General features: G+C 37.0%; 5 protein-coding genes, 1 long non-coding RNA gene and 1 pseudogene across 12 annotated transcripts; 4 read left to right on the top strand and 3 right to left on the bottom strand.

Annotated features, from left to right (window-relative positions):
- Nucleotides 1–7,977: 7,977 nt before the first annotated feature.
- LOC128016921 (uncharacterized) lies at nt 7,978–10,998 on the top strand. Its single transcript, XR_008184310.1, has 3 exons — nt 7,978–8,221; nt 8,326–9,824; nt 10,224–10,998. It is a non-coding gene; the product is annotated as an uncharacterized LOC128016921 (long non-coding RNA).
- Nucleotides 10,999–11,729: 731 nt separating this feature from the next.
- Nucleotides 11,730–13,551, top strand: LOC128016920 (protein TSSC4-like). The gene is made up of 2 exons (XM_052601879.1): nt 11,730–11,752; nt 11,972–13,551. Exon 2 carries the CDS (start codon nt 12,049–12,051, stop codon nt 12,970–12,972), a length of 924 nt encoding a protein of 307 aa, XP_052457839.1. The 5' UTR covers nt 11,730–11,752; nt 11,972–12,048; the 3' UTR covers nt 12,973–13,551.
- Nucleotides 13,552–15,429: 1,878 nt separating this feature from the next.
- On the top strand, nt 15,430–26,645 carry LOC128016919 (anoctamin-9). 2 transcript variants are annotated; one of them, XM_052601876.1, is made up of 24 exons: nt 15,430–15,658; nt 19,717–19,773; nt 20,134–20,265; nt 20,349–20,494; nt 20,575–20,624; nt 21,547–21,611; nt 21,735–21,820; nt 21,904–22,038; nt 22,190–22,283; nt 22,699–22,759; nt 22,849–22,931; nt 23,019–23,123; nt 23,204–23,368; nt 23,471–23,507; nt 23,598–23,709; nt 23,793–23,850; nt 24,008–24,105; nt 24,247–24,407; nt 24,600–24,752; nt 24,860–25,007; nt 25,128–25,241; nt 25,371–25,464; nt 25,583–25,695; nt 25,835–26,645. In XM_052601876.1, the coding sequence occupies exons 1-24, from the start codon at nt 15,638–15,640 to the stop codon at nt 25,875–25,877; spliced, it is 2,331 nt and encodes a 776-aa protein (XP_052457836.1). In that variant the 5' UTR covers nt 15,430–15,637; the 3' UTR covers nt 25,878–26,645. The 2 variants fall into 2 exon arrangements, with proteins under 2 accessions (XP_052457836.1, XP_052457837.1); XM_052601877.1 differs by having other exon boundaries at nt 20,134–20,269; nt 20,353–20,494.
- A 1,394-nt stretch (nt 26,646–28,039) lies between these two features.
- Nucleotides 28,040–49,358, bottom strand: LOC128016918 (plakophilin-3). Of its 2 annotated transcripts, XM_052601875.1 has the most exons (14): nt 49,206–49,358; nt 48,057–48,204; nt 40,999–41,093; nt 39,722–40,377; nt 38,754–38,877; nt 36,920–37,124; nt 34,432–34,606; nt 33,873–33,990; nt 33,472–33,636; nt 32,783–32,962; nt 31,739–31,892; nt 31,077–31,272; nt 30,482–30,569; nt 28,040–29,510 (listed from the first exon to the last, which is right to left on the bottom strand). In XM_052601875.1, the coding sequence occupies exons 1-14, from the start codon at nt 49,230–49,232 to the stop codon at nt 29,469–29,471; spliced, it is 2,373 nt and encodes a 790-aa protein (XP_052457835.1). In that variant the 5' UTR covers nt 49,233–49,358; the 3' UTR covers nt 28,040–29,468. The 2 variants fall into 2 exon arrangements, with proteins under 2 accessions (XP_052457835.1, XP_052457834.1); XM_052601874.1 differs by lacking the exon at nt 49,206–49,358 and having other exon boundaries at nt 48,057–48,467.
- A 765-nt stretch (nt 49,359–50,123) lies between these two features.
- Nucleotides 50,124–75,900, bottom strand: LOC128016916 (CD81 antigen). Its single transcript, XM_052601873.1, has 8 exons — nt 75,683–75,900; nt 67,832–67,946; nt 54,466–54,563; nt 53,153–53,227; nt 52,949–53,062; nt 52,757–52,843; nt 52,578–52,661; nt 50,124–52,473 (listed from the first exon to the last, which is right to left on the bottom strand). Exons 1-8 carry the CDS (start codon nt 75,746–75,748, stop codon nt 52,411–52,413), a joined length of 702 nt encoding a protein of 233 aa, XP_052457833.1. The 5' UTR covers nt 75,749–75,900; the 3' UTR covers nt 50,124–52,410.
- A 2,082-nt stretch (nt 75,901–77,982) lies between these two features.
- Nucleotides 77,983–113,032, top strand: LOC128016915 (potassium voltage-gated channel subfamily C member 1-like). Of its 5 annotated transcripts, none has more exons than XM_052601870.1 (4): nt 77,983–79,394; nt 98,027–98,864; nt 105,289–105,474; nt 106,132–110,180. In XM_052601870.1, exons 1-4 carry the CDS (start codon nt 78,825–78,827, stop codon nt 106,257–106,259), a joined length of 1,722 nt encoding a protein of 573 aa, XP_052457830.1. In that variant the 5' UTR covers nt 77,983–78,824; the 3' UTR covers nt 106,260–110,180. The 5 variants fall into 5 exon arrangements, with proteins under 5 accessions (XP_052457830.1, XP_052457832.1, XP_052457829.1 ...); XM_052601872.1 differs by lacking the exon at nt 106,132–110,180 and adding an exon at nt 110,791–113,032 and having other exon boundaries at nt 77,984–79,394; nt 98,027–98,957; XM_052601869.1 differs by having other exon boundaries at nt 77,985–79,394; nt 98,027–98,957; nt 109,005–110,180.
- A 4,048-nt stretch (nt 113,033–117,080) lies between these two features.
- LOC128016914 (tryptophan 5-hydroxylase 1-like) lies at nt 117,081–123,830 on the bottom strand (annotated as a pseudogene).
- Between the last annotated feature and the right edge of the window lie 1,115 nt (nt 123,831–124,945).

Below are 124,945 nucleotides of genomic sequence, written 5' to 3'. Positions count from 1 at the left end.
AGCCACCAGCTCTGCAGTAATGGCTGACATACTATCTGTTAACCGCTTTCCATTCATTAACTTCAGCTGAGGAATACTTACTCCTATTGCGGTTTTCCTACTTCTTAACTTCATTGAACCATCCGTAAATATCTGCACATACTCGGGCCAGATTTTCTTTAAATGATTATAAACCATATCCACAGGATTACCTTCATATTTCTTTATTTGATCTAAAATACTTAGGTCCACTTTAGGGACTGGCAGTAACCATGGAGGTACTGGAGGCCAAATAATTACTGGCGCGATCATGATATCATTCACTCCTATATCCTGAGCTTCCTTACCTATTGACATCTTCCCACACTCTTTTTTATTTCCATCCCTTTTCTGGAGTTCCCAGTGTTCCTCTAATAAAATCCTAGCCGGGTTAGAACAATTATGACTTCGTAGCTTTGTCCAATAAAACAGAAACAATTTATTCCGTCTGAGCTCTAATGTAGTCTCCCCCATTTCAATTAACAAAGCATTAAGTGGAGTAGATCTCATTGCTCCTCCACAAATTCTCAATGCTTTTGCTTGAACTACATCCAATTTGTTTAAAACAGATTCTGATGCTGATCTATATACCATGCAACCATAATCAATATTAGCTCTAATTATTCCCCTAAAAATCATCATTAAACACTCTCTACTTGCACCCCAATCTATTCCAACTAAACATCTTAAGGTATTAATAACCCTCTCACACTTTTTCACTGTATTATTTATGTGCTCTTTCCAAGTCATTCTTTCCTCAAACCAAACTCCTAAAAACTTAAATGATTTAACTTTTTCTATAGGACTATTATAAATACTTAAAGTCTTATCTAAAAGTTTCCTTTTTAGACCAAACACAACATATTTTGATTTTGATACTGAAATTCTAAAACCCCATTCATCTGCCCATGCCTCTACTTTATTAATTGCTTGTTGTACTTGTTTATAAATATAATTCAAGTTCCGCCCTCTTTTCCAAACAGCTGCATCGTCAGCAAATAATGCCATTCCAAAACCTCTATTTAACTTACTAAAAATATCGTTAATCATTACATTAAATAACACTGGGCTAATAACACTTCCCTGAGGGGTTCCATTTTCCACATTTTCCTTACTGGACATAGATCCGTCTACTCTCACCTGAATGGTACGCTCCTTCAGAAAATCTTTAATCCAATTTAACATCCTACCTCTTACCCCTGCATCATATAGCTTTATCATTAAGCCCTCTTTCCATACTGTATCATAGGCTTTTTCTATGTCTAAAAACACACTCATGACAACTTCCTTATTCGCCATAGCTCTTCTAATATCTAAGTCCAACACTAATACTGAGTCCATAGTAGATCTACCCATTCTAAAACCACTTTGATACGGAACAAAGAATTCCTGTTTCTCAAGCATATATACTAACCTATCCGTAACCATACGTTCCATAATCTTACATAAAACAGCTGTAAGAGCAATTGGGCGATATGATTTAGGATCATCTGCATTTTTCCCCGGTTTTAATATTGGAACAATTGTTGCATGTTTCCATTCCCTCGGCAAAATACTACATTCCCATACTGCATTAATTAATTCCAAGACTTCCTCTAACACGACATCATCCAAATGAAGAAATATTTGATATCCTATTCTATCTCTACCAGGCGTTGTATCTTTCCCCCTAGCGATAGCTTGTTTTACTTCTTCCACTGAAAAATATGCATTCACCGCCCTCATGTTATCTTTATTATATTCAAGTTTATGCTTCTCATTTTTTAATTTCTTTTCTCTTTCCTTTTTACTAATTGGGCTAATGCTTTTAGAACTATGCACCTCCTTAAAGGACTTAACTAATAAATCAGCTTTGTCCTTATTTTTAACTGCTTCCTGTCCCTCAAATTTTAACACCGGAATTTTATTAGTCCGATACTCTCCTGTCATCCTATGCACCAGAGCCCATAACCTCCTAATGTTTGTTTGAGGTCCTAAAGTACTACAAAACTTACGCCAGCTTTCCCTCTTTGCATCTTTTATAACTCTTCTAGCCTTAGCCCTTAATCTCTTATATTCTATTGCACATTCTTCCATTGGAAACTTCCTTACCCTTCGATATGCCTTATTTCGAGCTAACACTGCTTGAGTACATTTCTCATTCCACCAAGGCACCATTTGCCGTTCTTTTGGACAATCAAACTTTGGAATGAACTCTTCTGCTACCTGAATCAACATAAAGCACAAAGAATCATTCCATTTGTCTATATCGTCTTTAACCACATTATTAATCTCGTCCTGAGCTCTTATATTAAATTCTTCCCACCTAGCCTTGGAATAATTATATTTTTCTGACCTGTAATCCTGCTCTTTTACCAATTTCCTCCCAAATCTACTTAAAATTGGCACATGATCACTCCCAATCGTGTAGCGATCCATTATATCCCACTCTCCTCTCGTGGCTAACTCTGGAGAAGCAAACGTTAAATCTAAACATGAACTACCACCTTCATTAACCTGAAATCTAGTAGGTCTACCATCATTTAACACCACCAATCCGTGTTTATCCAAAAATTCTTCTAAAATTACCCCATTTCTATCCCGAAATCTACTACCCCATAAATCACTATGTGCGTTAAAATCTCCCACCCATATTACTGGTAACTCAACCTTATCCATTATTCCTTCTAATTTTTCCTCCTCTAATATTAAACCTGGGTTGTAATAATTAATCACAGTGATTTTCCCTCGATCTGACCAAATTACACCCACTACACATTCAAGTTCAGAATTTATCTCAATTCTTCTATGTTGTAATCCTAATTTTATAAAAGTAGCACACCCACCCCCTGCACGATTACCTCTGTCAGCTCTTAAAATTTTATAACCTGGAATGACAAAATCCAGGTTTGGTCTAAGCCATGTCTCCTGTACACATATCACATCTGGTCGGACTACAAAAGCATCAACAAATTTCTTAAATTCCTGCCCATTGGCTACTAAACTCCTAGCATTCCACTGCAGTATATAAAACATATTAAATACTTAACCTATTTCGTCCTCTGATGACTCACGTCTTTCCCCAGATTTACCTTTCTCTTTAATGAACGGAGCTTGCTGGCTTCCTGTTAATCCTCCATGCATATACTTATACAACATTTCTGGATGAATATCTTTGATCCCTAGAAATCTATCCGCCACCGCAACTACTTCCCTTGCAACATCTGATTTATTCTTAGCTCTCTCCATAATCCTCCACACAGCTTCTGAGAAAAAAGCTAAAAATTCTGCCTTTTTGATAACTATGTCATCATCGGGCGTTTTCTCCCACATCTGTTGTTGCTTTACCACACCTACTTCATGACCAACACTTGTTCTCTCAATTCTTTTTAACGCTTCTGCATATGACAACTTTTTCTCGTCCCTCATCTTCTGTACTGCTTCAGCTTTTGCATGGACTGGGCATCCCCTAAATGCAGCTACATGACTACCCCCACAATTACAGCATTTGATCTGACTTTTACATTCTTTGAAATCATGATCTTCGCTACATTTCCCACATCTGCGTTTACCCTTGCAAGCCACTGCTACGTGCCCGAATCTCTGGCAGTTAAAGCATCTTAGTGGTGGCCTTTCATACTTCTTAACTCTGAAGCATAAGTAGCCTAGCATAACTTTTTCTGGTAGTGTTTCTTCCATAAATGTCAACATTACTGCAGAGCTTTCTCGCCCATCATCTCTTTGTTTTTTCCCCAAACGTCTTGCTTTGGTCACTTTCCCTCCTTTTAAGTTGCTTTTCAGATCTTCCTCAGTAATTTCAAAGGAGACATTATAAATAACTCCTATTGACTCATTAATTCCAGGAATAAATCCTTCTACACCCTTTCCATTTAAGTTCTTTACTTTGCAGGCTTTCTTTTGCTGCTCAGAAGATTTACAAATGATCATTAACATTCCATTTGCCATTGTCTTAGCATGTCTGATGTCACCTATCTCTTGATTTATAGCGCTTGATAACTTCAAAGGGCTAATCGATCCAAAACTCCCTTTTCCATCTCTAACTTTAAAAATCACTTTAAATTCTTCGTCTCCTGGATTGTTCTCCATTTTCCTACTCTTAACTTGTCTGTCTGTATCACTATCTGTAGAATTTTCAACTTCCTGAGGGATTTTACGATTTCTTTTCCCTTTTTTACCCTTCATTTTCATCCATTCCCCTTCAACCTTCTCATCCCCCCCAGATCCATCCAACATAGGCTGAATGTCAGACTATTCACCCGAAAGTGATATATAGTTCGTTCAGTTTCAATCAAAAACCCCTTTTGTTGATTTCCAACCTTCCTCGATTCCAGCAAGCTGTCTTATTCGTCTTCTTTCTAGTTTAACGGCGGTCGGCATCCAGCTTATTAGTGCATTACCGCCCTCTTCTGTTTCGGAGTGTGGATCAGATAATAGAGATTTTAGATAAAAGATTTCCTACTAAAACGTACACATCTCTCACATTGTCCCCTAACATTAATATCTACACACACATCATGTATCAAATCCTGCCTAAAACCCCTGCCTCCCTTAAAAATTAATCAATATTCTACTCTGTGCCGCCATATTGCCAACAACTTATCGTTTTGAGATCTCGCGTACACGCTTGGGCCGAGGATGGTGCGGGCGGTGATGATGTCTTAAAGGGGAGTGGCTTTTAGTGACGTCTGGCGATATTCGGTTTTTGAGATTTTCAACCAAGTATACGTCTCTGCAGAGACTTAGGTCTCTGCAGAGCAAAAGTGGGCGTTTATCACTATGTGGGTGTTTTGAAACTGCTGGGTGTTTCGGGATCATGCAATCTAAATGATCCCCCTTACCCAACCCCACCCCTAAACCTAACGTCACTATTACATCAACTAATCAGGTATCATGGTGTAAAAACACCTTGATCTCGTAACTCCCATTACTTTCCTGCAGAGACCTATATTTGTCTCTGCAGGAAAGTAATGGGAGTTACCAAATCGGGGCGTTTTTACACCATGTGTCCTAATTGGCCAGACTTAGCTCTCTGCATAGCAAAAGTGGGCGTTTATAACTTTGTGGGTGTTTTCAAACTGCTGGGTGTTCCTAAATCATGCAATCAAAATGATCCCCCTTACCTAACCCCACCCCTAAACCTACCGTCAATATGATGTCAGCAAAGCAGGTATCATGGTCTAAAAACACCCTGATCTGGTAACTCCCATTACTTTCCTGCAGAAACATACTTGTAATTGCCTGATGCCATAGTGATGTAGGTTAACGTATGTTTAGGAGTGGGGTTAGGTAAAGAGGATCATTTTGATTGCATTATGAGAAACACCCTGCGGTTTGAAAACACCCACAAACTCAGTAACGCCCAGTTTCGCTCTACAGAGAGAGACATCAGTCTCGAGATCTACGGTTTCACTGGGCCGAACTGAATTGAATTGAAACCGAATATCTCAGAAACTGAATACCTCGTAACACCGGTTCGCGAATGAATCATTTGATTTGAGTGGTTCTTTTTAGTGAACCGGTTGAACCAGCTCACCAAATCTGACTGAATCGTTTGAAATGGTTCGCATCTCCAGTAAGCACAAATTACTTACATTATTCACTTGTGGCTGACACTCACTCCAAGTCGTAATAAACCAATATCCCGGAGTAATTAATTCACTCAAACAATACACTGACGGAACTGTGAGGAGAGAACTGAAGATGAACATGAGCCGAGCAGCATGTGTGCAGCGAGACGGGTAACGAACCTACACACACACTGCTGGAGTGTGTGTGAACGGTTGTCGTTCTCGATTCTAGAGCCGGTTGCAGCGGTTTTCAGCTCTTGAACAACTGAGTCTGTGCTAATGTTATGAGCGCGGGTAAACCGAGGACTTGAATGAAAGGCAATCTGGCGAAACGTTAGTTTATTTAATATCAAATAAATTGCAATCTCTTCAGACGCATGAACCATTTAGAATTGAGGTTAAATTAAATGTATTTTCTGGGAAAACTAACATGCATGCAGTCCACAACCCATCCCCCATAGTGCCATCCGACACTCTTAAAAATAAAAATAATAAAATAAAATATTTTTACATATTTAATGAAGACACCTTAATTAGATTTAGCACATTTATTTAAACACAACAAAAATGTATTAGGCCTACATTAAAATTCATTTCAATTATTGAAATATTTATTCAATATTATTTAAATGTATAATTATATTTTACAGAAATCCACATATTTGTATTATATATATTTATATATTAATACGTAACTGATTACATTATATTATATTTAGAGAGAAGTGAACAGAGTAGTGTTTTCGTTCTTGAGGGTAAACTACATTACCCACAACGCACCTCGTCGTGAAACATGCGCTGTCACTACAGCTAAAGGTATGCTTATGTCAACAACCAGATATGAGTCAAATAACGAAGTAACATGGAAAATATGGATGCTATAATAAAATCATGTGTTATCGTATATCTCGTAGGGGCGTTCTGAGTATTTCAGATAGTCACGTTAACTGTGGCAGGCAACGTTAGTTGAATAGCTGCGTTAGATGTCTTTGCATGCGTGATCAGATTGGTTCTGTTTACTGACATTGCATTAAAGTAATGCTTTTTTATGTCTGTAATTTTGAATTGAATTTATTTTAATTAATTAAGCAGATATGCTGATTCTGTTTCATACCCTACATAGTAAAAGAGAGGACAGCCTCGAGACTATACACTGTAACCCACTCTGGTCTGAGTGATTTTAGCTAAAATGACCAGCTCGCAGTACCTGTTGAGTCTTCAATCCCATAAGATACCTGCACACTCAAAAAAATGAATCATGGCATAGTTTATAATTATGTATTTGCATCCTTTTGATTTTATTTAAATAATAATATTTTCAAAATGTATGTAGTAAAATTGCTTAGAATCCATGTAAATTGGTTCATTGTGAAAACTATTCGATTTAATCAGTTAACCATTATGAATATGGTTTAAATATATCTAGCTGTGGAACGAGCGAGATCCTATTAGTTATATTTTATGAGATTGGTTTGCATATATTTTATGGGCAATGGAATTGTTTAGAGGCGGAAATGATTCATACTCCAGTCGGTAGGGAGCGGTACGGCACATACACATGTCTATGGCAATGCAAATGGGGAAAAAAGCAGCAACCAGCGCGCGCGCGGCAGAGAGGCAGTTTAAAAAACACCGTTCTCCTCGCCATCTTACATCGGATAATCTTCTTGGATCAACCTGATTGCAAGGCAAGTTACATATGTACTCATCGTATAAAAGTTGACTGCTTTCAATATATATGTGTGTTATTACTGCTGTTGATATCGTATTAGACTGTATCAATGCACTGACTATCAATCTGCATTTATTCCACTTACGTTAGCTAAGTAACTTGCACATGGTTCTTATAAAAGCTAATTTTTTCTACTTTCCCCTTAAGCTACTTTTTTTCAGCTAAGTTAGACAGTATAATTAAAAGTAACTGGGATGCGTATTTATTTTTAGTTTAACGTTATATTCATTTCCGTATTTTCTGACCTGAATAGCATAACTTTGGAACTTTAGCCACGTGCATAGCTTAAGTTAAATCCGAGAGGGAAAAATGGTTTTAGGTGTTAACTGTTTAAAGATTAAAATAGCGATGTGTCATTAAACGATTACTAAACCAACTGCAATTTTAAATGTATTTATATCGTACATGGATAACTTCCAACAGTTGCCAGTTGGTCGGGTGTTCTATGTGAACCATGGTTTTAAGGTTACCCCGTCTGTGTCTTTTGCTGTTGGTCTGCTGTTTTTCTGTGGTTTAACGTTTGACGGCAAATAAAGACAGTTATAAACTACTGCAATTAGTAATTGAGAGTACTATTCTAATAATTCTCTAAAAATATAATGCTGGCTTTGTTACTTCATAATCAAAAGTATGCTTTTGTTTCTAACTAAAACCAGCTGCAAACATAAAAAAGCCACGGAGGGCAGAGGTTCATTTCTGTCCAAACCATCCGAGAGGTGAAACCAATGACAGCCTGGAGGTGGAAAGGGTTGCTCTATTGACCGAGGTTAAAAAAAATAATAACAAGACCGTTATCAAGGAAAAGATGCAGCGTACCTTCTCATACCAACGACAATAAATTCTTCAGGAGCCAATGATTACAGAGGTCCGAAACAGATGGCCAGCATTGTTTGAAATTGGAGAAGTAAGTAGTTAAGTGTTGTTTGAAACGGAAGTGCAGATTTATACACTAACACATCTTGTTTAAGGTGAAATATATTATTTTGTGTCCTTTTTCATCTTTTTCAGGTAAACTTGGAGTTCATGCGTATAACAACTGTTCCGCTGATATCAAAATTCATTGGTCAACTGGACAAATACACTGATGGCCTGGAAAGGAGGCCATCAAAGGAGGATGTGCAGGACAGAAAATCCACACCATAATGGCATTGACAGCTAAAGTAAGTGTGTTTTTATGTTTTGCTTTTTTTTTTCAACCAGTTACTCATTTGACTTGACAGGAATTCAGAAATCTCTCTCACACGCACACACACACACACACACACACACACACTTTCTCTATCCCTCTGAGATGCCAAGAACACAATCTTTCTTACACATTAAATACACATTTATTTGATTTATTAGTGAGGACATCTCAGTCTCTTTCACACACATGCACACAGTCTTTCTATTTCTCTCTATTCAAATTAAAGAACTTTATTGCCATTATTGTTTATGCACGATATTTTTAAAACATTATTCATATAAATAAGTTGCTAGATAATTAAGATTATTGTCTGTGTATAGTGTTTTATAATAGTGTATTAGTTCACCCCAAAATAAAAAAGTGTTATTAACTGAACCTCATGACGTTCCAAACCCGTAACTTATCTTCGAAACACTATGGAGCCCCACACATGACATGCAAGAAAAAAAGTTAATCGTGTGCACAATTTAATAATTCATTCCCTTGATTCGCTAAATCGTGTGCACAATTACATTTTTTTTTCTTGCATGTCATGTGCAGGGCTCTGTACAACACAAACAAATATATTTTTAATGAAATCTGAGAGGTTTCTGTTCCTCTATTGACAGCTACGCTACCAATACTTTGACATTCCAAAAATGTTATCAAGAGATCATAAAACTATTCCATATGAATTGAGCAGTTTAGTCCAAAATTTCTGAAGAAATTAACAGATTGAATTTAGGCTTTTTTTTTCAAACAAACATTCATTACCTCACATCAGTTAGAGTAAACGGAAGCTCAGGAATTTTTGCATCGATGTGCGAGAACCAGTGAGGTTTGTTCTAGTGTGTTAAACAGGTTCGGTTGAGCTTCTGTTTATGTTTGCTGATCAATGTTTATACAATAAAAGCCTAAATTTAGTCTGTTCATTAAAAAAATGCGATCATGTCTCATTAGAAAATTTGGACTAAAATGCTCAATTCATATGGAATAGTTTTATGATCTCTTTATGAATTATTTGAAGCGTCAAAGTGGTGATTGTGTAGCTGTCAATGGAGAAACAAAGTTTTCAGATTTCTTAAAAAGAGATCTTCATTTGTGTTCTGAAGATGAACAAAAGTTGGACAAAATTTATGACATAATTGTAAATTTTGGGTGAACTACCTCTTTAAAATGTAGCCTTACTTGAACTATTAGTTAATAATTAATGACGTTTTTTGGGATCTTCTTATGCTTGTTTGAGAATGAAGACAAAAACACCAGACGTGATTGTATCCTGAGGTGCCTAAGTGTCTACCTCAATGAAGACATCAAGACACTTGTCAAAGAATATGTGGTAAGTGTGTGTCAAGCTATTCTCTTCATGTTACAATTTTCAATTTTCATTGATTAAGTTATTTTTCTCATTGGTATCACAGTCTAGCTTATGCCCTTGTGTGTAGTGTGCAGCGAAAGATTAAACTATGCAGCAATCAGTACAGAGCATGATTGATCAAACTAAAAATTACCTGTATAAAATGATCCAGTTGGTATTACAAAGTAAGGAAAATATGAAATCATAATCGTGAAACACTCACATCATTATGCTGATCTCAGATTTGGTGTAGATAGGGAAATTAATACATTATTCATGGCAAAACAGGAACACAGTACAATTATCATTTCAATTACATGACTGAATCAATAGGAAAACTTGGAACACATTGGGATCTTATTTTCTTTGTTTATCCTCCAGGACTGTGGAGGCTGAATCTCTCATTGCACAGACAACAATGGGCATCCATGTCATTCGAGCGGAGGGCGCTGGTCCTGAAGAAGAACCTTCAGATGTTGGTGTTGTTCTAGAAGGAGTTGAAGTTCTGCAAAACCTGCCAAGTGTCACACTTGGATGTGTGATGCTTTTTGGACTAATTGATGCCCTTAACCTAAACTATCCAAAAGACCTCAAGTGCACATTTGAAGCATTTCAGGAAATCCTGATGGAACTGGATACAACCAAGCTGTCGCCAAAAGTTCAGGGACTGAAAATTAAGATGCTTCAGTGAATCATTGAGAGATATGTTGATATTTACATTTTTCCCCTTGACTTGCACTTTTTCTACTCGTGAGAACCACCACCCTATTTTTCCAAATTATTGCATTTCACAGATTTGTGAAAATGTTTGTGTAATGTTAACAAGTGTTAGTCATTGAATCAGATTTGACCTGATTGTTACGTCTACCTCAAGTTTTGCAGTTTTTTTTAAGCACAGTTCTTGAGGAAAAAGTACTGTGCCTGCAGTCTGTTAAAATCCTTTGCATTTATTTATTATAGGATGGTTGTGGCAAAAAAACAAATAAATAAAGTAGTGCAATTAACCTTGGTTTGTTAAGTAAAGAATGAAATTACATTAATTTTTGTTGAGGTTGTACACAACACAGTACAAGTGAGCAGAGACCGTCTTGCTAGCTCCTCTTTTTGCTGCCTTTTGTGCTTGTTATTTCTAAAATAAAAATGTGAAATGAAGTGACCCTCTGGCCGTTCTTTTTTGTGTTGTATATTTTGATTGGGGAGGGGAAATGGTGATGAATAAGTAAATACAAATTTATAAATATGATTTTAAAATACATTGGGTTTATTAATACAAATTACTTAAATGTGATGCATTTTAAGTAAAATAGGTTTATTTCATAATAACACATAAACCCATTTCTTATTCATTTAAAATAAATTGGATTAATTTAAAATATTACATAAATCTAATTGTTACTTGTTTTATTTATATAGGACTTACATATATTTATCACATTAAGTTTATTAATACGTTTACATTAAAAATATGTAATCCAAATGGATGGAAAATTTATATGCAATCAAATTACATAAATCTTATTTATAAGGCCTAAATATTTTTTTGAGTGCATACACCCAAGCATTGTTCCAGCTGTGTAATAAATCCTCTGCATTCTTCAGAGTAGTGCCATTATGAAGCATGTAACAAACACCTTTATATTAAAGAACCACAGAATCACAATATCTATCTATCATCTATCTATCTGTCTGTCTCTCTGTCTGTCTGTCTGTCTGTCTGTCTGTCTCTCTATCTATCTATCTATCTATCTATCTATCTATCTATCTGTCTATTTATATGAATCATTTATGTATTCAAATTCATGTATCATTATAACCCACTGTATAATGCAGTTATAATGTATATTTACTGAGTAAACCACTCACTGCTTGTCTCTCATTTTGGTTTCTTCAGGTGTCTCAAGAACTGTTTGGTGAGTGAGTAGTTCCTCGTCCTTGCTTTTTTACTTGTAATGTCATTTGGTCGCAAATGATTTTGTCCAAAAATTAAGTTCAAGATTACCTTTCTGTTTAGCACTAGTGATATGTTCAGTCAAAACTTTACTTCATTTGTTACTCTTAAAGAAGCTGTCAGGAGATTCTGCTTTAGTGCATCACTAATACAAGTAATTCTTAATTTCTGTCATCTTTAGATGTTTCACACAGGTTCTCAGCATAAATACCCATCTTCTAGTTGTGTCCCTTGACATAACCTCAGAGTGGCAGCACAATGAGTGGTCAAAACCGCAAAGAAAAGAATGCCCTCAACAGTCTGTCTAATAGAGATATAATTGAGCTACCAGATAATCTTTCTCTAAGCGACTCTGACGAGCCTATTGAGCATTTCGGCAGAAAAGTTGAGGACTTGTCATCATCCTCAGAGGATGAAATCGAGACTCCGCAGCATGTCCAGTCTGTTCCTCAAGAAAATCCCACCTTCAGATTGACAGGTGGGAGCTCTGGTTTCTGTGATCGGAGCAGGGACATCTTTGCACAGTTGGATAGTGCTGCAAAGCTCACGTCTAAAGATCTAGGTGAAGACAACATCCTCGATGGCACGTTTGCCCGTCCTGCTCCACCATCACCTCCACAACATGCAGCTAAAAGGAAGTGTGGTCAAGAGACAACCAAAGAACAATCTCCAGGTAAAAAACTCCCAGACTACCTTGGACACCCTGAGCACTGGACCCACTACAGTCTTGAAGATGTCGCTGAAACCAGTGATAGAGACAATAGTCAGGTTTCTTATCAGTATATACAAGGCCTTCAAGACAGCAGGAGGTCTCAGAAGGAAGCACTTGAAACTTTCATTCCAGCTTTCAACCAGGAACACGGTAGCAGCAGTGAAAATAAGATTGTGTTTGCTAAACCCAAGATTAAAGATCAGAGTGGGAGCAAACTTGATCATGCTAAGAAGGAAGAAGTTGAACTTCAACACTTGGATGACAGACAAGAGATCGATGAAGGAGAGGAAGCTCCTCTTCATCACCAACTTAGCTCATGGGAGAATAAAGAGAAAAAAAGAAAGTGGGGGACTGAAAAAGAGGACAACAACAAAAAGGTGTCTTGTGTTGTCTTCAGCAGTAGCAAGAAAGTAAAAGTAAATCACAAACACTTCCGTAAAACACTTGAAGATGATGGTGGCACAGAGTGAGCAGTCTGAGCACTTGAAAATAAATACTTACTGTTTCAGTGTTCATGTATTTCGTGTAAATTTGCTATTTTGTATAAAGTTGTTTGACTGTCCATGTATCTTAATTTTAGTTGTATAATCCATGAAAAGCTCTTGCTGTCATATTGTGCAGCCTCCTTCTCAAAGGATAGTGTAACAAAATAACCCACATATCTATAGAGTGAAAACCTGTAGCAGTAGCAGTGTTTTAAGTATGTACACAATCATTCTGAGGTACTGTCATTTTTATGACAACTTTTCCTGAATAAATTTGACTAAGTTGCTGTTTGTATTTTGAGATCACATTAAATAAGTGTGCCTTGTCTTAATGTCGGTGAAAATGTAAAGCTCAGTGTTTTGCATGGTCACATGTTGATTGATCATATATGTGTGTGTGTGTGTGTGTGTGTACACACACATACACATACATACATCTTGTTCCGCTAGACCAACACGTAAAAGTATAATTTGCAAATCTAGCAGGTTATGAAAGTATAAATTCAATATGCAGGTGCACCTCAATAAATTAAAATGTCATGTAAAAGTTAATTTATTTCAGTAATCCAACTCAAATTGTGAAACTTCTGTATTAAATAAATTCAATGCACACATACTTAAGTTGTTTAAGTCTTTGGTTCTTTTAATTGTGATGAATTTGCCTCACATTTAACAAAAACCCACCAATTCACTATCTCAACAAATTAGAATATGGTGGAATGCCAATCAGCTCAACTCAAAACAACTGCAAAGGTTTCCTGAGCCTTCAAAATGGTCCCTCAATTTGGTTCACTAGGCTACACAATCATGTGGAAGACTGCTGATCTGACAGTTGTCCAGAAGCCAAACATTCATTTCCAAAGAAGCTGGCTGTTCAGAGGCAGAACCTGATTTTACCAAGTGAGACATGTTCCTGTTGTCCCTGGAACAACATTGTGATTAACCAATCAGATTTGAAGAACCAGTTTATAGATTTTGTGAAGTTTATGCTTAAAATCAATGTTTGGTGCCTGTACATCAGTGTCATTCATCTATCATTTCATCTGATTTTAGGGATTACTTATGGTTAAGGTTAGGTTTAGGTGTAGGGATATGGTCAAGAATATATTTTTGGAGTAAAATGTTGTTCCAGGGTCAACAAAATATGTTGACTTAGGAACACATCTAACTCAGCAAAATCAGGACGTGCATTCACAGAGTGCTGTATCCAAGCATGTTAACAGTAAGTTGAATGGAAGAAAAGTTGTGGAAGAAAAAGATGCACAACCAACCGAGAGAACCACAGCCATATGCCCAATGGTCCAAAGACCCCTTTTCAGATGAGAGCAAGTTTTGTATTTCATTTGGAAACCAAGGTCTTAGAGTCTGGTGGAAGGTTGGAGAAGCTCATGGCCCAAGTTGCTTGAAGTCCAGTGTTGAGTTTCCACAGTCTGTGATGGGGTGCAATGTCATCTTCTGGTGTTGGTCCATTGTGTTTTTTTTTTTTTTTTTAACCAAAGTCACTGCACAAGTTTTTCGAAAAATTGGAACACTTCATGTTTCCTTCTGCTCAAACTGCCAAAAGCAACAAAAGTTGGTTAAATGACCATGGTGTTGTGTGCTTGACTGGCTAACAAACTCACCAGACCTGAACCCCAGTGAGAATCTATGAGGTATTGTCAAGAGGAAAATGACAAACAAGAGACCTAAAAATGCAGATGAGCTGAAGACCACTGTCAAAGAAACCTGGGCTTCCATACCACCTCAGCAGTGCCACAAACTGATCACCTCCATGCCACGCCGAATTGAGGCAGAAATTAAAGCAAAAGGTGCCCCTACCAAGTATTGACATGTACAGCAAATAAACATACTTTCCACAATTCACTTAATTATTTATTTATTTTATTAATAAATTCTGATGTATTCTAATAGAGAATTGGTGGGTTTTTGTTAAATGTGAGCCACAATCATTACAATTAAAAGAACCAAAGACTTAAATTACTTGGGTCTGTTTGCATTGAATTTAATTAATACACGAGTTTCACATTTTTTTAAGTTGAATTACTGAAATTAACTTTTCCACGATGTTCTAATTTATTGAGATGCACCTGCATATGTGCATTTCTTCTTTATTCTATAGGCCTAATTATTATTCCAAAATATTTCTGTAAATATTTAAAGTATATTTAAATATTAGGAGGTTGAAGTAAGTATTTTCTGTGCGCGTTTTAATTTTGAAAATACATAGGACGGGAACTCTGACCACATCTGCGGCAAATTCTAATAAGAGTAATGACATTCAGAGCTCAATGACTGTTGGCAATGAGGTCTGGGAACTGCTTTAGGGAGAAGGGGGAGTTAAGTTTCGATCTCCCTTTATTGATACAGACTATGCACTGTGCCGTCCTAAACAAGTTACAGCCACGCCCTTCCACAGAAAGTGATGACGTCTGCGGTCTCACCTGTAAAGGTAAACGAAGTGAGCACACCGTCGTGTTTGCGCTCGAGTTTGGAAATGCGGAATTTCACACTGCTTTCTGTCGGTCTCTAGTTAGTTTTAAATTCTCGCATTACTTATAGCTGGACTTAGACTATGTGAGGATAAAAGAAGAGACACTGACGACAGTCTGCCTGAAGTTTACAGAACTGCTTTGAATACTTGGATCTGAGGATGTTCTGCACTGATCGAGAGGTACTGTGTGTGTGTGTGTGTGTGTGTGTGTGTGTGTGTAATAGCCTGTCTCAGTGATCCTGAAGTGTTTATTCATTTATGGTCAACGTGAGACTTTTGACCGCTCACGTGAAGAAAAAGGACTAATGCTGTTTTCTTGAGTAATTAGAGCTATTTATAATGGGAAATATGCTACATCATTGGCTTTCGCCATTACTAATATTACTGTTAAAGTATGTTCCAGAACATATAGAGAGACAAGTTACAGTAACAGTATGTCCCATAGGGAGGTAAGTTTACAGTCTTGTGTCAAGCAAGACAAAACCTTTATGACTATTTTATTTTTCCTTAGTGAATGATCAGGATACATAAATGGGGTGTTGGTGGCGCAGTGGATAAGACACATGCCTTTGGTGTGAGAGACCCAGGTTAGAATCCACTGTGAGTCTCCGATGTGTCCCTGAGCAAGACACTTAACCCCTAGTTGCTCCAGAGGCGTGCAACCTCTGACATACACTCACCTAAAGGATTATTAGGAACACCATACTGATACTGTGTTTGACCCCCTTTAACCTTCAGAACTGCCTTAATTCTACGTAGCATTAATTCAACAAGGTGCTGAAAGCATTCTTTAGAAATGTTGGCCTATATTGATATGATTGCATCTTACAGTTGATGGAGATTTGTGGGATGCACATCCAGGGCACGAAGCTCCTGTTCCACCACATCCCAAAGATGCTCTATTGGGTTGAGATCTGGTGACAGTGGGGGTCATTTTAGTACAGTGAACTCATTGTCATGTTCAAGAAACCAATTTGAAATGATTTGAGCTTTGTGACATGGTGCATTATCCTGCTGGAAGTAGCCATCAGAGGATGGGATTGGGTACATTGTGGCTGACTCTACCATCTGAATGTCTCAACAGAAATTGAGACTCATAAGACCAGGCAACATTTTTCCAGTCTTCGACTGTCCAATTTTGGTGAGCTTGTGCAAATTGTAGCCTCTTTTTCCTATCTGTAGTGGAGATAAGTGGTACTCGGTGGGGTCTTCTGCTGTTGTAGCCCATCAGCCTCAATGTTGTGCGTGTTCTGGCTTCACAAATGCTTTGCTGCATACCTCGGTTGCAACGAGTGATTATTTCAGTCAAAGTAGCTCTTCTATCAGCTTGAATCAGTCGGCCCATTCTCCTCTGACCTCTAGCATCAGCAAGGCATTTTCGCCCACAGGACTGCCGCATACTGGATGTTTTTCCCTTTTCACAACATTCTTTATAACCCTAGAAATGGTTGTGCGTGAAAATCCCAGTAACTGAGCAGATTGTGAAATGCCGTCAGGCACCAACAACCATGCCATGCTCAAAATTGCTTAAATCACCTTTCTTTCCCATTCTGACATTTAGTTTGGAGTTCAGGAGATTGTTTTGACCAGGACCACATCCATAAATACATTGAAGCAACTGCCATGCGATTGGTTGATTAGATAATTGCATTAATGAGAAATTGAACAGGTGTTCCTTATAATCCTTTAGGTGAGTGTATATAGCAATTGTAAGTCGCTTTAGATAAAAGCGTCAGCTAAATTATTAAATGTAAATGTAATAAATAACCGTCTTATTTGGATTATTAAAATTTGTGTAGTTTACTGTAGTGTAATTATTTCAGACATGTTTTTACAATGCTATTAGGGAGGGATTACTGTCCTCAGAAAATGACAAACTATTCTGAGGAACACTCATCCAGCCTGAACTTCTTGTTGTTGAGAACCTTCAGGTGTATGCTTCAAAAAAGAGACTTTACTGTGGCTGTCAATATAATGTTAATGTACACTCGTGTTTACTTAAACAATTGTCTTATAATAGCTTTAATCTTGTGTGATGCATAAAACATTGTTTATTACGGATTAGATGTTAGACTCATCGTTAATGGCTTTTGCGTAAAATTACTATGTGTTTGTATTGTGCAAAATGTCTGCAAATACTGAATGAGGAATGGTGCTGTTGTGTTTTACCAAGCTATTTGTCATGGGTCTGTGTTGCTTCTTTAAAAGTCATTTAGCAAGAACATACTTTAATTATTGTGACTTTGGTTAACTTTTGGTTAATGGTTATGTAAGGCAGACGTGAGGAATCAAAATCCTTGTTCTTAGGGGTTCCTCTGTCTCTCTGTCCCCGACACACAAACACACTCAGACACTTGCAGTTTTATAAATGGTTTCCCAAAGGCATGTCTTAACCTGTTGTCATACCAGCAGTAAAAGATGCAGCCAAGAGAAAGTAAAATGTAGAACAGGAAGAAGAAAGACAGCTTTGCTAAAATTATTATTATTAGTTGTATTATTAATTTAGACTGATTTGTTTCACATCTATTAGTAGCAACAGTATTATATAAAATATGCATAATCCCATTATATAATTTCCTTCCCACTGGTTTAAATTTTTATAAAAACCCAAGGGTTCAGAAAGACTGTAGGCCTAGTTGACCTCCATTGAAGTCCAGATACACTTGGGTCCAAAAATCTGTCACAGCTAATAAAATTAATTTACAGTATAATTAATTAATAATAATTAAAAAAAAGTAGTATTTATAAATGATACTATCAGTGTAACAATGTGAGTGAAAATCATAAAGGGGTGGTTGATTGAACACTTTTTTATGTTATTTAATTTGTAATGTTGCTGTTTGAGCATAAAAATATCAGCAAAATTGCAATGCTTTTAAAATTCGGTCAGTTTAATGCCTACAAAAACGGCTGGTAAGAGCCTACAACAAGCTTCTTCCTAGGTCCGTTATATCACAAACCCAGATAAAACCCACCCCAGGGAACACACAACAAAGGGGGCGAGGCCAAGCTGTTCTGCTTTAGAGAAGAGAAAGAGAAAACTAGGGGTGCACGTGAAAATATGTGCACATATGAATCATGATTCTGATGGATTCACAAGTTTCAAAATCAATTATCTAAAGCAGCGGTTCACAATCCTGTCCCTCGCAGCGCCTTGCTCCACATCTCTCTCTCTCTCTTCCTCTCTCATTCAGACCATCAAATTAGCTCCAACAAACTGTTCCATTTATACACTTATTTTCACAAAGCAATGAGAATCGTTATACATGGACACGTTTATGGTTGCTGTGGTGTATTGAAGCTTTAATCAGATTAAAACCGTATATAAAAAGCTAACAGAAACAGTACAAATAACAGCGTATCTAAAAATATGACAACAACAAATAAACATACCATTAAGAGCCGTGCTTGTTCTGTGCGATCTTCTTCATTAATATTCTCTGTGTCTCAATCGGGCTCAAGTGATTAGAAAAATATAGAGAACATCATTGTTTACAATACAACTGGAATATATAACTGGGATGTTCAGACGCGCTCAAGAGGTGGTTTAACAAATCACAACACACTGAGCCAGCTGACCAATCTCAGTCAATCGCGTATTTCTGAGGGAGGGGCTTAATAATAACCGGAAATAAATCAAGGTGTTTGTCAGATAAGGGACAGATCGGAGTGGAATAAAGGTAAATTCTGTGCAAAATAATGCATTTAAAAAAAAAAAAACGAAGCATGAACACGTTAGACTGTACCCCATAAACACAATCAAGCCTAGAAAAAAAGTCAACCACCCCTTTAAAGGGATAGTTCAGGCAAAAATGAAAATGCTGTCTTTAATTACCCTCATGTTGTTCATGCTGGTCAGTCTCTGCTACCATTAATGAGAGTACCACGACGCATGCGTGTTCATTCCTCTGCTTGTAAACAAGGCGCAGCGCATCTGGGTTCTGCGTCAGCAGCATCACACGCTTGTGTTGTGGTACTCTCGTGACCGATGGCAAGAATGACTGGAAGATACATTTTTTTTTAATAAAATCATTATTTTTGTTTTCTTTGCACACAAAAAGTATTCTTGTAGCTTCATAAAAATATGGTTGAAACACTGATGTCACATGGACTATTGGACACATGGATGTCCTTGGCCTTGAATGTGGTAGTTCCCTAGCAAAATAAAACATTGTTTTATACAATTTATGTTTATAAAATGTTCTTTACTTATTCTTTGTCATTTGGGTGTATTGCAGGATGGCGTGGCACTGTATGAGCTGGACAATGGAAATGATCCTTTACTTCCCTCACAGGTAGGAAAAGAAACCATGTGGCGTGTGTTTTTGTGCATTTGTTGGCCAACTGGCTTCGATGACACAGTCACATGTTTACATAAGCACATGCTCATTTATGATAAATACACATGAATGATGATTTTGTATCTTACCACACTCTGGTTATAATGCCACATTCACATGATCTAAAGTTGATCTAAAGTTCCTGAGAAAACTAAATGACAGTCACAGACTCAAATACTGACACAAAACCAACAAACAACAATAATACAGTCAAACATCTGATAAAAAAATTGATAATTACATAAAAATTGTACAGTATGCCTGCAACCAGATTCTTTCTGTCTTAACCTAGTTGATTCTTCATGTTTTATACAGGGTAACTTATACCTTCCTCAATTATATGACTATGTCCTGGTGGCTGAAAAAAATAAGAATATGGATGACCAAATCTCCAAGAAGCAGGATCTCTTTATCTGTGAACTGAAAAAGAAGAACATTAAAGTGATTGTATGTTCTGTCACTGTCACACACACTAGTATTGTGTCAGTTAAATTAGACTCTTACTCAAGGCTCTCATTATTGTTCAACAGATAGATGAACGTGACGGAAAGGTGTTCTTCGGTGTCTGTGCACCTGAAGAGATTTTTGCAAAGTACAAGTACTTGCTAAAGGTGTCTGATGCCTGTAACTGGAGCGGAGAGCAAAAGTGTGACGTGTCTGTCTCATACTGCACCAGGTGAGGGTCACAGTAAGCGTGCGAAATCTGTTGTTCCATTCAAGGCTTCTGTAATGACTTTCTTTTTCCATGTCTCATAGAATCAGGATCGTCCACTTTGTCTTGAACAATACATTTATAGGAACAGGAGGTACACTTGTAAAGCTCCTACTCTCTCTGTCTTTCATTTTCACTTTGTTTATCTTTTTTCCCATCGTTGTTCTGTCTCATTCTGAACCTGAAACTAAGAACTTAAAATACCGTAAACTGTACTCACCAAGGCTGTATTTAAATGATCAAAAGACACAAATAATTTGTGAAATATTATTAACATTAAAAATGACTGTTTTCTGTTTTGATATGTTTTAAAATGTAATTTATTCCTGTGATGGCAAAGCTGAATTTTCAGCACCTTTACTCCAGTCTACAGTGTACATTGTACAGTGTAACATTCTTCACAAATCATTCTAATATAGTGATTTGGTGCTCAAGAAACATTTTGTATTATTATAAAAACTGATTTTTTTTTGTGCTGCTTAATATTTTTGTGGAAATTGTGATACATTTTGAAAATTGTGATACAAAAACAATCTTACTTACAGTACCCCAAACTGGTTGTAAGATTTTATTTTCATCTTAAAGCCATTCGAACACATAGTCTACCAAAAAAAAGCTATACATAAAATGGGTATAATGTGATACTAAACTGAATCTAAAAGTGTTTGTTCAAGCACATATTAAAAGGCTTTAGAAATAAATAAAAAACACCCATCAATGTTCAGTTTGTTTTAAGAAATATTAAAACTGAGCCTCTATAATATAATCAATGTCTCGGTTGCACTTTATTTTACAGTATGTGTACTAACATGTACTCATAGTGAACTTACATATTCTAAGAAAGTTCTGGTAACACATGGTAACTACGTGGGGTAGGGTTAGGTTTAGGGGTAGGTTCAGGGTTAGTACCTAGCTATTACATAGTTATTGTAATTACTATAATAAGTTCATAGTATGTACACGAGGAACAGGACTGTAAAATAAAGTGCTACCAATGACTATCTGCTATTTTACAGTGAAAGAGAGCCTTAGAGACCTGCTGTATCAAGGTGCTTTTGAGTCCATCTTCTGTCTGCATGAGGTAAATCTTTCAGGCCTTATTTGTTGCATTCATCTACACAGAAGCCAAGGAAATCATAAAGTAAATACCTGAGCTTTTTAGTTTAAAAAGTGGTGTTAAACATTGTTGACTTATCTCTTCAAGAAAAAAGAGCAGGAAAAACTAAAGGAGAAGTGGGCAAGCTGGTTTGCATTAATGAAGCCTTTTCAACAGCCTGTCACTGATATCAAGTAAGTTCTCCTTGATTCATCTCATCTTGTTCTTCCTTGATTGTCTTTTTTTAACACTATTTGTTTGCACATGTAATTTTAAGGGACTATTTCGGGGAGAAAGTGGCTCTGTATTACCTGTGGCTGGGCTGGTACACATGCATGCTCATCCCCGCAGCTGTTATCGGTGTTGTTGTGTTCTTGTACGGCCTTGCCTTCTTCAATACGAGTCCACTCATGTGAGTATATTCAGAACAAACAGATTCACAGATTCAGTGTTGAGGTGTAGAGACGGATGACGGGTCAGATTCAGACAGACTAATCTGAGTTTAATTATTAATTATTAATTATTTAATTGAATGATCTCTAAATTGTGGTGTGTTCTTACAGTCATGAAGTCTGTGACTCCAACATCATCATGTGTCCAAGATGTGACAGAGGATGCAGCGTGTGGAACCTGTCTGACACCTGTTCAGATGCCAAGGTCAGTCAATTAACAAGTGGCCGTTTATTTATAATTCAGCACTTTTCGAGACTAGAAATTGTTGTTTATATACATAACAGTGATTTGTGTTGAAAGGTGGTGGTTAAAAGTTAGCTGTTGAAGAAGTCTCTTTTGATGGGCATTATCCAGTCTTCAGTGTCACATTATCCTTCAGAAATAGAAACAGTTCTCTAATAGAATTCTCTGATAAATAGATACAAAAATAACAGCATTTATTGGAATAAGAAATATTTTGTAACATTATAAATGTCTTTATTATTAGTTTTGATCAGTGGAGTACATTATTGCTGAATAAAATATGAATTTCTTTCAAAAAGAAATCTCACTATTATCTGCATCTGTTTTCTGTGTCATCTTGACGAGTTGTGTTAACAAAGTAAATGTGTACAAACAGATGAGCCAGCTATTTGACAATGAAGGGACGGTGGCTTTTGCCATGTTCATGGCGATTTGGGGTGAGTTTTTGCCATTTTAGCAAAATAAACCGCACATTTCTATGTGATATGACAGATACTGAAGTACCATGATGTTTTTCTTTGACTAGCAACTCTGTTCTTGGAGCTGTGGAAGAGACAACGAGCTCTGTATGTGTCAAAGTGGAAAGTGTTTGACTGGTGTGAGGAGGAGGTAGGGTCATAACTTTTTCTCATCATCACTTTTAGAATATTTAATGTGCATCTTTTAATGGAGCCAAATAACTCGATCGGTCCACAGGAAGAACTGATTCTGGAGATTGTAAATGACCCTCAGTGTGAGCAAAAAGAGTTCAGGCATTCCTACCTGCGCAGCATTGTGCTGCTTCTTTTGGTTACATTAGTGGTGAGACGCTTTTTTGTTTTACTTTTTACATATATATTCAAATAATGTCACAAATAATAACTTCTCTTTATTGTGTTCAGTTGGTGGTGATTATAGGTCTGACCCATTGTCTGGTCATCTGCCGTGTTTTAACTGCAATAATGTTGTCCCAAAGTGAGTGGGACTTTTTCCGGGATCATGCCACCACAATAGCCATGCTATCTGGAGCAGTGCTGCACTACATTACCATTCAGGTTATGACTCGGGTAAGTACTGCTAGAAAACTGTCTTATGTGAAAAAAAAAAATTTGCTCGTTAAAGAACATAGGGACTTTCTGGAAGAAAATAATACATTTGTTTCTTTTCAGGTCAACAAAATTGTGGCCTTCAAACTGTGTGAGTTTGGTGGGTATTAAATATTGTTTGCATAAACTCGATTACATAATAAACTGACAAACCACCGTTAAACAATATGTAATTACTGTTTATTTGCAGAAGAGACGCGCTCTTTTGCAGCCACAGAGAAGCGCTTCACAGTGAAGATGTTCACATTTCAATTCTTCACTCTCTTCTCATCTCTATTTTATGTGGCGTTCTTTCTTGGAAGGTAAATGTGTGTATGTGTGTGTGCTTTGTAGTTATTTATTTTTATGGCAGGCTATTCAAAGTGTCTCAATATGCTGTACTTAGGTTCAATGGCTATCCAGGAAACTATGTGCGAATTGCAGGAAAATGGAGACTAGAAGAGGTAAAAGTCATGCCAGTATTACTGTACATTATATGTTCATTTATATTTAGAAATGCATATTTACTGTAGGTATATTTATGCATTTGTCAGACTCTTGTATTCAAAGTGTGATTCTAATCTTGAAATCTAACTGCAAACAAATATTTCTCTGATTTAGTGTCATCCAAGTGGCTGCCTTACAGATCTCTTCATCCAGATGGCTGTTATTCTGGTGCTCAAACAAACAATCAACAACATATTTGAGTTCATAGTGCCGTAAGTGTTTTCTAGAATACTGTATGCACCAAAATCGAATAAGATAAAATCTTCATATTTTTCCAGATTCCAGAAAAAAAAAATATACAGTGCTTATTGGACCTGGATTTCTCTTTCCTTTTCCTTTGTTTGCGGCCACAGCTGGTTAAAGCTCTGTTTTAGGCGCAGAAAGTGTGGTAACTGTTGCCAGGAGGCATGTCAAGAGGAGGGGGACAACTCCTCCCAGCTTCGTAGCTTGGTGGAAAACTACGACCTGAACGATGTTAATGCTTTCAGCTTGTTCAATGAGTTTTTGGAAATTGGTTCGTTTCTCTCTCCATTATCACTGACTTACCCATAACATACATTTTTTACTGTAGTAGGATTTTTGGATTGCTAAGATTTACTTTTGTTATATTTTGACATTTGTGAACTTTACAGGTAAAGCCACATGCTTTATTTGTGGTAATGTTCCCAAGTCATCCACTAACCTATACTGTTCTCTCTGTCATTAGTTCTTCAGTTCAGTTTCACCACCATTTTTGTGGCTGCCTTCCCTCTGGCTCCATTATTGGCCCTTATCAATAACATTTTTGAGATCAGACTGGATGCCATCAAGATGGTCAGCCTTGAGCGCCGCCCAGTGCCCAAAAAGACAAATGACATCGGTAAATAGTTAATGTATTTGTGCAGTGATGATGATGTGTACCGTGGCGTGTACGTCAGTTTTCAAGCATCCAGTAAACCCACCGTGCCATGTATTGTCCTCGTGCAGGTGTGTGGACTAGAATATTAGAAGCTGTCGGGGTGATGGCTGTCATCGCTAATGGACTGGTGATAGGGATTTCCTCTGACTTCATTCCCCGTCTGGTGTATCGTTATCATTATGGACCTTGTGCTACCAACAATAACACAAGCCTGGAGTGAGTAGTAAACCAATCAAGCAGCGTTTTCCACATTTTCATTTCACCACTTATTGGCAAAAAAAGTGTCAAATCAAAAAGTTTGTGTAAAGTGTATATTGTTATTATTTTGTCTGATAGCTGTATGACAGGATACATCAACAACACTCTGGCAACAGCATTCATGTCCAATGACAAAGTGAGAGACGACTTCAAGCAGTTGATAGAGAATGGATATAATATTACACAGTGCAGGTGAGACGTGTGTTCTTGGTTTTGATGTACCTTTTAATAATGCAGATGAATTTGATTGGTTTGTACAGTAAGGGAAGGCTTCATGTCCTACAGTTTCATTGCATTGAATGTGTATGGTGTATTCTACAGTTACAAAGACTACCGCAGCGATGAAGACCAGAGTCTCACCCCTCAGTTTTGGCTCATTCTGGCACTCCGCTTTGCATTTGTTATTCTGTTCGAGGTACAAATATTCGAGCTATTTAACTTGGCTTTCCGTTCTATTAATCTTTTATCATGTTTTACGGTGTTGATCTTTGGTTAAACATTGTCTGGGATCTCCTGTGCTTCTTTCCGCTCAGCATGTAGTGGTGATGTGCAAATTTATCGCCGCCTGGTTTATACCTGACAATCCCATCAGAGTGAAGAACGACAGGCTAGACGACAAAATGAGGAGGCTGAAAAAGGAACTCCAGTAAGTATTTTCATGTGACTGAGCTATGACTCTTTCTCACTGCTGTGAATGTGAAGTTATATTAAAATATTTAGGACAGTTATAAGCCTCAACAAATCCTCTCTGTGGTGCTTATTAACTGTTTTTCTGTCTCTAACAGTGAAGCAGATGTGATCTTTAACACCAGATGCACTGAGGTGTGAAGGATGAAGGTTCTAACCAGATTATTTAATATCAGAGATCTGAAAACCTGATGTCCATGTGTGCAACAAGACTTTATACAGTCAGATTTCTGTATTTGATTGAGATCATTATCTGACTTGCATCCATATGTGGGATGTATCTCTTCACTTTACTATTTGAAAGCCGTTATTGTAGCTTTGCTCTCTTTGCAGTTTACAGTTTTCCTTATGATGATTCATATTTGCTCTGCTTCAGACGGATACACCATACGTTTATTGGTTGCATCATATATTAATTATGTTTCTGAGCAAAGAAAGAAAATGTGCCTATTACCTGTGAAAATGTACAATTACTTAGTATGAAAAGGTCCAACAAGTCTCAAAAGTATCCATTAATTTTGTTGCCAAAAATGTATTTTATAATGTTTTTTTTGTTAAAGAAGATTTAGAAGATTTTTTTTTTTTTTTTTTTTTAACAGGAAAAGTAAGAAAGCTTCAAGTAAAAAAGCTTCAGCCAGTGTTAGGCCTCACTGTTTTGTGTAGATAAAAAGACCTGAATGTGACCTAAAGAAAAAATATGGAAAATGATCCCAGTATGTGTTATGCTTTTTACATTGCTGTCCATAGCATTCCTAAACATCTCTCTCTCTCTTTAAATAGAAATATATTTTGATATTGTATTTTTGATATTTTCCTATTGATTGTGTTCCAGGAATAAAGTAATGGGGTGAAAGAAATGTTGAAGTTGAAATAAAATTTGAAAATGGATTTTTCCTCCATAAGATGTCAGTAGACACTGTTGAGTCACTTTATACAAAGAACGAATACTTTTACTGCACAGACATTCCATTAGTTACTTTTGACCAGTGTGTTTTGTTATACTCTGTCAGTTGTTTAAGATAAGCTGTTTAAGATAAGCTGTTATCTTAGGTTTCTTCCCTCTACATAATTTTGCAAGAATCTAATGGAAATGATAGTTAATGGAACGTGCAGAAAGTTTCTTCTTTTGCTGTCTTGAAGTAATCCTAAAGCTTCCTAAAATTTCAATATATCTTCCCTTTTTATCTATAATAATAGTTCTTGAAGATATATGGAAGTGTAGAGATGAGACAGATTTGTCTCATCATTTAGTGCAATGTATGCATTCACTCTTTTTATATTAAACAGCAACTTTTTATAGTGATTTTTTTATTTGCTGCTTCCTCCAAGTGTTTCTGGGTCACACACAGGGAACTGAGTAATTGCATGTGTGCATATTTCTGTGGTTGCGTTGGCCTTTTCTGTTCAGCCAAATATATTTGGCTCATACAGCTTAAACCAGATATGCATAAAATGTGGAGTGCCTTTGTAATTTAGAGACATCAAAAGTCTTAATCTTCCTTTTTAATGACCATTTTCCTCTTGCGGATAAACTCTCCGATTTACTTCTGTCTTTGAGAATATTTTTGTCTTTAATGTTTAGAGAGTAAACAGTTAAGGTCATTTCTCTGTTTGGAAAATACAGGGCAGAAGTTCTTTAAAAACAAACATTGCACTCTCTGTTCTCTCCCACTCTTCATCTACTGAACTCTGTCTCTCCGAGTAAAGTTAGGTCAAAACTCTTTGTCAGCATTTTACAATTCTATCTCTATCTTGAAGAGAGCCGTTTTGGTCAGTGGTTGCTCGGTTGATGTTCCCATGCTCTCAGATAAAGACCACAACAATTGTACACTGACCCCTAATGCATTCCAACCTATCAGCCATTGGCCTCAAGAAATTTTCCAAAAAAGAAGAAAAGAGTTGAGTGCATGAACAAGATTTATTTTTTTTATCAGTTCCCTTGAATGTTTCCTGGAGAATGTATGCAGTGTATGCTCAACTCCCAATTAATAAATTAATTTATAATTACCGTATTGACCCGAATATAAGACGACCATGATTATAAGACAAGTCCCTTTTTTCTAGATGTACCTTTTAGAAAAGGGCCTTTTGAAAAACAAATCTTGTTTTTTGTTTTCGCTCTCTGTAAAACATTTTTTTAATATAATTTTTTATTATGCTTTTTTTTTTCATAATTTTCATATCGCATATTTTTCCTATTTTAATCTTTGTTATGAAAGTATGTTAAATACTGGTATAATCACAAACAATCACATTTAAAAATATACTCTTTTTGATATACCATAAAAATAAAAGGTAGCCCATTTGAATTAGATAACATTTATTCCATCGATCTCATGGTAACCAACAAAGATTTTATTAACAGTAGAAGTGAAATCTTATTCTAGGTACCCAAATGTGGGTACTGTCTTATGTTTTAAAAACACTTACAGAAAGTTTGGTCCCATTGATTAAGCTAATGACAGTCACAACTGTAAGCATTCTCTTTTTTTTGTTGTTTTCCCTCGTGAACATTACTTATTTAATGGCACACTCGTTTTATGCGTCTTTGGCGCCACCTATTGCCAATACGATACCATTAGAACCATTTTTTAAAAACACCGTAACGGTTATATTATATATGGACTGATGGATAAATAGATTGATTCAGAAAAGATGCAGAAAGAGGGAGATTCTGTAGAAAAGGGGAGAAAGGGGAGGAGATAATGTACTTTAAAGCACAAGAAAATAAAAGAAATGTGTGAGTTGGAAAATAATACTGACTGCACATCAAACTTGAGAATTTTTTTTTTTTTCAAGAAAGTTTTATCAAAATCATTGGTTGTTATTTGTTTAGTCTTTGCAAAAGGCACACAACAAGGCAGGAAATAATTTTGCTACACAATTCTCTGGAAATTACTTACACAAATGTTCAAATATGCATTAGTTTTGAAAGGCAATACATTTGTCATATTTGTGCTTTCAGAGTAGAGAAGGATACTTGACTTCAAATATTTCAGATATAATGTAATTTATATCCACTTTTACACTCAAAATCCAAGGCTAATATAACTGTAACAACCACAAAAGCCTCCAGCAGTGTTACATGGAAAGCAAAAATTGCATATATTTATTGCAAAACAAACAAAATCTGTTTCTTTAGTTTTAGACAGCTGCAACATTTTAGTTCAGTTCATTTCAGTTTCTCTTTCTAGACTTCATGATTATAGCCTATAAACTGTGAATTTCTGTGTGCAAAAAAAAAAAAAAAAAAAAATTAGGATAAGACGGATAAGCTGGACAGGTTTATATTTCAAATCTATGTAAAAGAAGCAGGTCTGATGAAAATGAATTAGTCTTTGAAATAACGTGTGCTAATGGAACTAACGGCTGTTAATGTCTCATGTCTATACACTGTCTTCTCTCAAACAGGCCTCAGTTTCATCATTAATTCAACCATTCATCCACACACACACAAGTGCGCATTTCGGCCTGTCCGTTAGATTAAGTGATCTGCAAGCATTCCTCTATATCTCTGGCATGTTGTAATACTTAAGGGTGCAGCTAGCTAATAGTGTTCAATCACTCCTCTACAGGTCACAATATGTGTGTGGGTGTGTGTGTGTGTGTGTTTGAGAGAAACAGGCTGATTGCATTCCTCCTGTGACTTTGGTGGTAAAGATATATGTAAAATCCCATGGACGTCTAATGCCATCTTGTCCACTGAGTTCAGCTTGGAGTCATGGACAGAGATTAGATGGTCATATCCGTGAAATCTCGTCTTGTGAACCCTTTCTGTAATATAAAAAAAAGAGAAATTCAAAATTAGCACTATATAACAGGCTAAATATAAAAGATAGTCATATAATGCTGAAATATATTGGTACATTGTATCAAGATGATGGAAAGAAGTTGCCCAAACTTCCTGCACTCCACATGGACCACTGCTCTGACCAGCACCATTTTGAACATAGACACGCAACAGACTTAAACTAGTCTTAGCCTCAAACAGCAAACACACGAACCACCCACAGTTAATTTAATTTAATTTAATAAAAAAATGGCTCTTTGGTAACAAAGTACTGGCCTGCAACAATGAGTGCTTCTATGGAAGAATAAATCACTGGACTGCACAGTTCGTGAGGACTTGGTCACATAACAGTCTCTTTCTGTGTAACTGGTCAATGTGACTAGGCTTTAACTATTTAATACAACAAACCCATCAAATAACATGTCTGAAAACAACCATGATACTTTTTTCAGGAAGAAAACCTGAGTTTGTTAATAGTTACTTTTGCCATTCGTTTTTGCCAAATTCATTTTGTTGTAAACATGCTCCAAAATTATTAAAGACATGAGAAAAGAAAAGTCATTTTAACAGTAAAAACTGAAAAGGCTCTGGTAATCAGTAATGGGTTGTAGGTAAATATTTTTCCAGCTCGGTTATATAACTGACTGAGAGAGCAGATATCACATTAGAGAGCATCTGGACAGCTTTCCAGTATCCTTAACCAAGCTATTCACACACTGTAACCACCTATTTTTATTGACTAGCCATAATAAAACAGTTGGCATTGGCCAAGCAGGTTAATACTTGTTAAGCAATTACACACAATACCCATCAATGCAAAGTCTGGATACACTAAGGTATCCATTTTCATATCAAATTACAGAGAAGAGGCTTTTGGCACACACCTACTACTTGCGACTCCGAACAGTTAAACATTCATTTGTGTTTTTTAAGTGGGTTTTACACTGAGACTCACCCGTTTGTAATCTTTATGAAGTTTGGTGTACTGAAACATGTTGGAGAGAACGGTGGAGGCGGCCCTGGCGGCTTTCAGCTTCCCAGGACTGAGACAGAATAAGAAAGGAGAAACATGAGAAGCAAAGCTGGGACATTAAACAGCTAAATAATGCAACAGCGTGTAGTGTGTATTACACTAGTAGTGCTATGAGAGATGGTAGGTGAGGTCCAGTATAAATGGATCATTTAAATTATGATTTGTGGCTGAAAATGTCAAGAAACCTTGTTGATTTCTTATCATAACTTCAAAGAAATGATACTCTCTCACTTCAGGTTTAAAGTATACACCATAAACGCTGGGGGACCACCATAAAAGATCCAATTTTCAGAATAGTGCACCTCCAATCTTATTCAATCCCATCATTTGGTCACGTTTAGACATATGTAGCTATATTCAATATTCATTTTTTTTCTCCTTCTGCATGTATAACCAATTACTATCAAAGTTAAAAGATTCAAGCAAATCGGCTTTTAAGTACGTCTTGCTCTTGTCCTCCCATGCTGAATAAACATATGAATTTCCTTCAAAAAATATATTTGTATTATTATTTTACCTGTTGTCATGAGATGTCTTAATGCTGACCAGCTTGGGTAGTCCATCAAAGTAAGTGATATCTCTGGCAGCCAGAGAGCTTCCTGTAACCAGGCTGTTGAGGACCCCACAGATGTTGACCACCACGTCACTAGACGGTTCTTTCTGATGCCCATCACTGGGGAGTTTGTTCACCAGAATATTCACCACTTTGGTAGCTAGGGAGGGATAGGAAGCAATAACAAATTTAGCTGGAATTACACAAACAGAGAGTGAATGATATATGTGTGTAATGTGACGAAGGAGGGGCTGTGTGACCCAGCGGGGGTGGATTATAGGGAAGCAGAGGACTGAGGTCAGGGTGGGGAGAAACGGGCGGCAGCAGATACTGGGAATGAGACAAGTATGAGTCTGATGGGAGCTGAAAATAATGTGTGGGAGCAAAAACAATGTGTAAGAATTCCATTTAATGCTATGTGGGCGAATGGTGCACTCTGGGAAGTGAATATAAAAAGAGATAGTACAGATCGTCTGAGGGTTTTTCATAGTTGCGCAAATCTTGATGTCGGTTTTTCGCTGATCTAGACATTTTCCTTGCCAGGATGTTGAAATCTTGGCCGGGGTGTTTTACACATTAAGATGTAATTAAAGACAGAGAGCTGGAGCAGAACGTCATTCACTAACCCATGTCAGCTTTGTTTTTGCAGTGTCTGGAGAGGTTCCTCAGCAGACCCGTGAGAGAACGGAGCTCGGCTTCTGTGGGACATCGCAACAGGTCGAGAATCACCGGCAACATCCGCTCCTGCTCCAGCGCCACACGACTCAACACAGAGGCCCACTAAGAAAAAACAAAGGAAAAGTGTTGAGTGAAGGAAAACAAGAGAGACAGAGAGCAATCAGTTATACAGTCTGCCAGATAAAACACAAAGACATGCACTCTTAATAAAAATAAATGTTCCAGATGGGGGATTTTACAGAGATGCCACTGAATAACCTTCATTTTTATGAGTGTAGGAGAACAGCGAGAAATGGGATGGAAAAATAAAGATGGAGAAACATGCCGAATGAATAAGTAGGAGAGTTTAAAAACATGCTGAAGCACTAAAAGTCATAAATAATAGAGATAAAAGTCACACATTCAGCTACTATTAAGATTACGTAACATGATTGCATCGCACAAATTCGAATAAAGTAACACTCCATTTTTTTTAAATTTAGACTTATTTTCAAAATTTTTGAATACATTCAGCCGATCTCCGGGTCTGGCGGTAGCACTTTTAGCTTAGCTTAGCATAGATCATTGAATCTGATTGGACCGTTAGCATCTCGGTCAAAAATGACCAAAGTGTTTCTATATTTTTCCTATTTAAAACTTGAACCTTCTGTAGGTACATTGTGTACTAAGACTATACTCTTATTCCAGCGTAATAAGGAACTTTCCCCAGCTAGTTTGTGTAGTCGCAGCAATAGCAGAGTTGCTGGGCACAATGTAACTACAGAAGGTTCAAGTTTTAAATAGGAAAAAATATAGAAACTCTGGTCATTTTTGAGAGAGATGCTAACGGTCTAATCAGATTCAATGATCTATGCTAAGCTAAAAGATTCAAAAATGGTAAAACTCAGTGTTTAACTCTTTAACTCAAAACTCAAAAAAGTGAAGTGTTCCTTTGAATATGAGTAATGGTAGGAGTTCAGCTTTGAAGTTTAGTGTCAAATCTGGTTTCTCACCCTGCTGTCGCCCGCTGTGATGTTCTGCAGGGCTCCCGCCGCTCCCTCACGTGTGGCTGCGCTTGTTTCGGTGTTCTGCAGGATGCGGTTGTACAGAGCGACTATCTTAGGGTGCCACAGCCACTCTGCTCCTTTCGGGACTCGTGCCACTTCAGAGAAGGTGGTCAGGTCTTGATTCCTCTGATGGAACACATTAGCAAGCATGCATGAAATTGATCAAAAGTAACATGTTGCAAAAATGTTTTAATAAAGTTTCAAATAAATGCTGCTCTTTTAAAATTTCTTTTCATCAACAAAATTCTGAAAAAAAAAAAATTTAAATGGGAAAAAGTTATTTTAAATTGTTAGCATATTTCACAATAATATTATTTTTACTATATTTTGATCAAATAAACATAGACTTATGAGCATAAGTGACTTCTCACCATTTTTAAAACGTTAAATGGTAATATATGTATTATTATATACACTATATTCAAGATGTCCTATCCTAAAAAATTAGATATTGTACAAAAAAACAAAACAAAAACAAGTCAACAAATAATTTCGGGAAATACCAGATTAGGTTTGGGAGAAACCAAATGTGAATAATATAAAATCCATATGTGAAGGAAGAGTAAGGTTAATAATATTGCGAATATGTTAAATTTGATGTTGATGTTATAGCAGATTGCAGGTGAGTGACTGACATCTTTTTCTTTCTTGCTCTGTGGTGTGAAGCAGCCGATGGGGTCGTTGTGCCGCGTGTCCTGTGCTCGAGTGGGTCCTTCCAAACGCATCTGAACTGAAGCAGGGATCTCAGAGTACAGCTGGTAGGACAGGTTTCGCAGGACACACACACAGTTTTCTACACCCTAGAAGCACAGAATTACAGAATGAGGATTTCAAATGCTTTTGCAAATGATGTTGTAGATTACAGCAACTGTTGTTTTTGATTTTATAACGATTTAATAACAATTGTTTTCTAAATGCCACGTGAGAAATACTGTAGATCTTAGAATGGTTTTCAACTGGCAAAGATACACTTTGTTAACTGGCTCAAGGCTAGCATATTAGCAAGCACATTTGAATGTCAATTCTCCGGTCTAACCTTGTCCTCTCCTTTTCCCTCCTGTAGGGAGTTTTCAATGTATCCAACCAGAGAGTCAACCAGCCCTCGCATTTCCCGCATCTGCTGCCTGGTTCTGTCATTCACGGAGCTCAGGTTCCTTCAGTGCATATAAAGGGAAGTTGTTAAGGTCATGATGTTTTTCTTTTTTTTATGCATTTGTGTAGAAATATTTGTAAGAGGTTAATCTTGTGTCTATAAATCTTTCCAGCAGGAAATCTGAAACTTATTCAATTAACTCTTATTTTTATTTGCTTTATTTCAGGTACATTTTTAATCTATTTGTATACAAGTACATGACATTATGCACAATAACAGGCTGAAATATATATATATTCTGAAATATACAATTTATCATTACTTTTTAATGAAGCGCTCATTATGGATGCATTTTATGCACCCACAACTTTAATATCTGGGGCTTTTTATAAAATTTGTTGACATTTGCGCCCCATGCTCTAGTTCATTTTTGACCATGCTGTGCATGCATAGAACATAAATGCATTTAAATGCATGCATGCAGTAAGTGTGAGGCGTGTACCTGAGGCAGCCCGTGGTGTTGTAGAAAATATCAGCCTCAGACGCACTCTGTTGAATGACACCAGCTTCTCCTCCTCCAGACAGAGGCACCAGCACTCTCTCCGTCAGCTCAGCCAAACTCTCTCGGGCCAGCCTCTCCTTCAAACTGTCTTTAGAAGACAGGTTCCACAAAATGCCTACAGAGACAAAGAGAAAGAGATTTGTCAAAGACCACTTTAATGAGTTTAACTGTTTGCTTATAAATATAATATGTATTTGTAAATGCTGGAGTGTAACAATTATAACATTTAAGTTATATCATATATCTCCTCTTTTTTTTCACTACAGCATACTTTTTATGAACTTACATATGTGTTGCATCCCAAAAGATTACTTTATTCCAATTTCACCACCTAAACAATGTGGTTTGTAAAAGAAAATCATATGGATTTCTGACATTCAGACTTAATAATTAAACTATAAAACTAAATTAATTTATGTCATTTCATCATGAAAACAACTGATGAACTGACATTGCAGGCATGATTATTTTAAACAACTGACTGCCCAGTCATGGTAAAGTGGTCAAGCATTAAAATTAAAATGCTGCAAAAAGCGCATAATTGAGAACTATTACACATATTATAAGCAGTAATCTATTAGAAATATCTACATTAATCAATAATAATATGCTAATGTGTGATTAATATGTATAAAAATACATATATTTTTACATTTGTAGTCTAAGATCTCAAATGTTATTTAGTTTGGGGATGTTTACCACACAAAGCACTAAGCTGCTAGTGTCTAGAGGTTTTGAAGCCAACACAGTTAAGCGTACAAGTCATAAAATGTTACTAAGAGACCTGGCAACCCGGAGTCCAGCAGAAAGAATGTCAAGGATTGTTTACTAAGTGAGTGTGGATGTGTGAGGGGGTGGGGGTGATAGCAGAGCTCACAAAGCACAAAGGCCTCTGGGAGTCTACTTCCCACTGCATCTGAGACTTGGAGCGATTCCAGAAAACAGCCAGACCACTTTTTTTTCTTTTGAGTTTTCTCTTTGTTTCCCCAGATACACTCACTCACTGTTCCACTTAGCCCTCCTCCTGTCTGAGCTGACAATGCTTGGCCCCTAAAAATCACCCGTCTGAATCAGAACTGATGTACAGTGGTGTGAAAAAGTGTTGGCCCCCTTCCTGATTTCTTATTTTTTTTGCTTGTTTGTCACAATTTAATGTTTCAGGTCATCAAAGTAATTTAAATATTTGTCAAGGATAACACAAGTGAACAAAACATGCAGTTTTTAAATTATTAAGGGAAAACAAAATCCAAAACTACATGGCCCTGTGTGAAGAAGTGTTTGCCCCCCTGTTAAACCTGTGGTTTATCACACATGAGTGCAATTTCTCTAGCCACACCCAGGCTTGATAACTGCAACACTTGTTCGCAACCAAGAAATCTCTTAAATAGCACCTGCCTGACAAAGTGAAGTAGACTAAAAGATCCTCAAAAGCTAGACATCATGCCGAGCTCCAAAGAAATTCAGAAACCAATGAGAAAGAAAGTAATTGGGATCTATCAGTCTGGAAAAAGTCTTTTCTAAAGCTTTGAACCACAGTGAGAGCCATTATTCACAAATGGCAAAAACATGGAACAGTGGAGAACCTTCCCAGGAGTGTCCGGTTGACCAAAATGACCCCAAGAGCACAGCGATGACTCATCCAAGAGGTCACAAAAGACCCCACAACAGCATCCAAACACCTGCAGGCCTCACTTGCCTCAGTTAAGGTCAGTGTTCATGACTCCATCATAAGAAAGAGACTCATCACTTGCTGTGATAAATGGAACCATGCAGCCTGCTGTTTACCAAAAAATCCAGTCCAGCCATCTGTTCGTTACCTCAAGCTGAAGCGAACTTGGGTTCTGCAGCAGGACAATGATCCAAAACACACCAGCAAGTCCCCCTCTGAAGAAAAACTTAATGAAGTCTTTGGAGTGGCCTAGTCAAAGTCCTGACCTTGATCCACCTGAGATGCTGTGGCATGTCCTTAAAAAGGCGGTTCATGCTCGAAAACCCTCCAGTGTAGCTCAATTACAACAATTCTGCGTAGATGTGTGGACCAAAATTCCTTCACAGCGCTGTAACAGACTCATTAGAAGTTATCACAAACGCTTAATTGCAGTTTTTGCTGGTAAGGGTGGCCCAACCAATTATTAGGTTTAGGGAGCAAACGTTTTCACACAGGCCATGTAGTTTTGGATTTAGTTTTCCCCCTTAATAATAAAAACCTTCATTTAAAAACTGCATGTTGTGTTATCTTTTACTAATATAGAATTTTTTTTGATCTGAAACATTAAAGTGTGACAAACATAAGAAATCAAGGAGGGGGCCAACACTTTTTCACACCACTGTATGTACTTGACTTCTAGCTAAAACATGCGTGGCACTTTGTATTTTCACAGTCCAAAAATTTGCCTTGCTCTGAAAAACAACACTCACTCAAACATACCTGTGATGTTTTTGCGTAGTTCATCATCAGGTTCTTTTAAAGCCCCAATTAGTTTGCTAATCCCACCGGCTTCAATAAGTGCTGTCTTGTTGTCCATATTCTCGTAGATGAGGTTGCGTGTAGCACCTGTTGCATAGCGCTGAACCTCTTGGTTCTCACTGCTAAACAGCTGTACTAGTGCTGAGATGCCCTTCAAACTGCGCACCTGTGCATCAAGAAAAACATCTAGTTAAGCTCTGTGAGAAATATCCTGATTCCTAAGTGATCCCATGTCTCTGAATCCCATTTTTGTGTTTCACACTTCATAGACAAAAATCTCTTAAATCTCTCATTAATCTCATTAACACTTTTTCAGCCCAACATGGCAACCTGCTCAGACATCTGTCTGTGTTTTGGCATTATGTGCTCTCAGGCGGAATGTTCTGCCCCCTGAGGCCCAGGATAAAGATTAAGGACAGGGTGAAGGTATTCTCTCATTCTGGCTTGAGTATAACATAGAACAATAAAGACGAAAAAGCAGCTGAGCTTTGAGCTTTACCATGCTCCATTAATTATGCAAATATATATTGTGCAGACAACTAAAAATTTTTAAACAAACTTCACATGATTTGCTTTATATTGTAGAGTTGTCTATTTGACTTAATTCCTTCCCTTGAATGGTTTATATTTATACACTTTAAAAGGAATTTTGATCATTTTGTCTAATTGACCTCTCAACAGATAAATCAGCCAACCCCTCGAGGAGTATTCATTCTGTGCAATTTTTTTTGCACAGTTGGTTATTGTACTTATGCATCAGACTTTGGTTGCTGCTGCCTGATGAGCTTTGAGATTTTAAGACAAAGTGTCAAGTTCATTAGAGTTCAACTTCTTAAAACACGTCACTAGGCCCGGCATTCTGTTCCTGCCTGATACACTTCATCTAGCTGTTTTTGAAAGGAAGAGCACATCCTGTGTGTGCGCCCTCCAATCCTGTCCAAACAGAGCTCTGTTGCTGCCCTGGACTGAAAGCTGCCATATACTAAAGCAAAAATTGCTGTCTGCCCAGGATGGAAATCAAGGTAATCGGAAAAACTGACACTGTAATCAATCACAACATTAAATAATATGATCTCATCTCGTTGTTGATTTCAACTGAAATGTGAAATGTTTTGAAGTTTAAAAAAAATCTAATATTAGTGGTTATTTTGGGAAAATCCTAACATTATTGGATATCTTTCACAAGGAAATTAATAAATGCATTAGGTTCTCTGACTAGTGTGAAATATAAAGGGAAAATTGGATCTCTATTCTCATTTCCTTACTTCTGTCATAATACAGTATGTGTTATTTCCATAGAGTCCTTTGTTTCAAATGTATGTGTGACCCTGGAGCACAAAACCAGTCTTAAGTCACTGGGGTATATTTGTAGCAAAAGCCAAAAATACATTGTATGGGTCACATTTATTGATTTTTCTTATATAGGAAAAATTATTAGGATATTAAGTAAAGATCATGTTCCATGAAGATATTTGGTAAATTTCTTACTTTTAATACATTAAAACTTAATTTTTGATAAGTAACATGCATTGCTAAGAATTTGAATTTGGACAACTTTAAAGGGGATTTTCTCAATATTTATATATTTTTACACCCTCAGATTCCAGATTTTCAAATAGTTATATATCGATCAAATATCGTTCAATCCTAACAAACAATACATCAATCGAAAGAGTATTTATTCAGCTTACAGATGATGTGTAGATCTCAATAAAAAATATTAAAAACTTATGACTGGTTTTATGACTGGGTCACATATTTCTGATCTAATAAATGTATAATTGTATATTTGTACCATGGTCTTGGCTTCATTGCTGTGGTAACACTGATGCTGTATGTAGGCTGCTCCTAACATCTGCATAGCAACATCAGTGGAAGAGAGGTGACTGACTGCTGTAGTCATGTCCAGGTTATGGATTCTGTTCATTCACACAAACAAAATAGAAAGTGTTACAAAATATATTCCAAAAATGTAATATACTTGAAATAGATTACACGTGAATATGTTTTTGTTAAATAAAATATTTAATTTGTGAGCAACATTTTATATGATTACAAAGAAAACAAAAGTTTAGGGAAAGTCAAAGTTTTTAAAAAAATAAATTAATACTTTTATCCAGCAAGGATATTTTATATTGATTGACAGTAAAGACTTTTTGATCATTACATATTTCTACTTCAAATAAATGCTGTTCTTTTTTATCCGTCTAATCATCAGAGAATCCTGAAAAAAAATTTTCACAGGTTCCACGAAAACTATTAAGCACCACAACTGTTTCACAACCTTAATAATAATGTTTCTTGAGCAGCAAATCAGCATATTAGAGTCCTTTCTGTAGAATCATGTGACACTGCGGGCTGGAGTAATGATGCTGAAGCAAAATATTAACTATATTTTAATATAGTTAAACAGAAAACGATAATAATATTCCACAATATTACTGGTTTTAATTTTTTATCAAATAAATGCAGCCTTGGTGTGCAAAATACATTTATTTAAAAAAAAAACACACAAAAGCCTTACCAACCCCATACTTTTGAAGGTTGTGTATGTGTTTAAGATTTGCTTATAATTCATGATGCATCATCAAATGTTTAAAGCAAAAGTTTTCATCATGGACATTGCATTGTATGAATACTTCTATTTTGAATCGCTACAGGCTTGAATTTCGTTTGTATGTCATGAGAACAAGACCAACTGGAATCAATTTCAAAAATTTATTTTGCAAAGAACTCAACGATTAGAAGATAATTTTACATTACCCGCCAAGAGCTTCTGCGGTTTCATCGGCCAATCCGTCATAAACATCCACACCACGACCGACACTCTTAATACTATGCACAGACCCCGCTCTCTTCATGGTGCCCTGGTAATGCCCAGCAGCCTTCATACTGGTGCCCCCAGTGGACATCTGCTGGCACTGCACTGAGCTGCTGCTCTGCCTTTGCTGCTGCTGCTGCTGCTGCTGCTGCTGCTGCGGCACCTGACGATTATTTATGCGGCTGATGGTTCGCTGGGAAGGGCCTTTAAATGTATATTGATTAGCCAACTCTGCCTCCCTCCATCCTGCGTTGAAACCCTCTCGTGCCAGGGTCCCAGTGAGGGTGCGCTGACTTTGCATCACGTTGGGTAAAGTGCTCTGGCCATAGGGCGCCATCCAGTTCCCCACAGGAGATGACTGCCGTTGCAATGTGAGCCCGGCCATTACTGCTGCCTCCTGCTCAGTCCGACTCATTGTCCTCGAATCCGATGTTTGCATCTTGTTGTTAGAGCCACTCAGATGTGTGTCATCATGCTGCATGTACGCACGGCCCACTACGGTGGGCACAGGCACGCCATGACTGATTCTTCGCTGAGTGCCCATTTCTACTGCAGAGCGAGAGGAAAATTCTCCTGCGTACTGAGACAGTCGAGGCGTCTAAATAAAAGGGAGTCATATGAATATCTGAATTATGCATTGATTAGGCACATGCTATCTGCTCTAGTAGGCTCACTGCTATCACACAGAAGGGATAACGTGGCCTGCGGCTCACCATTTGGCTCATGAGGTTTTGGGTTAGGAATGTTTCAGATGCACATTGGGCTCTGAGCTCAATTCCGCAGCTTGCTAGTACTCCACTTCACTTTCTAAACACAGCTCCCACAGGAGAACGCAAAATACCGCATCATTGTGTTTGCAGGGTGCAGCCACACAGAGTGTCATTGTCAAGGGATTCTGGACATTGCAATCAATTCAACAAATAACTATTCATGGATGGCTGGTCTAACCTGATTTTAATAGTGCTATTAGTGCAAAATAACATACATTATAGAATTTACCTCTGTAGCTAACATCAATCGATTGAAATTAATAATGTGATTCCTTTCTGCAAACAATTCAATTTCTGTCTGGGCTTTTAAAATGGGACCTTGAAATTATACGGAAATGTTATCGCAGGGTCTATTGTTAAAGAGTAATGCTTTACTAAAACAAGCTCTGATCCCACTGGCTTCAAATAAATTATGCAATAGGAATTGTAGTGAATGTGGTCACACCTACCGCCATTGCTCTGTTGCCATGGTGGATAACAGACTTGGAGCTGAATCCAGGGGTTTTGGTTTGGTATTTTACAGTGGATGAGTGGCTGTCAAATTCTGAAAAAGAGGACAATTACATAAAATGTTTTTAAAAAATCAGTTTATGAGCATTTCTGTGACTAACTTCTTTATATATTGTTTATTCTTTGCATTACACCAAGAAAAAAAAAAATTAATTCTGTCATAGTTTGACATTTCAAAAATGAGTTTCTTCTGCTGCCAAACAGCTGGAACCAACAACAGGATGTCATGATTCGCTTGCATCTTGCCAAAAACTGTGATAAGCAATAGTTGATAGTAGTAACAAAGGTGAAGAAAGTTATTGCATTATCTGAGAATAAAGTGACTACTTGATTATTTTAAACATTTAAAATAAAAATGCTGTCACTCAGAGCATTTAATTACAAATTACATCAGATTTTTTTTGTCTAATAGTAATGAAAAAAAAATCTCCAAAGTAATTAAATACAAATGTTAAATACATGTAATTAAAATACTTATCATCTCTGTTCATAAAGTACTACTAAAAAATCAAAATGCTTGTAATATGCATGCTAATAAGCATCTATTAGTGGAAATTAGTACTTAAAATAAAGTGTTACCACATTTTTACTAAAATGCATACTCTCAGTGAAATTGCTTGAGCTATCCTCTTGAGTAAGACTAGGCAGTATGACAATATATATTGTTCCGCAGGACTGCTTAATTTTTTTGACGTGTGGATCGAGAAATATGGATTGATATATTGTATCCATGTATGCGTCTAACATACATACAGCCTAACATACCTGCTGCTGTCTATAGTCTTAATTATAATCAGACAATAAGACAAAAAGAAAATAACTTACTGCTCTTGACTGAATTACTCAAGTAACTTTAACAATGATCAGTCTACATGCAATTCATAGAGAAAATGCAGTTATATTTTACTTTTGATTATTCAATTTCTGTTATTTTTTACTAAAATGCTACTATTAAAATACTTTACACGAATAACATTATATAACTAAGGATCTTTATAAAAATCTTTATTTAATTTATATCTTTACTAAATTCTACTCAACCTGTCGTTTGTTACTTTCTTCTTTGTGCTTATTTTTACAAATAAAAATCTAATAAATTAAAAATAACTGTACTGTGATATACATAATTATATGACACAGAATTTTTTGTCATACTGCCTACCTCTTCAGGAGAAAGACTGTTACGTTTTCTGTCAGAGGAAGGTCAGTTTTGTGTCTTCATTAAATGTTTTAAAATATGAAGAATAAATTATTAAGCTGATGTATATAGACTCCATCCTGTCTAATGCTCAATAATATTTTAGTGTCTAACGTTAGGGTTAAATAATATGTTGTCTATAAGCTGTCAAGGAGGGGAAAGTGCTTCTCTTTCTCTAATGAGTGTATCTAACTTCACTATTACTTAATGTGCTTTGTCTTACTCTACTGTAATGGCACTGTCTCTTGCACTTCAAATGATTGCTTGTATATACTGTATATGTATTTATGTATATTCAAATTCAAAATTACAAATTACTTTGTATTTTATTTAATACATTTGATTATTACATTTAACTTTTGCCATTTCACTATTTCGATAACTGGTTATTTTCAGAGAAGCAAGAACAACTCAGGGAAAATTCTCTCCCAGCAGGTGGCTTTCATTTTGATGGGATTTCTTTCAAAGTATTACATTGATCAACAGTGACATAAGACCCTAAAATTACTCCTCTCAGAGGAGAGATACATTTCAGCTAGAGCTCCACATAAATGTGACATTGCTCAATTGGCACATCTTAAGAATGTTTGTCTGAAGAAATAAAAGAAAAATACCGAACTCATTGGGTTTGAGAGTTAACCATCTATCTTAATATTTTATTAGTTTCTGCAACCTAATAAAAACATTATGAATGGCTAATTACACGTGCTCCCTAAGAAGAGCTATCACTTTGGCAATAATAATGTTGAAAATGATATGATAATGCAATATGCGTTTCCAAACTCCTTCAAAATGTTTCAGAATTCTTCATTAGCTTCATTATCACAGCCTCGTCCTCAAATTGTCTTTAAGGGTTCATATGATGGAGTGTTTCAAGCTCTTGGTGCATGAAGTAGATCTATAAAGTTGCAAAGACTAAAGTCTCAGACCCAAAGAGATATTCTTTATAAAAGTGAATTACTCCTACCTTAAATGGCTCGTTCTAACATGCCCCCACATCTCTACATCACTATGTGGGAAGATTTGCATAATGCATCTCAAATGTTCACACAAAGAAAGAAGGCATAACTATTAATTCTAGCTGTTGCCGCCGGCGCCATTTCGTGGAGATGCTGTGTTTCGTTGTGAAAGTGAAAATACTTTCTTTGGCCTTCCATAAGAGGACACAACAAAAAAAAATCAGTGGTTAAGTTGTATTTACAACACTGTTCCGGAATGGTTCAACCCAAATATTCAGATTTGTGCATCACATTTGCACAAGGACAAGGACGGCTTCCTGTGAGAGTAGCCTACAATGCCGGTGTCTGTTTCTATAAAGTGGGGCAGTTCCAACTTTGCAAGGACAGTCTAGTGCTTCTGACTTACTGTCTGTTAGTACGTTTTTCATATTTAAAGAATTTGTCAATTATGATCCAAACGCCAGTTTTGAGCATTGTAGAGAAGCGCTTGTTGTTTGTCATTTCTCTGATCACAAATGCATATATGGTTTTATGTTGTTGCAGTACAATATGCAATGCAATTATGTAAAAAGGCAGTATAAGTCATTATAATCAGTAATTATGTCTCCACTTGATGCAACAAATGCCTCGTTTGTAATAGGTTTTATTGGTTTTGTCTTATCGCACCAGGACACACATCACAGTATGGTAAAGGGCATAACATTTCCGTCACACGCTTGAGGCATTCGGCCAATCACAACACACTGGATAGCTAGCCAACCTGAGCACACGTCACTTTTCAGAACAATTAGCTTTGTAAAAATCAACGTGTTTCACAAAGGAAGAGAGAGAGAAGAATAGAAAAGAAACAATAATGTACAGTCGGTAGAAAATAATGTGTTTTTTTTAACCTTAAACCACATAAACACATTGCATTACACCACACAAAATAATGTTCTTTTAAGCAACGTCATATGACCCCTTTAATCATAAAACACAACCTTTTAGACCAGAGTTTCTAAGCTGTCTGTAGGAAGTCTGACAGGAAGCCTAAAGGTCCACATTAAAGTCATGAATGTGAATGTCTGAGGGGTCAACCACAACTGTCTTTATTTTGATGAACTCTAACTATATATTTTTTAAATCAGTAGTTTCTTGAACTTGCAAGATTTCAGACCATGAAGTGCACTTTAAAGGGTACATACTGTAACATACACAGTTTCACCTAATCTCATGTTAATCTTGAGTACCTATAGAGTAGTACTGCATCCTTCATATCTCCAAAAAGCATTTAGTTTTATCATATTTATAAAAGAAAAACACAGCTTTCCGATTCTCTCTGGGAAAAGTCGAGTTCCTGGAGGCGTGTGGTGGGCGGAGCTATAATACTGCTGTTTTGTGTCATTCCCATTAACATATATTCACTTATGTGCTGATTTCCAACAAAAGACAGAAATCTGATGCAGTTGTACTAACATAAATGGGGTCTTTTATCACTGGGATCGCTCCATGTTTTAATCGGAAAAAAAACAACCAAACTTGTAACATCCCGGAAATAAGATTTTCAGCACAGAAATTCTCCATCATTCTTCTAAATTATTTTTTAAAACTTTGGCCATGTTTAGCATGAGAATCCATCTCTTTAACACTGTGAACAACTCTGAATACACAAAACACCATTGTACCGCCCCTTTAATGAAAATGTTCCATGGAAGCCATCAGATACAGAAGTTTATTAAATGCTAAAGTCCTTAAGACTGGGGCGGAGGAGTGTTTAGGGAAAGATTACTTTTAAATTGAAACATCTGTTTTGTTTTGCCTTGGTATGACTGTTCTTGCTTAGCTCCTGTTTTTCAGTGAGTTCAGTACAGTACTATACATACCAACAACTTAATGAATTAATTAAAAAACATAATATAACTGTTATAGACAGGCTGCATTGATAGATACTACAATGATGGTGATGATTTTAAATACATATATTATTAAAATATAGATTTTTTTTTAGATATATCTTCTACAAAACATGTACAAATGAAAAATTAATACAAAAAAAAACAATTACAAAAAGCATCTGTCCATGACCACATGGGTCATGTGGCTGGTCCATCTAAAATGTTCCATTATAAATCCGTACAATAACAATATTAAAATGTTGTTGCTGCTGGTATTGACAGAGAGATGTGAGCTTCTTATTTCACATGCTCAATAAATTACTAGAATGAGTCTCAGGATGATTCAAACCCATGCAATCCCTACATTCCGGGGAACTTGGTTACAAAATCTGAGAAACAGAGCATAAATCTTGATGACAATTAAATAGCATGTACTATGCACCATATTTTTTGAATAATTGCAAAGCAGCAGTTGGCTGTTACATGCGACTGAATGGACCTACACAGCAAGACAACTGCTTTATTAGGGTTATTCTTTTCTGAAGTTATGTAACCATTCAAGTCTCCTAGAAGCTAAAATAGAACTGGCCTACTGATAAAACACTCTGAATCAAATGGCAGGAAACTCTTCGGCAAAGGACATGGATGTGTGACCAAGAAATGTGTCACAGACAAGGTCAAACTGAGCTCATGTGTGAGCTGACTAAAAAATACAAACAAATATAAATAAATAAATAAATAAATAATCACAAAATTAAATGTGTTCGTGTTGCATGCAAAACTTGCTACTAAACTATGACTAAACTATATAATCATATATTTGGTCCACAAAATCGTTCTTAAGTGTACATTTTTCGAAACTGAGATTTATACATCACCGGAAAGCTGAATACATAAGCTTTCCATTGATGTATAGTTTATTAGGATCAGTCAACATTTTGCTGAGGTACAACTAATTGAAAATCTGGAATGGTGCAAAAAAATAAATAAATACGAGAAAATCGCCTTTGAAGTTGTGTAAATTATTTATTACTAATCAAAAATTAAGTTTTGATATATTTACAGTAGGAAACTTACAAAATATCTTCATGGAGCATGATTTTTACTTAATATCCTAAGGATTTTTGGCATAAAATCTAAAATTTTGACCCATACTAATTTTTTTAATTTTTTTTTTATTTTTTTGGCTATTGCTGCAAATAAAAGCCAGCGACTTAAGACTGGTTTTGTGGTCCAGGGTCACATATAATGACTTATTCTTCTGTATATTTTCTATATAAGGACGTAGTTGAATAAAAAATAAAATCATATAATAATAATGGTTCCAAGAAGGTTTTGGCAGATTTTTTTTATTTTTTTCACATTATATAAACAGCTGGGTCATTCTTCTTTTTTAAAGGTCATGTCCAAACTGGTGCTCTAACATAGGCCAGATGCAGTTCTCCATGTCACTTATGTGATTGCGGTCAACGATAGGGTCAATGGTTAAATGCCTAACATTCCTCTCTCTACCAGACATCCCGAAAGCTAGAGTTCCTGACAGATTTTTCAAGTGCTACCAGGATAGTTGTTCCTATACATATAATCAGACTTTGATTTGGAATCATAACTTTAGTGAAATATTAAAAAAGAATTGGACTTTGCTAACTTGATCTGTATACGATACTATACTACTAGATAAGTTTCTCAGGTTCCTATTCCTGTTAAAGATTTTTTTATATAATGTTTGACTTAAGTGCTTTGGTCAAGCACTAGTAAAGCTGTATTTCAGACACCTTCTTGACAAGAGAAAGCTGTATTTATACAGTGGGGCAGTGGGAATGGGGTGTTGGGGGGGATGAGGTTTGCCCTTATTTCTACCTGCCAGAGAAGAAAGTGATACCTTTCCCATGGGTTTTACACTCCTCCTCCTCCACAAACATCTGCACACACACTGCTCACAATGGCTTACATCTCTAAAACGCATGTGCTGAGTGATTCATTTTACACATTTGCATTTGAAAGCATCTATATATCTGGTCAAGCTTTTATTATACAACAATGGGCCAGTTTTCCATTCATACAAGCTTATTTAATGTTTACAAGTTTAACTTCATTCTTATGAGGGCCAACATGATTGTCCAGTTTTCAGGAAAGTGTCAGGATATCAGTTGTTCCAAATGACAGTTTCCCGTTTCAGGGGGTTCCCAGCAGCAGAATCCAACCAAATGCAAAACAAAACGAATGAAACGACTACTTGAACACAGGCACAAAATACTTTTTCTCTATTAACAAAGCAACAACAAGCATACTGGAAAACCAGTGTGCGCCTGTAATTGCAATGACTGTATCCAAAACATGAAGACCAAAAAGATATTTGCATTCTGATGCAAAACAAATCCTGTCAGTGTTACCCGGAGTCCACGTAGAGCTATTGTGTTCACTATCTCCACTACTGTAGGAATGTTCTGCTTAAATGTATACATTTCTGACAGATTGCTTACTTAAACTTAACAATATGTAATAGAATTAGACATATTATAGTGTTCATTTTATTGTGTATTTAAATAACTATAGGTTTGATAATCCTTGACTCTTATTTCTATGAAAATATGGCTTCCTGTTTCTATTAAAAATAATAAGAAGAAGAAGAAATGAAAGAATTTGGGCAAATTTTATATTTGAAAACACAAACATTACTAAAAAAAAAAATTATTTACTCTGTTTATAAAAAATGATTTGTTTTGTTTATTTAAACGATTTGCTATTTATAACCATTTAAGGGGAATGGGGGAAAAATCTCTTAACATTACAATTTTATGTATATTCTAATTTATTATGTAACGTGGAATAGGTATTATCATGTAACCTGCAATTTACTTAAAGTTTAAAAAGTTTACTAAAAACGTATTGCACATTCTAGAAGAGAGTGTCGCCTGTATGGCGTCAGAGTTTAAAGTAACGGATCAGCAGCAGCTTCTGCTCACCTGTGGAGGCGTTGAGTCGGGATGAGGGTGAGGATTTCTCCGCCATGCGCTGCTGGACCTGCTGCTGGACGCGTCTGGCTTTAGATAGCTGATCCCTCCCGGGATGGTCATCGGTCGGGATCGCATATGTGGTGACCGAGGTGCTGGGCTGTAGGGCGGAACAGAACAGGCCCTCAGTGGCCACAACAGCACTCATTATGAAGTCTGAAAACTTGCTCCAATAATTACACAATCCAAACTTTTATTTTCTGCGCGTCGAAAAAGATTATCCGAAATTCGTATTCCGATCGCCCCTCTAATGCTCTTCTGAAAAAATCCCAATATCAAGTGAAAGTAATTTGCCCGGAGCGCAGGTCAAACGTGCAGCGTCGCGTGCACTTGATCTGTCCAGCTCTACGTGGGCAGCTGTGCGCTCCTGTCGTCAAGAGATACAGAGATTGTGTAGCAGGGGCGGGGCTTCTCATTCACGTATGCTCTCAGCACTGAGATATGCGTTTATCAGTCCCACAGTTTAGAGTTACACTGGTTATATGAGCTCTGCTGTGCGGATTGGGTCTACTCTACTTTTTTGCTTTGTCACCCCCCTCACCTAAAAGTATATTACCATGTTTTCTTTTTTTCTTTTCTTTTTAACATCATACCATTTTCTCTGAGTGAATGATGTTTGAATATGCTAAATATCAAAGTTTCATGTTATTTATTACCTTGGTGTTGCAATGGTAAATATTTGATGTGGGACATTATGCTTCTCTCTGTGAAAACTTTAATTGGTATTTGAATACGGCAAACATTCAGGACCATGGCATCTTTAGAAGTACCATGGTTTTACCATCTAATAACATAATGGTAGGCTACTATAATATTTTTTTGTAATATGCAAAGTTGAATTCCTTATTTCTTTCTTTCTCTCTCTCTCTCTCTCTCTCTCTCTCTCTCTCTATATTATATTTAACTAATAAAATGTAAATGTTCTAAAAATGTTTTTTCATAATAGCATTAAAGCTTTTTCAAAAATAAGTTACTTATACAAAAGTACAATGGCATTACCATGAGATACATATTTTTTTGTAAGGAATCTAATTAAATCAATATATTTTTTTGAATACAGAAATTAAGCAGCTGAAAAACATGACAAAAAGAATTACTCACCATTAATGTGGAAGACATCTGTTTCATTGTTTCTTCCTTTGTTGTTTTTCGAGAACAAGGCCTCACAACATCCTTTTATAAGCCCCTCTTGCTCGTCTCTCTTTCGACTCTTGTCTTAAACTATTCTGTCTAAAGAGGAGTAACTTAAAAATGTCTGTTACCCACCCAAATACTGACATTGCATCATCTTTCCTCCCAAGAACGGTTAATCCTAAAAAAAAAAAAAAAAAAAAAAAAGATAGGTGGGAAAATTAAGAGTTCTAAAAATCCCACTTCTAAGAAAGAGGATGGGCAAACTGTTTAGTCAACAGGCTGAATGAGGTTTGAGGGGGTTTTCAGTTGAGTTGGTTTAAATGTGTATATTTTCTGTGTATATTTTGACAACAAGAAGATCACTGACTCATACCGTAAAGAATGCATTATTTTAGCTGATGGCTTTATCCACTGACTGCTGGAAATGAGTGGCCAAATTCCTTCGTTTCAAACAAAGGAAGGCCCAGAAGACACACCCAATGAGCAGTCCAGCAACTCACCAGCGTGCTCACTATATCCCACAACAATGAAACTGACAAATGATTGTGTGGTTTTATCTATCTTAAGAAGTATTTGTTTAAAAGACACAAATGAGAATGTCAAAATAAATAAATAAAACACCAAAATAAATACTTTTTCTTTTCTTTTTTACAATAGTATTTATGACTGACAGCATAAGAATGTGCTGATGCACAAAACATGATTTATGATAAAAAACAGATTCTGAAATCTTTATACAAAGGAATGTAAATTCCATTATTTAAAAAGGGTATGACGAAGATCAGTTATATGTGATGACAACATTCTTATTTTTAGGAGTGAACTTTTATATCTCTTTTAACTAGCAAGAGAATAATGTAGACAAAAGAACAAAATTAAGAGATGTTATTTGTGAAATACATTTAATCCCTAAATATTTGGGCAACAAAACCAGACCGAAATCTATCATTGGTGTGTCGGGGTAAAGAGAGCTTTAGTTAAAATTGTCTATTTGGAGGTATCAGATAAGTACGAGATCCATTCAACACAACAGTTATATCTGATATCTGATTCAAATACCCTGATGTGTTGTAACAACAACAGCTCATTTCATAAACAATTGTTTCGCCTTCATAATATTTAATAGTTAGAAGATCATGCTTGTCTTTTCAGGACCCCGAAAATTTGTACATGCTTCAAATGAAATCATTGCATTTTTTTTTGACAAGTACCAGAAAAAAAACCCAATACCACAATTAAAGGCATACATTGTCTTCACATGGTCATTAGTATATTATATAGCTGTACATATTACAAGACACATTTTTAAGCATATCAGCATAGGCAATATCTGCTAACAAGACAGGGTTGCATAATGCATGTAGTAAACCACGAATCTGATGCATCAGGGATGAGCGCGCTTCGTATGTGGTCTAGAAGAATAAGTGCAAGATACAGACATGTACACAGGCATAGTAAGGGTGCAGTCACCAGTTTTCAAAGTGAATAGTATTTGTGTGCCACCTAGTGAAGGAGACAAGGTATTACAGCAACTACATCTGTGGCAGTAGAGTCCAATCAAGCCTGTCAACAGATATCACACTTACATAAGCACCACTCCTTGGATTTGCAGTTAAGCGATATAATATAACACATCACAGCTATGACATAGGCGGTTCCATTGAGAATCAGTCTGATTTGCTAAGTGATTAAGGGATAGGGTGTTTCATTTATAAGGCTAGTAGGTATGCATGAATCCTCTCTATAGCTTGGATGATTGTAAAAGAGGGGCAGAACTTCAGTGACTGGGGCAGTGAATGTTCATGTGGTCACACTTCTTAAATGATGGCTATGTAAGAAAATAAATTACAGTATTGAGAAAGAGAGTGTAGATTGTATTGGGCATCAGGAGCTCTAGGCTTTTGGCTTTCCACAGCAAGAATGCTGATCTAGGATCAGCTCTCTCGTCCATGTGATCTCACATATAAGAAACACAATGATCATAGATCAGTGCCCTTTCTGCCATTAAAGGAATATTCCAGGTTCAATACAATTCAAAGGTTAAGTTCAGTTAACATTTATGGCGTAATGCTGCCACAAAAACTAATCTTGACAGTTGAAAAGCGCAGAAACCAATGCAACAGTGGGACACATAAATTGTCCCAATCAAAGTGAATGATGTACATTTCTGGAGAATTAAAAAGCAGAAATGTGTCATTTTATAAAAGCACTTACATTAATGCATCTGTTAAATCTGGCATATGCTTTGAGTGGTGAAGTTGTTTTAAGTAATACATTTTAATTATAATAATTTTAAGTTGTAAAGTTATAAAGAAAACGCTAAACAGTGTTATGTTAAACAGTGAGTATTGTAATGTTTAGGAATCGGCCTCATTACTTCACTGTAACCCAGAATGTTGATGTTTTTGAAAGAGTGGGAATATATATATATATATATATATATATATATATATATATATATATATATATATATATATATATATATATTGTATTTTTGAATGGTTCATGCGTTCCACTGTGCAATAGACGGAGCGGAACATGGAAAACGAAGTACACCTGGGTCCTTAACATTCTCAATCCTTTTACTCTCACTTCCAATAAGCACTGTATTCTGACCTTCTCTATCATCTAGCTAACACTGTTTATTTAGTGGTTTCTCAGGGAGAAACCTGAACATACAAACAGCAGTCTCAGAGAGGAAGATGGACACGAGTGTTCAATATCAGATTCATGCTTAAGAGTCATACAGGGCTGCAAATATATACAGTTTATACATTTACATATGAAAAGAATGACATTAACCGATAGCAATAGCAGAACTTAACAGTTAACACAAAAAAACTACAAGCAAAAAAATTTATCCATTCTTCATGTGATAATATACTCTCTCTTTCTCTCTGTGTGTGTGTGTGTGTGTGTGTGTGTGTGCAAGTCTACAGATCTCAACTGGTCTTTGCCAACTACAGCGTGAACAATAGCAGACTATTTGTTGGTGGTTCAATGGCAACATTTGAACAAAAATGCACACAAATTATTCTGAGACTCCAGGAACTGGATAGGTTGACTACATGACGAAACAATGGTAGATACAAAACAAAATAGGAGATGGTAGATATAAAACACTATTTTTTTTTTGGCTAATGTTTTAAAGGTATTTTCTTGCCCCTCTGTTTCAGTAAACAGGGCTGTTCCTGATGCCACAGCAAAGCACCATGCTGAAAATCATCTCGAAGATCTGAAAGAAAGAAAAAAAGGAGTAAAGTAAGGGAAAAAAGTTATACAAGCAACATCAGACGCTAGTAGAATATAACTTAACACACAGGACTCGGACACACTCACCATGATAATAGCAACAACCAAGGCAGCAAAGCCAATCAAATAGAGCTTGTTAGAGAAAAGGTCTCTGATCTTGGGGTGACAGCTCTGAAATATGGACAAACAGGTTTTTGTCATGCTTTGTGGAATGATTTGGATGAGAATTCCTGAATATGAGGGTTTACTGAGGGGAGACTTCTTACTTGAGGAATTAGCATGTCTGTAGGACAGCTGTCTTTGTACCACATTTCAGCAAGTGATAAAAAGGATCCTTTGCCACAGCAGTGAAGCTGAAATCCAGAGATGACAGTGATTAGAAATATGTCTTTAACATCTTGACTATTTTTTAGTTTGAGAGGAGTTTGAGTGTGAATGAGAATGTGAGGACCACTTACAGTCTCATGAAAGACCTTCAAGACAGTAAGAGCAGTCTGCCTTTGCTCTTTGGTTGTAGCTGAAAGGCTTTGGTCATGCACAGAGTCATAGAAATTGATCATCTCTTCGGAGATCTGGGAAAAAAAAGTATAATTACAAATAAGTAAACAGATGTTTATGTGTCAGCTTGACACGGTGTATGCATGTGTGTCAGAGAAACTGACCTTGTCTTTGTTCATGAATCCCCAGATTCCAGCAGCCACCTCACAGGCAAACAGAAGGACCAGACAGGCAAAGAACTGTGGGAGAGAAAGAGAAGCGCTGTGTACTGTATATGGTCAGGAGTCTCTCACTGAATTCTCAATTAACAACAATGTGGATTCATTCTTTAGAGAGAGATTTAAATGTTATACTTTTGATATGTGTTTGTGTGTAACTGACAGATATTCATTAAAATCAAATGCACCGTGTGACGAGTGGGGCAGGACTGAAAGCCGTGGGAACAGAGCCAGGCCTGTGGAGTGATTTGGAAATCTGAGTCCCATGGAGGAGATTGGAAGGATACAAAAGAGGAGCGACGACAGTGAAGGACGAGAGAGGACCAGGTCTGGGCTTTATTTAGTGTTTTGGTTTTGTTTGTGTGCGGCAGTCATCCGCGAGGGACTGTCGTGCTGTTTTGTGTTTATTTTGTTATTAAAGCTGCAGTAGGTAACTTTTGTAAAAATGTATTTTTTACATATTTGTTAAACCTGTCATTATGTCCTGACAGTAGAATATGAGACAGATAATCTGTGAAAATTATCAAGCTCCTCTGGCTCCTCCCAGTGGTCCTATTGCCATTTGCAGAAATACATCGCTCCCGGTTGGAAACAACCAAGACGCAAGCAGTTGTGTTTATTAACCGCTAGAGTGTCAAAAGTTACCGACTGCAGCTTTAAATTTGTATTTAAATGTCCGCTGGTTCCCGCCTCCTTCTTCCGGTGATTATGAAGTTTTTATAGCGTTACACACCAGTTTACAACTGATGCATACAAGGGGCACAGATGTTATAATTGGTCTTCCCTAAATGCAATAAAGTTGAAGTACCTAAATGTAAAACTATTACATTTTTACACGATTTATTAATAAGGTTCTTATTAATGAGTTAACCTATGAAAGTGTACCTTAGTTTACAATGGACACCAATAAGTATGGATTGCCAATGGCAGTAACAGTGACAGTGACAAGCAACCAATAAGCTCAAGAAACATTTCTTGTTATTTAAATGCTTAAAAATGTAAAAATTTGAAAAAATCTTACTGAGCTCAAACTTTTGAACTGTAGTGTAAAAATAATGATATAAAATCAAGTCCTGGTACCTTAACAAGTTCAGTGAATAGCTAAAATAATTCAATTGAATCAGCCAAAAAAATCTATATTGTTTGTTTGTTCGTTTTTCATTTTTAACAGGGTGGTTTACAGTCAAAGCATAACTTCCAGTCATTGTTTGGCATCATGTTATTCGAGGAGTTTGCCGAGGTCAGGATTTGTTACTCACTGTTCCGAGAAGACACTGGGATTCCTGTATGGCTCCATAGCAACCGAGGAATCCAACAAACATCATCACAGCACCGACAGCAATCAAGATGTAGACACCTACAAGAAAGAAAGCATGATGTGTGTTATCAGAAAGGAAAATCCAAGATCCCTAAACAAAACTAGGATCAAAGCGTGAGCTATAAAGAGGTGCTTCATTACACTGAACATCCAAACTATATTTGACGAGTCACCCAGTCCGAATGCTTTTAAACGAGGGTGCAGTACTTCATCGTGACCAGCAGAAGGCACTATGTGCTCACTTTAATGAGGAGGTAAGTGTACAATAAGTTAAAGGACAACTGGAGAACATTTGGAAGTTTCCATTCCCTCATTCACATAAAAATGACTCAAGTCAACAGCAAATCAGGATTCTTTTATAACATGGCGTGCACTGGTAAAAGGAAAAAAGAGAATGAAAAAAATAAGTGTTAAAGACTGTAGTTTTTTCTTAGAGAAAATGACTCTCTCTTCCTTTTCCCAGTGTTTACATCGCACAGGCTGAGTGATAACTGCTGTAAACAGAGCAACCCCTGTAGTCCTGAGGATGCAGAAGCAGTGTTGGTGTGGTGTCCAATGGCAGCGAACAAACAGACAGACAGTGAGAATAAGAACAGGAAATCTCACTCTTAAAAAAAACAGCCATTTGCACACTGAAACTGCTGTGACTGCTGTCACTCGTTCACTCTTGTGTGTTCGCTTCTGTATATTATTTTTTATCATTTTTTTGTCCCATTTTCATTTAAATATTGTTTTGTTTATTAACACTATTAGCTATTTCATTTGTTTTCTCCAGCAAAATAAAACAAAACAAAGATCCAATAAACCTGTTGATTTCTTTATGATTACTTACCCAAAATCAAGAACAGTTTTGGGTTAACAATTTTTAAAAACGCATTTTCTGCACTTAACTTCTGTTTTTGGTTAATTTGCATTTCTTTTCTTTTTTTAGTTTGACATTTTTAGCCATGGTTTCATTTCTCCAGAAATAAATAATAAAATAATAATCCAAGTTGACTAACTATTCTAAAAAACTGCTTCTCTTGTCAGTCACTCCATGGACATACCGCACAAGTCGCTGTGATTTTGCCAAGTAAGACATGTTCCTGGACCAACATCTTCAGATGATCCTGGATCAACATTATTTTCCAAAAATATCAATTTAACCCAGTCCCTACCCCTAAACCTAACCCTACCCATAATATATTCCTAAAATCAGTGGGAAATGATAGCTGATTAACAAGAGTGTAGAAGCACTGATTTTAATCCTAAAACAGATATTTCTTGAAAAGTTATATCTCAATTCTGATTGGTTGATTGGAATGTCGTTCCAGGATCAACAAGGATGTTGATCCAGGAACATGTTGTACTTAACGAAATCATGCTCACCATACAGCACTCACCTTTTTTATTCTACAGAACCCGTTGTTTCCCTACCCAAAATCAAACCATTTACAAGTAGAACAGTACATAATTACTACTGCAGTGTTAATGTCTGCATGCTTATGATATTGTATTTATATTGTAGGCATGCTAAAAATAACTTTTCAGCATCACTGATTTAAAATCACTTTAATTCCTTGCTCTGGGAGTCTTCGTTTCTCCATATCTTCTTCAAATTCACTTGATCTTGTCCATCCAGCCCTCTCTATCACACTCCGGCCTTCATAAAGACACACCCAGGGCACTTCCAACTCTAATGCTGCTGGTGACACAAACTCATTCTCCAAAGCATAATTACATTTTGTTTTTAAAACATCTAAATGTACTGATGTCATTTACTGACTGTGTCCATTCCCTTGCAAGAGAATAATAATAAATAAATTAAAATCAATGCAGTGTGGGAGGGGACTGACCGAGTCCTGGCTCCATTTACTTAATTGCGGTGGGTAAGGAGCTAAAGGAACTGCCACAGAGCCATTTTTCAGTATGACAGGCCTGAATGGAGTGCTACGATGTGAATAGCATACTAAACAGCTGCATAATACCCACCACTCTCCCGCTCACACACTTTCACTTTTTCTTTAAACAAGCCACTTCTTTTTGCTTCTACTATTGACTAGCTGAGAAGAGTGTAACAAGTTCAAGACGTTAGAGAAGTTTCACGTAGTCTAAAAATAACTGATTTGAATAAGCAGAAGATTGTAAGGATATTTGTAGGCCAGGTGCTTCCTGATGAGCGTCTTATGACACAATAGCACTGAAGAGACCCCTGAATCGAGGAACGGGCTCCACTGTCTGCATCTCTGTCTGAGTGCAAGTGAGTCTCGGAAAGAGTATTTGAATTCATGTGTGAGTGCAAAGAAAGTTGCCAGATGCAGCTGCTATTTTCGCTAATTCGAAGAGCAGACATCTGGGTCTTGGCCAGTGAAGAGGGACTGAGAGAGAGAAAGAGAGAGAGAGAGCTGGGCATGTCACATGAGGAAACGAGCAAAGAAAAAAAAGACATTAGGTAAAAAAAAGACAGGAAAATATGATGTAGAACAACACGAAAAGGAGGACTGTGAACAAAATAGTATGAGATGATTGAGACAAAGGTGGTAAGGAAAGGAAGTGAAAAAATGCGGATCTTGTTTAGACCATTTTCAGGGGAAAAATTAAGTCATTTCAATGTCAATATAACACAATCAGGAATTTCAACCAAAACTGGAAAAAAATAAAATAATTCACAATGGGTTTAAGTTGGTCACATGGATTCATCACGTTGACTAGAAGAAAGCTGCTTGGTTTCAAAGGGACTTTTGTGTGAGCTGTGCTTCATACAGCACAGCACTATTGACAATAGACAGTTCAGTCTTTTTACCCCCAAAATTTGCAGAAATTCACACCATAAGAAATTTCAGATGAGAGCACAACATTTCCCAATGAGTTCCAACTGTTTACGTGGATCGACCCATCAGAAAGCTGCTTGGTTTGAAACTAATTTCTGTGTTAGCTATCCACTACACATCGCCGCACTATTGACACCTGAAATTTTGCTAAAGTGACTTCACCTCAAGTGTGTAAATGGAATAGGAAAGTCAGGGCACATCCTGCAAACTTTAAGCACAAACAGATGATGCCAGACTTCAGAGTTGAACCACAATAGAAGTAACGTAGACTAAACATGTTCCATACACTTTTCGCAATTCACCACATGCTAGTGACCACTCCTCCGTTGTTGAAAGACAGTGGGTGCACCTAACAAACTTACTCAAATCTTGCTGAAACAAACAGCGGATGGGTCTCTGTCTAGAGGGAGACATAAGAATGACACAGATATATAGTTTATCTATGACCTGGAATTGTTTATTCAGCAATCGGCGATAAAACATCACCTATACGGAACATCGTTTTGTAGGGAACATGTTTAGTCTGTGTTAATACTGAGTGGAAAAGCTGCAGTGAGAGAAAGAGTGAGCGAGAGAGAGAGAGGGAGGGAAGGTGGGTGGCATGTTCTCAGACAGCAGGCAGAGTTGTAGTTGGAGGAGGGGTGCTGGGATGTGTGAGCAGATATTCCTCTATTTTTTTTTTCTTCTCAAGAGACTGTTTTCTATAACTTGTGTCCTTTGAACACACAGCGACATCTTTGCTTTTGAAGGTCCAAACATGTACATTTGATTTGGTCTATTGTGTCTACACCGAGTGGCATCCTCCCACTCGCTCTCGTGAAACCAACACGGAACCCAGACAGCAAGCAATTTCATTGCGCACACACCAACCTCTTTCTCTACTTATTTCTCTACTAATGCTTAAACATCAATCATGAATTGCGATGTTATTTTTTAAATTTATTTAATACTACAGAATCAACCAACATTTATTAGGCTACACTAATAAATGTGATTTTAAGGGTTGAATTAAGTGGAAATAGCTCCTTATGGAAACAATTGCATGTTAGCACGTTAAAGGCCTGTGGCTATAGCTTTGATAATGACTTTCTTTTCCTGTTTTCCTTATCAATATTGCCTTTTTTCTGATGATGCTGCCAGCTCCTTTTCCTCTCAGTCATCAGTATTGACTCAGTCTCACAAAGATGTGATATAATCAGGACCTTTGTGTAGGGCTGCGCGAATAAATCGCATGCAAACGTTTCCGCCAAAATAAAACCTGAGAAGAAGCGAGATTAAAAGTTAGTATTGTAATTTTACTACTGTTCTGTAAAATACAGTAAAAAGTATCATTATAATAATGATACTAATCATTACAACAGCTCTGTTAATACATTTATTATAACATTCACACATAGCATTCAAATTAGGATCTGTAATGTTTTCTAACGTTTTAAACAAAGTCTCTTCTCAGCAAGGCTGCTTTTAATTGTACAGTAAAAATACCTGCCTCATTAAAGAAGGGGTCAAGTTAAGTTCTATAAAAAACTGTGTTTGGTATTCAGTCCAGTGTTGATGGTACGATATCCAGAAACTATGACAGTAACTACTACAGTACAAGGAGAGAGTTGGTACTCTCCTTTCACAAAAGAAAAAATTAAATCTTTTTTTGAACATGTCAGGAAGTAACAGCCCAAAACTGCATTCTTAAGATATGACATTCAAATGTGAAGAAACATGACAATCCGATGACAGAGAATATTGAGAAACACAAAGGGCCATGTCACAATACTTCAGGGTCACTTCATAAGAAGGAAATGTGGTGTTTGCTCAGCTTCGACCTTACGAATACTGCAAAACATGCCATTCTTATGGAAAAGCAAAGCATTAGAACAATTAATACTAACTTGAAATTATTTTTTGGTCTGTATGTCTGAAAAGAACTGAAGATAAATACACAAATGTAATTATTTATTTTAATCTTTCTATTATTTCTTTCATTTTGTTGAAAATAAATGCCTTTCCGATGAAATACGAGATTTGAAAAGGGAGAAAAGAAAGTTAGGCAAAAGGCAGATTTGAACACAGGCTGATCACTTCAAAACAACATTCAATTTACCATCTACTCCACTGAAGCTGAAGTTTGCTCATAGTTTTGTTGACTAGCTTAACCACACGTTGGTAGGCAGAGTTGGTGTAAATAGCTTCTTCCAACAATGTGGCCTATTTGCACTAAGTGTAAATAGACACTCCGAAAATCAACACTGATCTACTGGAGCATTCCACATTTCAAAATTTACAAAGGCACACTCCTGCTTTTTCCTTATGATAATTAAAACAGGAATTAATGTAAATAAACATTATTAACGTCAACAGCCAAAGTTTAACAGGATTATGAATGTAACTACCTGAAAGAGATGCAATAGCTTCATCTTGGGCTTTTTTACTTGTTCTTTTCTCTGTGCCAGACTACTGATGTCTTTTTTCCAGACATACCGTAGCTGTTCATTGGGATCATTTGCAGTCAGCCGCAAACATGAGGAGAGAGAGGCGATGCGGGAATGTCGTGTCACATGTGCTTATTAGCCTACTGTAATCACCGTAAAATGATTTTTTTTTAATAGCCTAATTATGTGTGTGTATATATATATATATATATATATATATATATATATATATATATATATATATATACACACATTATATATATTTCATATTTATGAATATGCATATGGTAATATGAATAGTACAAAAGTTTATTAAGTTTAGTATGTCTGTAGCTGTCTATTAAGCAAGAGCATACTGAAGAAAATTGCATTCGTTTTGCATTCCAAAGAAGGCTATACAACATACCCACTGCTTTTGAAAAAAAAAAAGTAAAAAAGAAAAAGAAAAAGTATAACATGTTTCTTCCATTCATTCCAAAGATATACAGTGGTTTTAAATATATATTTGGTCCCACTTTATATTAGGTGGCCTTAACTACTATGTACTTACATAAAATAATAAGTACAATGTACTTATTGTGTTCACATTGTATTGTAAAACACTTTTGCTGCTATTGAGGTGGGATAGGGGTAAGGTTAGGGAGAGGGTTGGAGGTATGGGTAAGTTTAAGGGTGGGTTAAGGTGTAAAGTATGGGTCAACAGTGTAATTATAAATGTAATTACAGAAATTAAATACAGATGTAATTACATGTAGTTTTTTTTTTTAAATATAAGTACAATGTAAAAACATGTATGTACACAATAAGTACATTGTACTAAATTATTAATTAAAATGTAAGTACATAGTAGTTAAGGCCACTTAATATAAAGTGGGTCCATATATTTTTTTTATAAATACTGGAAAATATAAAAATATGTACACTACCATTCAAAAGTGTGGAATTGTAGGATTGTTTTTATGTTTTTGAAAGAAGTCTCACCAAGGCTGCTTTTATTTGTATTATTATTATTATTGTGAAATATTACTACAGTTAAAACAAACAGCTGTTTATTAATTTAATGTATTAACATTGTATTCATGTGTATGAATGCATTCATGTGATGGCAAAACTTATTTCCAGCAGCCATTACTCAGTTTCCAGTGTCACATGATCCTTCAGAAATCTTTGTTATATGCTGATTTGGTGCTAAAGAAACATTTATTTCATGTTGGAAACAATCCATAATAATTTTGTGGTAAAAAAAATAAAATGAAAAAAAAAAAAAAAACTTTTGAATGGTAGTGTATTACTTTGCTTGTGTATTGCTTGAGTTATCAGTGTAGAGGACAGAACAGGACTGGCACTGCAGAAAATTCCTTATTGTTGAGCCTTATGAACAGTTGGCAATGTTGTGGACCCAGTCAGGAAGTACAGCTAGAAGAAAGACCAATGGCATTAATATCACATTTGTTTGAGTCCTGAATCCAGTCTTATCCGAACCCTAGTGTTTAAGTACAGCAGCAGTCACTCATCTAATTTAGTTGCTATGGATACATCCCTCCCCTGCCATAATGGAATAATTGAGTCACCCGCGCCAGCTCCATTCCCCTTCACACTCCGCAGAAGGCACTTTCAAGGAAATGCTAACCTGACCACACACCACCATGAGGCTTACACAGTGGCTGATTACTCAAGAAAAGATGAGATAAGGGGAAGACGCTCAAATGTTTGTACAACAAAAACAATTATGAGTCTTTGGATATTTTTAGTCACAGAGTTTATGTTCACCTGAAGTGGTTTCTAAAACATAATCATGAGAGGTAAATATCACAACAATGATTTACAGAAATGGATGATTGACTATTTAATATTTATGAGTGCTTATTCTTTAATCTCATACTACAGTATACATAGCTATAAGATTAAGTGATGATCTTTTAAAGAGACTAGTAAAGCAAGCACAATTCTATTCAGTGCAAAAAGCTTCCCCTCCTGGAGCCGTCTACCGCTGATGGACTTGTGTTTTCTCACATTACACTCCATAAAGAGCAAGGCAGGGTGTGTACAGCTGCTGGCTGCAGGCCATTTCCTCACATTAAGATGTTGAGAGCTCTAATGTTTCATCTGCAGCTCCTTACATGGCATCTTTGCACTTTGCAGACAGACAATAGATCACAGTACACTTGTTCTGTATCAACCTGAGTTCTAAACTGTATTCTGTCATTCATCATTTGCATTGCGTCATTCCCTTACATCTCTTTTTCGCTATTCTGCCAAGTGCATGTCATATCATGGTAAACAACTCTTGAATTGGCTGTTTCTGTGGGTTTGCTTTCCGATCTAATACCTTATAGAAAAAATCAGCTGTATTTTTGTTTTCTGACAGTTTTCTTTATTAGGCTGCCACATGTTAGGATACCCCCTCCGCCCCGGACAACTGCCACTCCCACGGTGCTTGAGCCCTCAGCTGTTCTCAGACATCACGCAGGTCACCCCCTGGGCTTTTATAATAGGGGCTGTGTCTCACTGAAGCACTAGAGCTTGATGGTCAAAAGGTTAAGGCCCTTATATAATAATAACAAAAAAAAAAATCTTTTTTTTCTTATGGGGTTAAAAGAATTTTGAAATACCTGAGCAGCAGATTTAGGGACCAACATGGAAAGTTTGCTTTGGCAAGCTGTTCTGAACTCTTGAAAAATTTGATGGATTTTGTTTAATATTATGCCACAACATTTCTTCTAAAAATAAAGAAAACTGACATCTTGAAAAAAAATTATAATAATAATCTGAAATGTAAAGTTTTGTTTTGTATCTGTATCTGTATATTTTCCTGCTAATATTCAAATTAAAAACTGATATTTTTAATTATTAGCCTATTATATTTTTATGAATTAAGAAAATGTTAGTTATAATAAAATATACATATACTACCATTCTCAGTTTTACAAATTCCACCAAGGCTGCATTCATTAGATCGAAAGATATTATTTTAAAATAATTTACAATGCTAATATATTCTAATACACTGATATGGTGCTAAAGAAACATTTCTTATTTTTAGAAATGTTTAAAACCGTCGTACTGCTTAATATTTTTGTGAATTATTTTTTTCGAGATTGTTTGATAAATACAAATCTTTTGTAACATCAATGTATGTGGCTTAGGAGGAGCACGGAGGTCAAGAGGATTAACATAAAATAGTATTTTATAAGACATAAACTCACACATAGCATGGAGGGTAGACATCAACAATACCAGACACTGAACTGAGGACAGGAAACACTATTTATGAGCATGACAGACGAGGGGATGACGAGACACACCTGTGATCAATAGAACTAAACGGGGACACCTGGAGTCAAATAAAACCTACATGAGGAAAAAAAACACACACAAAACACGGGACAGAGTCTGAAACATATAATTATTTTGTGAGAAAAGTATATATTTGAAACTATTCGAAAAACTTTTTTTTTTTAACTGAATGCTATTCATGATTGAGGACTCAAGCTCTCACTCCCCTGGACTTAAACATGAGTCAGTAATAAAATTGACACAAAGGTGGAAATGGGGTGGTGAAGGGATGCCTACAGAATTGTCACTGGGGTGAGTTAAGCAGCCATTTATGCATGCTTATTCATGCATCGTGACTGGCAGGATTAGACAAAAATGCTACTCCCAAACCTTAGTTTAAAAGCTCCTATAAACTAAAATTATCAAAATGAGTTTCAAATGAAATGAAACACAAATATTTAGTTTCAAGCAACCCAGTGAGGGGTGTTAGCACCTATATTCACTTATACATACAAGATGTACATGCACTTAAACACACAGTTAGTCACATCTGTAACCAACTAGCCTTAAATGTTCAGGAAATACTTAACACGACTCACTGGGAATTTCACATTTTCCAAACCCTAAGCAGGGCCGCATGTATTAAACTCCTCCCTTTAGCACACATAGCTGCAAAAATATCTCCAACTGAGCAAAACAGAGATAATATTCTGCATTCCAGAAGAAAGAAAGTGAGTGTGTTTATGTGTATGATGGGGGTAGGGGATTGGGAAAGAGAACATACAGAACAAACCCTGTGTAATTGTGGCTCTTAATCTAGATTTTCCTGTTTCCATTAGTTATATGCTCATTAACAAATATGTTGAAAATACTACAGTAGGTTTCACTTTTGGATGAGTATGAGCCATGTGTTCTCCATAAAGCAGGCAAGGTGATCTAGCTGGCAAGCCTTAAAGACCGATGGATAAGAGAGGAAAGGGGGAAAGCTACATGGAGGTTTTTTAACAGCCTGAGAAAACAGCCATCTGTTCTAAAATGAGCAAAGCTGTTTTTATACAAGGCATTTATGCATATTGCAACAAAACATCAGAATGGTGACCGCCTAGTCTAATTACTCATTAGTGCCTCATTACGAAATGCTTTTAAGTCATACATGTACTTTAATGTGGCAAACAATATTTATATTATTAATTTTAAATATTAGAGTATATTTTTATTCTGTATATTTTTCATTGAATGTTGCATTTTAAAAAATACCAGCTCAAAGCTGGTAAACAACGGCCTACTACATGACTCAGCTAAGTCAAGCCAGCCTTGGTGGTGCCATATTTAAATCAGCAAAACTTGCAATAACAATAATAATAAGCATTTTACATTTACAAAGCGTTAAAAGTTCTCTAGAAAATGATCTAATAGAAATGTCAAAAGATGAATAAACTATTCCTTTAAATACTTTTTTTTTTCAACACTTTTGCTATAGATACGAGAAATCGCTCTTGAAATAAAGGTCCAGTAAGGTCTTATAATAGCTTTGACATGAACTGGAGAATTGTTTACCCACTTGTTAACCTCTGTTCCTTGACAGGGACAAGTCCTTCCTGAATAAACAAAATGCTTTTAGCAGTCACCATCAGAAACAGCCCACTTGTGCATCTGTAAGAGCCCTTGACACTAACTTTCTTATCTCACAAATGTCCAAGTGATCCATCCATTGGAAGTCAACTGATCTTTAGATTTGTATTTGGAAAATCACTTGTCATAAATCACTAGGAAGAAACTGAACCATCTATATGGTTGTGAAAACCACTTTTATACCCTTAAAAAAAAAAATGCAAAACCATCAGCTAGTCCAATAGTTAACATTTCTTCTGTTATGTGGTTCAACTGACTTCCCTTGTGGGTGAAATTACAAAATTAATTTGGGTGTAGTCACTACTGGTTAAAATGCTGCTCACCAACACAGTTATCCAGTGAGCTAAATATTTATTGAGCAAAATTTTTCTTTCTTTATTTATTATAACCCTCTGAGCTCTAAAGGTATTTTTGGGGCCTGGAGGAGTTTTGTCATGCCCTGACATTTGTGCTTTTTTCAGTTGGTTATAAACATCTAAATGGCTAAAGTCTAATCTCACTGTAATCAGAAGACACTGGGCTATAATAATATGTGAGCAGCATGTATGTATATTATTGTGTTTTTGAGAAGAAAAAAAAAAGTTATGCGTGGTAAGTGAAAAAAACGAAAAAAGTTAAATCACTTGAATAAGGCTATAAAACACATCCAGAAATTATGTGAGAATCATCTTGTTTACTCACTCACAGAAAACAAAATATTGATCTACATTTTCTAAGACACTTTCTGTGTAGAAAGGGTCTATGCGAGTAGGCGTCAACTATCATGAATATCATTGTGATTTACACCTGAGAAGACAAAGGCCCACATAATGAGCTGCATAATGAGCCTTTCAGTCAGGTTTGTGACTGAGAGGGAAGAGTTACAAGAAAGATTGTGAGGACAAAATAAATGTATAGATTTTTATGTTTGTAGTTTATTAAGAATATATTTAATTATCCCACAAAATATACACTTGTGAGAGAAGTTAAACAGTTTATTCGGAACAATCAAAGCTGAATTTTTAGCATCATTGCTCCAGTCACACACTGATTTTATAAAAAAAAAAAAAAAAAAAAAAAATGTGTAAAAGAGCTGAGAATATTTTTTCAGTTTTTTTTTTTTTTTTTTGATAAATTGAAAGAACAGCATTGTTCGTTACATTTGTTACACTTACATTTATTTGTTACATTAATATTATTTACATCAAGCTTTTGAATGGTATAGTGCATATTGTTATTAAAACTTCATAATGTTTCACTTGATTATACATTTAGTCAGGAATTATAGTTTGGAAACATTATGTGAAACCTAATACAAGTATATAAATAAATAAAAAGAGACTTAGGGCCCCTAAGTCACATAAGTTCACATATCGCACCTAAAAACATGTGGAAAACACTAGGCGCACCACTTTCTCCTTCTTTCCAAAGCGTTCGGGCAGTTGCGCTCCTGAGGCATCTGCCGTTGCTAAGCATCCATGACCTGCTCTCTCCATGAAGACACGGAAATTTCAGCAAAGGATAAATGGATTGCAGCACTAAAAATAGCTTTAAGTAGCTCTGCTACTAAATTTATTTCAAAATGGCAATCCATACAGCTATGATCAGCTGTTCCTTCATTTTGGCTGAGCTTTCAATGTTGTTACGGGAAAGGATGAAGCTCATTGGTTAGTTCTTGTCACATCACCTGCGGTGCCAGCGGCATTCTGAAAAGTTGAGATGTTTTTAACTGGAAAAAACGAGTGCGCCGCACCGCGTGCGTGTCGCAAACGTGCCGCTTCCATTATGAGCACACATACCATGAACCTACATTGGAAATAACCAACTTGAGTGCGCAAAAGACGCGATATGTGAACGACCCCTTACTCATGTTTATCATCACATGTTCTTGGGGTGAATTATGTCTTATTCCTCTCATCGCAAAGCAAAAAGTTAAATAAAAAAACTTGTCGCTGCTTTGTTTTCTGTTGTATGGGCGTATTCAAGCCGCGTGCTTCAGTGAAACATTATAATCTCAATAGCGCCCATAGTTCAGCCTGTGGGCATGATCACATTAGAAGATAATGAAGGGAGACGTGAAAAACGGATATCGCGTTGTTTTCATATGGATTACTTTATCGCGGAATATTTGTTTTCAGTAGCTCTTGTTTAGTTTAAAAGTAACCATGTCAAGCTTTCTATAGATATATCTCTCATGTCTCTTCGTTGAGTATTCACAGAGTTACAGTTCATTTGAATGACGTGTTTGTAAATAAAGATCAGCGCAGACAAAGGCTGCAGACAGCACACCTTGTTTGTTATCTTTATTTTATAAATGCACAAAGTTCTGTTGTTATTATGTCTGTATACAAAAAAGTACACCTTTTACAGATTCAATTGATGTATTTCTCTCATCTGTACGATCAAAACTGAAAGTGTAATTTAAGTTCTTTTCAGGGTTATCAGGAGAAAATGCCTCATAATGTGTATACGCGTTAATCGACTCCAGAGGGTTAACACACATACTGCATACATGTAGTAAAAAGGATCTTTGTGCCACTTAAAAACAAAGAAAATAAAAAGAAATTATGCAATAGGAATCACTAAGCAAGAGCAGCATTTGTGTTTAACACCACTGTGTTTATTCTTAGCGGCAGTGTGTCTGTTCACTCACTGAAAATACTGAAACTAGTGATAGAAAAAAAAGAAACTGAAATCAGTAATTCAATTTAGGTACTAGGTGATAAATTAAACAAGTCCTTGTAAAGTTCATTGGCAACTAGCTGCCTGCCTCTCAATATTTCAGCTGAACAAATTTTATATACTGCTTTTGCATCATTTATAGTCTAAACAGAGTGTGACAATGATTTCAGCACTCCAAAACTATTTATCCAAAACTTTAAAATATTTTTTTTTCTTTCTTCTCCAATGTTTTCAGTTATCAAAATTTCAGCTAATTAGAACTGCTTATAAATCATGTGTGCCACCCAGAGTTAAAACTGAGAACACACAATTAATCCCGGGTAAAGAAATGTGTTCAGATTATTCATACGAGACTTTGATAAAGTCAAGCCACTTCATGTGACCACATAAAGTGGTAGGATTTCAGACTGGGTTGGGAGACTGAGGAATGAAAGATGGAAAATAAATGAGACTCAATGAGAAAAGAGGATAATAATGGGAAATGGAGAAACTGATCTCTTACTGATGTAGAAGGTTCTGGGTGCTTCTTCGCCCTCATACTTCAGTTCCAGAAGACTGCTTGTTTTATTGTCATGACGAAGCCAGAGTGAAACCCCCAAGATTACACAACCAGCCAGCTATAAAAAAAAAAAAAACAGAGAGAGAGAAAGAAATGCTTTTAACACATTTGGTCACACTGTTATTAATGGCGCAAACGAAACCAGCAAGTTTTTAAGCTTTCACATATTTTGACAAATTTCTTCCTCATCTTGACTCTTAAAGTGGTGTGTGGATGCATTTTGTCAGTCTCCTTGCATCTATTTCTTGTAGTCTGCTTATTTTCCATTCAACAAAGAGAAAGCGAGACACATTCTATGAGGTGGGGGAGGGAGGGATCTTGTTACCCCATCTAGAGGCCCATAGTGCTGAGAGATAAGAATATCAAAACATCACTGTACACCACAACGGTATGGTCGAGTCCGCTTTCCTCTTCACATGGCTCACAGTGATGAGAAATCAGTTGAGCGAGCCTCATAAACACATGGCACATTTACGGGAAAGGGTGCTCACAGACTTTTGTGGCTAGGGGGAGTGAAAGATAGAAAAAGGGGGAAAAGGAAAGAGGGTGAAGTGGGAAAGTTTGGGGTGGGGGAGGGGTGGCTGCATGACAAGAAGCTGGGTTATCTGGCTTTATTTATACGGCTTTATTTACAGTGAATTCACTGTCAAATCAGACAAGAGCTGGGTCCTGTGATAGCAGCTGGATCTCGTCAGGAATGCGCAGGCTCTGTGGAGAAATGCAGTGCACAGATAAAGAGCACTAGTGACCGCAAAGAACCTGGTGGGTGCCGTTAGAAGCAATAGAGATCTGGCTACACTGCACAGCGGAAAGTATACCGGAAATGTGAGACAGAGCCAAGACCATTAGTAGGAATACTAGGATGGGCAAAATGCTCAGCTCTGGCTGTGAAAACAAAGAACTTGTACATACTTCCTTTCCATTCTCTCGTTCTGTTCCTTCTTTTATTCAATAATCCAACCCGCCCACCTGTTCTACAGTACATCTGTGAACAGCTGAATTGCCACAGCTATTCACCCCAGGTCAAACTAAAAGGCATTAGTCGGTGCGGATCTTACACCCCACATTCCCCATAAAGGATCATGAGAGAAGCACTAAGCACTTTCTCTTCTGTCTAAATGTTTTTTCCCATGGTTATTAGTCTTTCACACCTGTTCATGTAAAAAGAAACCACAGCACTCTTCTACACAATAAAGACAGAGGATTTTGAGCATTTATAACAATTGTTAACAGTAGGGATTGGTATTGTTAAGATTTTAATGGTTTTACTACTCTTACCAATTCTGCTTATTGATCCGATACTTTAATGATACTCTTATCTTTATTTTTTGTTATATACATATATATTTGTAAATGACAGATCATTTTGCTGGATAAATCCCTTATTCCTCAGCTGGAATCATGCAGCATCATGCACTGAAACTGCAATTTGGACCTTCAGCCGGTTGGCTATCATTTAAGTCCATTACATGGAGAAAAATCCTGGAATGTTTTCCTCAAAAACCTTAATGTCTTTGCAACTGAAGAAAGAAAGACAAGAACATCTGAATGACAAGGGGGTGAGTAAATTATCAGGAAATGTTTATTCTGGAAGAGAACTACTTCCTTTAATTTGCCTAATCTTGTGCATTAGCATGCTGGATATTGTGTGAGGCAGTTTATCTATAAACGATTTCTGAGAAAGGAACCTTCTCTCCAGTTAAACAGGGGAGAAAACTCTTTTCCACAGAGAGTAGAAGAGTGAGAGAAAGAGTTCCTTCCATTTCTCTTACTGTCTTTCTCACTCTCTCCAAAGGCTAGTTAGGCCCATTCCAGAGCTCAGGCAGCCTGCTGCTTAGCAACTGAGTAAACAGAGGGCCAGCCAAAGGGAGAGGTTTGGAAAATGATGCTTCTTGGAGAAGCTCTGTCACTTCCAGCAACCTGTCCTCAGTGGATTCCACATTACATATTTTCACTCATAATGAGTTCGGGAATATCTGAGTAAACAGAGATCCCTCTAAACATCAGAGTTTCCAACTGACCAGAGGTGTCAGGGGAAGTTATAACCAGAATAAGCCATAACTCTTGTGGGGCCATAATTCCATACGTTAACTGAATTTATGTAGGAAAAAGCAGGAAATGCAATTTATTTTGCAGAGCCAAACACAATGATTCATGTAATAATAATCTATTTGTCTTACAGGATATTTGGCCCTATTACAATCTATTACAGAAAATAATATGGAAATCCACGCTAATGCTTTTAAATAAAAGCTTTTAAATAAAACTCTGCATGTAATAACCTAGAACACTGTCTAAGACTCGATGGCTCCTCTGTCGATTCTTCATCTTTAGTAAGGAACCTAGGTGGGCTACTTGATAGCAATCTTTTCTTTGAAAGCCACATTTCTAGCATTTGTAAAACTGCATTTTTCCATCTCAAAAATGTAACTAAATTATGACCTATGCTCTCAGTGTAAAATGCTCTCAACGTTAATGCGTTCATGACCTCAAGGTCAGATTATTGCAATGCTTTAAATGGGTGGTTGTTCTGCACGATTAGTCAATTCAAAATTTTCCTACTAGAACCAGGATGACCATATTAGCCCGGTCCTGTCAACACTGCATTGGCTCCCTATCAAACATTGTATAAATTTTAAAATCTTACTTATAAAGCCCTGAATGGTTTAGCACCTCAGTATTTGAGCGAGCTCTACAGTGCATTACAGTCCTCCATGCCCACTGCACTTCTCAAAACTATGGCAATTTGATAATACCTAGAATATCAAAATCAGATATTCAGATATCAGATATACTTCAGATATACTTAGCTCCCAAACTCTGGAATAACCTACCTAACATTGTTTGGGAGACAGACATTTAAATTTAAAAGATAAAAGAACCATCTCTTTAACCTGGCTTTCACATAACACACTAACACATTTCTAATATTAAAATCCATTAAAGGATTTGTAGGCTGCATTCATTAGGAAACCCGGAACCAAGAACACTTCCCATAACACACAATTTATTTGCTACATCTTTAGAAGAATGGCATCTATGCTAATATTAGTATCTCTTATTCTGAGGTCACTATAGCCACCAGATCCAGTGCGTATCAAGATCAGATGGTCACTGCAGTCACCCAGATCCAGTACGTATCTAGAGAGAGGACCCCTACAGCCCTGAATGTCAGTGGAGACCAGGACAACTAGATAAACCCCAGAGACAGATCCATAGTCAAGAACTAGTCTCCTAGACGGCCACCGGGACAAGACCACAGGAAACAGATGATTCTTCTGCACAGTCTGACTTTGCTGCAGCCTGGAATTGAACTGCTGGTTTCGTCTGGTCAGAGGACAAATTAGTTGGGGACACTTCATTTCCAGAGATATCGTCAACTTGATTGAAAAGATACTATTAAAACTGAACTGATCTGGATGATGACATCACTCAATTCAATGATGAACTGCCTTTTCCATTATTGACACACTATTTTCCTTTTTAATGCTGTTCAGTTGCTTTGACACAATCACAACTTTTTTTTTGTCATTTTGTTGTGAATTTTAAAAACAATAAATGGCCTATTTAGACAGAAAAAGCATAGACAGTGACTAATCAATCATTGCAGAACTGACACTCACAAAATGCTTGGAGATAAAAGGCTGCAGGTTAAAACGGTTGTATGAACAGCAAGCTAAAAAAAACATTTTAGCAGAGTCCAAATAGCTGATCCTAAATTGGCATTGAAACTGAAATTGCAATCTTTCATATTTTATTTTCTATTGTGACTTCTAGGTGAAAAAGCTTCTCACATTTGAAAAAAATAGATGTGATTAGATTTTATCTACTGGGAAAGGATTGGGTAGTTTGATTTATGCTTTTGGAAGACATTTTTCCAAAGTGACGTAGAATAACTGAGAATCAAACCAATGGCTTTAGTGTTGCTCTAGTGTTTGAGTTACGCACTGAGATGATCATCTTCACCACAAATGTACAAAAATGGGGTTTTAATCGTTTAAACTTGATTACATACAGTACAAGTGTATCAGCTGTAGCACGTGTTTTCAGGGAACATAAGACTTTTTTACATAAAACTAATTACATATGTCAATGATCTAGTTCTCATGCTTTAATTATCTGTAGTCTGGTCAACAACATTTTTTTTTAATTTGATTTATCCATTTACTAGGAATAATTACTATACACAGCCAAATACCATATTAATAAACCATACATCATTAGTTTTAGTAACCATTTTGCTTATAAGCCATATAGTAGCTCTAAAAATAAACATAAAGCTATTTAACTATGGACCATAAAGCATTCCTCTGATCAGCTTGATCATGAAGTAGTAGATTTATTAAAGATTTATTCTTTATTACAATTTACTCCATTTCTAGATTACTTATCACAGGAAGCCAGCTATAAACAATTTTTTCCTCCTTTATAAGTTAGTTGCCAAGGTAAAACCACTTGAGGCCAAGGCCTTGACAGAGTATACAAAAAATATTTTGGGCCATGTTGCTTAATATTTCCTGCAACATGAAGAAATTAGCATCCACCCTCCCACACACACTTCTCCTTATCTCACACACAGTTATCAGCCTGTGTAAGTTAACTTAAAATCAGAGGCCCCTTCTCATACTTCTCCCTTCTGTTGCCAGCAGTATGGTGCGGCTTCTATTTTTGGCTCATGACCCAGTGTGAGGTGGTTGTAGAATACTTGGCATGTCAAAGCATGAGGCTAAGAAGTAGAAGGCCCAGACCTTCTGTCAAACCCCGCACCCACAAAGTAATGTCAAACTCATCCTATGGGCTTGGCAATGGACTCTTAGATCTAACACCCTCTTAATAAGTATTTTCGACCACCATCTCTCTGGGTCAGTTCTCAAAGCAAAATTCCTCAAGGTAGTAAACCCTCACGCTGTTTTGCCATGTTCATTTACACATGAGGGGTCTCACCTCCTGTTGGGCCTTTAGAGAAATCATCATGGGTATTAAACCTATTAGCCAGCGGGAAAATAACCCTCTGGTTTATGGTGAAGTTGGTTTCTTGTTTCGCCACAAGGTTCATATTGGCTTTAACAGTTAGTGTCTCAATGTGCCTAACAGCCCGTTCACGTCAAAGATAACTGTATTTGCATACACATCAATGGACAATCTGTTTATTCTAATGCACACTGTTGACAGGTTGTCCACCGCTTTAAATGCTCAAGCGTGATCAAGCTGATTTTAAAGTCAGGTGGACTCATAACCGGCTGTCAATGTTTTTATCATTTATCAGCTGGGAAAAATTGTTCTGGAAGTGATTTTAACAATGTCGATCATATGTGCCGTTATCGTTATAGCTGTGGTTTTGATAGTTTAAGCATGAGCTTTAGTTATGTTGTCTGTTGCTTTAAATGCTCAAGGATTTTTAATATTGGGTGAAAAAAAAAACATTATTAAAGTTATTCCAGCAATATTCTTCCACTGAGTCATTACTGTTGAAGCTTAGGAGTGGACTTATCAAATCTCATAGAAATAGAATGATTATTAAAACTTTATGTACATAAGATGCATCCGAAATCGCTAACTTCCCTACTAGGTGAAAAACTGTATGTGAGGGGAGTAGTAGTATGTCAAATTAATAGTATAAAAAAAAACAGTAGGTGAAAAGTACCCGGATGACCTACTTCTTCTGCCTGGATTCTGAAGTGTACATTCGATGGACACTTTACTATCCCATGAGGCCATGGGAGAAGATTTATGAATGATAGTGAAGTGACGCAACTGACACAGGATTGTTAAAGTCTCTTTAAGACAAATCATGTCACACTGCGGCCATCTTTGCTGCAAGTGCAGCTCTTATCTCTTTGAATGGGGAAACATCATATTCTCCAAAACTGTTCACCAAGCTTAAGATTAAAATTCATATTTGAAATCACCAATGAAATCTGACAACAACTGTCTCATAAATGTTGTTTCTTTTACTCGTTTAGGGTTAAAAAAAACTAATTTATCAGGCTAGACCAGCCAGTGCACATGCGCAGTCCTTAGCGCACATCTCAGAATGCTGATTATTTCTAAAGCAACCGGGACTACTTTCGGCAGCAGCAGTGACGCTCTGACATTACCAGCTAAAGATTGGCTCTTTCACTCAGAAACACATTCAAAACTCTACGAGTGACACATCTTAGGTATTCTAAATGCTGTGGCCCAATTCGAATATTATCCATCCTGAATAGTATTCGAAATTAGAATTAGTATGTCCAAAACTGTAGTATGTTGAAATGAGTATGTGAGAGATTCCCAGATGGTTTAGTCAGTAGTTGAAGTGCAGATCCTTGCACAGTCTAAAAGCTACAGTAATATTGCCCACAAAACATTGTGTGGTGGACAAGTAAACAATAACAACTACAAACACACATAAAAAGTGTAAAAAAAAAAAAAAAAAAAACTAAAGGATGGCAGATATATGAGACAGGTGGACAGGTAGAGAAAGTGATTTGAGTAATAAATAATATCTAACCTGTTGAAAAAATATTTATTTTATGTCCTCGTTAAATTTAATCTGCAGCAACATTGTGAACATTTTTTTAAAGAAACATTTGGTCAATGCATTATGTATATAAGCAGAGTTCTTGGCATGATAGACCTGCGACTGGCATTTCAACGTGCCTCTTCTTTCATATCCAATACGGTTGGAAATTAAATTAAACTAAATATTGATAATGTTAACTTTGACAAGATGATTGACAGGGCAGTTTAAATGGTGACAGGACCACGTAACTAAGCAACACAGCGTCCATTAAAGACACAGTAATGACAAAGTAGTATGTCTGATAAGCTTTCATACTATTCTGCTTCATACTCAAGTATAGTTTTTCTTCACCAAATTAGTACATACTTTTAGGGCATACTATAAGTAGGCAAATTGGGACGCAGCAAGTCTTTGGGATTGGTCATGTGACAGACAGTAACAACATGGCGGATATAGTACGTCCCAATTTAATTCATACTACCCATATTCATACTATATACAAGGTACTTAATGGCCGTGAATTAAATTTTCAATGTAGTACTCAGACACGATTTGCTTAGTTTTAGCACTTATCATTATCATTTAGACTCATGCTGTGATACTTTCTTAGGCAATTATCTGTGCAGTTACGCAATGCTCTTTTCATTTCTTTAGTATAGAAATCACCTACCAAGAGACTAATTTGTAAACGGAAAAATGTGACCTGATTATCAACCAGATTTTGTGGATACACTGTAAATGTTTTACCAACAATTTAGACAGAATGTGCTGTAGATAAGACAAACTGGAACACAGTAAATTACACTTCTAAAGAAACCCGTCATGACTGATATCTAGCTAGACTGTTTATTTAGAGTAACGTTAACAAGGGCGTAGATTTTCTTTTGACATTGGTGGGGACATAAACCCAAGTAAATTACCCGCAACAATGAAATTAAATGAGATGTAATGAAATCTTGTTGGTGGACGCCTCGCCCCTCGTCTGTTATTTTCGCTTTTGAGGTCTTTTCGCTTTGAAGCTGTGCTTCGTCTTTATCGTTTTGTCTTAGCGATTCTTTAATAGTACCATCTACATAAAACGTCTGTATTTAAAAAAAAAAAAGATTTGCGGTGAATTAGTCATAGTAGAAATTAAAGGGGCATCTTCGTGTCTGTCATCAGAGACGCAGGTTAGTTTCCAGTTCATAACAGCTGAAAACATCAAGGCTAAACAAATCCTCTTAGTAAGAGACCAGTGGCGGTTTCTCAGGCCACACGTAGGACCATCGCAAAAATGAATGTCTACTTACCCAGAAGAAGAAATTGAAGAAGAAGAGCAAGTATTTGATGCATTTCGTGCAACCTTCCACGCCCATGGTGTCGGGTTCTGAAGGATGTTTTAAAGCCGGTTGACGAGGATTGTCTCGATGAAGCAGCCGTTATGCAGCGCTCGCGCAGACTGAACTCCAATCCCCGTCTGTGTTGCTGCTGCTTTGATTCCGTCGACTTGAAAAAAAAATAAAAAAAAATGGGGCAACACCCAGTTTCCTCCCCCTTAGAGAGTCCCCCTAAACGCTGACGAATAACAACATATACCGTACACAAATATTAATTATTAATTAAGTAGTGAGAAGATTACATACTCGTTCAAAAATAAATTAGCTGCCTTTAATTCACAAATAGGCTATCGCAAATCCTCATAATTCAAGGTTTATCCCAAACATTTCTGAACAGTTTGATCTGTCCCATTATTTACAAATTCGTATTGGGTCGTTAAAAAAAATACATCGATGTCCCTTATTGCATATACATATAAAAATTGTGCCTTTGATAGCCATGTTTACTTGCCTTTTATTTGTGCAGAATTAGAGTATGTCTCCACCTTGTGGCTGTGAAGGAACAGAGCTTTAGAGATTTAAACAAGTAAAGCTTTGGAGCTATGTACCTTTTCGTAAGGAGCAAGACAAAGATAACTTTTATTTTCTCACGTGAACACTAACTCTCTCTCTCTCTCTCTCTCTCTCTCTCTCTCTCTCTCTCTCTCTCTCTCTCTCTCTCTCTCTCTCTCTCTCTCTCTCTCTATATATATATATATATATATATATATATATATATATATATACATTAAAATATACAAAGTTCCACAGTTAATTGTAAATATTGTAAAGACATTTTTGTTGAGACTATTACCATGTAAAATATTAATAAATTAATTAATCATCAATTTTTTTTTCATCATCATGAAAATCGTCAACTGTCAATACTGCTTTCTGCCTCATGATGTCAGTAATATTCTCGATATAACATCAGTTAACATAGTGAACAGAAGGAAGGTTAGTAAAAATTGCATTTAGCATACAACCTGTCATACGTTTATGAATACAGTTATATTATAGTATGTTCATACAGTTATTTTTATATAATAAATTAATCCCTAATATAATTTCGGGACTCTTTTAATTTTGACATCCTACTTTTTTTATTGTGACATAATAAAGTTTATGATATCATAACAAAGGTTTGTGATATTAATTCAGTGGATATTACAAGCAGTATATGAATTTGGAGGTTGTTGAACATTTTGACTGTCAATGATAATTCCTACCCCAGTGTGAGTTAATGGGTTTCTGACAATGGAGGTTAAGCCCATGGGACCATATCGCAACAACCTGTGAGTGGACATTATCTTTCCTTTGAAGCCTAATTGCTTTTCCTCCACAGCAGAATAGGATAATTTGTGATAAATCCCATTATGTGTTTTCTGAGATGAAGCACGTACTGTAATCTGCCTTTAAGTTGTCAAAAATGACGATTAGAGGAAAAAACTGCAAAACGTGAATTGAAAACAGGCCTGGTCAGCAATAATGTGATTTCCTAATAAATTAGATCAAATTATTGATTATATTACTATCAGTGGAGACATCTGCACTTTAAAAAATGTTTCATTAATTATTTGGATGCTTTCCAAAGATTGCAAGGTCTGATAATTAATGGTTAGCTCCTAAATAATAGACTGCATTCTGCAAATGTATATGCCTAAATATATAGATTTTTACTTATACAAGGGCATTTTCATACAACTTATGTCAAATACAAATACTTTAATTAAACACATTTTCAATCTGCAACAGTTGTTACTAAAATCTAATGAACTTCAAGTCTGTCTGCAAATAAATACTACAATAAATGCACTGCTGGATGAAAATGATAAAAATTTGCCAGTCATGTTATTACACAGTATAGATCCCAGTACCCGTTTTGGTATAATTGCTGATTATATATAGTTTATTTGTCCCCAAATTTAAATATATCTGGTATTTTCCCCTACCACAAACCCTGATTTCTGGCCGTGTCTTACACTCAATATGTTTATTTATTATCTGACCTGTCATTTAACTAAATAGGCTATGTTCTGTAGGCTACTGAGTGCATATGCGCAGAAACTGCATATAGAAGGAAAGAGTAACATGGCGCAGCACTTTTTCTGCCTTTGTCCTACCAATGATACTTAACGTCTTTCTGAATAGAGCTTTTCACTGTCTGGAACCATCCCAATATCTGATCTAGTGCACGCGTCGTCTCATCCACTCAGCAATTGCGCATGCGTGTCGGTGTGCTCATGTTGTCTCTCCGCAGGAATGACGAACCTCGCTCCACACTGGTCGACAGGCACGCGCCGAAAGGAAGACTGAAAATATCCATTTGGTGGAAATAAAGCGGATCCGATCATCACTTCCGAACAAACACCGGAGGACGTCGTCAACCTGGACATTGTGGAGACCAAAGAAGATTTTTAAAAGGACACCGGTCCTCTTCCACTTCAAAACCGACGTCTCCTGTATGAGTATAGCTACACATCCAGTGGCAAAGCATTTTCTATATGTGATGTCTGTCGTTTTTGTCTACAAACTGCGTTTGATAATGGGCATTTGGATATGCTTTGTAGAAAACGACTGATTTTACATCGAAAAAACGCTTAAAATGTGACCGTTGCAAGTGAGCATCGATCCCTCCACGGATTTGACGAGACGAGGTGTCTACTGGGAATAATAAGGGGAGTGCATGTATCTCGTATTGGAGAGCGGAGGGAGCTGTCCGTTCAGAACCACACACACATCTGCCACCAGCGGTGCACCACAAGCCATCAGCCTCGCACCTTCTCTGGACCCCACAGTGCGGAGCGTCAATTTATGACAACCTCTGCATTCATTTAACGTCTGTACCTTCTCATTTTCTCTTGGCATCTGGAGGAAATCCCACATTCACCTTACAAGAACATCAAACGCTCATCCAGCGGTTTCCTGCAGCTGAGCTGCCTTTGCGCACTTGTTTTTCTGCGTTTATTCTGTTCACTTTCTTTTTTCCGTTGCCTAACAATTGCGCACATGTATCCTCCGGGTCTTTCAGCGTTGTAATGCCTGGCCCGGGCTCGAGACATGCCTAAGCGACGAGATGGGCCAGGGCGACGAGAAAGACCGTGTTGTGATCAACGTGGGAGGTATTCGACACCAGACCTACCGCAGTACCCTGCGCACTCTCCCCGGGACTCGTTTAGCCTGGCTCGCCGAGCCTGATGCCCACAGTCACTTTGACTATGACGCCCAGATCGACGAGTTTTTCTTTGATCGCCACCCCGGAGTTTTTGCACACATTCTCAATTATTATAGGACTGGCAAGTTGCATTGCCCCGCTGATGTTTGTGGCCCTCTTTATGAAGAAGAGCTGGCCTTCTGGGGCATCGACGAGACAGATGTGGAGCCCTGCTGCTGGATGACGTACCGGCAGCACCGGGAGGCTGAAGAGGCACTGGACAGTTTCGGCGGGGGGCCAGTTGAAATGGGCAACGATGATATGGACACAGAAGTTTTGGGTGATCCAGGGGATGGAGACGAGGAACTCGAAATGACTAAACGCCTGGCCCTCGGCGACTCACCTGACGCAAAAAGTGCAGGGTTGTGTCAACGTTGGCAGCGTCGTGTTTGGGCACTTTTTGAAGATCCATATTCCTCTAAATATGCAAGGGTGAGTGATTAACAAATTTAAACGTGGCAACCCCGCTGCTCATTGCTTGTAATATATCCAAACACGTGTTGCATTGAGGCTGCCAATGTTAAAGTCCAATTGATCTACCCAAAAATTATATTAAAAATACGATTAATAATATATATATATATATATATATATATATATATATATATATATAATTTTATTATAAAATAAAAAAATCTTCTGTACATATCTTTTATATTTAACAACTGTCAAGACAAAAGAAAATGTGGTATTTAAAGGGTGAGATTCTTTGAAAATCTATTTTGCCTAAATAGTTTGCCATGATCTTTTCTTCCAAAAAACTTTTGTCTGCCACATCCAAATCAACATGGAAGGAGCCATTCTGTCATGTGATAAAAAAAAAAGAATAATAACAAAACCCCACAAACAAACAAGCGAACAAATGATATATATATGTGCTCCCTTCCCTGAGTTCGCTTGTTTGTTTGTGGGGTTTTGTTATTATTTTTATTTTTTTTTATCACATGACAGAATGGCTCCTTCCATGTTGATTTGGATGTGGCAACCAAAAGTTTTGCTAGTTGTATTAAAGTATGTATTTAATAATCAAGCAACGTTGTAATGGATGCTTACACCACTTGACATTAATTCAAAAGATTTCATCAGAAATTGTATATATTTTTTTAGCTGCATTTTGTAACTGCATAAGACATGTTTAGAAAGCTAATACAGACAACTTGGTCTGTGTTTTATATAATTTTTAAAGGATCTCTTCGATTTACAATTTTCAACATTCTTTTTGACCCATGAAATATCTTTGAAAGCTAATCTCAATATGCAGTTGCTATTGAGCTGTCACGTAGAAATTGGTTTTTAATATATTTGACCGCGTGCGTGTTTGTTGAGATTATAAATATTGCATTTCTTGTAGCGTTATTAGCGATATATCAAACTGAAGCAACTGAATTGGGTCACCCCGGGGAAAACATGTGCAGTCATTCCAGGCGTCTTGCATGTAGCCATTGATCGACAGCTCCTCTGACTACAATACTGCTGTGCCACGCGCCGCGTGCTCCCTTCCCTGCCGCAGGCGTGCTCGTGCACAAATTAATCACTCTGGGAGAACATTAAAGAGAATACATCACGAGGCAAAGGCATTTCTTTATTTATGTGCCCATGCTGCTTTGAGATAAGACACACAAGGCAGATAAAAAAAAATCTCATGCGGTCTGAGTGACAGCACTTGAGATGCTAGATGTGTTAAGCATTTTTTTTGGTCCTGACAGATTTTTACAGTGGGCATTAGCTGTTGTAATGTCTGACAGAGCTGATCAAATGTATGTCTACCAATACAGTGGTGCTGTAGCTGCTTTAGATAATAAAATGTCAGCCAAAATGCGGCAGCGGTTTTCTAATGGTTAAAGACTAGTTACCAGAAGATTGCCGGTTCGAGTCTCGGTGCTGGCAAGAGTTGTAGGTGGAGGGAGTCAATGAACAGTGCTCTCTTCCACCCTCAATACCCATGGCTAAAGTCCCCTTGAGCAAGGCACTGAACCCCCAGTTGCTCCCTGGGCGCTGGATCTATAGCTGCCCACTGCTCCGGGTGGGTGTTCATGGTGTGTTCACTTCTCACTGCTGTATGTGTGCACTTGGATGGGTTAAATGCAGAGCACCAATTCTGAGTATGGGTTGCCATTCTTGGCAAATGTCATGACTTTCAAATGTGGTCAGGAGGACTTTATGCATATGCCAATTACAAGGCCAGTCTGGTTTGGACTATTGTGAGATTGCTCTTTTTTTATGCCTGTTTAATAGAAGTAAAATAGACCAGGACCACTGCCAAGATCTGGATATTGCACCCTAGGCTACTGAACGCTGATAAACGAGTCAAGGCATGTTGATGTACTATTAGAAGTAGAGTGGATTTATGTCAGGAATCAGTGAATCAAATGAACTTTTCCTGTGGTTAGACAACATTAAACTTCTCAAAGCCAGAGGCAAGTGTTCAAGTGTGCCGTTACGGAAAAACACATCTTTTATTACAAGAAACATACATGACCTTACAGTACCACTTGTTTGTAGATTATTTGTATTATAATTGTAAAAAATATTCACCAAATATCAATTTATTTGCTATTTAAAGATGACACTCTTTGACGTTTTGTCAGATTTGCACCAAATGTAATTCATTTGGATGATGAAAATGCATCATAATATTTTTTATAATGTGGCACATGATATTTAATTTGATATTAATGCTTTGTTTTTTTTTATTTATGTCATCTCCTGACATGACTTGTATATTGATTAATAATGTGATGAAGTGTTTGTGAAGAGCTCTGAATCAGATCTGTGCAAGTCAGCCTTATGGCATTTTCAGTGATAATTGAATCAGCTATTCAGCACATCTGAATTAATAATAAAAAATAAATAAAATGAGTCATACATCTGAATGAACTACAGGCTTTACCCAACACAGAATGGACATGCCTCGGACATTCTTTACATTTATTGTTTGCATGTGTATGGGAGCATGAGATTGAGAGACAAAGACAGAGCAAAAGAGTGAAATAGAGACAGAGTTGCTATCCTGTTGTCATCTGGCAGTTGTTTGTGCTGGTTCCCAAAGCACCTGATATTTTCATGTCCTTGGCAGGCAAGATACTGCTTTTTACAGTGTATGTCTTGGGAATAAGTTGTCATGGCAACGCTTTCAGGGCGCTAATGAAACAGATGAAAGCTGGTCTTCCTCATGAGATGTCAGAAAACGCGCCAAACTTCTCTGGAGGCTTTTGGATGGTGATTTGTCTTTGTACACGTTTGCCCCTGTGTCAGTTACTTTATTTTGTGAATCCATCATTTAGTATGAGGTTTTGTTTACGCAGGGACAAAATATAAGCCAATGAATTAATAAAAAATATTATGAATTGATCTACAGTAGAAGTCTGGAGGCTAAAAGTGTTATTCAAATCAGGTGACCAGGCTGATTGGATACACACAAACTTACCACATATTAACGTGATAATCAGATCAATTATACAATCAATAAAGGCAATTTGCCTAAAATAGGGCCAAAACTAATGTGTGTTCCTAGTTTTGCTATTTGATATTCCTATAATGTCCTGTTTTCCCAGGAGGTCATCTTACATGCTCCGGTGGTCCTTGCCCTGTACAACAACAGGAAAAGTGTTGATAATAAATGCACTGGTTGATATGTGAATGCACCTGCTGGATGAGGGAATCTGCATGTGTCCCAGACTTCATCTTCCTCCCAGGCTCCACCAATGTGGGATAGAGAATGGTAGCCACTAGGGATCTTGTCACACACTTGTCTTGTGAGAAACAAATCAATTCTCACTTTTCCCTGTATATATCTCTGGTTAACAACAACTTTTTTAAACAAAGAAAAAAAAAGGGAAAAAAAAGGTTAAATAAGGGGACATGAGCTCTTTTGTTCCTGTTTTGTGGACTTGTATCTGAGAGTATAATATAATTAACAATTAGAGTATAACATAAGGAACAATGTATTCATTTAGCAGATACATTTGTTCAAAATGCATAAAAGTAAAATACAAAACAAGTTATTCTTTATTAACAATGCTGCAATCCAAAATGTTGAGGTGTTTAGATGAAAAAAGCTAGTTCAGCTCTTTGTTTGTTTAGTTTGTAACATTTGCTTTAGTCAAAGATGAATTCATTCAGGTCATTGGGGTTGGAAAATACAGATCCAGTTAAAAGCTTATAGTGGGATGTGAAAATATCAATGACACCCACAGCGTGTTTACAATAAACAGCAGGATTTGATTGTACAGAATGAAAAATACTATGGAAATAACAGGAATCAGTGCATATGGGGATTAATAAAAATCAAAAAAAACAGAAGTAGCAAAAGATATTTTCTTCCATATTGCAACGAACATCCAAGTATAATAGATTGGCGAATAAGAAAAGAAAAATGTAGGTTGAGTACTTGCTTCAACATTGATTGTTGATTGGATATCAAGATGTTGGCATTGTACTTAAAAATAAATGGGAGTTTCTGGAGTGAAAGGTGGACTAAATGAATGGAGTATAGAAAAGACATTGACAGGACACTGTTTTTGTTTTATCAAGCTGTATTTACTATAACACCAACATGTCAGAAGATAATAATCACTGAGAAGTTCACCATAGTTGGAAAAAGAATGACTTGTAAACTCAATCAGTTGTTAGCTAATCACTTTCTCAAAAGTAAGATTTGGTAAAACAGTGGTTCCCAATCATGTTCCTGGAGGCCCCCCAACACTGCATGTTTTCCATGTCTCCTTAATCAAACACACCTGATTCAGATCATCAGCTCATTAGTAGAGACTCCAAGACCTGAAATGGCTGTGTGTGTGTCAGTCAAAGGAGAGGGCTTCCAGGAACATGGTTTGGAACTAGAGGTGCTCCGATCACGATCGGCCGATCGTTAATGCGCATCTCGTCAGTAAAGCCGGTTCTCTAATCAGCGGTTAATTCCATCAGGTGCGTGATTTCACATAGAGCAGCTGTTACTACACAGAGCCGTTGTTAATAGAGAAGATGCGCAAATCACGTTAATTTTCAGCGTTTATTGGCGCATCTTCTCAGTTAACAACGGCTCTGTGTAGTAACAGCAGCTCTATGTGAAATCACGCACCTTATGGAATTAACCGCTGATTAGAAAACCGGCTTTACTGACGAGATGCGCATTAACGATCGGCCGATCGTGATCGGAGCACCCCTATTTGGAACCACTTGGGTAAATTACAGGATCAGGACGTCCAGGAGAGGCGACCAGGATACATACAGCAACTCTGCAGAAGTTGTAGGAATATATGACAAAGTGTAGTCATTGTGTGCATGTGACAAACAACATCAGAAATTCTCCACAAATGTGGCTTGTATGAGAGGATTAAAAAAAAAAAAAACACTGATCAAGAAAGGCCACACGCTGTCACAATTTTGCCCAAATACACCTCGATGATTCTGAGGCATGATTCTGAGGCCTCAACACCAAATGATATGTCTGGCAGAAATCCAATACAGCTGAACATCCAAATAACAGCATTCCTCAAGTAAAGCATGGAGGTGGTAATACCCTTTTATGAGGTGTACAGGGGGCACTTGTCAGAATTTAAGGAAAAAATGGATGGGACAAAATACCGTCTTGAATACATTCTTGAGGAAAATCTGCTGCCCTCAGCCAGAGTGAGAAAGAGGTTTACATTCTAACATGACACTGACCCAAAGCACACAGCAAAACTGAGCACACAGTGCTTTTTTTTTTGACATGTTGGTGTTGTCTATCTGGTGTAATCTTTCACTTGGATGTTGAAAGTTGCACTGAGTAAATACAGTTGGATAAAACATAAACTGTGCCCGTCTTTGTTTCAGGCTGCAAGCAACAAAAATGTGATTATTTTAAAAAGGGGTGATTTCTTTTCAATATCCACTGTACATCACCGGAGAGAAGTCTCTTCACTTTCTTTTTGTTGCTATAAATTTCACAATACATTTGAAGACATACAGTATGAAGACAACTCCAAGTACAGGTCAAGCAGTCGTATACATCGAACATTCTTGAGATGTAGTGGTAGGCAGAAAAATGAAGTAAATTCAAGGCATCTTGAGTGTTTTTTTTTTTAGTTTTCAGCTCTGGCCTAGCAGTGATGAGTTCGTCGTCACAGCAAGATCACATCCAACTCTTGTTTCTGTACCTGCAGAGAGGGAAGATTCACACATTATCACCTCGACCTCAACAGACTCCCTCCAGCCTAGAACGGCTCACCCATTGTTTTGAAACTCTCACAAACACAGAGCAGAAGACACTTTCCTGCCTCTCCACACTAAATCCATCACTTCACAACATGACTGTTCTGCATACCCCTCGCAGATCTCAAAACAACCTAATTAGGAACAATTAGATGGCTTGTTTTTGCTACTATAGTCTCATTTAAATGGGCAATGTTGATGGCTTTGACGACTAGTTCTTGAGGAGGAATGTTTAAAAATAAATGTAATGTAGGTTTATTTCTGAAGGATCATGTAACACTGAATAAAAAACAGCATTGCCATCTTTGCCATCTTACAAAATATAAAATGTTTGCTCGTATAGTGTACATCTCAGACGTTAATGGGTGTAAAAGTGAAATGGATAGTCCTCATCTATCAGATCTCTGTACACTCAAACCATGGACAGGAAAAAAACACACACTCTACAAAAGGTTTGAATGACAAGTGACTTTAGTTTCTGTTCCTCTTGCATTATAATCATCTTAATGTGCACAACAAAACATACAAAATATTGTGATGTTTGTCTTATATGTCACATTACATGTCAAGCACATGCTGTGATAATGTTGTTGTTTTTTCACACCAGATTACACACTGTTTGTTTGTGCTGAATTGGGTGGCTTGAGACTGTCCCATAGACTGCCAAGTAAGTTACACTGTAAAGGTCCAGAAATGTATGAAGGACGTCATCAGAATAGTCCATCTGCCATCAGTGGTTTAACCGTAACGTTATGACGCGACGAGAATACTGTTTGTAAGCGAAGAAAATAAAAAACAAATAATTGCAACGCCACAGGGATGCTGTTTCTACATGTATTTATGCTTTGATTTGAAAGAAAACAGCACATCCTTGTGGCGTGGCTGACACAGAAGAGCATAGGCAGTTTGAGTAATGTGGAGAGACTGTTCACAAATGAATTGTTGAATAAATTCATTATTTTAGTTTTCTTCGCTTATAAACAGTATTATCGTCGCTTGATGAGCCTCCCGGTTTTCATCCAAAATATCTTAAATTGTATTCCAAAGAGAAACGAAGCTTTTGCAGGTTTAGAACGACATAGGGATAAGTGATTAATGACAAAATGTTCATTTTGGGGTGGAGTATCCCTTTAAGCATGGCTGTGATTTAAAAGGAAAGGGAGTGATGCCTGGTCCAGATTTTAAACTGGAAACTACAGCTTAAAAAATATCTTTGCTCCCAATGTCCATCACAGGACAAAAACTTCTTAAAAACATTTTGCTTGGATCCCTTTTGATTGCTATGTCTACTGTCAGTATGTGTTCTGTCCACCTTATTTTTAACTTAAGTGCAGCCATATACGGCCATATTTAACTTCAATGTCCTAGGCTTCCTGTGTCTTCCTTTTAATTTCTTTTTATAAATTCACCATTTGTAATATTATGTTTACTGTTCTTTTTTTTAATGAAATTTGTATTAAAACTATATTCACTGAATGTAATACAAATAATCTATAATCGAATCAAATCGAGAGCTTGTGAATCGTAATCGAATCAAATAGAATCGAATCAAATTGAATCGATACATCTGAATCGATACCAAGCCCTAATGCCAACCCCTTAGAGGACCTCAGATGATGCTTACCCTAAAACAACATACAGAACTAACAAATTTAGCTATCAGTTTGATTGCATCATATAATAATTGCTGTTAATAGTGTTCATTGTCTGTTTGATTACATCTTAAATAGATTTTTCCATACATTTTTGCCATGTGCTCATAAACTGACAGTCACCACTGATAAACCACTAAGTATTGTAGAAACGTAATTTTTTGTATTGTAAAAAGCATTATACAAATATACTTGAATTGAGTTGAAAAAATAAGTTGGATCATTGCTGAAATATTTGGAGACAGAATAAGACATGGTAAAGCAGTGTTATTGGTACATACAGATACATGTATATATGAAGAGTTCAATCTGAAGTGCAATCTGAAATTTTCATACAAAAATTAGCATTTTTATCAGGCTCCTATGTTTAGGCTCAGTAATTTTACTCTAATGGCAATGAACAGGTCATTTTCTATGCAATTAATGTGAAATAAATTACCATAAAGGTAGAAGCCTGATAAAAATGCAAATTTTAGAAGAAAATTTTCAGATGGCACTCAAGAGGTTTTTGCATCTGAACTCTTCATATGTTTCTAGCAATATAAGCCAGCATGAAAAATTGAAACAGGAAGAGGTTTCCCAATCCCTGGATTCATTTTTATTTAAAGGAACACTTTTCTATCTACCTTGTGGCCACTGACACATTTCTTTCATTCTTTCTGTCCTATTCCTTAGTTTTTATTCACCTCGTTGTCTCCTTTAGTGAGTCATTAGTTAATGAAAGCTTATTTTGATTTGTAGAACTCAAAGGCTCTTCTCTTGGAAACAGTATTCTGGAAATACTGGACACTGAATGCCATGGAATGATTATGGGGCAATTATGGGGCAAAGTGTGGGGGAGTTTTGGCCTAGTGGTTAGAGAGTTTGACTCCTAACCTTAGGGTTGTGGGTTCGAGTCTTGGGCCAGCAATACTATGACTTAGGTGCCCTTGAGCAAGGCATCGAACCCCCAACTGCTCCCCGGGCACCGCAGCATAAACTGCTCCGGGCCTGTGTGTGTGTGTGTGTTCACTGCTGTGTGTGTGTGTGTGCGCTTTGGATGAGTTAAATGCAGAGCATGAATTCTGAGTATGGGTCACCATACTTGGCTGTATGTCATGTCACTTTCATGAGACAGAATTACCTGTTGTGAGATGTCTTACCCTCTTCTCATCCGAACTGGCACCTGATCTTCAGAGCGAACCTTGCACAGATTCTTGCTATGTAAATGTAGAACAGAAGTCAGCCCCAGAGGAAGCCTAGAGTGATTAACATTAATTAGACTGCAGAGTAGAGCCCAGAACTCCTTAATTACTGGATAGAGATAGGGCGGAGTACCTTGACACAGCATTCTGGCTAACCTCTGGCATGATCTGCTTGGAAAGAGACAGAGTAAGGTACTGCTTATCCTGCCTGTAGCCAAAAAGCAAGGACATTAAAAATAAAAAAGGCCATGGCAACATATACTGTAATATACACACTCTACTTTTCCATTCCTCCTAATTTTTAGTACACCCTGTGACCACCCCCTCCCCCAACCCATCTCCCCCAGTTCTGTCTATGAGCAGTAAGTAGAGCAGGACACCCTTTTAAAGAGCTGCAGGGCAACGGCTCTAGAGACCCAGCAACTGTGAATAGCCTTGATACTATAGGCCATGAGAATTGGGTGTTAGACACTCAAACTGGGGCACCCAAATACAGTAAGTTCTAGTTTCATGCTGGATTTTGCTCAAAGCAGATGGAACAGTAATTAAGCTCCAGCAGATTTTGCTCCTGTGCTCCCAAACGGTTTTAAAGGTATAGTTCAACCAAAAATGTAAATCCTGTCATCATTTACTCACCCTTATAAGGGGTGTAATGATTTTTTCAAATGACTAATGAAATGATGAACTAATGCAATGCGTAAAAAAATACAAAAATAAATAAAAACTATATATTTGTATAAGATTTGTCTTTTTTAATATTATTTTTTTCTTAAAAAATGTAAACGTCAGTACTTAATTTTATTATGCATGTCCTTAATACTATATTTGCACATTTTATAGAAAACAGAAGAATGAAATATTGTTTTGACCGTTGCTTATATCATTGCATAAGCCAATGATTAATTAATTATTCCTCATTTCAAAAATCTGAACTGACGATAGACGAATTCAAATGAACTTTGTTTTGAACTTTGCATAAAACCTGCACATTATATATTTAATTTTCAAACAAGAAAAAATATGTCCATGCCAGTGTTAATTTAATTTAATTCACGGTAGATTTAAAGTCCTGTTTTATTCTGAAGGGAGATCCCAGAATAGAACAAGACATTAAGCAGAGCTTAAAACAAAGCACACAGTGAGAGCTTGGGGTATAAAGTGCTGCAGGAGGGACTGGAGAAGAGGCTTCACTGCAAGAGATGTGGCAGCGTATCTGTGAAAACAGAGGAAGATAGCTGATACCTTTCATTTTAATGCCCTCTATTAATCAGACCACTGTCTGTTGTTCTGAGTGAGTTTCCACCTTTGTTCCTGTGACTGCAGTAAGCAATGACTTCACATGATTCCCAACCCAAACAGTCCAACAGGTAATTCATCTGTGTGAATACAGAAAAAAAGAGAAAAGAATCAATATCACAGGTAAACAACTGTGCTGACAAAGCCATTCAACCATGCATGAACTGGTCATTCAGATTCAGCCACCTGTCAGCCTCACAAATTAATGTCCTAATGGCCTTTGAGGGACAGCTTATTATTCATGTAGCCGGAAGGCATTTGTGTAAACTAGAGAAGATAGCTGATACCTTTCTTTTTAATGGACTTTATGGTATGCTGACTGTTCTGCTTCCATTCCAGATTACTCAGACCACTGTCGATCAGCTCACTTTATTGAGGCAGAGGCAGTCTGTTTTCACTAATAAGTGATGTTACATGATTCTCAACCAAAACAATACAGTAGCAGCAGTTTATCTGTGTGAAAACAGAGGAGAAATAAAAACCATTGTCATAGGTAAACAATTGACAAAGCCACTGAACATTGACATTGCACCAGTGAGCCAAACAGAACTGTACATGTACCACACACGGCAATGAATTGAAAAATTATAGGGTGAAAATGGAATCGTACTTGAATGGTATTCCAAGGAATGTCACAAAAATTAAATGTTTAGTTTGGTGTTATGATACTTCTAGTCCACAGTCCTTCTTAAGTCTCATTATTGTTTTGAGAGTCTGCTAAAAATGACTGTGTGAAATGGGTAACTGAATGTTTCAGACTGATTCATTTACCTGTTTACATAAAGAACCAACTCTAATGTAATTCATTAACAAACCCATTAATGCTAATTCTGATTCTAAACGGACAATAGAAAATACAAGTCTTGGTTTATTTGAACATTTTGGGTAGGAGTATATCTGGTGGTATCCTCGTCAAGAGTTATCAGTCAAAAGTTTTTACAACCATTTTTTAAAATGTGGCATGTACTGTACTGTTGTTTGTGGAAGTCTGCCCTTTGTGTAGCACGCTCGTGTGATTATGAGTGTGCCAACGTGATATTCCATAGGTAAGGCCAGAAGTCAGGCAGAGGCCCTTGTTCCTTATAGGAAACTTAGATTAATAAGGGAATCGTTATAAACGTATACCATTTGCAGAGATGGACCTGTGTTTCTATGCATCATGGAGTTGATGGATTTGCACATTCATTGCTTTTTTTAGAAAATAAGTGTGTGATCATGTATGTTGATAGGAATTGCCTCATTAATGTTCATTTTGACAATGCTGTCATTTGAGCTCTAATGGTGACAATGCAAACAAATACAAAGTAGATGAATGACAAGCTATTAACTGGTTAATTACCTGACAGACTTCATGCATCTGTGGATGTTAATTTAGTACTGTGTAAACAAAACTATACAGACCTTATTGCTTCCATACCAGTAAAACTGCTGTTTATTTTTTTTGTCACTAGTGGCACCAACTGGAATTGCAAAATTATTATTATTATTATTTGGAAACAAATAAAACCATTTTTTATGTATTTATTTATTTTTATTTAGTTATTTATTGAAAGCATGCAGATATGGGAGATTTGAAGAGCAATTTAATTCATGCAATTGAAATAGGTCCACCCCAAATTCACACTTTTGGTTTGATCAAGTGTTCTAATGTTCATACTCAGCAGGCCACTAGGATGGAATGCAGACATCCCAAGTCTCCCGGAAGTTCCGGGAGTCTCCCGCATATTGAAAGCGGCTCCCTGAGACCCGCAAATTAGTTAAAATCTCCCGGAATCTAGACCGAGCGAGCAAAAGCGCGCATGCGAAACAGATACTGTGTTTCAAACCGTGTAGCGCGCGCACGGCAGAGAGGGAGACACCTTGCGTGTGTGTGCTAATGTGCTAATGTGCGAAGCGCATGTCAGACAGAGACCATCCTGATTGGCCTGTTACTGCAAATCAACCAATCAATTGTCAGTGTGGGCGGGCTTTTATCTCTTCTCCCGAACAAAATTAATCAGTTATGTCTATCTAGAAACAGGAGCACCATGGCAGGGGGAGAGTGCCAAAAAAAAAAAAAAAAGAACACGAAAGTGTACCCCTGACTGTCTTATAGGTGTAAAACATAATGACAGTCTTGCTCAAGCATTGCCCATGGCCGGTTATATGATTGCAAAAGGCATGTTGAGGTGAGTTGACAAGTCTCATTTCATCTGCATATTAGAATATTATTCAGGCTAGTTGCCAAGGCTACATGAAAACAACAAACTCTTTAGACCTGTTTAAAGTTGCAATGGAAAATAAATAAAAGCAGTTTACATAAAGTGTATAAGCAGATTATATAAATAGTAAAAGTAATCTACATATTTAAACATAATTAACGAATAATTACATAGGCCTATAGCTTATAGAAATAATATTTTATGCTATATCTTTTAGGGACCACAACATGTTAGGGAGGCTAAGCGCAGGGAAGGCTGCTCCGATATATCTCAGTTCTCCCATTCAGATAGGCAAAGTCTCACTGAGAAGGTGACTACAGCTGAGATGTATTTCCTTCCTTTTGGGAGGGGGGTCTTCGGGATACCTCCCTGAAATTACTTTTTGCAGGTTGGGATGTCTGGGAATGAGTTTAAATAAACTTCTGTCAGTTCATGAATACCTACAACAGGCTTCTTGAATGTCAGTTTGAAGTTCATTAGGAGATGATGACGTCAACATAAATAATTGTGGTTGCTAAATTAGTGGTGTGCTTTACTTAACACACAATAATGAATTGCTAGCTCTAATTCAAGAATGGCCAGTACTATCTTCCCCATTAATCTCCCATCAGTGAAGAGAAACACTTATTTCAGCTTTGAGTAGGAACTTTACTGCACATTAATGGCAAAACAGCAGTGTGTAATGTAATGTACATTTAACAGCCCTCCCACTTTCTGTACGCAAGTCATCTTCACTGACCAGCCAAGCTGGGAAATCTGAGGCTTGAGTGGAATATATTTATGAATTACTGCAAGCTAATGGAAATTTGTTGTGTGGATTCAGTGTCAAGCATGCTAGCACACTTATTACAGGATGTTTGTGTTGATGTGGCCCACAGCCTTTTATGCCTCGGATCTTTTCTCCTGTGAGTGTTCGTATTTTCAGTTGAAATCTCTAACATGCATAATTTAGAGAAGATTTGTACACGTCAAAGTTGATTACATTTTGAAAAGGATTCCACTGGTTAAACCTGCTAATTCACTGTTAACACACAGACATGCTTAGAGACTGTGGAGTTGGCAAAAAAAGCAAAATTAGAGGAAAGGGTTTGAAAGTTTTGTCTGGTGCCTCTCTATATTTTTTGAGAATAGTACAATATACTCTGCAAAAGGATTAAAGACGGTTTTATGTTGGTAGAAAAAAGCTACAAATGCCCTAGGAAGTCAGCTCAGCAAAAATATAGCTACTTATTTAAAAAGGCTGTGCAACCTTTGTTTCCACTTAGCTAAAAAATCTCTTTACCTCCAGAAAGCAATTTGACCTTTAGCATTTATAGTCTCAATAGTAATCTCTGAGGGGTGGTTTTCTGATCCTGGTTTTTGCACTTCACTTAAATGTAAGGAAGCTACATATAAGTGGAGTGTACCTATCATAGCTAGACCTTTTTTATTGGGGCATGAGTATGGAATTTGCAGTAAAACTGCCAAAAAACTAAGTTTCTTAACTTTTAGTATAATAAAAGAGATCTGATAAACACTTCACAATCTCGCTTGCAAGAGTCATCTGACCACTTTCTGTCTACAGTTTTATGAATACTGTGGATTTGAATATAACATACTGTTTTTCCGTCTTCTCTATAGTAGGGAAGTATGTGATTTCAGATGCAGCCAGTCACTTGTTTTGTTCATAAATAAATCTAAAGCCAATCATCTCAAATAATAATTCACAGGAACACTCTTGCCATCTACTAGCATAACCTGCAGAACGAGCTCCTGTTGGTATCCTATATTCACTTTTGAAACACTGCTCATTTTTATACATATGTTTTAAGTATTTGAATAATAACATAATAAATATAATATTCCTAACAGCTAGAATGGCCAAAATAGCAAATAGAAACAGTCTACAGATACTGTATGTGACTCAAGATTTGTTGTGATTTTGCTATTTTTCCTAAAGAAAGAAACCAGCTTTGCAACCAGCTCCTTTACAATTAATACAGATGGTTATAAACTGGTAGGACTAAGTCAGGACCCCCAACTGGCCCCGGTGGGACATTATTGTTCAAAAATGAAAGTACGGGAGTGCCAACACTCACAGCCATGTACAAAAAGCCCAATACACAGGCCCTCCCTACAGACGCAAAACACATGAATCCAGAAATACAGACACAGTCCCTAATGTGGGTGCACTGTGTCTGGTTACATAAGAGAACGTGACAAGCTTTCATCTCCAGGAACAGAAGTACAACCAGAGAATGAGAGTAAGAGGTGATGTAAGGCAGAAGGGGGAGGATTTTGAGCTATTTCTGAGACACTTGAATTAGCCTCTTCCCTTCTTTTTCCCCTCCGTCTGTCCCTCTTGCATCCTCTTCATTTTCCCTTGCAGAAATGCTTTGGCAATGGGGTCACTTAGCACTTTTCACCTAATCATTTACTCACATCATCTTATGGATGTTTTAGTTTTATTGTATCATGCCGATTCATAAGTACTTCAGAGTACTTAGTTGTCAGCATTTTAATCAGACCACAATCCATCCACACACACTGCAGTGTGTTTTGTTGAGGCAGATCCACTGACAAAGAGAGTTTCGGGTAACTAGTCGTTAATCTTTTGATGATTGTAAGAAGGGTAACATGATTCTACACCCAAACAGTCCAGACAGGGGTAATTCATCTGTTTGAATAGAAAGAGAAAAAAAAAACAATATCATGGCTAAACAATTGTGCTGACAAAGCCATTGAACATGGACATTGCATGAACTGGTCATTCAGATTCAGCTACCTGTCAGCCTCACAGAAATGAATTTACTTTAATGGAAAAATGTGTTTATAAATTATAACTGCTAACTAATTAGAACCCAGCAAGCCTGTGATTTAATTCAATCAAACAGCATTAAACAATACTGTTCAAAGGTTTAGGGTTTCTTATATGCACCAAAAAAGAGAAAGAAAGAAACAAAGAAAGAAGCAAACAAACAAAGAAAAAAGAAAAAGTATAAAGGTGAAATATTACTACCATTTAAAATTGCCAAATTTTATTAGAATTTTAACATAGCAGTTTTCTAAATGAAATTAATGTAAAAATGTAAAGCGACATTTTCAGGAGTCAAATACTACAATCTTCAGTGTCATGTGATCCTTCAGAAATCATTCTATGCTCGATAAACAATTGTACCTCTTAATATTTTGTGGAAACTATGATATTTTTTTAAGGAAACTTTTGAATAAAAAGTTGAAAAAACAGCTTTTATTTTTCAGTTTTAATATGTCTGAATAAAAGTATTAATTAAAAATAGAAATGTTTTGAAACCTCAAGGAATGTCCTTGAGTTTGAACTGTCCCTGCACCCAATATTTATACTATCCATCCAAAATAATATGTGAGAACTACAAACATGAATAAAACACGTAAAAAAAAAAACTACAAACATGGTGTATGAGCGTGACCAACGGTTAAGTAAAGTGATTTAGATAAAGGGGTTTGTTACTAATAATCAACATTTAAACTGGTAAAAAAATATTTATATAATGTTATCTGTGTTACATTTCATCTGCAACAGCAGTGTAAACTTTTATAAACATCCATTTGTTTGTTAACTTTTAATTGCATCATTATGCAGAAAATATGAGCAGAGTTCTCCGCATGAAGTCCCACGGATGGCAGATCAACGTGCTACTTCTTTAGTCTCCGATATGGTAGGAAGTTAAATGAAATGAAGAGTGGAGAATACAAACTGTGAAAAGATGATTGACAGGCCAGTTTACAGTGACAGGGTGTGTGTAACTGTGACGTAGCGGTCCGTTAAAGACTCAACTGTATTATGTGATGTTATGTCCCAAACCTTGCCTACTTTCTACTACACTCTCAAAAGTGTGCACTTTTTCCTCACTCAAAAAGTACATACTTTAATGGCATAGTATAAGTAGGCACATTGCGGCACAGCATGTAGCATATGTTACAGGCCTCAGATCAGTCAAAGGGGTTAAAGGTCAATTCGTTTTTACTTCCTATATGTCTCTATATGTGGTATATATGGTGTTGCTGAATTGAGTTTCACCACTGAGACAGGAAGTGTTGCTCAATCATGCGGTCTCGGTGTCTTCATGCGTGGGACATGCTGTAGGAGGCTTGCACAAGGCCATGTTATGCAGACTATTCTGCTCACCTGTAAAGAAATGTAAGGACGTGCTAACAGGTGGATAATCCATTGTTCTTTAAATGTAGCAAATATGCTATGACAATAAAAAATAAAAAAGTATGAGAGGGCAGCTTGAGGACACATTCTTGCAGTCATGTTAACAGTAAAAATCAAGTGCACATAGCAAAATATACTTCTTATGGTTCATATAGTTCTTATATGATTCAGATTTTTTTTTTTGGGGGGGGGGTATTTTGTTTGGCACAATATGTTATATGATACCTTATTGAATGTAAAAGTGGCATGTCATTTGTGACACATTGACCTGGTTTCCATTCTTGTATCACTTATGGGAACTGATGCTGAGCCGATTGATTGGCTGGATCGAAGTGATACATTTTTAAGCTAAATTCACCATAGTTTCTGAGAAGAGATATTGAGCAACATTTATATGAAACAAAGAAACAAAACATTTTGTGGCATGTTGCTATTTTAGTTGGATTTCTATTTTCATCAAACTTCAAAGAGAATAAGTGCCTAAACAAGTCAGAGGATGTGAGGGAAAAAAGGGTGGCATCTAACCAGTGTTTATATACATAAAAGTGCAGGGTAAGTGAAGGTATTGTTGTTTACTTTGAATATATATATATATATATATATATATATATATATATATATATATATATATATATATATATATATATATATAATTTAAATCAACCCTTTCATGTGTAAGTTCAAATATTTTAACTGACCCCTTGTTTCCATGGCGACGCGTCATGATTGTCACGTGACATACCGCAGCCATAATAACTAACAGAGATGTATCGGTATTCGTTTTATTTAGTTTTTCATTTTTTATTAAAATATATTCACAAACTTGCTTACCATGTCAACTATCTGATATTCCGATCCTTAGTTTAAAAACCTTTATAAATTATCTTGATCTATAACGAGATGAGCGCTGCAGTTCAGAGTCCTGTCAGCCGGATTTAACGTACAGCACTTGAATTCCCGAGTTTCTCCCGAAATACATGAAAGTAAGTTGCTGTTGAACTGGATGAAGAATAGAGTAAATTTTATTTTTCTGCTATGTGTGTCTGATATATGAATAAAACACGTCGGCAAAATACATTTGATTAGATAGATTTTGCTGCTTCCATAGACATCACTGTGTATTTTACAAACTACCAATGTATTGTTTTACTGTGATTATGTATATTTAAATGTGTGAAACCTAAAATAAACATTATGGGGTTGAAAACACTGCATATTAATTGTGATATATGACAAGAGCTGATCGCATCCGTCTCTGGCTCAGCGCCAGCCAACGCGCGAAAGCTGTTTGAATCTGGCAGTTCTGTGACGCCACTGAACATTCTAAAGCATAACTCTCAGGGGCACAGAAATAAGAATCCAATATATGGTGCAATAATGCTAAAAATGTTAAAATATATATATATATATTTTTTTTTTTGCAAAAAACCTCGGCTTGATGGACAGCCGGACACAAGGCGTTACGTTACACCTGATGAGGATGTTTCTCCCTCCCCTGGCCCAACATCAACAGACAGTGTTGCCAGATTGGAAATGTCCAAGTATCATACCAGAATTTCAAAATTATCGTATTTGAAAGAAAATTATTACATTTAACAATTAACCACATTTTGAGACGTCCTCCAAATTTCCATTAGGAGTATGGTTGGACGGAAGCAGTGCGACAAAAATACTATCCCATAATTTTGCACAGTAATCTGACAATAAATGTGGCACACCAAGATTTTCATATGCACACCCAGAGTTTCTTTTCTGGCTACACTACTGATGCAAAATAACAGTAGTGCAATGATATTTTTATATAAATAGTTTACTGTGCTTTGTACAGTAACATTAGAGAGTTTACATTAATAGCTAAAATAATGTGCAGTCCGTGAAAAAAAAAATGAATAGAAATTGACAATGATATCAAAACCACCACAGAAGCTGCTCAATTGGGTCTGACTTGTTTATTCAGTTGCTCTTCTATTAGCTTTTCATTAGCTTGTGTTTGACAATGTGTTTATTCATTACTGTTTGTTTGCCTGTAACTTTATTTGTTTAGATTTGTCTACTCAGTCTACACACAGTGCATTCTTCTAGAGAGCACAATGAGGTTTTTAATAGTCTTTTGATATTTTAATTTTAATTAAATTAAATCTTTTTTTAATTAAAAAAATGTAATTAAAATCTTGTGGGTGGCAAGATTTATAATGTTTTTTTTAAGAAATTAATACTTTTATTCAGCAAATAGATCAAAATTTACAGTAAAGAAATGTATAATGCTACAAAAGATGTCTGTTTAAGCCTGCCTCTTTGCCAAGCATGCAAACAAAACACTTTTCAATCTTTTCCGTTGTTCTCTCTCTCTCTCCTGCAGTGGGTGGCATTTGCCTCGCTGTTCTTCATACTGGTTTCCATAACCACTTTCTGCCTGGAGACACACGAGGCCTTCAACCCCATCATTAACCGAACATATATTAACCCTGAAGACAACAGCTCCAGGTTTCACTTGGAGACAGAGACGGTGGTCTACCTAACCTACATCGAGGGAGTGTGTGTAGTGTGGTTCACCTTTGAGTTCCTCATGCGTGTCACCTTCTGTCCAGACAAAAAGAAATTCATCAAAAACACGCTAAACATCATCGACTTTGTGGCCATCCTGCCATTTTACCTGGAGGTGGGCCTGAGCGGATTGTCCTCTTCCGAAGCAAAGGACGTTCTGGGTTTCCTCCGAGTAGTGCGGTTCGTTCGGATCCTCCGAATCTTCAAGCTGACGCGACACTTTGTGGGCCTGCGAGTGCTGGGACACACCCTCCGCGCCAGCACCAATGAGTTCCTCCTGCTCATCATCTTTCTGGCGCTCGGAGTTCTCATCTTTGCCACCATGATCTACTACGCCGAGCGAATCGGTGCCAATCCCAATGACCCACGTGCCAGCGAGCACACCCATTTCAAAAACATCCCCATTGGCTTCTGGTGGGCTGTTGTGACTATGACCACATTGGGCTACGGAGACATGTATCCTCAGACCTGGTCAGGCATGTTGGTGGGCGCATTGTGTGCTCTGGCGGGTGTGTTAACCATCGCCATGCCTGTGCCTGTCATCGTCAATAACTTTGGGATGTACTACTCTCTAGCCATGGCTAAGCAGAAGCTACCAAAGAAAAAGAACAAGCATATTCCCCGTGCCCCCCAGCTGGGCTCACCGAATTACTGTAAGTCTGCCATGAACTCACCTCACCACAGCCCACAAAGTGACCATTGCGCTCTTCCTGCCCAAGAGGAGATTTTAGAAATGAACAGAGCAGGTAGGAGGCTTGTTTTTAAGCAGCATCCTTCTGGATTATTGTCATAGATTCAGAAGTTTAAGAGATTTAACTCACCTTTTCTTCCCTTCCACCTCACCGTTTTTCTAGACCTGCCTGAAATCACACATGTAACCTGTTTTCAAAATCTCTCATTTGGGAATCATTCAAATGCAGCTCAACCATCTGGAGACATTATAAAATCTCATCGCACCGCATTCTTTACAAAGATGTGTGTAGAAACAAACACACTTCTTCACCATGGTTGCATAACAACCAATACCCCATGCAACATTTTGCAAATCTTTATGTTTTTCAATCAGACTCCTGTGAGGATAAATTATATCCACCCAGACAAACAGGAGCACACTCATTGAATGGCTTGCTTTTCAAGTAGGATGCTTAATTACATTCTACTTATATGCAAATACACAATAGTTTTTATTTGCTTTTGTGATGTTAAGCATGATTTATTCTATGGCTTTAAGCAAATAGCTACAGTTGAATGATTTTGTAAGGGAGTTGAAAATCCACAGAAGAATACAGAAGGGATGCAACAACTAATCCATACTTGATACTGAATTTCATAATCTATTAGTTTGATTTGTGTCACAAATTTGTTAGGTGGTGGAGGTGAAATGGGGTATACTGTTCTAGTTAGTATCTGTTGTAGAAATATGGTATAGTAAACAACTGTGATTTTGTATCTAAAATTATGTTGTGTTACATACATTCATAATTCATAATCAATATCCATTATCTCATGTTGGATTGAGTTCAGATCTGAGTTAAATTTACAAAATGAAAAAAGCCTTGTTGTAGCCTGTCAGCCACACACAATTACATGTGGATGTGGAACAGTAAGAGTGCCTGACCGGCATAAATAAGATATTTCATCCCACTCCACTCTGTCCTCAGCGTTCAGCGAGAGTAAGTGGTGGTGAGTGCCTTCATTTGGAGCACTCATTTAAAGATTGACTGTGAAAGAGAAGTGAAGAGATGAGCTTGTTGGCCGTGTCTGATCAGACTACTTAAAGAATTTCTCATATTGTGTGAGAGTATCTGTGAGTGACTCCTTCCTCCATAAGTCTGACTGGAGGAATCCCCATTTTGAAATTTCATAATCACATTCTAACTTTAAATGTAATAATCCATGGGCTTTCAAGCTTTTTGATTCCAAGGACCACCAAATATTATGATCCCTTTGGGATAATGCCATTCTAAAATATAAAGCTATAAACAAAGGTGGAAAGGATGAACTTTTTTGAAAGATACAGCAAAAGTAAAAAATAAATAAATAATGAAAAAAACAAAACAATGCATTGCATGTCTAAATAAATAAATAAATATAAAGAGCACAATAAATCTGACCCCATCAACAGAATTAAATATTTGTGATATTTGAAATATCTAATATGTCTTTTAAAGGGGTCATATGACGTTGCTAAAAAGAACATTATTTTGTGTAATGCGATGTTTACGCAGTTTAAGGTTAAAAAAAAAAAGATTATTTTCCACAAACCATACATAACTGTACACTGTTGCTTCTCCATGCCCCACCTTTCCGAAACGGGTGGATTTTTTACAAAGCTCATTTTTCTGAAAAGCGCGGTGTGCTCTGATTGGCCAGATATCTAGTGTGCTGTGATTGGCCGAATACTTTAAGTGTGTTATGAAAATTTCCCCCCGACCATTACCAGGTGTAGGAAACTTTCCTTCATAAATGCACTGCACACATCTGAATATTTAGGTTGGACTGTTCTGGAACAGTTTTGTAAATAAAACTTAACCACTGATTTCTAGTTATATCCTCTTTTGGACGGCCAAACATAATAGTAATGGTGCTGAAATGTCAGCTTCGCCCTCACAGGAATAAAATACATTTTAAAATATATAAAAAAAGGATCATTCCATTGTTGTGAGAGTTTGTGACAAACACTAAACTTTGAGAACTCACTCAATGAATAATTATATTACAGTATTAGAGACAGCCTTAAGTATGTATCTATTTATACGTTAAGTTATAAAAGGAGAGTCCTGCCTGCAATGTTTACTTGCGTGATCATTCTGTCCTGTTGAAGACAAAGCTTATGAAGTGAAAGGATGGGTAGTGCCTTCTGTTTTCTCACAGTCTCTTTATTATTTCATTCTCTGTGTTTTTACACCGCACTAGAGCCTGTTGCTATGGCAACAGTGTCCAAGCAACCGCACAATAGGAAAAGCAATCTGCAATGAGCTGCAGTCATTCACTCGCCTCGCACGACTCCTGCGCAATTCACAAACACACACACACACACACACACCTCGCACACACAGTTAGATGGTCTGAGCTGAGGATGAATGCAGTATAAATCAATACGTGACCTACTGTTAATTGCTGCTCAGGTTTTTAGGGGATAAAATGTCTCTGGATGTTTTTAGGGTTTAATATAAATCATCTGTAATGTTTCGATGGGAAATAATGGATAATGAATCCAATTTTGATCTTCATGCCAGTTGGATTGAAAATGTTAAATAACAAACTATACATAAAAAACTAGATATCCTATCTGTCCTTTATTCCCTCTATCCCTCTCTTTTTAAATCTCTCTTGTAAATGAGTTTACAGATGGCACAAAGGCCTTGATTATCAGCTCCATCCATTTGACTTTGGGCAGAGAACCGTAAGAATCACCAGCACATAGAGCGAAAGCATCTGTTGCATTGGCCGCGGTCGCAGAAAAACACAGCAAACACTCTCCGTGCAGCTCTGTGTCACTCACTCACACACACACACACACACACACACACACACTGTTTGAAATGAGTCAACACTCTGTCCTCCATAGACAGTGCCTATATCCATCCCTGTCGTATAATTATTTCTAATTCTGAGGTCTCCTGAGAAATACGAGTTGTGTAATTATCATTATGTTCTTGGCCCCTTTTTTAAATTCAAACGCTCGACTCACACTTAACACATCCAGCATAATGGTATTTCATGAGTTGCTTTGGCTCTCGCTGTTAATTGTGGCAATTGGAGATACGACAGTATTTATATTTAGTTTTATGTATCAGCATATAGTATGTGTTTGATATATTGTACAGCATATAATCAGCACCCTTATATTTTTCAGAAGTTGCTAGGAATAGTTGCTATTAACAGGATTCACTCACAGGGAAACATGACATTTCAGGTACATGAGTACATTTAAATGAATTTTTATATAATATTCTTCAAGTTTTCAGTTTCATTGTGTATTCAGATCTGTATCAGAATTTGGAAGATTATTGGAAGATTTGGTGCCATGAGTTCAGGAAGATGATTATGTCTTCGAGGCACACGACTGAATTCAGGTTATTCAGTGGCCACATACTTTAAAGTTTTGGGAGTGAGGGTGTTTAAACTGGGGACGCTATGTAGCTCTCACAGCTGTAAACAAGAACTGTCACTAAATGATTTTTTCAAAGGTGAATTTGCTAACTGATCCATAACTCTGCATGTACAGAACGACGTAAAACACAACAGGACTGACAACCATATTTACATTTTTATGCGGTCAATCTGAACGGATGCTTAAGGTTGTTTGTCACTTCCTGCTGTTTTTCATTTCATGGGTGAGGAAAAATGAGGAGAGTGCTGAAAGTGAGGGGGATGTTGAAGAGAAAGAGAGATTTGAGGGTGTTTGGAGCAGAAATAGCAGAGAGGAAGTAGGGCAGGTGCAGCAGGGCCCCAGCAGATCTGTCTTTCACTACAGACTCTACGCTGGGGCTCATGAGCAAATAATAATCACTACTTAAGAGTGAGCAGGTTCTCATTCACACAGAATTAGAGGTGAATATTCCTGCTTGAGGAGATAACATACACTACATGTAGTCTACAACTAGACATCTCTGGATTTTTCTTTAGGAGAAAGGAGGATACACTCTGAATGAACCATTTTCATTTATTCATATACCGTGTTTAACCACACATACACACTTTAATAAGAGACAATACTGACTTGAAGATCATTATTGTATAAATGAGATGAATTGGATCGTATTTATTATCTTCCTATACATTTCACAAATGTTTTTAACAATTTATAAATTAGCCATGTGCTGTGTTTACGAACTAGACAGCCATCTCAAAGGTGACTGCGACAGGTGGCAAGACCAGCCATAGCAACACCAATCAGTAATCAGCATTCAGACATGATGATTTATTAAAAATTACTTCACCTGAACTGTAAATGCTAATCACACGAACATTTATGCATTTAGCAGACACTTTTATCCAAAGGAACATACAGAGCAGTCAGTGTGTTTTTTTTTTTTACCATTACGTGTGTTCCCTGGGAATCGAACCTGCAACCTTTTGTGTTGCTGACGCAATGCTCTATCACTGAGCCACAGGATTAAATCACTGCCATTTTAGCCATTGTAAGAAATTAAAATTAATTGAAAGTGATTAAGATGATTAAGCGAGTGCAGATCCCTTACTAGAATATGCTGCACTGTAAGAGAGAAACAGAAACAACTATAGAGAGAGTGAGAGGAATGGCTGTTTATCAACCTGTTCATAAAAATGAGTCATCTTATCCATCCCAGACTCTCCATCACAGAGGCTTGCATCACTGCAACAACTTTTCGTGTGTGTGTTTTAAGTATCAGTGTGCTGTTACCTCATACTGTAAATGCGCACACACCATGAACCATCAATAAACACAAATTTGCTCAAATATCAATACGCATGACATTTGCTGTCTTGAGATTTCTTAGAAATCTTATTTTTCTCTATTCACAGTTGCACTTGCTAGAGTAGACTGGACAAACAATAAGACATGACCTGAATCATGTTTAGACTCATGTTTTATTTTCTGGGAGACCATGACCTGAAGGCAAGATTTTGTGATTCAGTTATTTTTGACAAATAAAGCTTCTCTTTTCAGTGTAATTATACTGGCCCCTGATGACCAGTGTGTATAAATATCCTGTTGTAATCCACAGTAAGTCAAACCGATTTTGCACAATATGAGGGTGATTAAGTTATGACAGAACTCTCCCTTTAATAATCTATCAATATTTTGTAGAGTCACAATGTTAATGCAAACCATAGTGTATACTGTATGCGTCTACGTCTGCTGGGTGTGCATGTTGTACTATCTATCAATAGACCATGATGAAATGTATCCACTTTTATCAACAGAACTCACGTCCCATTTGAATAACCACAAAGTTGAAGCCTGCCGTAGTTGCTGATAGATGCTCTATGTTAGCGTGCTTGAATCAGTTTTGGCAATACAATGGGAAATCCAGGTGGGAGATATGATAGTTCACAGAGCCTTTTTCCCCTGAGGAGCTCTGGCAGCGCTACCCTTCTCGCAGGTCTGATCGATGAGGTGTAAATCAAGTGAGCAGAAGCTTCTGGCTGCCAGAAAGCTCACAGGTGAACAGGCTGGTTGCCATCAGCTGTTTCTATATATAACATCGTGGTTTGGGGAAATGCTTCTCCCCTTTCTTTGGAGAAAAATCAGAACTGTACCCTGCAGTTTTGTCAAATGTATTGCTGAAAACAGTACTTGGAGATTTTTTTTGTTTTGTTATGTTAACCAATGCAGAGCTATTTTTCCCCATGTGATTAAACAATGGCATACAATTATATTATATTATTATAATTTATGATTTTTTCAGCCATTATCAAATATAAACAGTTTATGCTTTCCTTAGGATTTGAACCCATGAACTTGGTGTTGCTAGCACCATGCTCACAAATTGTAAATAATAATTAAATAATGAAATAAAAATAATTCGGTTTTTAATTTAGATTATGAATTACAGATGGAAAATGATGGGGAAAACATTTTGCAAATGGAAACTAGACATATTTATTAAAACTATTTTTATATGTATATTGTGCTTAAATTGCATATTAAATATGAAAATAATCTAAGACATCTTAAATAACTGGGTTCTTTCAGGATTTTTATTGCTTATTTATATATTTATTTATTTAAACCAGTGAAAAGGCATGTGTAGTAAATTTTCAGGTTTTCCAGACATTTTTTATGTTTTATTTTTGGAGTTTTGTTTCCCAGAATGGTGTAGCCAGTGTAGATAAAATATGACCATAACTACTAATAAAATACTGTGACCAGGATAACATGTTAATACTACCTTTGCTGTTAAATGAGTATGCTCGTAACCCCAGAATAAATAAATGCATGCACACATAACATCCATGTCACCAGCAGGGCTTCCCATTACCTCCCCTCACCTATCTCTCTGTCCTACACAAGCCCTCTCTTGCATCAGTCTTGGTGTATCCCCATGGCTACATGTTCTTCTCACTTGCTTGTTTGTGTGTTTGAAGATCCCAAAGTGAACGGTGAGGCAGCTAAAGCAGCGCTAGCCAATGAGGATTGTCCCCACATAGACCAAGCCATTTCCCCTGAGGACGGCCATATCTTTAACCCAAGCCAGCCGCGGGGAGACACTCCGTGTTTTCTGCTAAACGTCGGAGGACGATCCACAAACACGGGCACCCGAGTGAGGAAGGGTATGTAACCACTGTGTGAGGCTCTTGCCCTTGAAACACACACACATACTCACACACATACTGTATGTACAGTATATATCAGGTGCATTACACAGTAAATAACCACAGTCTGAACATACAGACAAGCAGAGCGCGCCCACAACAGACAGTTTATGATGATGCAGTTTAACAACTACAGTTTAATCCCAAATGAGACCAAAATTCTACTTAAATGTCCACCTCAGATTTTAGTCAGGTGGCTTAAATGGGCTAAAAAATTGCATCTTTTGTTTAAAGTTTCACTTCCATTAGTTATTTTATTATTTTTAAAACACTCCTGTCAACATTTTTCATATGTAAATAAAATGAGAAACACAGTATCAGAATAGAGACCCTTCCCTGCACGCTCAGATCCTTCCACAAGTCACATTCCGCCAAACCTCTTCTCTTTTAACATATTGTAAATACGTTTTTTTTTCACACCACGCTGCATTATGTCAAATTCATATTAACATGCATACAGCTGCCTCCTGGGGCCAACCTTAATCTTCCCTTTTTTCTGTTTTTCTTTGTTGTTTGTTTGTTTTTTACTTGTTTCTTCCACCACTCTACATGCCTGTGGTGCGTCTCTATGTTTGTACCTCCTTCCATCTCTCCCTCTCTCCCGTCTTATGCTAGCCGGAATGTTCTCAGGGAGGTCAGGGGCGGAGCCAGCCGGCCCGACGCATGGCACACAGGGTTACCCACTGCTGCAGCTAGGCTGGGCGCACAGCCCAGAAGATGGCCATGCCAGGGTCACCACCTGAGATCCATCCATGTTTCACTGTCATACGTTCAAACCGCCCACAGCAGCCTTAGATAAATAAAAAGCCCCTAGACGCTATGTAGCTTAACAGGCTGTCAATTAACGTCAGCAAATGTAGTGATATAAAAACCATCACACGTTCATGATATCTCACACCTGGTCTAGTTTGACCCTTGACCCCTGCTGTATGAATAGACTTCGGATCATACCTAGAGTTTCCTTTCCATAATAATTACACCACTGGCAGTGACAACATAAACTGGCCATTTCTGATCACATTCAAAAGAATATCTTGCTAACATCTACCTATTTGTCATGTGATCATTTTTTAACCAATAGTGCTGTCTGTCTGTGTCTTATGACATGTTGCTCTGTGTGAGCATGCTCTGTTTGACTCCAGATCTCACTCACAGTCAAAAGTAACACAGTATGGTCAACATCATCATTAAGTAGAACTACACACACTGTTCCCAACAAATATGTTTTTTGTCTTTGTGTTTTACTGTTTGTGCAAATGTATGAGTGTTTTGAGAGATGTTTGTGTGTGTGTGCATACAGTGCTTGAGAGTGCACTGTTCTCTTTTCCTGTAGCATTATGTTGTGCATGTGTTGGGGCAGTCCTGCAGCCTTGTTGCACAATCTGTCCTGATGCCTGTATGGTATTGGATGAGAAAGTAAAGACTTGGTTTTGCACACAGGCAGATAATATAATGAGTTGGTGTAGATACGCCACTGACATATGTGACATGCTCTTTCATTTTGAGTCGAAAGTCCAAATAAGCCATTAGAGGAGAATTGTGATAATCAATTTAGTTTAGAGTCTCTACTTTCAAGTGTCCGTTTTTTTATCGAATTCAAACAATCTGCACTTGCCTCAGTTCTGACAACAATGCAGAAATGCACACGAGTTGATCATTTCTTCTTTTTTAATATTTGCATGAAAAACTGAGCGAAAATTACTCTACATCAGAGGGTATTTTGATACAGTACTAAGTAACTACAGTAACTTATTAGTATCATCCCTCAAGTAATTCACCAAGTCATTTTAAACCTTGGAAAGATGTCAATAAAATGGTTCGTTTCACCTAATGATAGTAGAAAAAAACTGTTTTAAATCAATTAAATTGTCGATAACTTGTAAATATGTATTGTTAAATATATGCATTCTAATATAATTGGATTTTATTTTTTCTTAAACTGTTTTCATGACATCCTAAGAATTATTTGTTTGAATTGATTTGCTTAAAAAATATTTATTTATATGTTTTTATGACAGTAACTATTTAATTGTTTGGAAACATAATTGTATCATTTGAAAGCAGAGACTTTCCTTTTTCACTGTGTGTACACTTAAAATGTGTTTCTTGTCAAAATGACTCAAAATGATGGTGCAAGTCATATAGAGAAAAAGTGCCTAAAACTGAGGATTGGACTGGATTCTCGATTGCCTTAATTTCAATTGACCAGTCAACAAATCTGTGAACATCTAAATTCTATTTGTAAGCTTTGCCTTGCAATCCACAGCCTTCTTGCTCACTCGAATGCCAGATGAACCAACCGATCTTTGTGCATGCCATCCCAGAGATTGCATGCGATATTAAACCCTTTAAACCTGACCCATAGCAGCGAACATGGTGTGGAGAAAACTGACACAGGTCAAGACGAAGCCTTTGTGTCTCAGCAACTGCCATGTGCACATTTCTCTAAACCAAGGTTATCAAAAGTCCCGGAGCCTGGGCACCATAACCAGCAAGGCCCGAACGCTGGCCGAGGTGGTGTCGATGTCCACCGGGTCCTGCGGCCCACCTGTTCTCCTGCGGCGGTCCCACTCTCCAATCCCTTCCATTCTCTAAGAAATGGAGCAGTTGTGTAGTTAGAGCTGTCTCCCTGGGTCTTCCTCCTGCTCTGCTGCCTTCTGTTCTCTGCGCTGCTTGATTTGGTCTGGTCTGGTCTGGTCTGGTCTGTCTTGTTCTCCGGTCCTTGTTTTCTGGCTCTGTTTTTGTCTCCTCCCCTCCTCCTTTTCCTCTTCTGTCCTTTTTGCTTGTTTCTTGTCTTTATGTACCAACTCTCAACTCATACAAAGCCATCAGAGAGAAAGAAAACCTCCAACTGATCTCAGGGAAAATGTTAAGGATTCCCTAGTTATGAGTGTTTATCAGATACAATAAAAGAACTGGAGGCGAGAAAGGTAAACCTTTCTTTCAGAGCACGTTGTTGCTCTGGGAACCACTTCAGAACTGGAAAGACTTGTGTCCTCCCTTCAAAGGATAGAAATAATGATATTTTTTACAATTAATATTTACTTATAAATCCTGTATATTCTCACATAAAACCTGTTCAGACACATGGAAGATGATACAATAACCTTTTGTCGGTTCCTTTTTCGTTTAATTTGGCTGTTTAATTTTTACTGCACTTCCCCTTTGTTCCGGCGGAGTCTTCCTCTGTTCTTTCTTCATCACCTCATTAAACGGACCCCAGGTAGGAGGTATCAGGACTCCCTCTTTCTTGCTGTCTACAGAACTTCTTTCATTCTCCCTGTGCATTTCTGTCCATCTCTCTTTCTCCGTCCTTTTTAGCCCTCGATTGCGAAAGCAACCCAAATGAACATTTTTACAATGCAGACAAAGAGGAAGTCTTATTTTCTCAGCCTATTTCCTCCTCATTCTGTGAGCTGAATGAAAACAAGGCCCAGTGGCAGGATGACCCTGAGCAATCCCACCCTCCCCTGTATTTTCTACTGCAGATCCCTGCAAAGAGGACACTGCCCTAGTTAAGTATATGCAGTCAGAGGTGCTCACAGTGACCTGAGAAGGCAGCAGCATCTCAAAACCTCGGTTTCCCTTCTCCAGCCTTGCTGGACGTCACAATGGCCAGAGGGATTACACGCTGAAGTCCAAAGGAGGGACGTATATCTAGAGAGAAAAAGAGCACAGTAGAGGATGTTGCTAGTCGACGGAGTGGCAAGCATGTTGATCCGGATTCCAACTGTGTGAGGAATCTCATGGACCAGGACTTTTTTAAGGAAGACCTTAAGGACCATCGACTGAAGAGTGCAATGTGATTGGCTTTAAAGTCAGCAAAATGAGTTTTATAAACATAATACTAATGATAGTACCTGCAGTTACAGATGTAGTGGACTCTTCATTCATTTTAGCATGAGCTGCATGGTGTCACATTAAAAAAAGAGGAAATATTCTATAACTGTTATGAATATGTCTGTACAAAACAAATATTTTCTTTCAAGAGTTCTTGACTATTGCAGAAATGACATGTAGCCATGGGCAATGAGATGCTCAGAGACCATGTTCTTTACTTTAGCAGCTGATATCTTCGTTCTGTCTTTGTTGTTAACCACATGACTCAGCTCTGGTCACATTGACCTCAAAGTCTGAATGAGATGCTAGTGGTTACCTGTGGCGAGTTGGGCGGAGCCGAGAGGCGTGGGAACGAGGGGTGGGGCGCAGGTGCAGCTCATCTCCAATCACTACACCTGGCCTCACTCCTCGTTCCCACACCTCTCGGCCCCGCCCCACTCGCCACATTACCGCTGTGACGTAGATCGTGAATTCCACTCTTCAACTTTGTTTCTGTCTGGCATGCTTGTGTTTCTGGATCTAATAGAGAGAAGAAAAAAACTGAGCAAAATGAGTTGTTTTTCTGTTTTATGTCTTACGTGTTGGTGAATAGATCCTGTGGAAACTGTTGTGAACAACTGTTTATTTCACATATCATGTGCAGACTTTTAACAGTGTTATTTTTGGAGAAAAAACAAACAAACAAGAAAAACAGCATCCTGTCGAGATGTTTTACATCTTCTCTCATTACTTGTAGGTACTAAGACACAAAGAAAAGCAAAAAAGACAGATGTATATTTACACTATAAGAGAATTGTATGCAATTTAGCTAACTTGGGGGGGGGGGGGGGGACAAATGCATGCACTATGTTATGCAACAAAAACTGCATAGAAAAACAGGAAAAGATGACTAAAACCATAGCATGAAATAAATTTTCTATGAAACCTGTTAGAGCGCTTGTTTTTTTTTCCTGGATTGCAGTGGAATGTTTGTTTTGATTCTTGTTTCTCTCACTGGATGATGCACCAGTACTCTCTTTGACCTGAAGTCGACAGGCACAAAGAGCTGAATTGGAAGGTCTTTGATGCGCGTGTAAAGAAAATACGTCTCCAGGTGGAGCAGCATGGCAGACTGCACTGATGAGCATGGTGATGAATTAAACCATTAACATTTGAAGAAAACAGTGAAACACCTGCATGCTGTGAACAAGCTGATGCTTTAAACAAGTGGTGTCAACATACACTCTGCTCAATGAGGTATGATGCTAAAGCCTGCCGCACGCCTGCTAGCAGACCGTATTAACCTCACCCTATGCTCTCCTTTCATCCCTTCCTCCTTCCATGTCTCCTCTGTGCTGGCTGGCACGTCATCTCGCACCCTCCTCACCCATCTTTGTTCTCTAGGTGTCTGGGTAATAACTCGTCTGTTGTCTCTCTTCTTTTTCATGTCTGTAGAGGCTTCTCGGCAGGGCCTGCACAAACCGCCTGCAGATTCTGTGTGTGTCATGAATCGTGGTGTTCCGACCACTGTGTGCATGGCCCAGAACAACCCTCCCACTTCTTGATAACGCTCTGTTAGTCTGTTTGTTGTACACAAATGAGTGGAAGACCCGTTCCGACACATTTAAATGTATTAAAAAGGGACTTTTTTTGTTGGTGGCTGATAGTATTGTCAACTTGTAGTGCTGTGTAATGTGTATTTGAGTGCATGCTTGTTAAATATGTGTGTTTTTGTACGTGTGTCTGTATGGTAAATATGCTTTTCGTGTTGCCCATGCTTGCAACTGAATATTTAGAGTATCCAGTAATCTTTACAGGGTTATTAGGTCAAACCTATACAATAACTTATTTCTCTTTTTTTAAATCACAACAAAAATTCACAAAGCTGCCTTTAAATTAGAACGGGCTCATACTAATGATATTGTTCTCTGTTGTGCTGCTACTGTAAGTCATCAGTTGCCTTTTAACATTTTACATTCAGGGGCTCAACAATAAGAGTTTTTCCTGCTGGCCCCACCATAAATACATTATTATGTTAAAAAAAAGGTATGTTTGAACACTGTTTTCCTTACATTAAAATGTACAGCAAATACATTATTATGATTTTACATTATTAGGATTTTATTCGTTTTTTGATAAATTCTGAGAAATTCTATCATTTACTCTCCTTTACGTTGTTCCAAACCAGTGTGATTTCTTCCTGTGGAACATGAAAGAAGATATTTTGAAGAATGATCATTTTGTCCATGCAATTTTCAGCAGGAAACTGGTTTCTAATATTCTTCATAATATGTTATTTTATGTTCTGCAGAAGAAAGAAATGCATACAGGTTTTGAACAACAGAGGGTTAGTAAGTTATGACAGAATTTTTGCATGGACCATTCTTTCACTTTCAATACATTACAGAAAAAGTTGGCAAGGTTTAGGTATATATATGAATATAATATATATATAATCCAGTAATGATATAGCACTGCCTGAACATCTGACACCTGAGCCAAATCTCTTTCACACTAGCCCTGGGCCCTTATTGTTGAGGCCTGTATTTGCTTAGTTAATAAATATTAGAGGACAAGTTGTATCTTGAGTTGGTAATGTTGGTGTATGTACTAAGTTATAATGGTCTTAATTTCATTCTAACTCTATTTTCCCCCGAACACAGCAAGTACATCATCAGTACACTCCAGTTAAAGCAAGAGGTTATTTCATGAAGTGAGATTTTGAACTTTTCAAACAGAAAGGGGTCCACATTTATGTTTTTTTTCAGAATCATGCAGTAAAACCTGATGCCAAAATGTGAAAGACGTCAGTATATCTATATGCAGATGGTTTGACATGAACTCACTGCCAATGATTAAGATGTGTTTTAATGGAGTTTGCAAAATCTACAGGTTCAGAAACCAGATTGTCAAGTAGCAATGCTTCCGAAGAAGCTTTATTGCATATGTTGTGTTGAACGATTCTTTAATCCTCGCAAACAGATTCTAAAATAGATATTACTAAAATAGTAAAAGATTTTACAAATAAAACACTACACACTCCAAACACAAACACACACACGCACACATATTTACTTTATAGCACAAGGCTACACTAGATTGAGTGACTCTACACTGAAGAGAAGCTCACAGATTAATCTATTTAAATTTTAAGAATCAAAGTTGACCCTAAATATGTCAGCAAGCATTTATATGTTTGTAAATATTACAGTAATATACTCTATATTATACTATGTAGCGAAACTTTGCAAGATTATTCTTAGGTCAATTTTCCTCCCATCCTTAGGTAGCCACTGCTCAATCTGCATTTGTTAGGTGGATTCAGAGACATTATTAATGAATGCAAACGGCATGATGTTGATGGTAAATATTAAATATACCTCAGTTCCACGTGTGCATTTGAAAAAGTTGAATAAAAACTCTTTTATGAAAATAATGTAGGCGTGATTCCAGTTACCCAACAAAGATCTAAATTCTGTTGAGAGGATGCTTCGAAGGCTTTTTTATTTCTTTTAACAAATTAGCAGTTTTCTTGCTAACAAATTGCAGTTATGAGCTTATCAGAAAGACTGCGTTTCAAATGAACTCTCTATGATAACCTACTATTTATTTAACCACCTAAATGTTTTATGGACTTCTAAGGATTTCAGTTGAGACAAATTCAGTATAAGAAAAAATAAATGAACCATTTGAATAACTTCTTTGTATTTGTCTTTTTATTTTTACGTACTGTGTATCTTTAAGATTTTGCATGCCTTTCACATGTGTCAAATGAAATGTTCCCATGGTTTGATTTATGATTTTGTTTTCATGTTTTTCTTTTGTTATATCCATGTTGACTAATAGGAAATGAAGTGCGCGTGTGGCCCGTGAGAGTGTACAGGTGCAAGTGGGTGTGTTTTCTCTGTATGAGTGCATGCACCGTACCCCTAGTTCTTTGCTCTGCTGCTGAGCTTTGATCTTTTCAGAAAACTATAGCAGCCTAGTTACCTAATAGGAACTGTAGCCATAGCAACACAAGTATGTGATGGGCTTTCAAGGGCAGCCCATTTCTCCCATGCCTCCATGCTGCCTGGTTACATTTGTATGTGCTATCTGGGTGCGCAGTTCATCAGACATGTTCACACATCAGAACACAAAGTTCTGCACATAATTAACACTGATGCTATTCTATGGCAGAAATGGTATCATTACAGTCTGTTGCATCTGCCTACATAGACCAATGCTATTCAGGAGGTACATAAACAAAACTAGAAAAACTAGACGCTTTGATAACTGGGGTATTTACAGTGAGAATTACCTCACCAGTAATTACATACCTGTGTTTATGTGTGTGCATGAAATCTCAACCCTGGTTATTCACCATCTGTGGTTATCATAAATTGCAATCTACACACCCTCACGCAAAATACACTGAAAAAATCTGGAGGATGGCCCAAGTCAAAGGAAGGAGACAAACAGTAAAACTTCTGACTGCAAAGCAGCACAATAATGGGATTTAACCTGCAGGAACAGCAAAGCCTCATCCATACCGCTTCAGATTTAGAAAACCACTTTTTTTATATATATATATATTAAACTAGTGTGTGTGTGTGTTTGTGGGTGCATCTGGTATTCACATTATAGAGACAAAACATAATAATACCACACACTTGACCTTGTGGGGACATTTTTTGGTACCCATGAGAAAAACAGCCTATAAATCATAAAGAATGATAAAAAACAATCAAAAAATGATAGTAGTTTTCTTTTTTTTTCTTTTTTTGAGGGGTACATTTTAGGTTAGGGAATATAATATACAGTTTGTACTGTATAAAATGTATATGGGAAGTCCCCATAAATCATGGAAAATCAGTGTGTACTGGTATATCTGGTATATGAAGACACAAATGTGTATAATGACATGGATACTACAACATAAACATGGTTTATGAGGACACTTCCTGTGTCTCTGTAAAACAAAAGGCTTAAAAAACATACAAAACGGTATTTTATGAAATTCCAAAATTGGCAGTAATTTCCTGCGGTTTAGGTGTAAGGTTGCTGTAGGGCGATATAGAAAATACAGTTTTTACAGTATAAAAACCATTATGCCTATGGAGAGTGCCTGTATGAGCCCCCAAAAATGCAAGTGTATCTGTGCGTGTGTGTGCTCTTGTTTTTGTGACATATCAGGACACAACTCTGTATAATGACATGGGTATGACACATGTATTACAAGGAGAGGGTGACTTATGAGGACATAACCCATGTCCCCATTTTTCAAAATGCTTATAAATCATACAGAATAGTTTTTCTTTTTTTTGAGAAAAAACTGGTAAGTTTCCGGTTAGGGTTAGGTGTAGGGTTGGTGTAGGGCGATAGAATATACAGTTTTTACAGTATAAAAACCATTATGCCTATGGGATGTCCTCACTTTTCACAAAAACAAACGTGTGTGTGTGTGTGTGTGTGTGTATATGTGGAATAATTTTTTGGAAGAAATTAATATTTTATAATATATATATAGTATAATATATAGGAAACATCTTAAGTGAGAAATGTGCAGCACTGTTGTTATTTAGAAAAGTAGTGTTGAAAACATGTATTTGTGCTAAATGTGCATGAAATAAAAAAAAAATTTTTTTTTTTTTTTTTTTTACAAATCTTACAATTCCAGAAACATGGTAACCTTGAATCCATGGGTTTAGACGTATGGCATATCTAAATCTCCCATCAGGTGACAGCTATTCAGACTTTCATTCAATTTTCTTTTGCACTGTCCTTTCTTTAAATAGTACATTACAAGTAAGAGAAATCTTTTCACTGATCCAAAGATCAATACTGTGCCTGGGATTTTACTTACAGGCTGGACTCTAATTGGATCTGAAATCAAGGAAATCCCTGGAGGGTCTTACAGAGGTAAAGCAGAAGCTTTGAAGTGTCGTGTCTCAGAGGGATTAGAAGACCAGATTAGAAGAGAGAATGAGATTCCAATAGACATTTTAAAATGCTGTTTATAGAGCTCAATTTCCTCAAGTGAATCCAGGGAACATGTTTGATGACAGGGCTTCTTCCAGTACAGCAGATAACCTCATCTGCTGCTCACTGGAGGTGAGTAATGAGCTCAACTATCAGTGACTATGCTGATGATCAGACTGAAGGCCACTGAGCATGTGCAGTAAGTCTGCTCAGGGCCTTCTGCTGCTCATGCAGTTACTTCATCTTCCTGTGCTGTCACAGGACGGCCCGCCATCAAGCAGCCAGCCCTGAAAGTTTAATGAACAGCATTTAAGCCTTCACAATCGCTTAAGTGGTTGGGACTACTGGCAGTGAAGACAGAGGAGCTCTGGGGGGAAATAATGAAGAGAGAGAATAGAAATAGAGAGTAAAACTGAAAAATGGAGTCGATTATAAAAAACAAAATAAAACTTCTAAATATTTGTAAATTAAATAATAATTAATGACTTATGTATAATGTTTATCTGCTCTTGGTGATATTGTGCTCTCATTAATATTATATATATTATTACAAAATTGTAATATTTACATCAAAATATTTAATAAATATAATAATGTTACAGCTAATGTACTATACAGTTTAATATGCCTCAATATGAATGGTAATAACAAGTCTCTTTTTGTGTGATCTAATCTTTCTATCAGTGCTGAGTTGAGAGCAGCTGACTGCACACTCACTGCTTGCCCACAATATAACATCGACACATGCATTTCATCTACAGCTCTCTGCTGTCTGCCCTTTCATATCTCTTCTGGTGGGAACCTTGAACCCTTTTGACTCTCTCCCTCTCATCCTATCTCTTCTGTGACTACAAAAGGAGCACTGGAGTTTGTTTGCAGATTCTTTTACTGCCCCACTGGAATAAACTTGAAATGCACAATAAGTGAATGTGTAGATAGGAAAACCTAATGTTTTCAGCCAATGAAACCATTACATAGCCTTCAAGTTCAAGTAAACTGTATGAATTAATGTACTAAATCACACAATAAATGCATACAGCAAAATCTACAGTAAAGAACCCCATACAGATCAGAATGTTAGTTAAAAAGCAATATGACTGTCATAATGCATGACATTTTCATGAAAACCGAAGATAATTGATATTTAATGTTGCTGTGTGCCAGAAATCTCCAGAGGACTTCAAACGTTGTTGTTGGAAGTGGTTCTGAAAACCGTCAGAGTACTTTCATGTCAATGATCCTCCATTAAATACAGTCCATGCATCTCCTTTATTTATCGCAAGATATAATGCGCATTAATCAAATTACATATATTCATAGCTGTAGTGAAAGGAGAACTTGGAAACATCCCAAGTTCTTTGTTCTCGTTCTCAGTACCTCTTCGGTATGATTCAGTAACAACCTGGTTGTTTCTAGAACAGACACCTTCATATGTACATGACCCAGTAATCTGAAACACTTTGACTCTGTAATTACTTCAGAAAGATGTGCCTGGACTGGAGATTTAGTATGAAGAGAAGGCTAAAATCAGTATGTGTTTAGAATCTTATGTTTACCTGAATGTGGGTTGTAGCCTATCGATTGTCTCGTTTGAGTTTGAATCACTGTAATAGAGCATCATTGCCCTCTGCTGGCCACTGTGTCACACTGCAGGGTGCAGGCACTTCACTCCTTAGTGACGGATGATGTTTACAGGCCAGAGGCCAGCGAATATACCAGAAGTCTGGGTTTTATGATCATTTGTTACAATAATACCGTTTGAATCATTGGTGTGATACAGACAGTTTGCTAACAAATTATTTAATAACAGTTGGCTGCATTTATACATTTATTAATCACATTTTGATCTCACCTTATAAGAATCACTTAACTTAATTAATATTCAATAAGCATAAACATGAATGGCCATGAACAAACAGCAAGGATTACAGTCTTCAGAATGCAAAACAATATACACAACAGTTTCAGGAACATTTACATATTTCATATCACAAACCCCAATAAAAAATAAAATGGCTCTATTTCCAAGAAGGTACAGTAGGTTTGATGTTGGGAAAGAGAATACACAACAAGTTTAGGATTAAGAATTAGTGTCATCTAAGTTTCATCTTTAACGACTATAACAAATGTGTGACAGCCTCAAGATACAACATTGTAGGAGTGCTTTTCAAACCTAACTCTTGTCTCTGAAGATTCTCTAAACTCTACAATTATGAACCATTTCCATGTTTCCTGTGTATTTACAGAGACTGAATTTGGAGCAGAGAAGAGATTAGAGTATCCAGACTGTATGAATATAGTGATCATGAGATCACCAGGACTCTGTGTATTTAAAGAGACTCTCCTAAAAACAGTGTTTGGATATTTAAGTGCTTTGTGGTATTAAGCAGATTTTCAGTAGCAGAGGAATGGGGCTCACAGAGACATTAAGTCGGAGAAGGCCGATAATGAGATAATACTATTGTAGTGTTGAATGTTGAGTAATGTGCCTTGGTATGAGAGACAGAAGTAATAAATGCTATTAATATGAGCAAGAGTCATAATGGCTTCAGACACCAAGGTGTGCACTGAGTCGACAGAGAGCGTCTCCTACAATGTCCAGCTGGTGTCTGAGCTCCTCGACCACATCGGTGACGCTGGGCATGTCCTTCAGCACACACACGCTCTGTGTGTACGGGTTATACCGCAGAGAGAATGGACGCTGGACTGTCTTTGAAAATTCACTGTAAAGAATAAAATAGAGGAAATATATGGTCAAAGCAAAACAATAATGATACAGCATGCAAAAGTAACAGGTCACAAATTGAAAAACAGATTTACCGCATTCTAAATTTGGCTTCCTCAAAACTCTCTGAAACGAAGTAAACATCTTGAAAGGTGGTGATGAGACACTCCTGTTTACAGGTGACACTGGGCTCAAAGGGCAGGATTTTAGCAGAGCCTGAGAGAGAGTGCTTCAAAACAGAACATGTGCGTTTCAAAGTCATTCACTTCAGTTAACTTCATTAACTGTTGTTAGGGGTAATAAGATTGTTCTTTAAAGAATTTAATACTTTTATCTAGCTAGTATGCAGTAAATGTATCAAAAGTGACAGTATCAATAGTTACAATGTTACACATTTTATTTTGAATAAATGCTGTTCTTACGAACTTTCAGTCAACACTAACATGTTCAACTGTGATAACAATGAGACATGTTTCTTGAGAATTAAACCAGCATAATGATTACTGAAGGATGTGACCCTTGAGACTGGAATAATGGCTGCTGAAAATTGAGCTTAAAATATATTCAATAGAAAACAATTTATTTAAATGTAAATTGTTTTTGATCAAATGAATGCAACTTTGATATCTTTTAAAGATATTTAAAAAGTGAACTCGTACAGTATTTTATTCATATTTTTTTGTTCAAACTAGTTATTAGATTACACATTTTTGTTGTATAAAACGGATTATGTGTATCTACCTTAAGTTCACTGATTGAGGAGAGAAGCCCAGCGCCGTATGCTCGGAGCGAACCCTCCTGCTTACACAGGCCAAACTCTACCGTGAAGAAATAGCACTGCAATGGCAAAGACACCAACATAACCACCATCAAAACTACTGCAAAAATTATTAAAACTTCATGCCTAGGACAGCGAAATGTACAGAAATACATACTGTTGCTAACTTCTGCACAGCATCATCAGACGCACCGAGAGAAGCCAGTCCTAATTCCTGAGAGAACTGTGCAAAACTGGGTTCGGCCAACAGAGGAACATGACCCAGCAGCTCATGACATGTGTCCCTGAAAGACACAGGCATGAAGATCTCTTTAACTGTTTGTAAAGCTTTTTTTGGCCAAGCAGAATAAGGCCTAGTACACAAGACATATACTAACAGTGTGTAAGTGAAGCAGGGGCAAACGCACATGAAGATTTGATGTGAACATACATCACTTACTGCTGTAGAACTGCAGCTCTGTGCAGAAAAGAATCGATTTCTGGTGATTTCTGGGATCCACATTGAGTATTTATTTCAGTGGGCACCTTTATGTTGTTTATGATTTTACTTCCTTTAATGTGTAATAAATCTGTTTCTGCATGTAAGCCATCTGCAAAGTTACAAAAAACCAAATGGAGATAATCTCCTCAGTAGAAAACACTTTTAAAACACTGTTTGTAGTCCTGCTGTTATCTTATTATCTAGTCCTGACTTCGCTACATCACCATGTTAAACATTTGCTTAATTCTCACCTACTGTCTTATTTGGCCCGCCCTCAAATAACAGTTAGGTTAGTAATAAATGATATGTTGCAAGGGCCAATAAAACAAACACTGTATGGACCAACGCCACAGTTGCTCATTAAAGTTTGGGAGCTAAAACCCAGTTGACCAATCAACAACCAATCAATCAACAGGCTGGGCCAGCTGACCAATCAGAGCAAACTGGGTTTTTCAGAAAGCTGGGCTTTAAAGAGACTTGAACTAAAACAGAGTGGCTGTGTCCGAAAGCTTAGGCTGCTGACTTGTTGCCTCACTGATTTATCAGGAAATGACTTTGAAGGCAGTGTTTGCACATGAAGGCACCTTATGAAACTGATTTTGGACAGGCTTCTGAGGCAGCGTAACAGTTTAAGGATCTACAACAATTCAGAGTGAGATTTGGTGATAATACAGTAGCTAATATTTAATTAATAATACTGATATCTCGCTAGAAGTAACATCAAATATGGTTGTTGGTCAGAAACATACATTTACACAGAAATTGACAACCAAATGCAACTTTTAGACGACATCCTTATTTTTTTTAGCTCAACTGTCACAGAATGGAATGCACAGGATTGTGGGATATCAAAGGCAGTGAAGGATACATCTATGCTGCCTTCAAAAACCGATCAGATGAAGGCATCTCAGGAGACCGAAAGTGAAGCTGACATTGGATTTGGATGTGATTTGATGCCTTCCTACCTTGGAATGCATCCTCTGAAGGAGCCATTGTTTCAGACAGAGGGTAAAAAGAGGTGCTGCAGCAGTGTACACATTTTTGTACAAAAAATTGTTTTTCATTTTAAAATATGTAAATGATAACAAATAAATGTATGACTTTTAAATAAGCATAATTGGGGATCTTTAATAACTGTCATAAATATAAAATTACTATTGAGAGTATTGGCTATGAAGAATCACTATAAACTTGATCCTCCTGAAATCATGTGACTGAGTTTCAACACTGAAATGTGGTTGAAAGAATGTCAGTTGTTTCAACACTGAAAAAAAAATTTGTGCAGCACTGTTTAGAAAATGTTTCATGCCAAATGAAATAATTATAACTCAATGTTGAAATTTTAACAAGATCTTTACAAAAAAATAAAAAATAAACAAAGTTAAAACAATGCTGCAATACATCAACATGTATTTGATATTCAAAATCGAAAAAAAATTAATCAGTGATTTAACCTTGATCCATGAAGCTGATTCACCCAAGAATGGAGCCGAGACCCCAAAGTGCAAAAGAAACTGCTTAAATCATCTGGATTCAGTTTGATTTACTGTATAAAAGGTGATGTGTCTGTTTCATTTCTGTGTGTTCATGCATCAGGTGTGACAGACAGTTAGTGTTGCTTAAACAATGGGTGCTGCTGCATAAAAGCCTGTTTCAAAAGATTGTGTCAATTGATAGCTTTCAGTCATCTGCTTGCCTGTACAAAATATATATAATCATAGGGTGCTTACTGAATTTCGCCGTGTAGTTTAATGCAAACTGTGTAAAAATAACTGGCGGTCAGTGGAGCAAAGCTTTGTTTTGCCCACCAGATGGGTGTTCCTATAAGGGTGTGACGTCACGTGAAAACTATCAATAAACAGGCCTGAAGAGATAAAGGGATATACAGTGTGCTTTATACTCACGGTTCAGAATCAGGAGTGTAGAGAGGATCTGAGCTGTGACGCACATATTGTGTACAGTGAAACACTCTGAAGGCCAGACCAGCTAGAAAGTCTCTCGGTGACAAATACCCAGCAACAGGGCGAATGGTTGAAGCCAGTTCGCTCTGAAACACACATACGACAGCCATACAACTACTGCCCTCTGCTGGTGACACAACTAATACTTCTCATCACCTAGTATTGTAGCTATTGTACAGTTAAAAAACATACTTTATCTACGTATGTGCACTCATGAAATCTCACCTCTCAGGAAGTTGGACACATCCTCCAGCTGCGGTATGTTGTCCTCTCTGTAGCCACAGTACTGGGTGAGCAGAGGCAGGTTGTTCAGAAACTCTCGACAGGCGTGTGTGGGGTACAGCTTATTCAGCTCCCGAAAAACGACACCCCACGTCTTCACCTCTTCCTCGGTAAACGCTACACGTGGTATAGGTTCTCCACTGCGGAACGACAGAAAACCATGTGAAAATTTAAGATAAATATGTGGAATTAATGTAAGAGTTTTAAAACCTTATTGTTAAACGTACTGTTTGTAACTCATGGCAAGATCAGCAAAATATTTCCTTCTCTTACGATAAATGTTGTCTTTGAATCCCTGAAATCATATAGGAAAAGATACATACTGTTTTCATTTCATTTTAAAGTATCTAAATATATTCTAGCAGACCCCAAAAATAAAATTATGACTTTTAAATAAGAAAAATAGGGGCACTTTAATAACTGCCATGAATATAAAATTATTATTGAGAGTATTGGCTATGAAGAATCACTATAAACTTGATCCTCCTGCAATCATGTGACTGAGTTTCGACACTGAAATGTGGTTGAAAGAATGTCAAGTTGTTGATATCAATGTCAGAATATTTCAGCAGCTCATACTGAAGAGTATTTTACATGATCAGTATGACATACAGTATTATCAGTGAATCTCAGCAGTCTAATTCTCTAACATAAAGTAAGACGATACTGACCGGATGATCCGCATCCAAATCTGAACCATACATCAGAACACGACAGGCACTCTTGTCCAGATCTGAGATCTTCTTGGGGAACCAAGGCACCTCAGCAAGATCTGAAAAATGTATTTTCACAGATTTATATACACATTTCTGTGCCTTACTCATCTCTCTAATGAAGGAGCAAAACACAGTACCGTTTGCAGGAGTCGAGAACCTATCAGGTGAGTCCATGGTTATAATGCTTGTTTGTTTGCGCAGCAGCTGAACAACCTCTTTTAGAGTTTCTCGATCACTGTCACAATCCACCAGTACTTCCAACTCTGAGTTACGCCGCCGGGACTTACGGGACTCAATATGCAAAAGCTTTACCTGGTTGTCCTGTTTATAATGAATAAAAACATGTAATTAAGCCTACTGTAAATGTAAATTTGATATAAATCCTATATTTACTGTTTGAATAATATTTAGACAAAATAAATGTATACATTAATACAGTCATTTGTATAATACATATATTTGAAGATGTACCAGATTTATAATAGTGATGTTTTTTACACTACAGTGGCATGGAGCGAGAAGGAACTTAGATACAGTATCTACACATTTACCTAATTCATGGACATAGTGCGTACTTTCCATCGTAGGATTTCAAAGTTATTGTTTAATTGCTTTAGCATGGAATTACTAAACAACAAATCATCCAATCATTTGTGCCTTTTTTGTGTCACTTATATATAACATGATTCTACTGAAGCTGGAAATACTGAAAATAATCAAATACAATTTAGAAACAAAGAAAGAAAGATGACACATTGAGATTAATTAATTGAATGAAAATAATAGGTATGACAATAATACAACATTTAAAGAAGGGGAAAAAAAATGCACCTGAAATAGTTTTAATGCCTTCACAAGCCCTCCGACTTCATTCTTCAGAGAGAAGACAATTGCAGCATGTTCTCTCTTGGAGGAACATATCTTGTCTTTGTTCTCCTCTGTCTTATGAAAATTAGTTTTGTTCAGCTTAATGAGAGAGAGAGAGAGAGAGCTATTATAATCAGTGTCACTAGGTTCTACTCAAGCAACTTTAAAGTCATGTAAAAGCAAATCAACAGATGAGTGTTTTGCAAAATAGAATGCATAACAGATCAGAAGTCCATACACATTTAAAGATGAATTTGTGTGGAAAGTTTTATGATATAACTATTTAAATGTGCATTAACGATAAGTGCATAGCCTTGGTGTAGTAGGCCTATTGTTGTTAATAATTATGTTATTAAAGTTTTTGGAATTAATTAACTTTAAATTATATATCAGCTATTTTATTCCTAAACATCAGCAATTCATGATTGCCCTAAATTCTCTAAACTATCGGCAGCTCACTTTTCTCTCCATCTTCAAAATGTTCGCATTTTGATGTTTAAAAATTTTAGAAAAATTGTTAGGATTTGCATATGTAAAAATGTTAGCATTCTGAATATATGTCACAAGTTTTTCTTACCTCATTGTTGAGTTGCTTGTCTTCGTACCTCTTATTGATGGAATCAAAAGAGCGTCCTCGACGCTGGCCGTCAAGCTTGTTGGAGAGCATGGATGGTGCTCCTGTTTTATAGTAGAATATGGAGAGGAGTGGGGCTCAGGAAGACGCTCTCTGTCAGTCTGATAATGATGATGCTTTCTCTCTGGATTTATAAAGAGATCAAGCAGAGCAGAGGAGGGGAGGAGCTCTGGAAAGTCCGACTGGCCAGGCCAGAAGATTTTCACAGTTAGCAAGGTTCATCAATCGAAAACTATTGGACCGTTAGATCCTTTTAATAAAAAAAAAAAAAAAAAAAAAATGTATTTATATTTTATAAGACTTTTTTTATTGATAGAACGGAAAATAGATAACAGGATTGTCACCTCTTCTATTTTTTTTGTTATTTTTGACAGTTAACGCTACGTACTTTAAAATGTACTGCCTTAATATATGGCAGATTGTGTGCGCATGTTTCTGTGACAAATCAGGACACAACTTTGTATAATGAGATGAGTATGGCACAGGTATTACAAGGAGAGGGTGACTTATGAGGACATAACCCATGTCCCCATATTTCAAAACGCTTATAAACCATACAGAAAGAGTTTTTTTTTCAGAATGAGGGTTAGGGTTAGGTGTACGTTTGGTATAGGGCCATAGAATATACAGTTTGTACAGTATAAAAACCATTATGCCTATGGGATGTCCCCACTTTTCACAAAAAAAAAAAAAAAAAAAATGTGTGTGTGTGCGTGTGTTCAACTGTTTTCCCAAGATCTACAGCAAAAGATGATGGATGTATTTATTAATCACATAACTGATATCATTTAATGTAATATCAATATCTATATTGATAATTATCTATATCATATTGGTTATTCCTATCACCCTGAGTCAGATCATAATAAACACTTTTGTACTTACGCCATTCATAATGTTCATTAATTTCTAAAAGAAATGTTTAGTATCACAAAATGTCAATAAAATATGGCACATTTATTATCAGTCTATCAGTAGTTGATCAAGATCAGGGGAAAGAGAAGAAAAAAAAATACTATCACACAATGGTACTGTGCTGATATACTTCAGCACTCTTGGCTGACGATCCATTAAAAGATGCATAAAAATCGAGTCATTGACCTTGACATTTAAACACCCAATCTTTCATTTGGTTCATAGTTGACATTTGTTTATTTATTTACTCTTTCCAAGGTTGGTCTGGGATCAGTGAGCTTTATTTCCAC

Source organism: Carassius gibelio, chromosome A7 (genome assembly GCF_023724105.1).
Source record: "Carassius gibelio isolate Cgi1373 ecotype wild population from Czech Republic chromosome A7, carGib1.2-hapl.c, whole genome shotgun sequence".
NCBI classification, from domain to species: Eukaryota; Metazoa; Chordata; class Actinopteri; order Cypriniformes; family Cyprinidae; genus Carassius; species Carassius gibelio.
Note: the sequence above shows the minus strand (reverse complement) of the source record. Positions and strands in the feature narration are given on the sequence as shown.

Bases quoted from the DNA above. Each gene is read 5' to 3' on its own strand.
- LOC128016920 (XM_052601879.1), top strand. From the start codon at position 12,049: ATGAGTGGTCAAAACCGCAAAGAAAAGAATGCCCTCAACAGTCTGTCT.
- LOC128016919 (XM_052601876.1), top strand. From the start codon at position 15,638: ATGTTCTGCACTGATCGAGAG. The intron at 19,774-20,133 runs GTAGGAAAAGAA...TGTTTTATACAG, and splicing joins ATCCTTTACTTCCCTCACAG to GGTAACTTATACCTTCCTCA. The intron at 23,369-23,470 runs GTAAGTACTGCT...GTTTCTTTTCAG, and splicing joins CCATTCAGGTTATGACTCGG to GTCAACAAAATTGTGGCCTT.
- LOC128016918 (XM_052601874.1), bottom strand. From the start codon at position 48,252: ATGAGTGCTGTTGTGGCCACTGAGGGCCTGTTCTGTTCCGCCCTACAG. The intron at 37,125-38,753 runs GTACAAATATAC...CTTGATGCACAG, and splicing joins GCAATGAAGCCAAGACCATG to GTGCGCAGTTTGAAGGGCAT. The intron at 30,570-31,076 runs GTAAAATAATAA...ATTCTGTCTCAG, and splicing joins AAGACATCTCATGACAACAG to TCCTGGGAAGCTGAAAGCCG.
- LOC128016916 (XM_052601873.1), bottom strand. From the start codon at position 75,748: ATGGGCGTGGAAGGTTGCACGAAATGCATCAAATACTTGCTCTTCTTC. The intron at 53,228-54,465 runs GTGAGTAACAAA...TCTCTCCCACAG, and splicing joins CCCAGTGTCTTCTCGGAACA to TTCTTTGCCTGTCTGGTCCT. The intron at 53,063-53,152 runs GTCAGTTTCTCT...TTTTTTTCCCAG, and splicing joins GATTCATGAACAAAGACAAG to ATCTCCGAAGAGATGATCAA.
- LOC128016915 (XM_052601871.1), top strand. From the start codon at position 78,825: ATGGGCCAGGGCGACGAGAAAGACCGTGTTGTGATCAACGTGGGAGGT. The intron at 79,395-98,026 runs GTGAGTGATTAA...TCTCTCCTGCAG, and splicing joins ATTCCTCTAAATATGCAAGG to TGGGTGGCATTTGCCTCGCT. The intron at 98,958-105,288 runs GTAGGAGGCTTG...GTGTGTTTGAAG, and splicing joins TTTAGAAATGAACAGAGCAG to ATCCCAAAGTGAACGGTGAG.